The sequence below is a fragment of the Tiliqua scincoides genome, chromosome 6, assembly GCF_035046505.1.
Source record: "Tiliqua scincoides isolate rTilSci1 chromosome 6, rTilSci1.hap2, whole genome shotgun sequence".
NCBI classification, from domain to species: domain Eukaryota; kingdom Metazoa; phylum Chordata; class Lepidosauria; order Squamata; family Scincidae; genus Tiliqua; species Tiliqua scincoides.
In genome coordinates, this window is record NC_089826.1 from 82,910,614 (window position 1) to 83,033,141 (window position 122,528).

Genomic DNA, 122,528 nt, shown 5'->3' on the forward strand with positions numbered 1-122,528 from the left:
TGGAAAGGATGCAAATTCAAAATGGATCATCGTTTACGGATATAGGTCATTGGGCAGAAAGAGGATCAGTGCCCGCCTCTGTTAGTCAATACCCCACACACTTAATTTGCTATTGGGGGTCTTTGTAAGACCCGCTCCTCTAACTGGAGACCATGATGTGATCTTTTGGCCTCACCAGCTTGCACTACATGTCCTGGAATGTTTTTGAGCTTTTCCAAGATACCCTCTAAATCTGAAGTAAAAAAACTGTGACTTTCAGGGTACTTCCTGTAAGGTCCTTAGCTACCTGGCTGTGTCTGCCTAACGCCATCTGTCTTGGGGCTGTAGGGGGAGTGGCATGACAACATGATCTTTGGACAGACTTCTTCAATGGGTGGGGCCGCCCTCTGAAAGCCGCTCCTGCAGTTGTCCACAACTTTCAAAACTGCTACAGAAATGTGCTTCTGTTATCAGAAACGAGTCTTATTTCATTTTCATATTGTATCATCTGATCAACAAAAGCTCACCGCTTTGGGCTCTAAGCCCAGGAATTCCTTTGCTCAAGGAAGAACTGTTTAGCATTTATTATGACATGTTGCACAAATTCTTGAACTCTTACAACAGGGGCTCCCAAAGTGTGCATCTCAATGTCATGGCACGCTCACAGGGGCACCATGAGATGTCCCTAGTGGCCCCTTCTATCAGTTCCCCCCAGGGCACTGCCATCTTGTATCTTGCAAGATGTCACAAGATCATAAGAAGGTGGCCCCCAGTTGAGCCGGGTAGGAGAGGCTGTGGGGGCGCTGCAACCCAGGTAAGTTGGGGAACCATTGTCTTACACTGTCTGCATATACGGAATTATTTAAATCTCAGGTGTTGCCATTTTTTGTTTGTCTATATTGTTTCATACCTTTAAATGAAATCAGAGAAGCAATTTCTATAAGAAACTATCTTGCTGTGTCTTAAAGGGCGGTGCTTTCATTTAAGCCCAAATGCTACTTTTTTTAGCACTTCAACATTGTTTTCCTGGAGTGGCAGCCACTTTCTGAACAACTGAATTTTGAAAGCTGACCAGCAACATGGAGCAAATGCACTTCGTTTCAGGCAGAGCCAGGCCAGTTGTAATAAAGAAAATCATTCTTATGGTTTGAACTACTGTACATCCAATTTGGGCTTCTGGGAAAATGTCTTGGATCACGTACTAATTTTCAGTTATTATTTTACTTAAATGTAACTGCCTGAATCTAAAAATTGCAGGATTTTAAGAAGCCGAACAAGTCCAGATGCCAAGTTGCATTGCCAGTCTAGGGTCCGATCCTATCCAATTTTCCAGCACCGGTGCAGCCAAAATACAGCCCCAAGATAAAGGAACAAATGTTCCCATACCTTAAAGAGACCTCTGTGACTGCTGCCCCACCACAAGATGTGGTGCATACCCCATTGATACTGTTGCACCAGCACTGGAACATTGGATAGGATTGGGCCTCTAGATGTCAGGCATATTCTTAACCCTAAAGTCATTGCCCAAGGAACTACCCAAGGTTATTTGGGGGCAGTGCACGCAAGAGATTGTTGATTCCTCTACATTAATACATTGATGTTAATATATAATACATAAACTTTGTATTTTTGGTGTCATTTGAATCATACTGATGTAAAACTGGAGTAATGGTAGCAGATAGATTCTATTGAAATAAGGTTGTTGACTTGTATACCATCTTTATTCTCTCTCTCTCTCTCTCTCTCTCTCTCTCACTGGGCTTGTTCATTTATTTTGGCTTGACTTGGTATTGCATGGGCCTTGGAAGTTAAAAATTGTCCCAGTATAACTAGCTCCCACTGCCCAGAATGTCTCTGAAGGGGAGGGGGAGGGGCCGCTGGCACAGTGTGTTTAGGAGTCTGCAAAACTTATTGCTTTGCACCCCCGCTGGCTACACCACTGAGCCAAAGTGATGCCAAAGCAGCAGTCCAGTTAGTTAATAAAAACTGACAGTACCAAAGATTTCCTATTTCCTTTCCACTACACCGACCTCTTGATTGATAACCCCACAGACTCCTAATAACTGACCTATTAATCTTTAATGACTTAATTAAGGGCAAATTGGCCTCTGTATAAGTCTTCCCAAGATCCTGAACATCGTGACTCTTTTATAACTGAACGCACAGATGTTGTTGCATTTGCCTAGACAGTGGAGACCACTGTCTTCTTGTCTTGTCTTCTTGTATGGATGTATTGAGCTTTCTCTTTCTATGTACAACTGCATATGTACAGAAGGGCATATATCTGGCCAAGTATCCACAGCGTTCTGGGGCAAACTTTCTATTGTCCCATCTCATACCTACCTCAGGTTTGAATGGCAGCTGCAACCCCCCCTCATCAAACTTAGATGCAGTGACCTGAGCCATGACGTTGCCTGTAGTGACATCCAATTTCTGCTCTGTATCTTTGGGGGGGGGGGTTGCCAGAATCAATGCATGTCAGTGCCTCCACCTTCTCCTCCACTGCCTACCTTATCTTCAAAACCTGCCAGGCTGGAAGGATCTTGAAGTTCCACTCCCAAGATCCTCCTCACTTGACAAGTGCGAAGAGAACAACTCCTTGTCAATAGTCAACTGGTTTGCACAAAGGGGCAAATTTCATGGTTAAGATACGTTAGAGTGCCTTCTGTCATATGAAGCAGAGAATTTTGTGCATTCATAGGAACATAGAAAGCCGTCCTATATTGAGCCAATCTGGTATTTGCAGTTTCACTTATTTACGGTTCTTCTTCCCCCCCCCCCCACACACGCATTACCTTCATTTTTCTTTATTTTCTTGTTTAACACAGAATCAGTGCCTTGCTTAACAGAGGATCGTGACATTCGGGCAGGCAGCCTGCATGCTAGAGGGACACAGCCAGAACATTAACAGGAAGCAGAATCTGTCCTGCTTCCTGTTAACATTTGGTTAGTCTCCTCCCTCTAGCACAGGGCTATCCACACCCTGGCCTGAGAGCTGGATCCAAGGTCCAGAAGAACCTGTCTACCCAGTGAGCGGACCTTACCGTTCCACCAGGTCACCGCATATAGTCCTCCTTGATCAGGGGACAGGGACACTTTGGGCAGTTGCATCTGCCTGGTCATCCTGTCACACAGCCTTCTGGGGTGCTGGGCAGCAGATGGAAACCCCATTTCCAATCCACAGCAATGGCAAGTTTGGCCATTGCTGTTCTTGTGTGTAGACTCCTTGCCTGCATGTTGTGTTCCTGTGTTAAACCATACACTGTTTCTGTGTTAAACAAGAAAATAAAGAAAACCAAATGTAACGGGCACAGGACAGAGTTGTACATTGTTTTATATAGAGTTCCCCCATATCTGTGATTTCTGTATCCAGGAAGGGGGGGGGGGTGCAGAAGGGAACTTCCAAGGATAATGGGGTGTCTGCATTTTCATTATTTTGCCATCCATTTCAGTAAGAAGGGAAGAAAAGGCATTCAAGATCATGCCATAATCCTCTGATTAGGTATGGTTAATTACTTTGAATGGAACCAATGAATGTTCTTTGTTTTATGTTGTATTATGTTTCACTGAATTTGAAGCTTAGACTGGGATACTGCTCATCTAGATTTTTTTTTGTCTCGTTTGACTGTCCAGTGACTTCCTGACTGTTGGAAGCCAACTAAACTTTCGCACTTGAGCCCAATGATATTTGTGTTTCAACAAATAAAGTGACTGTAATACAGAACTGAATAAGGTACAGCTGTTACTTTTCACGTATTGTGCACAGTTTTTTTTCCCTTTGACACCTTTAAGTTACTCTGTGCTGTCTGAACACTCAAAAATCCAGACTTTAAGACTGAGATCCTGCTCCCCATTACTGCATAGGCATGTGCTAGTCATGCTAGCAGTTCTCAAACTGTGGGTTGTGACCCCCCCAAATTGGGTCATGGCCCAATTTTTGGTGGGTCAATACCTTTGCAGCTTCTGGGTAGCACCAGCATGCAACCCACATTGTTGACTGCGTCGCTTCCCAGAATGCCTTGCATTTTGGGGCACTACCCAGAAGCCGCAAGTCATTCTGGGGTGTGATGTGGCTGCCGTGGCCAACAGAGTGAGTCACAATGCTAAAAAATTTGAGAACCACTGGGTTATACATCAATTCACAGGAGTCAAGAACAGCCTGTCTCTCCATGCCACCAGAGAACCATGACAGTGCGCCTTCATGCTTCATTATATCCAGAGTCCATCCCACACCTCACACTGGTACCTTTATTTATTTATTTTTCAGTTTCTCTCCCTGAATAGCATTAAATTATCTCAGGAGAATTCATTAATTACTCTTAGGAGAACTAGAATTGGACCTTGCATAGGGTCCTTGGGAAGAATGGATTACCAAATTCTCCTCCAGGGAGGTCTTTAAATTAAGAAAATTGCCTGGACCAGTAGAGGATGTAAGCCTGATGTCAGGGCTAAACTCTCAGAAACCCTTGAAACTTTTGGTTCCTTTGCAGCATAGCCATGTTCATCTATTGCAACAAAACAACCAAGAGTCTTGTAGTGCCCTAAAGACTAACAAGTCTTCAAGGTGCCACAAGACTCTTGGTTGTTTTTATGCAAAAGGTCTTTTTGAATCTAGTGCATCGAAGGCGGTTCTGGGTCACCAAAGCTTTACGCTGCCTTTGATGCAGCAGATGAAAAAGGGAATAGTTACTGTAGGGCTCTCAAATTCTACAAACTTGTAAGACAACAGTTTGTGCCCCTTTATAAATTGCAAGTTACTTCAACAGGGTAGGGTTAGCATCTCCATCAAAGCTGAATCAAACTACAAAATGTTTGTCGCATTCAATTTTGCTCAGCCTGATTTTAAAAATAACTTTTTCACTTTGGGGTATGATAATTAGCTGGGCAGAGGGTGAAATTATATTCAAATATATGAACATGGATTTTTCGCACTTTCTGAAGCTGGCGTAGGCAGTTCCAGGTTCATTCAGCTGGAACTTCATTTGTCTGTCCTGCATTTGTGCCATGCAGTGGGAGGAAGAAAAAGTATAAATGTGGTCCCACTGAAGTAGCCTGCTGGTTGGTGCTTGAAAGCTTCCACAGGGTCATCTCACAAGCACTCAGAGCAGTTGACAGGCTCATGGTTAGTGTCTTCACACAAGGGCACTTCTATATTGGTGTTGTACACAGGATACCTTGAGCAGGATGTATAGTCTGGAGGTTGAGCTGCTGCCTTGCCTAAGCAGAATCAGCTTGGGTCTCACCTTGGATGGGAGACCAGAAGCTTCTGGCTAGAGATGAAGGAATGTGGCTGGCAAGATGTGGACATCCTGAGAATCAGCCGCAAGTGTGTTTTGCAGCTGCCTGTGAAAGCTTGGATTGTGCAAGACAAGGCCAAGACAATGATTGCACCATGAATGGAAACATCTGATGAAATGGAGGATCCCTTGAGTTTCTCATAGAATACCACTTGTACAAATCCCATTTAAAAAAAATAGGGCTTATGGTCAGCCTGCTTATGAAACCACCTCAAGCCTATGAGATTCAAGTCTATAAGTACTGTCAAAAATAAAGTGCTCCACATGCTTGTGAATCCCTTATTGTGATGCTGCCTTCGTTATAGACCCTGACTAACAGAACAATCCTACGCATGCCACTGAATTCAATGAAACTTACTCCCCAGGAAGTGTGTACAGGTGCAGCCTATTTATCCACGGATTTTTTATCTGCCGTTTGTCTCAACGCAAATGGGGTGGAGGTACCAAAAGTCACACACACCTTTGCCTCCTTTGCCCTGCGCTGGCATCTCGCCCAGGCAGGGAAATAGCCCTGGAGCCCTGGAAGAGGTTCCCCTTGCAAGGAACAGTAACATTCCTGGGGCCCCTGAGTCAGCAAAGAGGCTGAAGAGGGGAAGGGGGGGCAGAAAACCTCTGTAGCCAGAACACCTGCAGCAAGGTGGAGCTCGCGCTCTCTCTCTCTCTCTCTCTCTCTCTCTCACACACACACACACACACACACAAACACACACAGAGGGGCAGGTGTGGTAGCAACAGAGGGGATTGCTTAAAAAAAGTCAGGGAGTGTTTGCTGAATCCCCCCCCCCATGGTGCAGGCAATCACTGACACAAGCAACCCCCCCCCCCAGATGCTGCAGGCTCTTCTGCTCCAGCCAAAAGGCTTCCCAGCAAAGCATGTGATTTAGCCTACAATCCGCTCCACACCTTCCTGGGAGTAAGCCCCATTGACTACAATGGGGCTTACTTGTGAGTAGAAACACATAGGGCTGGACTCTTAAAAACTCAGCGGGACAGCTGGCAATGGGAGGGCTGAGTACGGAGCAGAGGGGACTGATAACAGCTGCCTTAGTTTCCTTCTGGAAGTGTCAGGCTGCAGTGTATTTGCATAACTCTATGGAATTTAACACAACGCGTTTTTTTGTTAATCATGCGGAGTCATGGAACAGAACTAAATAGGCTCCATCTGTATAGGACTGCAGCCTTCCAGCCCAATCCTATGTGTGTCTACTCAGAAGTAAGTCCCATTAGTGTCAATGGGGCTTACTCCCAGGAAAGTGTGGATAGGATTGGGCTGTTAGTGAGGCTAGTTGTGTAAAAAGATACACTTTTCCCTCCTCCTTCCTCCCACCACTGTCTGGAAAATAGACTAGCCCTAAGACTTCAAGACTTGCCAAACTCAGTTTAAACCATGTACTGTACAGATTAAATCACACTTCACAGCTCTGTAAAGCCAAGAAAATAGTAACACGGGGTTTCAACATGATACAGCCATGGGGGAAAGCTGGTTTTATATGCAAAACTGTGTTTCAGGAAACATCATTTGCAAGAAGATATCAATGATTTTAACACATGTCAAAGGTAACCTTTAATTGTCACTTAAGCAAAAACTCTTCTAGATGGTGGGTGTGGGGGATTAGGTGTTTCTAATGATTCAGAAGTAATGTTCTATTGTGTGGGGGCATAAGTAGAAACAAAATATCAAATGAAAATCAAATGGTATTTTAACTGACAATTGTATCAGGACAATGTGGAATAATTTGTTAATAAAATTGATGCACATAATTATATACCAGAAAAGTAGAGAGAAAAAAGATATGCCCTTAAAAGAAATTGGTCCTGTTTTTTTTCTGGAACAAAAGAAATGAACTTAATTTGATTCCCAATGTATTACTTTACTGAGAAACTTATAAAGATTTAATGTAAGATATGAGTCCATTATAATTCTTTCTTCCCATAAATTAAAACAATTTAAAAGAATATTAACGCAGCCAAAGTGAAGCATTAAGTTGAATTGACGTCAGTGCGCAAGATATATGTGCTTTAAATATTAAAATGGTCAATTAACAACCCAATAATATTCAGAACTGGTGCAGCGGGTCCATTTGGCCCATGCTGTATCCAGTGCAAAAATCAAGCATGCTGGAGGTCTTCTTGAAGTAAGGAAACATTTATGGTTTTTCTCGCACAAGTTCGAGTAGTCCTGTGTAGGGATTTCAGGCCCGGAGGAGATTAGGATATGGCAGAGGCCTGCTCCACTGCCCCTACCCGGCTCCTGGACCTTCCTGCCCTATCCCTGCTCCAAAATACCTCCTCTCCACCTCTGTTCCACACCACCCAACACCAAATTCACCTGCTCAAGCAGCCATTCTGCAGGATTCAGCACTGGCACTCCTTACTCAAAGGTCATCAGAAACATGTTTTACAGTATGTTTGCACTGGCTAGTGCTGGTGTTATAAGGCTAAAAAGATTGGGCTGGAAGACTAAATGCCAGACTTAGAAACCCCCCCCCCCATCACTGCATAACAATAAAATGCACCCACAGATACATTTGTACCTACACATACATACATTTGCGCCAAACAAAAAGAGCATCCCTTATGACTTTTGCACATGAAGTGGTCCTGACTCCAGAACTGTCAAGACAGATCTAAGTGGATTACAGTGGAAAACAGTATTGCATTGTTTGGGTTGATGTTTGCAACAGTGCTGTGCTGGAATGCCATAGTGGGCTTGAAATGAGAAATGTTCTTGTCTGTTCTCCATTGAAATGAATGGAGCTGTGCGAGCACATCGCTGTGCTCCTATGTGGTTCCTGCTTGCCTTCCACCTATTACATGGAAACCAGGTGTGGACTGACATTGGAGTGCATGGTTTAGCCCTAATTAAAAAAAAATTAAAGTATACACTTAAACCATTCCCAGTGAACTCAATGGGATTCCAAAGTGCTGAGCTTTGATCACATTGTCATTTTTCTAAAAATTAATGGAATTTCAAGAGGACCTTTCCTTGACTGTATCCTTATATGTCTTGACAAGGCTTTAAAATCAAACATACATATGAATGAAGTGTTGGTCAAGTTCATAAGAACATAAGAACAGCCCCACTGGATCAGGCCATAGGCCCATCTAGTCCAGCTTCCTGTATCTCACAGCGGCCCACCAAATGCCCCAGGGAGCACACCAGATAACAAGAGACCTCATCCTGGTGCCCTCCCTTGTATCTGGTCTTCTGACATAGCCCATTTCTAAAATCAGGAGGTTACGCATACACATCATGGCTTGTACCCCATAATGGATTTTTCCTCCAGAAACTTGTCCAATCCTCTTTTAAAGGTGTCCAGGTCAGATGCTGTCACCACATCCTGTGGCAAGGAGTTCCACAGACCAAACACACGCTGTGTAAAGAAATATTTTCTCTTGTCTGTTCTAACTCTCCCAACACTCAATTTTAGTGGATGTCCCCTGGTTCTGGTGTTATGTGAGAGTGTAAAGAGCATCTCCCTATCCACTCTGTCCATCCCCTGCATAATTTTGTATGTCTCAATCATGTCCCCCCTCAGGCATCTCTTTTCTAGACTGAAGAGGCCCAAACGCCGTAGCCTTTCCTCATAAGGAAGGTGCCCCAGCCCCGGAATCATCTTAGTCGCTCTTTTGCACCTTTTCCATTTCCACTATGTCTTTTTTGAGATGCGGCGACCAGAACTGGACACAATACTTCACGTGTGGCCTTACCCTAGATTTGTACAACAGCATTATAATATTAGCCATTTTGTTCTCAATACCTTTCCTAATTATCCCAAGCAAAGAATTGGCCTTCTTCACTGCCATCGCACATTGGGCTGACACTTTCATCGACCTGTCCACCACCACCCCAATATCTCTCTCCTGATCTGTCACAGACAGCTCAGAACCCATCAGCCAATATGTAAAGTTTTGATTTTTTGCCCCAATGTGCATGACCTTACACTTACTGACATTGAAACACATCTGCCATTTTGCTGCCCATTCTGCCAGTTTGGAGAGATCCTTCTGGAGCTCCTCACAATCACTTCTGGTCTTCACCACTCGGAAAAGTTTGGTGTCGTCTGCAAACTTAGCCACTTCACTGCTCAACCCTGTCTCCAGGTCATTTATGAAGAGGTTGAAAAGCACCGGTCCCAGGACAGATCCTTGGGGCACACCGCTTTTCACTTCTCTCCATTGTGAAAGTTGCCCATTGACACCCACTCTCTGTTTCCTGGTCTTCAACCAGGTCTCAATCCATGAGATGTGCTGTCCTCTAATTCCCTGACTGTGGAGTTTTTTAGTAGCCTTTGGTGAGGGACTGTGTCGAACGCCTTCTGAAAGTCCAGATATATAATGTCCATGGGTTGTCCCACATCCACATACCTGTTGACCTTTTCAAAGAATTCTATAAGGTTTGTGAGGCAAGACTTACCCTTACAGAAGCCATGCTGATTCTCCCTCAGCAAGGCCTGTTCGTCTATGTGTTTTGAGATTCTATCTTTGATGAGCCATTCCACCATCTTACCCAGTATAGATGTTAGGCTCACTGGCCTATAGTTTCCCAGGTCCCCCCCTTTCCCTTTTTAAAGATAGGCATGACATTTGCTATCCTCCAATCTTCTGGCACCGTGGCTGTTTTGAGGGACAAGTTGCATATTTTAGTCAAGAGATCAGCAACTTTGTTCTTCAATTCCTTAATAATCCTTGGGTGGATGCCATCAGGGCCCGGTGACTTATTGATCTTTAATTTATCAATGAGGTCTGAAACATCTTCTCTTTTAACCTCTATCTGGTTTAATTCCTCGGTCAGGAGGGGCCGTTCGGGCAGCGGTATCTGCCCAAGGTCTTGTGCCATGAAGACAGATGCAAAGAACTTATTTAATTTTTCTGCCATCTCTAAGTCTCCTTTTATCTCCCCTTTCCCTCCCTCATCATCCAGAGGGCCAACTGCTTCTCTGGCGGGTTTCCTGCTTCTAACATATTTGAAGAAGTTTTTATTATTCCCCTTAATGTTGCTGGCCATGCATTCCTCATAGTCTCTCTTGGTCTCCCGTATCATCTTCTTACATTTCTTTTGCCACAGTTTATGTTTCTTTTTGTTCTCCTCATTAGGGCAAGACTTCCATTTACGGAAGGAAGCTTCCTTGCCCTTTATGGCCTCTCTAATTTGGCTCGTTAGCCATGCGGGCACCCTCCTGGATTTAGTGGAGCCCTTCTTTCTTTGTGGTATACACCTCTGCTGGGCCTCTATTTCTGTTGTTTTACGCAGACTCCATGCACTCTGGAGAGATTGGACCTCCCATATCACAGAAGTTTTGGCCCTCAGTAACTGAAAATATGCACAGAGCACTATGTATTTAAGGGTACATAAGCCTCAAAGACAGAAGGGCAGTCATGCTTTGAATGGTATTTCAGTCTGGGAGGATACCAGGATGCATGTTGAAATCCTACTGTGGTCAGAGATAATTCTGCCATTGCTTCAGTCGAAGATTTTAAAGCAACGAGGCCATAGGAATAATTACTTGCGCTCTGGTTAGTTAGAATTACTGGCTTGAAGTTGCTTATCGAGTGGACGCTTCCCCATTGGCGAGCCTCCTAATGTGCTAATTAATGAAGATAATGGCTTTTGAAATGTCATTCATAGTAAGATTTCAAATTCCTTAGTAATCACATCTAGGAAGTTAAGATGATTCAATTTCCGTAGACCAGTGAATGCCTATGTTTTTACTAATGCAAGCATGCCAGTTTGATTGTAGGAATTAACCACATGAGGAATCCTGCAGAACAGTGGTTCCCAAACTTTTTAGCACCAGGACCCGTTTTTTTAGAATGACAATCTGTTGGGTCTCACCAGAAGTGATGTCATTTACCTGGTAGTGATGTCATAGCCAGACATGACATCATCAAGCAGGAAAATTTTTAACACCTACCATACAACAAAATCAAATCGAATTGAGTAAGTAAAAATTTACAATAAGTATAAGTTTAAACATTTTTTTAAAAAATAAAGAACCCTCCTAACCCTCTTAAGCAGTTGCTGATCTGTTTAAAAATACATATAAAAAAATAAAATAACACATTGAAATGAAATGAATGGGGATCCACCTGAAATTGGCTCATGACCCACCTAGTGGGTCCCGACCCACAGTTTGAGAAACACTGCTGCAGAATAATGTATGATGTACCTGACCCTACAGATCAAAGAGTGCTTTTTCCTACCTGTCCTCAAGGCCTCAGAGATGACCTCAACAGAGTCATTTAGAGATTCCATCCAACTATCACCCCCCCGCAAGGTCTCCCAAGCTTCCTAGTGCCTCATGTACCTCTTACTATGCTGGCAGGTGCACAATACAGTTAAAAAACAACAAAAAACAACCATGTCCTAACTCCCCAGCATGCATTGCATTATGCTGGCTGTCTCCAACCAGTGCATATAAAGTCAAAAGTTCAAAAGAAAGTCATGTCGGTACTAAAAAAGATTGCAGTGTTCAGAATACTCTGCATTTTGGGATTCCAAGTGAGAGATGCCCATCATGTACTGCCTTAAAGTAACATTTACGGCACGTGAGCCAAGGGAGGTGTTGGAGGTTGGCCAGGTCGAACAATTGCCAAAGACCCATCAGAGGCCCCTCTGGACAGGTTGATTTCTGAACTCTCAGTATTGGTGGCAGTGAAAGTGCCTGATGAACCATCACAGGACAAGTGAGAAGGGGGCATGCCAGTGCATCATTTTGACCCAGGACCCCAGCACTGATGTTACAGAGAATGTAGGTGTTCCTGCCCCTGTAATTAAGAGGTGATGGAATGATGTGCTGCTGGGAGAAGAATATAAGCAAACGTGTCTCATTGCATATTGCAGTGGGCCAGTTAGGTGGTATTGTTTTAAACCGGTCTCTTGTTCTAAAGTGGTTTTTATTTTAAAAAAAATTCACATGACAATCCTTGCAAATATGTATCACGGTACTAAATAAGGCTTGCACATTTGGAACATAAATGCATGTTCCAGGCTACCATTAGAAATCCTCCTTCTCCCAATCCAAGCCTGATTCAAGTGTGTGAAATTGTGACAGCACTCCCCATAGAGAAATGTTACCACGAGGTATGATTGGGTTTCCTCTGTGCTAGACAATGGCCCCTGCGATGAAGAAGACTTCATGCCCCACAGTCTGATTGCTAGTTGTTAAGATCTTCCCCTTTCTGAGCTTTCTCTGCTCTGTTCAGGGTGAACTGGATTACGTTTGCACATAATTCTATCTTATTTATTTATTTAAAAGATGCCTATACCTCTTTTCCTATGCTCAAAGGAAAATCTCCTGAGCAGTATCTATGTTATTCTGTGGTACACGAAATTTCCTCCCTTCAGAAGGAGCTCTCTCTTTTCCATTTGTCTGTCTGGGAATTATGGACTGAGGCTTAGCAATGTAGCCAGAGAGGGTGTGCAGTGAAAACTGCAGATGACACAATGCGCCGTGCAAGCAGCCCCTCTCACTCATAGTCGGAGCCATTCCCGGTAGCAATGGCAATGCGCAGGTGCTTTGCCTGGAATGGTTCCAATGGCAAGTGGGAGGGGTCACTTGCACAGAACATTGAGGCACCTGCGATACTTACTGGCTTATTGGCTTACCCTACTCTGGCTACACTACTGCTGAGGCTATAATCCTATTCACACTTACCTAAGAGTAAGACCAATTGCGTATAAGATTGGGCCCTGAGTGTACTAGATTTCGTCGTTTTGACTAGTGTGGAAATAATTTAGCATTTTGTGCACATTTCAAGTTCTCCATTTTGAGGAAAATGCCTCCAATAAATGTCCCCCTTTCTGACATTTTTCTAATAGTCATGGCTACGTGTGTACTAAACATGGTGGTCTCAACAGTGTGCTGCTCCATGATGGTTGGGAGGCAGTGATATTACCATGAATTCTGGAGACATCCCTATCAGAATTGCCAAGTTCTATGCTATTTAAATGTCTATTTAAATGTCAACTTTGCTGCTGAAAGTGTACAGGAGCCCTATGCTGATGTAACGCCAATGTTAGTGGCCATTGTTGGTGCTATCACAAAATAATTACTTGTCCACCCTTCTCATCTGTGGTTTGACCATCCATGGATTTGACTCAATAGAGATGGCCACCACGGACGAGAAGGACCCTGAAATCCCTGGGGAAAGACGCATTCCTTTATAACAGGGGTGTCCAAAGTTTTTGACAGGAGGGCCACATCATCTCTCTGACACTGTGTTGGGGGCCAGGGGGAAAAAAATTAATTTACATTTAAAATTTGAATAAATTTACATAAGTTTACATAAATGAATATATTAAAGATGAACTTATATGAATGAATGAAGGTCTTGCAATTGCTCAAGGCCTATAAAAGGCCTTGAACAAAGCAAAGCTGGCCTTTCCTTTTCTGCTGCTACTGCATCACAGACATGAAACAGCAAGCAGTGGAGGGAGCCCTCATCCCCACAGCTCACATGAGAGGTCAAACGGTTGCCCTCACACTGAGAGCAGTTGCATCAGGCCAGTGCGGGCTCCAACAAATCAGTGGAGGGCCAGAGGCTCATTGGAGACTGGGGGCTCCCTGAGGGCCGCATTGAGAGGCCTCGAGGGCCGCAAGTGGCCCCACGGCCGGGGTTTGGGCACCCCTGCTTTAAAATCATGGATTAAAAACCACTTTTTAAAAAACCTTTATAAAGCAGCAGGCAGACAATCTCCAGCAATTAGAACAGCTATTGCTGGGTTATGCTGAGGTTGTAACCCGCTTCTTTGTCCCTATGTCGCCCAGAATGCAATGCAGAAGCATTTAATCACTTCAGCGTGCATTCTTTCATGCTCCAGGTGCAAGGGAGGGTGTTGTTCCCTTGGTGTGACCACGAAATAGCTGTTCTAATCATTAAGAACATAAGAACAACCCCACTGGATCAGGTCATAGGCCCATCTAGTCCAGCTTCCTTATCTCACAGCGGCCCACCAAATGCCCCAGGGAGCACACAAGACAACAAGAGACCTGCATCCTGATGCCCTTCCTTGCACCTGGCATTCTGACATAGCCATTGGAGACTGCCTGCCTGCTGCTCTGTAAAGGTAAAAAACTAAACAGTTTTAAAACCAGTATTTGAAAAAGGATGTGCTTTTGTGGAGCGAATTTGATAATCCATGGTTTTTTGCATCTGCAGGGGTTCTGGGAACCAAACCCCCATGGACGCCAAGGGTGGACTGCACTCTCCACATAGACATAGACTCACATTGTCTATGACAATGACATAGTTTTTATAAATCAGGGTGGACCAAACCACAGCCCACAAGCCACATTGGGCTCATTGACATATAATGTGCGGCTCACAGAAATACGTTGGCTGAGTTCATTAACATAAAAGGTAAATAATTTTTTTCAAGCTTTGTAATTATTTACCAGGTATAAACTGAGAGTCCTCTGGATTAAAAGGTAAGTTGAATATTCATAGTGAGTAAATATATTTAAGCATCTAAATGGTTCTCAAAAATTGCAGATCTCAAACATCTGGAGTATATGATGTGGCTCTAATTAATTAATTAATTAATTAATTAGGGAGCCAAGGTTTGTGTTTATTCTCCCAGAACACCACTGAAAGCTTTGAATTACACTCATGAATTTTTATGACCTTTTCAATTTTTAAATAGCAAAGTCCTGTCTGTGGGACTCCTGATATATTCAGGCAATGGAAAAGAAAAGAACTTCTACAACCTGAATGTAAACTAAAACAAAAAAATTGCTGTTAATTAATTAACAGTATTTATCTTACGTTACACCATTTTTGCTCAATATTGCATATACGCAACAAGGAACAAATGTATACACCTGTGAGCTGGGCAGAAATGGGTTAAGCAAGTTTAGACACCCCTGGTATAAATATATCTTGTTACATGTCCACAGCAGTGGGTGGCAACACTTAGTGGCAGAAATTAGTTGGTGTCTCAAACATGTTAAGATTATAGAAAAATATTAACAACTTCAGTGCTTTAGCCCAGTAACAAATTCAACTATCCACCTCCTCTGTAAATGACAAGGATCAGCTGTTTAGGGAAAATAATTGTGATTGCAAATTCATTTAAGTAAGATGAAGTCCACCTCAGTGGTGTACTTGGGTGGGTCCATGGGTGCAAGTGACCCCAGGTGGCATTGCTGGGGGGGGTGCCACTGCCTGCCTCCCCCACCCCACCCCACCCCAGAGCCATTCTGAGGGCCAGAGAAGCTGCATGCCAAAAATTTGGAAGTTATGTTTAAAGGCTCTTTGAAAGTCTTCTAAGGCCTCTATATGACCTTAAAAACATCAGTTTTGGTTTTTGGCTGAAAACCGGAAGTAATATCCTAAGGCTCTCTAGAAGCCTTGGGGAGCAGTGCCTCCAGGTGCACCCCTGGGCACCCAATGGCCAGTACTGCTACTGGTCCACCTGAAATAAAGGAAGGACCATTCCAGTTGAAAGGCTCTAACACAGGCATCCCAAGTGGATGCTGTGGATGGACTTTTGCCCCAGTAATATGTACTAAAAAATTCAAGCAGACCAAGTTAGGATATTGGATATTGGTTGGTCTGTGGAACTCCTTGCCACAGGATGTGGTGATGGCGTCTAGCCTGGACGCCTTTAAAAGGGGATTGGACAAGTTTCTGGAGGAAAAATTCATTACGGGGTACAAGCCATGATGTGTATGCGCAACCAACTGATTTTAGAAATGGGTTATGTCAGAATGCCAATGCAAGGGAGGGCACCAGGATGAGGTCTCTTGTTATCTGGTGTGCTCCCTGGGGCATTTGGTGGGCCGCTGTGAGATACAGGAAGCTGGACTAAATGGGCCTATGGCCTGATCCAGTGGGGCTGTTCTTATGTTCTTATGTTCTTATGATATAGGCCCCCTGAAAAGCAGCTATTGACTTTTTACATTATCCTACTCATACAAAGATCAGGGAAATATACCTGAGCAGAAGCAACAACAATATTCACTCCAATGAACTGTTGTCATCACCAAGCGGAAGATGTTCATGGAGGACCTTCAAACTCTTAGTGCCATAGCTCTACACTAGTTTTCAAATATCACCTGTTCAATCAAAATCATATTTGGAGAGTCTGTGTCCCCAGCTCCAGTCATAATCTGATTGCCTCTAAAAAAATTTTTTTAATTAAAAAATTAACAGCAATTTTTTTGTTTTAGTTTACATTCAGGTTGTAGAAGTTCTTTTCTTTTCCATTGCCTGAATATATCAGGAGTCCCACAGACAGGACTTTGCTATTTAAAAATTGAAAAGGTCATAAAAATTCATGAGTGTAATTCAAAGCTTTCAGTGGTGTTCTGGGAGAATATCGGAATATATTTTAAGACATATATAGCAATCTAAAGTAAGCAGGAATAGATACAGAATAACTCAGGAATTGTTTTACATACAGCCTTTTTTTTATAGCATCCTAAATTGTGCAGGTTTGAACTAGCTATTATTTCAGTTTGGACAGTTTGTGGTTTATCATCCCACATTTATGTAAATAACTCCTGCAGATGGTGCAAGTTACACAAGTAGATTGAGAATGACTGCAAATTCAAAAGTTTGGCAAACAAGTAAGCCCAGACCACCACCATAATAGCCACAAGAATCATCAGACCTTTAAGAAGCATCATACAGTGGGCTCTCAGCAGGGGCGGAGCCAAGGTTTGTGTTTGGGAGGGACAAGATTACTACCAACTCCAGAACCCAGGTCAACTAGGTGGGTAGACCTGGGCTCTAGGTTGAACTTTATTAACTCTGTGGGCAAGGTTTGCTGCACAGGTGTTGGCTGGAATGTGAGCCCAAGTCTACCCAGCTGATAGATCTGGGCCCCAAGTCCAGGTGGGAGCCCAAGTCTACCCAGCTGGTAGATCTGGAGTCCTGCCTGAACTTGGAGCTCAGGTCTACTGGCTGAATAGACCTGGGCTCCCATTCCCGCCAATCTAACAGGTTCCCTGCCCAGTGGGCATTCCCACTTCCAGATTTTGCTACCCAGTTGAGCAGGCACACTTCCCTGCTGGTAGACAGTTTGGGGGGGATACACACCCGTGGTTCTTTCTCACAAATCAGCTCCCTGTCTCAATGCATCCACAAACTGTCTCACTGTAATAAGTATCATATCATATGCCTGCTTCCCAGATGATATTGTGAACTCCAGAACCACTCCTGTATCTTCATTCATGGATGATCTCAGTGGCATTGCTATGGGGTGCGGGTTGTACCGGATTACACACATGGGGGGCAGTGACACCACTACTGGACATGGTGGTTGGCACCCTTCAGTCTCGAAAGACTATGGTATAAGCCTACAGCACCCAGTAATCCCAGGCGGTCTCCCATCCAAGTACTAACGAAGCCCGACCCTGCTTAACTTCCAAGATCAGATGAGATTGGGCATGTGCAGGGTAACAGTTGCTGCCCACTACTGGACAAAATTGTTAAAATCTTGGTATTTTTGAATAATACCATCATGTTATATATCAATTGATGTGTAATTTCACGGAGAACGCAATGAAGTAAACCACATTGAAATATCTCTATTCTATCAAAAGTTATAGCCAAAAAAGCAGCAGAGAGATGGTGCTTCACCACGCCCACCACCCAGGGCACTGCCCTGCCTACTGCCTGGGAGGAGGTCCACCATGGGGGTGACATGCTGGCCTCCTGCACCAGGTGACACAAACCATAGTGATGCCACTGGATGTTCTGTCAGGTATCACAGAGCAAAGTAAGGTATGTTCAGCGTGTGTAAAGTGGGAGTCAATTATAATTAAATTATGAGAGTGGCAGGCTTGCCACCGTCTCCGTCCCACCTCACGTACATGAGACCACGCAGAGGACAATGGAGAAAGTGAGCTGGCAAAAGTCAGGTATAAACTGCCAGTTCTGTTAATGTGTTTTAGAGTTTTACTACATGCATCTACATACATTATTACATGCATCTTAACCCCTACTAAGTGGGCAAAGCAATGCATGCAATAGTTTCAAGTCCAGAAAATGCCACTGGAAGCTGAAATGATGAAACTTTGGGTCTCACAGAACCCGACCCAATCATTTAGTGGCATAGCTAGATGGGGGTGCAAAGTGCAAAGTTTTGCAGGGAACCTCACCGCAGCATGCAAGCAGCCCCTCACCCTCCCCTTCAGAGCCATCCCATGAGGTGGAAGCAAAACAGAAGCAAATGCCAGAGAAGACTCAGAGAAGAGGCAAACACCTCCATTTTGCTCCCACCACCAGGAATGGCCCTGAAGGAGAGGGGCAGCTTGCATGCTGCAGGGAGGTCCTTGCAAAACTTAGCGCTTCTCTTAGACCTGTCACCTTGTGAGGCAAATAATCTAAAGACATGTAGCTGCAATGCAGCCCCAAGTTAAGGGAATAAATGTTCATTTATGACTGCCCCCCCCCCCGCAGGATGCAGTGCATGCCCTGTTGGCACAGCTGCATCAGCACCGGAAAGTTGGATAAGTCTGGGCCTTCAGAAATGTACAGCTAAATTGAGGGCTGAGCCACATGTGAAAAACCAGACCTCTATCTTGGGACTATTCTGTCTCATCAGAATGGTTGTGGGTGGGTGCTACAAATGTAATCAGAAAAGGAGCATGGTGGAGATTGCCAAGCTGAACTTCCCCATGCCACAGACTTTCCTGTGGTCCTTTTGCTGGGCTCCAGTATCTGAAATGAGCTCAGCGCGGGAGGGGGCAGCTGTTAGGAAGGAGCTTAAAGGACTGGCCAGCAAGGGCCACCAGTAACCCCTGTCCTCACACGCCTCATGTGCTTCAAATAACATCCCACCCTCACTTCCTGCTTTTCATAGGATAGGGCAGACTCACATTTAAACATACGGGTCTGTTGCCATCACATGTCATTTGTCTGTAGGGTGAACTGTTTAAAGATGCATGCGTGGGGACAGGGGAGACCGTGCTGTTCTCTGTCAGATGCATTAAAGCAAACCATTGCTCCAGAATTCTAAGGCAAGATCTCTGCCAATGCTTTTTGAACAGTGTTCTTGGATTTCCTTTCTACTTGCTTCTGCTAGTGAGACAGTTTAAAGTTCAATGCCTGCAGAATTCTAAAGCTAATGCAGAAAGGCTGTCGCAATCCTATGACAAATATCCTCTCTGAATTTTCTGCTAGGCTGTGCAGAACTCTGCAATGGTTGAGTGGGAGGCAATGACATCATCGTAGCAAATCAGTGATGACATCATCATGGCTGCGCACTGGAGTGCCAAAGGGAGAGCAGAGAGGGGGAAAGCCAACAGACTGCCAGGGAGTTTCAAATGCCGATGCTTCTGCCAACATGATTTGGCCCAGCCAAGCCCACACTCAAGAGCCATGGAGTCACTGCACCTGCCACCATTCTGCCAATACATGGCAAAGGTTTAAAGCTGTGTGGGGCTTCCATCACAGCTTACAGGGAAGGCGGTCTATGAGCTCAATTACTGGCACTAGTGGGTTCTCACAAGTCATTGTAGCAGCATTACAATTGTCTTCATTCTCAACAACAGGGTCAATCAACAGCAAAAGGTATCCAACAGCACAGAAACACAGAGCAATTCCAACACCCACTCTTGTAGCACCCACCAGTCGTGGCCAGTGACATCCCCATTATCCAGGTTCAAGACCAAAGTTCATGCTTATGTCATGTTGAGAGGGCATTTGAACATTCCTTGTAAAGAAAGATGTCAAGAAGCACTTTCATACAGTGTCTTGACCAAGCTTCCTCCTGCTTTTGGAAGGGAAATAACAGCCGTAATAGACAGCAAAGCAAACACTGATTCAAAGGAGCTCCTTTGTTCACACAGTTCCTCTAAACAGAACTGGAAGTCCAGCACTTTCAACTTTGCAGAAGTCATACAAGGAACATGATAAGAGGCTTTGTGCTGCTCTTCGCTCACAACAGGAGAGGAAACTGAACGCTTTCCACATGCGCTGCCTCCAACGCATTCTCGGCATCACCTGGCAGGACAACGTTCCAAACAACACAGTCCTGGAACGTGCTGGAATCCCTAGCATGTATGCACTGCTGAAACAGAGATGCCTGCGTTGGCTCAGTCATGTCGTGAGAATGGATGATGGCCAGATCCCAAAGGATCTCCTCTATGGAGAACTCGTGCAAGGAAAGCGCCCTACAGGTAGACCACAGCTGCGATACAAGGACATCTGCAAGAGGGATCTGAAGGCCTTAGGAGTGGACCTCAACAAGTGGGAAACCCTGGCCTCTGAGCGGCCAGCTTGGAGGCAGGCTGTGCAGCATGGCCTTTCCCAGTTTGAAGAGACACTTGGCCAACAGTCTGAGGCTAAGAGGCAAAGAAGGAAGGCCCATAGCCAGGGAGACAGACCAGGGACAGACTGCACTTGCTCCCGGTGTGGAAGGGATTGTCACTCCCGAATTGGCCTTTTCAGCCACACTAGACGCTGTTCCAGAACCACCTTTCAGAGAGCGTTACCAGAGTCTTTCGAGACTGAAGGTTGCCAGCAACGGCTGCAGAGGCAGCACTGTTGGGCAGCATTCCAGGTCACACCACCCCTAAGTCTCTATATGCATCAATGGTCCACAATATGGACACTGCTCTTTCTAGAACTTGGGTCAAACGCTCAAAACTCTGCCTCGACCTGCATTTGCTCATGCAGACCATGTACTTGGGGGAAAGGTGACGGATGATATTGTCAGGGGGCTGATTGATATCATGCTGTTCCTGTTAATATCTGTGTATTAATTAGGGTGGCACCACCCTGTTTGCCTGCCCAATGTACACATTGATCAGCCTTGTGTTCGGGACAAGTGAGCAGATAAGAAACATGCTAGCAGAAGCGATCACAATCCCAGGAACAGTGGCATCACTAGGGTTTGTGACCAATGCATTACCCCTATGAACAATCTCCTCCCATTCAGTGGATGGGGCAACACCCTGGGCGATGGGCGTGGTGATGCACCACTGCTCCACTCTTGCTGGTTTTTTGGCTATAAGTTTTGAAAGTATAGAGATATTTAAACATGGTTTGTTTTGTTGCATTCTGCACGAAATTACACATGGAATTATATAAACATGATGGTATTATTGGAAAATATCAAGATTTTAACCATTTTGGCCAGTAGCGGTGTCATGCACACCCCTTCCAGTTACGTCGCCTGGTGCGGCCCACCCCCCCCAGCCCTCCTAGCAAGACCACAACCCAGGAACACAATAGGCCAATGATTTTCAGCTGGTGTGCTGCAGCACAATGGTGTGCCATGAAAGATCCACAGGTGTACTGTGGGCTTTTGGAGCAGAGTGGTTGAAAATCACTGCAAAACCCTTCCAGGTTCTGCAGCTCTGTTTCTAAAGCAAGTGTCGGTAGTAACAAATTGTCTGTAGTCATTTGTACTCCCTGTAGTAGTACTAAACCAGCAAAGGAAGAGGGACAGACAATTTGTTACTATAGACCAGGGGTGTCCAAAGTTTTTGGCAGGACGGCCACATCATCTCTCAGACACAGTGTCGGGGGCCGGGGAAGAAAGTAATTAATTTACATTTAAAATTTGAATAAATTTACATAAGTTTACATAAATGAATATATTAAAGATGAACTTATATGAATGAATGAAGGTCTTGCAATTGCTCAAGGCCTATAAAAGGCCTTGAACAAAGCAAGGCTGGCCTTTCCTTTGCTGCTGCTACTGCAACACAGACGTCAAACAACAAGCAGTGGAGGGAGCCCTCATCCCCACAGCTCACGCGAGAGGTCAAACAGTCGCCCTCAAACTGAGAGCAGTTGCGTTGGGCCAGTGTGGGCTCCAACAAATCTCAGGAGGGCCAGAGGCTCATTGGAGACTGGGGGCTCCCTGAGGGCCACATTGAGAGGCCTTGAGGGCCACAAGTGGCCCCACGGCCGGGGTTTGGGCACCGCTGCTATAGACAGAAACAGAGCTGCAGAACCCAGAAGAGACTTCCAGAAGCCGGAACTGACATCGTAAGAGGCGAAGACCACAGACGACACCACAGAGTTCAGCGTGAGTTGAAAATTGCTGTAATGGACAATCCCGCTAGGTCCTTCCTCTGGTCATGCCTTATCCAGCATGTCTGCGTTATCCCATAAATATTGGCAGCCTGCCCAAGTGATCTTGTGTGATCCCAACATGGTGCAAAGACCACTTGTGTCCTTGTCTCACCTTGGAGTCTTCAAAAGGCTGCAGAGAACCTCACCCCACAGCTTGGCCCACTGCCTCCAGAAACTATGATTACCATTGCATTCCTTGCTTCCTCTCCAATCTCCTCTTGCAAGCCCCCTTTCTATGCTTAAAAAAGTTATGGGTTCTCCCCACCCCACCCCCGTGTAATGCCTTCCCTCCAACTCATGTTTTTTCTTCCTTTCTCTCATCAGATGCACCGGAATACACACTTTTATTGCAACATCCTTGGTCAGACACAAGACATCCATGTCAGGAAGGGTACCTTACTTGGGGGGGGGGGGGGAATGGAAGGGAGGGAATATAAATCTTTTAAAAATATATTATTTTTGAATTTATTCATTTTTTTTAAACAAATCTACATCCTTGGATTCTCCCTCCCAGTTTCTTCTTTGCAAAGGGTTTTTTTTAAATTTCTGCATAATGTCAATTTTGCACCCCATCATAGATCCCTTGATCGTTGCACAAATGTGATCGTAAGCAGTGGCATAGCTAGAGAGGGTGCAAAGCATTAAATTTGGCAGGCTTTGTTTTGCTCCTGCTGCCCGGAATGGCTCTGAAGGGGAAGATGAGCGGCCACGTGCATGCTGCAGTGAGGTTCCCTTAGTGTTTTTACCCCCTCTAGCTATGCCACTGTTTGCAAGTGCTGCAACTTTCCCAAACCCAGAAGATAGAAATGACCTTTTATGCAGCTGTCTCAGAGTCGTGAGAGATATTTATGTATTTATATATGTATTTATATAATTTCTGTATTTTTTTTCCCTGTATTTATTTACACCAAATTCCTTCGGCAGGATGTTGTTAAGACCTCATCTGCCAACAGAAAATGGCAAAACGTGGCATCAGGTTGATGTTGTGGGCAAAGTCTCCAGGGCAAACATTTCAGGGATGCCAGTATGCATAAATATGTAGGATTTTTTTTTTCTTCTGAATAGAGCAGGCACTACCATGGGAGAACTGCTAAACAGAATTAAGGCCCCAATCCTATCCCCTGCCACATTATAGCATGCAACTCTAGAAAAAGCCTACAGTCGTAGTCTAATTGACTGAGGATGGAACTATTGAGTGAATTATTATGAAGGGATTAGATGTGTTGTTTCATCCCCTGGAGAAGTAATGAATGCTGCCCATAAAATAAACTGTAGACATTTATTACCGTAGACTTTTTTTGTATTACTGTAGACATTTATTATTCAGCACTGCTGAAACAGAGACGCCTGCGTTGGCTCGGTCATGTCGTGAGAATGGATGATGGCCGGATCCCAAAGGATCTCCTCTATGGAGAACTCGTGCAAGGAAAGCGCCCTACAGGTAGCCCACAGCTGTGATACAAGGACATTTGCAAGAGGGATCTGAAGGCCTTAGGGATGGACCTCAACAAGTGGGAAACCCTGGCCTCTGAGCGGCCCACTAGGAGGCAGGCTGTGCAGCATGGCCTTTCCCAGTTTGAAGAGACACTTGGCCAACAGTCTGAGGCAAAGAGGCAAAGAAGGAAGGCCCAAAGCCAGGGAGACAGGCCAGGGACAGACTGCACTTGCTCCCGGTGTGGAAGGGATTGTCACTCCCGAATCGGCCTTTTCAGCTACACTAGACGCTGTTCCAGAACCACCATTCAGAGCGCGATACCAGAGTCTTTCGAGACTGAATGTTGCCAACCAACTAGACATTTATTATTTTAGCATGGCTGTTTTAGGGCAACAGAATCTGCTCCTTCACCCCCCAAAGGACAAAGTTAGAAGCAGAGGAAGGAACTTGTGTTCTTTCCACTTCAGGTTTTATTTTGCATTCTTAATGTGATTGGGATTTTTTAGTTTTAGTTTTTAATTTTTGAAAAGTGTGACAGGTCTCCATGCAAGTCAAGAGAGCACATGTTTCTGTATGCAGAGAGATATGGCTTGGGAAGGAGTGTGAGGGATAGATTTAAGTAGAATAACCTTTGGTGCAACCTTGAAAGATGTTCTGTGGGGTTGATTTTTCCCTGGAAACTTTAACCAGTCTCAAGTGCTCCTCTAGCCTGCAATATTAACAAAGGGCATTAACATTTCAGGGCTGTCATCAGCCACTTAACTGCAGTCTCCCCAACCTGTAACAAGAGCAAATTGCACCGGCTTTCCATTGACATTACAATGGCATTTTCAAAATGGTTTTAAAACTAACCACCACCACCCACAAAAAAAAAAAAAAAAAAAAAAAAACATTTAAAAATGTGAAATAAGACCCAAATTGAAAAGAGTATGAGTTGCTGCAGGTAGAGGTACCACTGCCTTTCAAGGTTATACTAAAATTCTGGATTTGCCTTCTTCAGGTAGCTCTCAATTTTGCCCCAGGTGAGAAATAAAATAGCTTCAAGAGCAAGAATGTTTGTCTTTGATTCTACATTCTTGGTATGAAGATTCCAAAGAATCTAAGAAGTGCCTGTGATCTAGAAGGCCAAAGTGGAGCCCTGGCAGGTAAGAAGGTGGGTTCTTACTGGTCATACCATAAATTTCTAATAACTAGCTCAGAGGTGTCAAACATAATGCTCTTTAACTGGCCCTCAGGCTATCCTAGCACCACCACCAGCTGATTTCAGCTTGCTGAGCTGTGCTGTCACTGCTGAAACAAGAGCCTGCATGATAATTGGACTCTCCTGTATCTTAAAAATTTGATCAAGTTTTGCATATTTCCTCTTGTCATTTTCAGCTAATGAATCCTCAAGTGAGAGAAAAGTGCTTATTTCTGGTCATCACCTGCTTAATGACAACACTTCCTGCCCTCAGCAGGCATGTTGAATGCTGTATGAAACAAGGTTGACTCCCCTGAACTAGATTCTCAGACACTTCCCAGAAGGTAAGAAGGCAGGTTCTCACTGCTCCTCATGAGGTTTCTTCAACTGCAGAAGTGCAGGACTTCCAGTTTGATTTAAAGGCATTGCGCGAATGAAGGTAATCCTTCGTTTGTGCAGTCCCTGTAAATCAAATAGGAAGTCCTGCACTTCTGCATCTGAAGAAACCACATGAGGAGCAAGGTAAGGAGGTGAGCAGTCCACCTTCTGCTCACCTTTGGTAGGCAAAGAGTGGAGAAGTGCAAGGTGCATCTGCAGCAGGCTAGTAGTTGGGAGGAGACAAAAGTATGGCAGACACCACAATGTGCCGTGTGAGCAACCCCTCCCACTCACTACACAGGCCAACACACATTTTTGCTTCCTTAAACGTTGCAGCAATTCCTGGGGTGCTGGTTCCAAAAATGGCATCTGTTTTGTCCTATCACGTCTAGTTTTGGAGACACGGCATAGCCTCTTTAGTGAATGGTTCAAGCAACTTCCTCATGAGGAAGCCTACACCATGGCTTCCTCATGAGGAAGCTGCTCGAACCATTCACTAATGAGGCCATACTATATCTCCAAAACTAGACGTGATAGGGCAATACGGATGCCATTTTTTAAATCAGCACCCCAAATTCATATCAAACCACCATAAAGTTTGGGAAAAACTTTTCTGACCCTCGATTTTGTAGGCCTGTGTTATCACACCATTCTGGGCAGCAACAGCAACATGCAGGCGCTTGCCAAACTAGTCTCCTGCGTGTTGCCATCGCTGCCCAGAATGGCTCCAATGATGAGTGGGAGGGGCTGTTTACATGGTGCATTGTGGCTCCTGCAGTACTTACGTTCCCCCCCAGTTATGCTACTAAAGGAGGTGGTAGCAACAGTAAATTTGGAGTAAAAGGCACCCCAAATCCACTGTCTTCTTGCCTCCCAAAATCTGCCTCTCAACCACATCACCTCACCTAATGGATGGGCTACCCCTGGTTTCATGGTATATATCTGAAATTATTTGCATTTTGCTTTCTAGAAAAAATTTATTTCTGCAATCATGTTCAGAGATTTGTCTTAGATTCTCAATGAAAAGAGCAAGTTCAGCTTCACTAACTTTGACAACTCATCCGCAAGAGAACCTCACAAGTGTGAAATTATGGTAGATAATTATTAGGTGGACATTATTATTATTATGCAATCTCTCAAAGTGCCTATTATTCTAATTAAGGCACTTTTCTTAGACTTTTTAAAACTGAGTCATAATTCCAGGTAGTAGGCAATACTAAATTTGCACATATTGTTTAACTTATTCGAAGAGTTGGAGATTTTGAGAGACCAAAATTAATGTAAAGGACTGTCCTTTATTTCAAAACCTCCCGCCTTCAGAGAGTACATAAGAAAATAAGAACAGCCCCACTGGATCAGGCCATAGGCCCATCTAGTCCAGCTTCCTGTATCTCACAGCGGCCCACCAAATGCCCCAGGGAGCACACCTGATAACAAGAGACCTGCATCCTGCTGCCCTCCCTTGCATCTGACCTAGCCCATTCCTAAAATCAGGAGGTTGCACATACACATCATGGCTTGTAACCCGTAATGGATTTTTCCTCCAGAAACTTGCCCAATCCCCTTTTAAAGGCATCCAAGTCAGATGCTGTCACCACATCCTGTGGCAAGGAGTTCTACAGACCAACCACACGCTGAGTAAAGAAATATTTTTTCTTGTCTGTTCTAACTCTCTAATACAGGAAGCTGGCCTGATCCAGCAGGGCTCTTCTCATGTTCTGATGTTCTTGAGTGTGCAAGACATGAAAACATTTGTTGCCGCTGGAAATCATGATGAAAATAGAAAAATTAGGCGTCCTGATGAACTTGCTGCTGGAAGAGATACAGATGTAGCCATGAATTCCAGTGATGCTCCCAAGATGCTACAAAGAGAACTAAGTTCTGTTACCCTTGCTTTTCATCTCTCGCCAACATCTCTAACGCAGAAGGGAGAACAATATTGGCTCATTAGCAGCGTGACGTCAGACGGCAAGCTTTCCCACACCCAATCTGCTCAGAATAATAAGTAAAGAAATATTTTCTTTTGTCTGTCTTAACCCTCCCAACACTCAATTTTAGTGGATGTCCCCTGGTTCTGGTGTTATGTGAGAGTGTAAAGAGCATATCTCTATCCACTTTATCCTTCCCATGCATAATTTTGTATGTCTCAATCATGCTCCCCCTCAGGCGCCTCTTTTCTAGGCTGAAGAGGCCCAAACGCCGTAGCCTTTCCTCATAAGGAAGGTGCCCCAGCCCCGTAATCATCTTAGTCGCTCTCTTTTGCACCTTTTCCATTTCCACTATATCCTTTTTGAGATGTGGCGACCAGAACTGGACACAATACTCCAGGAGTGGCCTTACCATTGATTTGTACAATGGCATTATAATATTAGCCATTTTGTTCTCAATACCTTTTCTAATGATCCGAAGCACAGAATTGGCCTTCTTCACTGCAGCCGCACATTGGGTCGACACTTTCATCGACCTGTCCACCACCACCCCAAGATCTCTCTCCTGATCTGTCACAGACAGCTCAGACCCCATCAGCCTATATGTGAAGTTTTGATTTTTTTCCCCCAATGTGCATGACTTTACACTTACTGACATTGAAGCGCATCTGCCATTTTGCTGCCCACTGTGCCAGTTTGGAGAGATCCTTCCGGAGCTCCTCCGAATCACTTCTGGTTTTCACCACTCGGAAAAGTCTGGTGACATCTGCAAACTTAGCCACCTCACTGCTCAACCCGGTCTGCAGGAGTATCAGTAGTCCCTTATCTCTCAGACACCAGAGTCTCACAATGTTCCTGGCCACTTTTGAAAACACATACGCACAAATCTGCCATTCCAGCTGGTGTCATTTAGGAAGTCATCTTGCACAAGAAATCTCATCAGTAGCAGAGATGGGAATGAGAGCTGAAGGAAAATCTGGGTCGTGGAACTGAATGAGCCACGCCTCTTTCCCAGGAGTAGTTTGGTAGCAACCAGATAATATCAGCTTGTCATAGAGCCACTGCCAATTGCTTCGGGAGGGGCAACAATTTGCAGGCAATTAGACTTGAGGAAAGGAGGGCCCCTTCACCTCCAAACACCACGCAGAGCTCTGCTTGGTGGAGACTTGGATGATGTGCCTAACAGCCCTCGCCACATTCTGGGGCACAGCACCTAGGCCAGTCCACCTCAGTCCCCCCCCCCTCCAAGCAATGCCACTGACTAGATCCTTACTGATTCCAAGCATCTTTAAGGGCCTCACTGGCCTCACTGGAGTCTGATGAACAGAAGAGGTACAAATATCACTGGCACCTGATGACTAATGGGATGGAATTCTGTGACATCCCACTGGATAATTCCCACGGGGAGTCTCCCAGCACACTTTTATATATTTTCCCGACTGGTAAGAGCAGAAACACCACAATACAGCATCCTTCATTCCCAGCCCTGCTAGACAGCCCAGAAGCAGAGCATGGTTTATGTGGCATCCACAATACGCTGACCGTATCCAGGAAGTTTTAATCCCTACGTATCCCCCGGCAATCCACCAGGACAAGCAAAATCGTTTCTGCTCCCAAATCAAACCTGAAACTATACTCAAGAGAATCCACATGTGTATTTATGTTTTAGCTTTATGTTACATTTTCAGCTAGTCAGATTTCTGAAGCAAACAATAATTAAAAGGAAGAAGAGGAAAATATTCACAAGGAGAAAAAACAGCATGGAATGTCTGCAGGGTATACAACCTTGACTGCTAGTAGCCATCAGCCCTACTTGTCAGAAAGAACAAAGAGCCAAGTCTAACCTTTTTCCTAAATCAATAAGCATCAATTAATTATATCAGAAGCTTTGAAGGAAATAGATCCTGCTTAACAGTTAACTACAGTTAATTGCTGACCTTCAGCAAAGCAGATGTATGAGACAGAATAAGATCAGGACGAATAAATGGGAAGCTGAAAAGACCCACTTCTGCAAAATATTAGACAAAAGTTATTGATGATGACTTTAGGGTAATGTCAATTTAGGGAAAGCTCGGGATTTGGCTGTGTTTGCCATGGTTCCCAGTTCTGCTTTGTGGTCAAAGATCTGTCTGCAGGGTTGCTTTATTTGAGCAGGAAGCGAAACATACAATGCAATTTCTAAGATAGTCAGTCTCTCTCTCTCTCTGCTCTGTCACGCAATTCTCTGTAAGCAGAGCACAGTGTAGGAACTACTGGTCTGATCTAGGCTCGAATTGCAACGCGTGAAAAGTAAGTTTCATACCAGTGACAAATGAGGAAGAACAGGATAAACAGCAAACATTTAAAACAAGCAGGTTGTCCTCTGTTATAGCTCTTAGTCCCCAGGCTCAAAACCATTGCATGGACAGTACCCCACTCTCCTCTGAATTATCTTCAGTTAAATTTTTTCCCCCCAGATTTAGCCATACTGATGGATTGTGGTTTTCCACCATGTTGAGGATGCACCCCAGCCTAGCACCCCTAAGAACCCCAGAAGCAGTATTCTTCAGTCTGTGGGTCACATCCCCAATGGGGTTGTGAAGCCTCATTTTTTGGGGGGGGGGGGGGAGGTGCAGAAATCTTTAAAAAACCTGTGCAAAAGAGGACTTGGATCCAATCCAATAATGGTACTCACTTATCGAAACTGAGTTCTTGAAATAATCCTGCACTACCTGTTCTTGCTGTCTTGCCCTGCAGTTCCTAAGGCTGGTTCTGCAAGGGCTGCTAACAGGATTGTTGTAGGCACAAGAGGTAGGGAGAAATGGAGTGTGTGGGGGTGGATGGGTGGTGATGGGGTGGGCAGATTGGGTCCCAGTAAGAGGCAGGATTCATGGTGGGTCCCCAGTCTCATACTTGTTTGTTTGGGATTATGGAATGAAAATGATTGAAGACCACTGCCCAAGAGCATGAACCTTCAACACAGTACCTTGAACTCAGTTGCTCATTCAGCCTTTGCTTTGCACTGAACTTCTGACCAGTACTAAGCATCAAGCTGTCCCTTGCCATGATGAAAGTTTTTAAATCGCCCATGTTGTACCTAAGAACTCTCTTCACATGAACTGGAGGTTGTCCATGACTTTGTGTACCTTGGCTCAACGATCTCCAACACTCTTTCTCTCGATACCAAGCTAAACAGACGCATTGGTAAAGCAGCTACCACGTTTTCCAGACTCACAAAGAGAGTCTGGTCCAACAAGAAGCTGAGGGAACACACCAAGATCCAGGTCTACAGAGCTTGCGTCCTGAGTACACTTCTGTACTGCAGCGAGTCATGGACTCTTCGCTCACAACAGGAGAGGAAACTGAATGCTTTCCACATGCGCTGCCTCCAACGCATTCTTGGCATCACCTGGCAGGACAAAGTTCCAAACAACATAGTCCTGGAACAAGCTGAAATCCCTAGCATGTATGCACTGCTGAAACAGAGACGCCTGCATTGGCTCGGTCATGCCGTGAGAATGGATGATGGCCGGATCCCAAAGGATCTCCTCTATGGAGAACTCGTGCAAGGAAAGCGCCCTACAGGTAGACCACAGCTGCGATACAAGGACATCTGCAAGAGGGATCTGAAGGCCTTAGGGGTGGACCTCAACAAGTGGGAAACCCTGGCCTCTGAGCAGCCCGCTTGGAGGCAGGCTGTGCAGCATGGCCTTTCCCAGTTTGAAGAGACACTTGGCCAACAGACCGAGGCAAAAAGGCAAAGAAGGAAGGCCCATAGCCAGGGAGACAGACCAGGGACAGACTGCACTTGCTCCCAGTGTGGAAGGGATTGTCACTCCCAGATTGGCCTTTTCAGCCACACTAGACGCTGTTCCAGAACCACCATTCAGAGTGCGATACCATAGTCTTTCGAGGCTGAAGGTTGCCAACACAAAAACATGTTGTACCTATATGACATATACAGTCGCTTATCCACATGCCTCCTTATTATTGCTCTTCTAGCAAACATTTTAATGTACCTAATATTCTTTTTATAATGCATTGTTCCCATATCTATCTTTCTTTCTTATTTCAGTATAGAAAACTGTTGACCAATGTGAAAAAAAATCAAATCAATCTCAGCCTCCATTTTAGGCAGCAGAGATCAGAACATTGTCAATCATTGAAGTCAGTAACAAAATGTGGTCAAAGGAAATGAAATTCCGGGATTGAATGAAAATTGGCTGGCTTGGTTTTGAATGAGCACTTGAACACGCAATTTCTGCCAACCTGCAATCAGGCTCTTCTCACTGGGTGGAATTTACGGCCACTTCACTTACGGCTTGCGAAACCAGAAGGCTGTGCCTCTAAATTAAGCAAAATGTCACATGAATCAGCCCAAGGCCTTTCATTTCACACCGAACTTTGAACAGGAGCTAAATTCACCTTGATTATACTCACTTAATTTACAGCCCAATCCTAACTAAACTTCCCCTGCCAATGCAGCAGCACCAACGGAGTACAAGCTGCATGGGGGGGGGGGGACAGTTGTTGAGGTCAAAGCACATTTGTTCCCTTACCCTGGGGCAAGCTTCTGCTGCACTAATCAGTGGTGTTCCCGGGGGGGGGGCACACCAATAGGTTTTCCTTCATGTTGCTCTCCCCACCTGAAATGGCTCTGGCGGCAAGGGGAAGGGGCAGATTTCACGGCATATTGACATACCCTTCAAAACTTAACACTGTTACCCCCAAAAAACCACTGGCACCAATGGGTCTCCTTGGATCCACACTAGCCATTTTACTGCCATAGTTTCAAGGACAGTAGGGAGAGGACAGGGGAAGGAATGGGCTAGGATACCAGTGCAAGTCACTGCAGCTTCCTCCATTCTCCGATCCGACCCCCCTTCCCAGCCCAGGCATATCTTTGTAGCTAAGAGATGGGATAGAAACATTTAAAATACAGAAGTGACTGTTCTGTGGGCACTACATCCCCATATGGTTTCCTTTTTTCATTCTTACTCCATCAGTCTAAGGTGTTTTCAGTTCATTGGCTTGTACTAGATCTGTGGCTGCGTACCAGAGCTGAATCGGCCTCTGCTGCCCTACCGGTGCAGAAAAAGTGAGCTGTCAGATTCTCAGGTGAATTGCTACTTGAAGCAGGTTCATGTTTGGCCATTTTGTGATCTGTTTGTGCCTTGGTGGTTTTAAAATACAAGATGTCAGGTTCCACTTGCTGTTGGCTGCAGATGTCGCAATTCTGACCTCTCTGGAAAACGCATTTGGTAAGGGCTGCCTTTAATAAGGAGGGGGTGTGCATCCCTTCTGTGACCATTGGAAAATAGAGCCAAATCAGGTCCATTTGGTCCAGTTTTTCTTCATCTTAAAAACAATGCTTGCTGGGCTACAGTAAGCCAAGTAGCAGATGATGTATCCGGGCTCCGCTTATTTTCATGAAGAAGGGAGTAGGAGGGCTTTCCTTGCTACACTATAGTGGAGTAGGTTTTCCCCTCTTGTTTTAAACTGTGTTGAAGAGTACAAGGAGCATAAGAGCTTCACCTGCTTCTAGACCAGGGGTGCCCAAACCCCAGACCTGGGGCCACTTGCGGCCCTCGAGGCCCTCCGGAGCCTCTGGCCCTCCTGAGATTTGTTGGAGCCCGCACTGGCCCAATGCAACTTATCTCAGCGTGAGGGTGACTGTTTGACCTCTCGCGTGAGCTGTGGGATGAGGGCTTTCTCCACTGCTTGTTGTTTCACGTCTGTGATGCAGTAGTGGTAGCAAAGGAAAGGCCAGCCTTACTTTGTGCAAGGCCTTTTATAGGCCTTGAGCTATTGCAAGACCTTCATTCATTCATATAAGTTCATCTTTAATATAGTCATTTATGTAAATCTATGTAAATTTATTCAAATTTTAAATATAAATTAATTTTTTCCCTGGCCCCTGACACAGTGTCAGAGAGATGATGTGGCCCTCCTAGCAAAAACTTTGGACACCCCTGTTCTAGACAGTTGCCATGTTCCCCCCCCCCCAGTGCTATTGATGCAGGGCTGGTCCACCCATAAGGTCAACTGAAGCTATCACCTCAGGCAGCAGATTAGTAATGGGTTCTCATTTCTCTCTGCCTACTTGTCTCCCTCCTTCTCCTTGGATTGGAAAAAAGTAGGAAAGGGTCAGGGGTGTCGCTAAGGGAGCGGCACAAGAGGCATGATGCTGTGATGTTGCACGATGTCACTTTTGGGTTCTCGTCGAGGAGGAGGCAGTGGCAAGATGGCAGCTTCACAGCCCAACTGCCAGTCCCCGTTGAGCCTCCAAAGGAGTAGGAAGGGGCGGCAACCACATTGCCAAGCCTCCTAAACACAAGGAGGCCTCTGCATACCTGCTGCTGCTTCTTCCTGCACCACCATCTTGGCTTGACCTCATGCGGCATCCCTTCTAGCCTAGTGGCTGGGGCAGACTGCCCGCTGCTTGCTATGCCATTAGAAGGGCAGAGAGGGAGTGGAAATGTAAAGAGGTGGAGAATGCAGACGTTGAATATGCAAGAGTGGGAGAATGTTTTGACAAATCCCCAGTCCAAGCTTCACCTAGAGAACCTATGCCCACTTTGAGCTAACTAGCTCCTCTGTGTTCTCTAACAATGGCCCTAGTTCTTCACTGCAGCACTGCTGGACCCCCCCACCAAGGGTAGCTCACCTGTTCAACCTGCAGAGGTCCTCCTTCCTCCCCTCTCCTGCCAGCAGTTTCTCCAGCCACTACAGCAACACCTTTGTCCTCAGCAGGTCTTGGGTGTGGCAGCCACACACCAATCTCTAGCAGTCTCTGTTCCAGCAATTCTCAGAAGTCCATTTGCCCATCTGTCTGTTAATCAGTTAGTCCACTGGTCAGTCAGCAGGTCCAGTAGTCCATCAGCCAGACCCTTAGCTCCTCAGTCCATTAATCCATCAGTTTAGCTCTTTCTTTGTCCAAGCTTTCCTCCTTCTTTCCTCCACACCCTTTTCCTTCCTGCAGGTGCTGCTTTTATCCCTGAGGGCCCTATTGCCTCCAAGTGGCTTCATCTGTGCAGCACACTCACTGCAATCTAAGGCCCTGATGTTAACCCCATACTTGCCTGCCAGAGCAAGGGGCCACTGATGACACCACACCCTATCTCCTTGAGGGACCTTGCACATTTCCATTACAGAGAAGCAGGCACATCATTGGGTGAGGGGGAGAGCATTTGGCATGTCACTTCAGGCATCAGGAGGTCTTGGGCCAGTCCTGCCTGGATATTATGTTGGTGTGGGGCATTGTGGGGACAAAAACATGCTGGCTGCCTGTGGGCAGCTGCAGAAAGGAGCTTTCACACTCCTATTATATTTTAAAAGCAGTTTAAAGAAAAGAACCCTAACACATATATGCAGTTCTCTGAAGCATTTCTTCCTACTCTTTGCTGGAGCATTTTGTAGAGCCATCCTAAATATGTCTGTGCATCGACACAGCCAAAAGGATATATTCTTTCAACATCTCTTTCTTTTCCCCTCAGAAGTGAGATTATATACCATTTGTTCAAAGTTTAAAAGAAGTAGGAGGAGGTGGGAAAAGCCACCCAACACATTGACAAGAAAGAGCCATCTGTGCACAGCAGTCTTACTACAAGAGGAATCCAGGGAACTAAATCATATGTTGTCAACAGCCTGAGAAGATCTAAGGGCCAAACTAGACAATATTGGGAGATGTGTGAATAGTGCCCTTTTCCTACAGTGTCGCCCCCCCCTCCCAACAAAAAACAATTGTTGAAAAACTGGAGGCTGCAAGGCAAAGGCAGAAAGGAAGGGATATTTAACCCTTTCCCCTCTTGCCAGGTTTAGGCAATTTACGGAAGTTCAGGCAATTTACGCAGTTTGTGCAAATTTACGCAGATGGAGGGCCTAATGGCCAATAGCACAAGTCTATAACTCTATGGAGGAAAGTGGAGGTGAGTGTGAAAGGGGCAAAAAAGGATTTGTTTCAGTTCTCCCTTTTGTATTAGATCTTGTAAGTCTGTGATATAGCACTGTCCCTAAAACGCAACTGAATGTGTTAAAACAGAGGTGGCCAACCTTTCAACTTTAGCGCTCCTGGACCTTTAACAAGTGTGAGGAGGAGGGGATTTCAGCAGGTGCAGCTTGTCATCTGTGGCCAGCTGCACCTGCTGAAATTTCCCCTCTTCCACACAATCGTTAAAGGTCCAGGAGCACTAAAGTTGAAGGGTGGCCATCCCCACGTTCAAATATGATCTCAGTGTCATAGGGTGGGGTGCAAAGCACTAAGTGCAAGCAGCCCCTCCCCCCACGCTTTGGAGCCATTCCCGGGAAGGGAGCAAAACAGAGGGGCTGCTTGCACGCTGCGTTGAGGCTCCCTGAAAATCTTAATGCTTTGCACCCCCACTAGCTATACTGCTGCATCATCTGGATGTGAATAGAGCTAATCAAGTCATCCCCCCCCCAATAAACGACTTTTCCAGCAGCAGGGACGTGACTCTTCTCTCACAAGTTTTGAATGAAGTTTGACTAGAAAGCTCATGGTTAATGATACAACTTTTATCTAGATGTGGCATCATGACATCACGGCATTGGTGCCCAGGGTACCAAAAGCCCTGGGTATGCCTCTGCTCATATATCACATATTCTGTCTGCTCTCGTATATGCTTTCAGAGCACTCCCCTCCCCCTGTAGATGCAGGGAACACCTATATAATGATTGTATTGGGCCTCACTTCACAGGAGTTTGATCAAGCAGCCTGAAGGTTTAACAGCTTTTCGGGCAAAAGTTATCTGGGGAATATCTATAACTGGCATAAAAACCACATGTGTGGAGAAATAACTACGGGCCCAATCCTATCCAATTTTCCAGTGTTGGTGCAGCTGTGCCAATGGGGCATGCACTGCATCCTGTGGTGGGGAGGCAGTCCCAGAGGCCTCCTTAAGGTAGGGGAACATCTAATAAAGGTTTGTTGTTGTTGTTGTTGTTGTTAAATCTTATATTAATTATATTTATATTAATTAAAGAAGATTTATATTTCATCCCACTGGAGCACTTCATGCATTTGTAGTTAGTGTAGAAAGAGATCAATAACTGGGAATGGTTAACCAAGCTCTGGATTTAGTGCAAGCATCTCATTTCAAATTTCTCATTCCCGTGCCTCTCAGTTGCTTTCTGAGAGTTGCTCTTCTGCAAAGATTTCTGTTTACACAGATTTTCCCAGCTCCTGATGCCATCTGTATGGCATTTACAGTAATGTTTACTCTCATATCCCTTGGTATGTAGGTGCAATGCTGTAAATTCACCACCCCCCCCAAAAAAAAAAAACAACTAAAAGCAAGAAATAAGAATATAAGAAGAGTCCCACTGGATCAAAGACCCATCTAGTCCAGCTTCCTGTATCTCACAGTGGCCCACCAAATGCCCCAGGGAGCAAACAAGACAACAGATACAACCTGCATCCCCTGCATCTGGCCAGGATGCATGATTAATGTTTGCCCCAACTGCGGAAAACTGGAACATTGCATGAGAAAACGAGAAAGAAAGACACAAACATCAATGGTTCACAGGTTGTACTGTGAACCACGCATCCTTCTTGTGTGATCACCTGTAGCGGATCAATGAAAAACTGCTGGTGCAGACAGATTCTAAGAGACACGTTTACTCCATAGCTCAGCAATGTAACTCTCAACTAAGGGCCCGGCCATATTTACAAGAACTATTCACAAGAACTATAGATATGCAGCTGATTTTAATGACTTTGATGCTTCCTTCTTTTTTTGAGTAAGTTTGTTTTTTATTTGATAAGAAGTCATTTTGCTTTGTGATATACTCCAACTCAATGACTTAATTGTGAGTAAATGATCCCCAGTGGATAGGTCAGGAGGGTAACTTTTTTGAGATCCCACCCCTTCTCTCGGCTGTATTCTCTTGGTGGTTATCTCACTGTTTGCTTTTTAAATAAGAATAACTTTTTCGAGATTCCACCCTTCCTTTTGGCTGTACTCCCTTGGTGGTTATCTCTTTGCTCGCTTCTTAAATAAGACTTCATTGGAGAAAGGAGGAATAAGAGAGTACCTGGAGCTCCCTTATAAAGAAAGAAAGAATCTAAGATGGTACTGACAAGAAATAATTATAAAAAATTGGGCTTACAAATTCAATCCCCTCTGAATCATGAGAGGATACCATTGAACTCCAGGTCACCTTTCAGAGAAGATCTTGACAGTGAAGGGAGTTAGACAACGTTGTTTATTAGCACCCTTTTTATTCAATTTTTACATTAATAACATCATTGGGGAATTCCAAGATCCCGCTTTTTTCCACCATCTATAGGGGACACCAAATTATCTATTCTCCTTTATGCTGATGATATTGCCTTATTTTCTATTACTTCTATTGGCATGCACAGAATACTCTCTAAATTGAGTGCTTTCTGCGCCCATGAAAAGTTAACTATAAATTATAGTAAAACCAAAGTAGTTCTCTTTGGTTCAACCAAAAAGAAGCATATTTGGAGGCTTGATCGCACCCAAATTGAGCAAATTAGAGTTTTTAAGTATCTTGGGGTTTCTTTCAATGCCCAACAGTCATGGGTTCCGCATTTGAATGCCTCTAAACTGAAAGCTGTCCATTCATCACAACTACTTATGCACTTTGTAAGATCGAAAGGGGGTAATTTGGTGACTCCCGCGGTAGAAGTATTATCTAGGAAAATAATACCCCAATTAACTTATGGTGCTGAAATATGGGGTTCTGCGAATTTGCTCAGTTTAGAGACAATTCAAAATTCCTTTATTCGCTCTCTGCCTGGAGTTCCTCGCTCGACACCATCTTCCCTCCTTAGATCTGAGACAGGCCTAATTCAGATTGAGGCCTCTTGCCATACTGCTCTGGCTTTATATTGTTATAAACTTGTCTCTATGGCTGACTCTTCCTTACCTAAAATTTGCTTTAAAGAACAACTCATAGCTCCATCTCGTAAATCATGGTTATCCTTGATAAAACCCATTTTAGAATTTTATGAAATAGATATGAATCTTTTACCTACCTTTTCTTCTAATAAGATTAAGATTTTAATTAAAAATAAAATTCAGCTTTTTTTTAAGAGAAAGGATCTATGCAATATTCTTAATTTACCTTTCTTTCCTTCCCCTTTTTTATATAAATCAACCTTTGGTGCAGAAAAATATTTATCTAATTTAACTTCGTTTCCTTTACGTAAGGCCTTTACTGCACTGTGATTTCAATGTATGCAATCTGCTGTCTTAGTAGGGAGATATGAGAAAATCCCATATGATCTAAGACTTTGTATCTGTGGAGCGGATGAAGTAGAGGACATTTCTCATTATTTATTAACTTGCCCTCTCTATGAAGCGCCAAGATCTAAATTCTTGTCCACTCTATTCCCCTTGTTGCAGGACAGACCTTCCGTAGCTCAGATCTGCTGCCTTTTAGTAGATGCTGACATGGGGATCACTCTGAAAGTGGCTAGTTTTGCTTTTGCAGCGTTGAAAATCCGTACAAATTATGTAAAATCTTGTGCTGTATAGTAATTGTTTTTATGGGAAATTAATTTATCTTATAGAGCTGATTCTGCCAGGGTTTATTTTATTCTTACGGAAGTAGATTTGGTTCTATTTTAGCTAATCTCGAATTAAGCTGTAGGTCTTTATAAATGGTTTTTGATATCGTGGATCATTTTATGTTTCTATTTTTCTCTTTATCAGTTGATCTTGTTTGTATGATGTTCATAATTGTTCCTCCCCTTTTTAGCTCATGGACATATTGTAATTCTTTGATTTTTTATTGTAATGACCTATGGTTACCACAATTAAACTTTGACTGACTAACTAAGGGCCCAATCCTATCAAACTTTCCAGCACCAGTGCAGCTGCAATGCAGCCCCTAGATGATGGACCAAATGTTCCCTTATCTTGTGATGGCCTTCATAACTACCCTCCCACCACATGATGCAACGCACACCCCACTGGAACAGTGACACCTGGAAAGTTGGTTAGGATTTGGCCCTCAATGAACTTTGTTTTTTTGCTTTGTCAGAGCACACACAGTGAATTCATAGCACAGGCCTATCCATGTCTACTCAGAAGTAAGTCCCATTGGTTTCAGTTGGACTGACTCCCAGGTTTCCTCCCAGGGGCATAGGATTGCCACGCTGAACATAAATCAACTCTTAGCAGGGCTGAGAAACACACAAATGTTTGAGTTGTCATTTTTCCATGTATTTTCCTTAATGCAAGTGCCAAAAATGCTAAGTTTAATTCATTTTTGCATTTCACTTTGCATTTCAAAACTAAGCAAAGGGGGTGCTTACATTTATTTCATCCCATCAGTGAACTTTCCAGGCAGTTGTTCTGGTCTCTGTTATTCTCCCTAGGCGAATCTCACCTCCTAATTTTGGCAATTAAAACATAATTGAGCAGAATTCTTCGGCATGTTATTTCCCACCCAGGCGGAATAATCTACCTTTTATTGCTCCAAGATTTGAAATGCTAAACAAACACACGACCCTTAAAATAGCTGGAGCTGCTGTGCATTGCAGGTGGTTAGTGAAATCAAAGGTATAGCAAAAATAACAGCTTTAGCATAATGGCAGCTACATTAAAAACAAACCTATAGGGGCAGGCAGCGGGGGAGGGGAGAGAGAAAGAGAGAGAATTGTATTCGTGCTAGAATAGGTCGTGCCATTGGTGTCTGTTAACTGCATTGAGTAACTGACTTCAGTTGTGCTAACAGTTACCAGAGGAATTATTCATTCCCACTGCCAGCTTGATCCTTATGAGTTAGGATGAGTATCCTTATGAGTCATGCTTTCGTTTAAATATAATCCTCCACACACCATGTATCCATGATAGAGGCATTACTACTGGCCAATGTGCACCAGTGGCAATCCTGGCCCCGATACTACCCAGGGCCACAACCGCAGGCTGCCGCCCCCCATCAGCCAAGCTGCCAACCCCCCCTCCCCCCACTGGTAGGCCCAGAGAGGCTGTGCACACCTTCCTCAACCTTGGAAGACCTTGGAAAGGCCTTAGAGGGCCAAAAAACATCACCTCTGGTTTCACAGAGGACACTGTAAGTGATGTTTTTATGACCTTAGAAGGCCTTCTAAGGGCTTAAAAATGTCACTTCTGGTTTCCTCCATGAAACCAGAGATGATGTTTTGTGACCCTCCAAGGCCTTCAACAAGGCTTTCTGAGGGTTGGAGAGGCAGCAGGCTGCTTCCCCAGCCCTCAGAATGCCTCTAGGTAAAAGGCCCTGAGTTCCATAGAGGGGATGCTGTTGAGGGGCGGATGGTGGTGTGGCACCACTGCCCCAGCCTGGCACCTGGGCATTTGTCCCCCTTGCCCCCCTCAGGTACACCACTGCTGTACACATGCCACATTTGCTTTAAACTGAGTTTTTTAATGCATCCATGAAAGAAACATGTTATGTGAACATGTAAAAACAACATTGCATGCAACAAAGTGTTTACTATAATGTATCTCACAGTGATAATCTTGTTGTTGTTGTTGTTGTTGTTGTTGTTATTAACAGTATTTATATACCACTTTTCAACTAAAAGTTCACAAAGCGGTTTGCAGAGAAAAATCAAATAACTAAATGGCTCCCTGTCCCAAAAGGGCTCACAATCTAAAAAGATGCCAAGGAATACCAGTAGACAGCCACTAGAACAGACAGCACTGGGGTGAGGTGGGCCAGTTACTCTCCCCCTGCTAAAAAAAAAGGAGCACCCATTTGAAAAAGTGCCTCTTACCCAATTAGCAGGGGTTAATAATTGTTAGGAAGCCGAGGGGCAAGGGTGGAACCTAGTGAACCCAGTGTCTCAGGGTGAGAGTCTGATATACAAGAGAGTATCAGTATAAAGACTCACAGCACAATCCTATCCAACTCCCCTACCTGCACTGATGCCACAGGGCCAGCACTGGCATGCTGCATCCTTAAGGGGAAGTTGGATGGCTGGAGATCTCCTTGAGGTAAGGAGATATTCATCCCCTTGCCCCAGAGTAAGCCCCAGCCTGCACCCGTCTAGCACTTAACACCTTGTACATATACACACCTGGTTGGGAGGCTGTAGCACATGGACCTATCAGAGGGGGCATTGCATGGGCCAATCATAGGGCTGGGATGTGACACAAGGGATCTCCTGCAGTGGCCTATCCAGCTAGCAATACCCTAGCAACACATGCCCTTTCCTGCATCTGTTACCCTGCACATGCCCAATCTCATCTGATCTTGGAAGCTAAGCAGGGTCAGGCCTGGTTAGTACTTGGATGGGAGACCACCTGGGAATACTGGGTGCTGTAGGCTTAGACCATGATCTCGGAAGCTAAGCAGGGTCAGGCCTGGTTAGTACTCGGATGGGAGACCACCTGGGAATACTGGGTGCTGTAGGCTTATACCATAGTCTTTCGAGACTGAAGGTTGCCAACCATTCCTGCATCACTGGCACCTGCTGGCATGGCTGTCAGTATCCTGCCCTTCCTGTCCCTCTTCCACTGCTTACCATATAACATGGCCAATATTTTCTTCTCCATACAATTATTGAGGTTCTCCGCGACTGACAGCTCTTCTAGCCAATGGAAGCAACACATTCTGGGAAGCACAGGGACAATCAGTGCTATTTCCCCTGCTTCATGGACATCAATGAACTCATATAGTGCTTTTTCATACAGTAGAGTTTTCCAGAATGAATCCCCTGCATTATTACGAGAAGTATATTACTGTGCTGAGAACTGATTGTCGCATGTTGCTGGACTGAGGTTCAGAGCCAGAGTGAGAGATTCTTGCAACCACTGCAGGGGATTTGGCTGGACTGTGAACCAGCCAGCCAAGGGCACAGCTGTGCACTGCATTCTGTGCCAGGGATTTCCCTGGCAACTGAACCTGACACCTCAAACTAAACCAGCTTTGGAGAGTGTACTCCCCCCACTATCTTGGGCAATACCCAGGGATTTCTATCCTCACTGACCCACCATCACCCAATTCCTCACTTTTCACGTCTGCACATGTGGAAAAAGATCGGCAAAACAGATACTACCAGTCATGGCAGTTGAACAGCCCACAAAAATGTTGTAAAATATCTTGGGAGTGCAAAGCAATAAACTTTGCAAGGAGCTTCATCACAGCATGCAAGGGCCCCCTACCCCTTGCATACTGCAGTGAGGCTCCCTGCAAAGCTTAGTGCTTAACACCCTCTCTCTCACCCCACAGCTTGGAACATGAACTGAAATTAAAACAAAAAATACCCTCTTCACATTTCTGTGTTAATAGGCAGGGGAAGGTTCAAAGCTACACTTCAATTACTGCTAAATGAATTATTCATACTCACATTTGTCATAAATGCCAAACACTTCCAGTCAATAACTTCTGAAAAATATATCAAGTGAAGTCCAAGAAAGTTCACTCATTTCGAAAGAAAGGCTTGCGGCACAAGCCTGTCTTCCGCTTTCACCCTCCAGGCAAGATCACCGCCCCACAGCACTGGTGAAGCTCAAAGACTGGCCAGGATAAGTCACCTACTCAAGAGTAGTTCCACTGCTGCACTACCAACTTTTACACAGGTGGAACACCAACCAAAAAAAGGGGCAAAAGCTTTGTGAAGGAGAAGCAAAGTCTAGTTTTCTCCTGTTTCCTATGATCATATCAGGGTGCCTGCAAAAAAAGGTGGTGTATGTGAATATGCTCCTATTGTACATGTGGACATATGGCTGCCAGAGCACCTTTTACAAGTGGCATGGACTGCTTTATGGCAGTCAGCGCCGGTGGAAGAGTGATGATGATGGCCGGTAAGTATAGGATTTGGCTGTCTAGAATGGAGTCAAATAGAAGTGAAAAGGGATGAAGATTGGATGACATCCAATTTTAGTGGATGTTGCTGGTTCTGATGCTCTTTTCCCTCTCACACAACACCAGAACCATGAGACATCCACTAAAATTGAGTGTTGGAAGAGTTAGGGCAGACAAAAGAAAAGATTTATTTACCCAGTATGCAATTAGTCTGTGCAAGCCCTTGCCACAGGAAGTGGTGATGGCATCTCGCCTGGATGCCTTTAAGAGGGAATTGGACAAATTTCTGGAGGAAAAGTCGATCATGGGTTACAAGTCATGATAGGTATGTGCAAGCTCCTGGTATTAGATGTAGGCTAGCTCGGAGTACCAGATGCAGGGGAGGGTACAGGGATGCAGGTCGTGTTTTTTTGCCTTGGGTGCTCCCTGAAGCACTTGGTGGGCCACTGTGAGATACAGAAAGCTGGACTAGATGGGCCTTTGGCCTGATCGTGTGGGGCTCTTCTTATGCTCTTAAGCAGGGGTGTCCAAAGTTTTTGGCAGGAGGACCGCATCATCTCTATGACACTGTGTCGGGGGCCAGAGAAAAAAAGAATTAATTTACATTTAAAATTTGAATACATTTACAAAAGTATACACAAATGAATATATTAAAGATGAACTTATATGAATGAATGAAGGTCTTGCAATAGCTCAAGGCCTATAAAAGGCTTTGTACAAAGCAAGGCTGGCCTTTCCTTTGCTGCCGCTACTGCATCATAGATGTGAAACAGCAAGCAGTGGAGGAAGCCCTCATCCCACAGCTCATGCAAGAGGTCAAACAGTCGCTCTCCCACTGAGAGCAGTTGTGTCGGGCCAGTGCGGGCTCCAACAAATCTCTGGAGGGCCAGAGGCTCATGGGGTCTCCCCGAGGGCCACAATGAGAGGCCTTGAGGGCCACATGTGGCCCCAGGGCCGGAGTTTGGGCACTCCTGGTTTAGAGTATACTGACAAATTAACAGTGAATTACACTGGGTCCAGATGGCATCCACCCAAGCATTTTCAAGGAACTCCAGTGTGAAATTGCTGAACTTCTGGTGAACATATGTAACTCATTCTTGAAGTAAGTCCCCATGCCAGAGGACTGGAATGTAGCCAATGTAACACAATCCAAGGGGACCCAGGAAATTACATGCTGCTCAGCTTAATATCTGTTCCAGATAAACTGCCGGAAAACATAATTAAAGACAGAAATTATTGAGCCTATAGAACAGTGGTTCCCAAACTGTGAGCCGTTGCTCCTCAGGGAGCCATGGAGACCAGCCAGGGGAGCTGCAGAATCCTGATGAAAAGCTTGCTGACCTATGGGGAGCCACACCAATGGCCCAGTAGGTCAAGGGACTCGTCCACTGAAAAAGTTTGAGAACCACTGCTATAAAAGAAAGATCCTTGCAGAAGGAGAAACACTGTGGTTTCTGCAAGGGTAAATCCTGCCTCACTAAACAGCTAGAGCAGTGGTTCTCAAACTTTTAGCACAAGGACCCACTTTTTAGAATGAGAATCTGTCAGGACCCACTGGAAGTGATGTCATGACAGGAAGTTACATCATTAAGCAGGGAAATTTTTAACAATCCTAGGCTGTAATCCTACCCACACTTACCCAGGAGTAAGTCCCATTGACTATCACTGTTGAAAGATTATACACAGTAGCCTGTTCAAAGTACCGATCTGTAACATTTCCCCAAATGCAGTCACATACTACGGTAGCATCAAGTCTAATATATTAAAAATAAAATATTGAAATGCATGGGGACCCACCTGAAATTGGTTTGGGATCCACCAAATGGGTCCCAAACCACAGTTTGAGAAACACTGCTCTCGAGTTATTTGAGAGCATCAACAGACATGTAGGTAAATGTGATCCAATTGATTTTATATAGTACTTGGATCTTGAGTAACCTCAGCAGTCATGGAAAAACAGGGGAGGTCCTTTTTTGGACTGGTTAAATAACAGGAAGCAGAGAGAAAGAATAAATGGTCAAACTTGGAATTGGGGAAAAGTAAGACATCCCAAAGATCTGTAATGGGACCCATGCTTTTTAATTTGTTCATAAATGATCTGGAGTTGGAGTAAACACAGAGGCAGGCAAGTTTGCAGAGGAAACCAAACTATGCAGGTAAAAACCACAGCAGATTCAAGTGTTCCAAAAAGACCTCTCCAGAATAGGAGAATGGGCAACTAAATGACAAAGGGCCGAAGTCAATATAAAGTGATGCATATTGAGGGGGAAAAAAATTCACAAGTACACGGGTGGAGTTTGAGCAGTCAGTGACAGACCAGGAAAGAAGTCTTGGAGTCCTCTATCCCCTCCAGCCTGTTGCCCACCCCATGCCCTCCCATCTATTCCTTGCCCCAAACCACTCCCGGACTTCCTCCTCCCTACCCATGACTTGCTTCATCCACCACCTTGCCTGGGTGGGCCATTGGCATGCGCAGTGAATCAGTGATTTTTTCCACTTGTGGCTCCCTTGCACTTAGCAATGGCACTCAATTTACAGGGCCACTGCACTGCTTATGACAGCAGAATGCAAGTTCTGGTGTCATAACACCATGACCAGATTGGGCCATCAGTGTCTTAAAGAATGAAAGATCTACCAGCCCCTTTATCATTTTTAGTGCTCTGGAATTTTTCAAAATTCCTCGCTAGGACCAGACACTAAACTATAAATGCACGGCAAGCCTAAAATAAATGACCTTTTAAGTCTTCTCTGGAAGACATTTTATCCCCCTTTGTAATCACTGCCTGCCTAAAGATTGGAGGGTTGGTTTTATGATCATTTATTATAGTAGTGCTCGTCTAATCTTTATGACTCCCAGTGGCAAAGAGCAGCATGCATTGTGCTTTACTTTTCCAAGAAATCAACCATCTCTGTAATAATTTCATGTTTCATTTATGGCCCTCCAACCACATAACTCAGAAGCAAGTCCCATTCATTTCTGGAAGAGTTACTTCTGAATAACCCTCCTGCATGATTACACTGAGATGTACTTAACGCCCAGTCTACTGATCCACTTAGGGCGCAATCCTAACCCGTTATCTCAGTGCTTTCCAGCACTGGCATAGCAGTGCCAATGGAACATGCGCTACATCCTGCAGTTGGGTGTCACTCATGAAGCCCTTCTCAAAGTCAGGGAATGTTTGTTCCCTGACCTCAGAGCTGCATTGCCCTTATGTCAGTGCTGGAAAGCACTGACATAAGGGGTTAGGATTGCGCCCTTAATGCCCAGTCCCATGATCCAATGCCATGTCCAGTTGCAGCAGCATGAAAGACACATGGCTATCCAGTACTCCAGAGCCACCAGTACAAATGGCCAAAGGTTCCATGCACCTGCTAATGGCTCACCCAGGTCACATTGAAGCAGGTAAGGTGACAGCAGGGGTGAGTTGTGAGCAATTTGGGGGGTGATTGGGGTAATTCAGGGAAGGAACCAGGGGGTGGTTTGGGAGGGGTGGATCCTGGTGGCAGCAGTGCCCTCTGGATCCTATCCCCCTTTCCTGGCCCAGATCTGCCTCCTGACTCTCCTTGAACTTATGCCAGCAAAATTGCTGCAGTGGGTCCAAGAAGAGCCATCGATGGCCAGGTAGTCTATGGAGAGTTTAAATATATATATATATATATATATATATATATATATATATATATATATATATATATATATATATATATATTTTTTTTTTACTTACTTTTCCAAGACATTTGGTCAAACCCACCCCCACCCCCACACACACATGCTGTGTCAGTGATGTTGCATGCTGCAGACTGGAGTGAGATAATATCAGGCTTGATGCTTAATCAGAAAGCATTTAACAGGCAGAGAATCCCCTCTGATACTTAAGATCACAGCTAGATCATGTGCCTATTTCCACTGTGTCCAACCAGGCTAATCTCACAGAAGTGTGCCCATAAATTCAGCCTCAATTTGATTTGGTACTAATTATTTCCACATAATAATATAAACTGGTCAAAGTTAATTATGCTGTAATCCTATTGAGGCGGCAATCCTAACCAACTTGACATAAGGGCAATGCAACTCTGAGGTAAGGGAACAAACATTGCCTTACCTTGAGGAGGCCTCCATGACTGCCCCCCAACTGCAGGATGCAGCACATGTCCCACTGGCACAGCTATGCCAATGCTGGAAAGTTGATTAGGCTTGTGCCCCGATTGTAAATCATAAACCTCTCCAGTGGAAATCAGTGAGGTTTAGAAATGCATTTAACTCTGGCTGGATTGTGGCCAGCGTTTGTAGCACTAATATATACAGTACTTTAATGTAACATTCCTCAAAATATGGATGCAAGTCTCTCCCTGACCTGAACGTTCGCCTACGGGCTCCTCCACTGGCTAGATGTAAAATGCAAGAGCCAACAAGAGGAGTTTAAAAATAATCATAAGGATTTTTGCGTATTTTGGCATTTCTGAGAAAATTGAATGCCCCACTAATAAATACTTTCCATCAAACCTGAGAATTACTAGGATTATAAATATTGCACCCTGCAGTTTTGTGAGCCCATTCAAGAGAGGGCTAGACTTTTCTTACTATTAGATTTCACACTTTATATGCAGACACGTTTGCTATTTGCTATAGAACCAGTTCAAATGGGTACAAGACTGGATATCAGAAAGAAATTCTTGATGATAAGGGTGGTTCAGCAGCAGAACAGATTGCCAAGGAAGGTAGATCCCCCCTCACTGCAGATCTTCAAGGAGACTCAACAGGCACCTGCTAAAAGATGCTCTAGGAGGGTTGGACTAGATGTCCTTGTGGGTACCTTCCAACTCTTTGATTCTCTATTTCAGGCTCAGGGAAGCATTCCCGCCACACAACTACTGCGACAGCGTCTAGGGGGAGGCAAAATGTTGTCCTGTTAAGCTTCAAACAGAAGTGATGTACAGCTCATATCCTTGCATGTTTACTCACAAGCACTCCTGTACTCACTGGAGCTTATTCTTTAAGCATGCAGGAGGACTGCAGCCTTTGTTCTAAAAAGAAGAAATGCAGTCTAAAGAAATAATGTCTAAACACATTCTAAGGAAACAGAGTGCTCTCTTTCCTGAGCTCACATTTCATTTCCAAGGGGCTTAAGCTTAAGCAGCATATCTTTGCTCAGGGTTGTGCTAGACAATCATCCAAAACTATACGGCTTTTGAAATGCACCAGAACTCCTTTTATCAATAATTTACATTTATTTAACCTTTGGAACACAGTAAGGGGTGCCCAGGTGAGAGAGAAGGTGGAGAAAACATAAAATCAGTGGTCAGTGATGAAAAACACCACAAATCATAGTTGTAGCCTCCCTTCTGCCCCCCCCCAGTCCCATAAAATCCAAACTCCACAGTGAATCAAGCTGGCTGGGTAAACTGTTTTTGGTGCATGTGTTAATGTCAATTTCAACCGGCCCTTTTGACATTGCAAACCAGCTTTTCCACTAGGCTGCCCACAAGACCCACTCTCCATTACTCTTGAGTAGCAAAGCTGAGGTTCCCAACTTTCTACAGATCAGGATTGAAAAAAACACATACACAAAAAGACCATGACAACTGTAAATACCGCCTCCCCAAATCTATGGCTCGCTCTGGGCTGGGTTCAGTCAGCGGCATAGCTAAAGGGGGTACAAAGCACTGAGTTTTTCAGGAACCATTTGCAAGCAGCCCCTCCCTCTCAGAGCCACTCCAGTCTGTGGGAGCAAAGCAGAGGCATATGCCTGGCTCCCGAAGATGAGGGGGAGGGGCTGCTTGCATGCCACAGTGAGACTCCCTGCAAAACCTAGTGCTTCGCACCCCCTCTGGCTGGGTGCCACTGGGTTCAGTTTAAAGTAGATAGCTGGAAGTGATTTTGTCCAGTGAGATGTCCCCTTCGCAGTCCAGATCACAGACTGAGTCCGTGGCACCCTCCGGGTCAGGTGAGATCTGGGACATGTGGTCAAAGGGGTCTTCCTCCTGGTGGCCCCGAACGGCGTGGGGGATCATGTTCACATAGGCGGTGGCAATCTCCCGGTGGAAGAAGGTGTCCTGGTTGTAGGAGATGAGCTCATTGCTGAGGTTGACCGTCTCCACTGGTGTGCTGGAGCAGTGCCGGCTGCAGCCCAGCAGGTGGGAGAAGACCTTGCGGAAGTCGGCGTTGAAGGCGTAGATGATGGGGTTGAGGGATGAGTTGGCCCAGCCGAACCAGACGAAGACGTTGAAGGTGGTGTCGCTGACGCAGGGCAGGCCGGCCTGAGGGTCATCGGGGTCACTCTCGCAGAAGGGCACCATGCAGTTGAGGATGAAGAAGGGCAGCCAGCAGCAGACGAAGACCCCCATGATGACCGAGAGGGTCTTGAGGACCTTGGTCTCCTTGCGGATGGAAGACTTCAGGCCCGAGTGGTGGTGGTGGTGGTGGTGCTGGGGGGAAGCACAGCAGTCCAGGTGCTTGTTGCTGCTGCGGCAACTCTGGGCGTGCTCGGCGGCCCTCTCCAGGGAGGAGATGCGGCGGATCTGCACCTGGGCGATGCGGTAGATGCGGGTGTAGGTGACGATCATGATGGCCACGGGGATGTAGAAGCTGATGAGGGAGGAGGAGATGGCGTAGGTGCGGTTCAGGCTGGCGTCGCAGCGCTGGGCGGCGGGGGTGGCGTTGCCGGCCGCCCAGGGGGGGCCGGGGCCGTCCGTCCAAGAGGCAGTGGGCCCCGCGTGGCCGGAGGCGGTGGGTGCCGGGGGGGCCCGGGGGTGGGCGGCCCGGCCGCCCCTGTGCCAGTGGAGCTGGACGGGCACGAAGGAGACGAGCAGGGCCAGGGCCCAGGCGGCGCCGACCATGGCCAGGGCCAGGCGGGGGGTCATCCTGCGCTCGTAGCGGAAGGGGCTGGCGATGGCCCAGTAGCGGTCCAGGCTGATGACGCAGAGGTGCAGGATGGAGGCGGTGCAGCAGAGGATGTCGAAGGCCACCCAGACGTCGCAGAAGGCCCCGAAGGGCCAGTAGCCGGCCACCTCGGCCGCCGCCGCCCAGGGCATGACCAGCAGCGCCACCAGCAGGTCGGAGACGGCCAGCGAGGCCACGAAGAGGTTGGTGACCCTGCCGCGCAGGTGCCGCGAGCCCAGCACCGCCGCGCACACCAGCCCGTTGCCCAGCAGCGTCCAGGCCACCAGCAGCGCCAGCAGCGCCCCCGACGCCGCCGCCCGCCCGCGCCCCGCCGCGCCCCAGCCCCAGCCCCGGCCCCGCGGCGCCGTCGGGGGCCCGCCGCTGGCCAGCGCGCTGCGCAGCATCCTCCCCGAGGGGGCGCGCGCCCCGGCCTCCGCCCGCCGCCCGCCGCCGCCGCCGCCCGGCCCCCTCCGCACCGCCAGCCCTGCTCCTCCCCGCCGCTCGCAGCGCCCCGCCTCGCCGGAGCCGCCCCCGCCCCGTCGGGGGTCCCTGGCAGAACCGGAGGAGGGGGCAGCAGTGGGGCTGTCTGCGCCCAGTGGCGTCGCCGGGGGGGGCAGGCACCTGCAAGGGTCCCTCCCCCTCCCCTTTGCAGCCATTCCGGGCGGGGGGAACAAATAGAGCCTAAGAGGAGGGGAAGGGTCCGCTCGCACGCTGCGGTGTTCCCCCCACTTTAGCTACGCCCCTTGGCGCAGACAGTCCCCCTCCCCTTTGGAGCCTGGTGTGTTCCTCCGGGGGAAGGGGCCACTTGCACCCTAAGGTGAGGCTCCCTGCAAAACTTAGTGCTTCCCCCCCCCCAGCTATACCACTGCCTGGAGCCGCTTGGCGCAGACAGCTCCCCTCCTCTTCAGAGCCAGGTGTATGCCTCCATTTTACTCTCCCCACCTGGAATAGCTCCAAAGGATAGGGGAAGGGACCATTTGCACACTGTGGTGAAGCTTCCCGCAAAACCTAGTGCTTTCCCCCCCCCCACTCTAGCTACACCACTGCCTGGAGCCACTGGGTGCAGAAAACCCCTCTCCCCTTTCGGGCCAGGCATACACCTCCATTCCCCCCCCCCATGGCTCGGAAGGGTAGGGGAAGGGTCCGCTTGCACACTGCGGTGAGACTCCCTGCTTGCCCCCCCCAGGCCACTGGCTTCAGGATGACATCTGTCGGCAAAGGCGCAACCAGAAATTTCCTTCCTGCGGGAGGCATCCTGCTGTCTTCTCGCACAGGTGCTTTGCAGACACATTCGGGGACTCTGTCGCCAAACCATCAAACTCAGGGATTCAGTGTGGGAAACTCACGTTCTATATATGCTCTGCCCACACTCGTGTCAGGTGCGGCCAAGGAAAATGCACTCTGCACATGCCTCGTGGACACAGCAGGCTGCCTGCTCAGAACGATACCATGCAGGAGGGACTTGCAGCAAAATTCTGCATCTCCCCAATCTTAATGCCCCATTGACTGGAGCAAGCCCACTCCCTCCACCTTCTGCTTTTCCCAACAGACACTCCCCCCCCCCCAACATGCCATGGTTCCTGCAGACCACTGAGCATACTCAGTGAGGTTGGGGTTGGGGGTGATTGGTTGGTTTACTACTTCTCTGATTCACAGATTGATGTAGTTCTGCACAGTGGCATAGCTAGAGGGGGTGCAAAGCACTAAATATTTCAGGGAGTCTCACTGCGCCGTGCAAGCTGCCCTTTCCCCTTCCGCGCCATTCCAGGTGTTCACCTCTGTTTTGCCTCTCCCTGCCAAGAGTGGTTCCAAAGGGGAGAGGGAGGGGGCTGCTTGCACGGCACAGTGAAGCTCCCTGCAAAACTTAGTGCTTTGCACCCCCCTCTAGCTACACCACTACTTCTACATACCTAGTGAATGTACAAATCACTACCTTATTTCAGGTGACCCCATTTCATTTGCAGTCCAATACTCAAATGCATGAGTTTGCCATATGATAAACTGGGAGGAACCCCGAACAAACCACTACAGTGCACATAACTGCACATCTCTAACAATACCCTTCTGATTCAGTCCTGAAACCACCCTTCCCTTCCTGCCACTGTGCTAAATAAAGCTAAAGAGCTCTGGCTTTGTGGCTGGCTGCACTACATGCAAAGGGTTTGGGGGCCGACCCCTGGCTGGAATTATGTCAGCAGTGACAATCAAGGTGGAAATGAGCTCTGACAAGGGCAAGTACCTCTCTGGCCAGCATGGAACATGCATGCTGCGTGTGCTTTCTCAGGCTGCTTATGGTCGATGGCTAGCAAGAGGCGAGCACAGGCAGAGGTGTGGAGTGACAGAAGGAATAACTTTGACAGGACAGGAATAATTTGAATGCTCCACAAAGTTAATTCGGCTCCACAAACATCAGAGCCAAATAACCGAAAGACAGTGTGCGGTGTGGTCTCTAAGGAATATTCATGCTCTTGTAGCTCTTTGTTTATAATGGGGCTGCCAACCTTTCCTGGACCTCCTGGACTGTTAACAATTGTGTAGAGGAGGGAATTTCAGCAGGTGCAGCTTCTCATCTGTGAGAAGACAGATGAGAACATCCCCTCTTCTACTCAATTTTTAAAGGTCCAGGATCCCTAAAATGGAAAATGGGCCACCCTTGGTTTACTCAGTGCAGTCAGAAACTCCAGCAGAACCTGAACCCAAGGCCCCCCCCCTTCCTGGGAGGGGGGAAATAATGCCCAGTGAACCAGAATGGAACACCTAAACCTAAAAAGTGGCAGCCAGTTCAAAATAATTAGTGCAATAATATGTGATCTGCTTTCAGCTGTACAATTCTTTTATAGTACAACCCCAACATGTCTACTCAGAAGCAAGTCTCATTGTGTGCCATGGGACTCACAGCCCAATGCTGTCTCCAGCCAGCAATACTAGTACGGGAAAGGTACCCACTGCATCCTGGGGAGGGGGGCACACAGGAGGTAAGTACAAAACATTTAAAGCTATCTCTGTGTAAGTCCTGGAGCCATTTCCAGAAAGTGGTGTGGGATGGACACTTTCTTTGCACCAAGGGAGTTTCATTTACTGTTCAAGACTAGGAGAGCAGATGATCCACTGCAGAGCTCCTGTAAGTAATCAGGACCTTGGACAGCTCCAATGGGAAACCAAGGAATGCAACCCAGTGCTGAGATCTGAAGAGGTCCCATGTTGTTCCAGAAAGGATTTAGAGCAGTGGTCTTCACCTTTTTTTTGTGCCGCAACCCCAACAAATAACAAAATTAATTATGAAACTGGGGGACCCACCATCAATCCTGCTCCCCCTCCTAGGATCCTCTCTGCCCACCCACCCCCAGTGCCGTCCCAGTTCTGTAACCAAATACTATTAGAGGGACCAGAAAAAGTTACCAAGAAGCTTGGCACTACTGAAAGCTATTTCAGGGCAGGGCTGGGACCCAATCTCTTGGTACCTGAAGGAACACACCTGATGCCTCTCCCTTTATCTGGTGGTGCTCTAGCTCGGTCTTCAACCCTTTCAGTTTTTGGTCTGTTTTAGTATGTGGTGTTTTTGTCGTTTAAATAAAGACTATGGGTTGTATTTGAAGACAGTTATGACTAAGGGCCAAATCCTATCCAATTTTCCAGCACCAGTGCAGCCGTGCCAATGGGGCATGCACAGCATCCTGCAGCGAGGGGGCAATCATGGAGGCCACCTCCAGGTAAGGGAACATTTGTTCTCTTTCCTCAAGGCTGCATTGCAGCTGCACTGGCACTGGAAAGTTGGATAGAACTGGGCCCTAAGGCTGCAATCCTATCCACACTTACCTGGGAGTAAGCCTCATTGACTATAATAGTACTTACCTCTGAGTGGACCTGCCTAGGATTGGGCTCTAAGCACCATTGAAATCAATAAGAAAAGATATGGTGCAACCCAGTGGCCAAGTAGCACCAGCAAATGCTATGGTGCATCCACAGTCCAGACTAGGTCTGCACAGAGGAACTTCATCACCACCAATGGAGCTGAAACTAAACCTGTGCTGCTCTCATTCTGATGGTATCCAAGGGCATACACCATGTCCAGAGCAGTGTTTTTCAGATATAAGTCCGAGCTGCCCATCATGGCTAATTTAGGCCCCATTCACTTCTATGGGTTTTATATGATTGACTTTCTTTAGATGCAACCATAAACCAGCTACCCTGATGGAACTGTAACATTGCCACAGTGAGATGAATGTTGAGAAGGTTACATCAAAATATCCAGAGGGAAGGAAGACATTTTTAGAGTGTGGAAGGGAGGTTTACAGAGAAGTGTTTTACAAAATAAGAGGCACTTGTAAGGCAAAAGGGCAACTTATTATTCTGAGCAGATTGGGTGTGGGAAAGCTTGCCGTCTGACGTCACGCTGCTAATGAGCCAATATTGTTCTCCCTTCTGTGTTAGAGATGTTGGTGAGAGATGAAAAGCAAGGGCAACAGAACTTAGTTCTCTTTGTAGCATCTTGGGAGCATCACTGGAATTCATGGCTACATCTGTATCTCTTCCAGCAGCAAGTTTGTCAGGACGCCTAATTTTTCTATTTTCATCATGATTTCCAGCGGCAACAAATGTTTTCATGTCTTGCACAATCAAGAACATCAGAACATGAGAAGAGCCCTGCTGGATCAGGCCAGCTTCCTGTATTAGAGAGTTAGAACAGTTTCTGTATTAGAGAGTTAGAACAGACAAGAAAAAATATTTCTTTACTCAGCGTGTGGTTGGTCTGTGGAACTCCTTGCCACAGGATGTGGTGACAGCATCTGGCCTGGACGCCTTTAAAAGGGGATTGGACAAGCTTCTGGAGGAAAAATCCATTACAGGGTACAAGCCATGATGTGTATGCGCAACCTCCTGATTTTAGAAATGGGTTATGTCAGAATGCCAGATGCAAGGGAGGGCACCAGGATGAGGTCTCTCGTTATCTGGTGTGCTCCCTGGGGCATTTGGTGGGCCGCTGTGAGATACAGGAAGCTGGACTAGATGGGCCTATGGCCTGATCCAGTGGGGCTGTTCTTATGTTCTTATGTATCTCACAGTAGCCTACCAGATGCCTTTGGGAACACATGACAACAAGCTACCTGCATCCTGTTGCCACTCCCTTGCATCCTGCATTCCATAATTGCAGCATACTGTAAGAAATGGTAGGGCGATGAGGTGTAGCGGCTAGAGTTAGCGTTCTTCTGTTGGTGCTCCAGCTTGAGCCTCAGCTGAGTGGCCTTAGGCGGCTCACTATTTGCCACTCTAAGCTGCCAGGGTTTTTATGAAGTTTACCTAGAGTGCTGGTTCCCAACCTGTGGTCTGGGGACCACAGGTGATCCACAAGACCCTGAGAAGTGGTCCACGAGGTCTCAGGAAAAAAAAAATCACATTTGGGCAGGAGGTCTGGTCTAGAGGATAGAGCCTCCATTTGCCTGAAGATAACATCCGAAGGTTGCCAGTTCAAGGCCACCGGCACCGTGCGACCTTGAAGCAACTGACAAGCTGAGCCGAGTTATTCCATCTGCTCTGAGCGTGGGAGGATGGAGGCCAGAATGTGAAACCAGATCAGAGTGAAACATCTGGACTGTTGTGGTTCTTGAAAGATAGAACCTTCTTTCAATTGTAAAAATCCCTACAGGGATTTAATAAGCCTGCCTATGTAAACCGCCTTGAATAAAGTATTGAATAAAGACCAAGAAAGGTGGTATATAAATACCTGTATTATTATTATTATTATTATTATTATTATTATTATTATTATTATTATTATTATTATTATTTGATCACTTCCAGCATTTTGCGGAGCAAGCAGTCCCCCATGGTCCATCAGAGAGGATGAGGATGGACCACCTGTAGCTACAGTTGGCACCAAAAGCAACAAACCACAACTTTCTCTATAAATAATAAATCTCTAATAAATATTTTCTAATAACAGGCAGCCTGTGTTACGTGCGGGCTTGGTACCTATGAATTTCTTCATCAGCAGGTCCCCATACTCATGGTGTGCACCAACTTGGAGCCTCTAGGGTGCTGTGCCCCTCTTACCTCCGAAGGCTCTTCTGAAGCCTGCAGAGGCCATGTGTGTCTTCCCACAGCCTTCATTCTGAAGCTGCAAGGAGACGCTCATGGCCTCTTCAGGCTTCAGAAGAGCCTCCAGAGATGAGAGGAGCACAGCTCCAATCGCATTTGGGCAGTGCCAAAAACCGCAGGTTTCAAATAGCTGCAGTTTTCTTTATCCACAGGGTTTCCAGAAATGGAACCCCAGGGAATAACGAGGGCCACCTCTATTGCAAATTTAAAAGTATTTTTGTGTGTGGGGATGTGGGGATTGCATGTGGTTCACTGCAATTCCAATTCTTGCTTCAGTGGTCCGTGGTATCCTAAAGATTGGGAGCCTAGAGAGAAGAATAAATAAAGGGAAATGACCACCGTGCACCTTCTGTCCCCTCAAGAAATTCACTTCTGCATATGCAGCTGCCTGCTGAGAAGTTCCAGTGGGTGCGATAGGCAGCCATTCATCTTCTCAAATGGGTGGCTGTGAATCGTTTCAGTCAGAATGACATAAATTTGTACTTGATGCCTGCTGGCTTCCAATTCAAGGTGCCAGTGAAACGCTTGCACCGTTCAAGAATCCTAGCAAGTGAGAAGGGGTGTTAAAAGTGACGCCCACCATGTTTTTGCAGCTTGGTAGCATCCCCAGTATTTGTCAGTGTGCTTTCTCTTCATCCACCACCAAACCACCTATCTCAGAAACCATCCCTGCTGTCTTGATACATCCAACCCACATGGTTCAGATGGAGTGGGATGCTTGTCCTGACACTGCCCCCAAAGGGGCAAACTCAGAGGTCACTCCCTTTGATGCCAACTTCATGAGGGGGTGCCCTGCCAATGTGGCTGCTTCATCTCATCCAAGAGCAGAAGTTAGGGCTCCACATGGCGGGGCAGACGTCTTTTGCAACAGCAGTAATAAGTCATATATGGCAATGCCTTCCCCCAGTCTCTTACTGTTCCTGCCACCGCAGTTGGCTGCCGCCTTTAACAGATGTTTTCATTATAATGACTGTGTTTCTGCTGTGTTTGCTGTTATCTGTGTTCTTCTCTGAGCCCCTTTTAGTGCCTACAAGAAAACTGTAGCGACAAACACAGTCAATCAATCAACTGCAGACATAGTTCTCGTCAGAGAACTGATCTTGCGTTTTTATGCAGCTTCCAGTGTAGCGTAGTCAGTGTACAAGGAATCTAGGATACAAATGGCAAGGATGGGAACTTAAATCAGGTGACTCGAGCCCAAATTGTGAAAATCAGTGTTTTTTGGTGACTCGTGTGCATTAGAGTCACGCACATGGAAGACTCAGCAAAACATTCAAGTCACGGGCCCCTGGCTCAGCACTTGGTCCCCGCACATGCAGACTCAACTCTCTGTGTCTGGGTGTGTTTGCTTACTGTTTTCATGGTGTGAAAAACCTTGCGGGGTCATCATTCAAACTGGGGGAGTAGCAGGGAAGTTCCAGCCTGGAGGCAGGAAAGGGTTAATGTTTGCTTTTGCTTCCAAGCATGGGGGGGGGGGGGAGGCAGGAGCCAATGATCGTTGGACAAAGGATGGGCGGTCTGGTTTCTTTGGATGAAGGAGGGCAGGAGGAGCGCAAGGGGGTTCTTGCCTTGGAACTGGCTGGAGAAGCCCAGGGAAAAAGGAGGCAGGGAAGCGGGAGGGGGGATCATAGAGATCACGCTTTCCAATCATATAGCTGCTGTGAGCTGTGTTGCTACTTGGGGGGGAGGAAGCCCCATTGAATGACTAGCTACAGTGGGACTACTTCTGAGTATAGCTGCAAAAGATTGGGTCATCCGGGTAAGCCTCGCAGCTGCTGCATGTGACCCTCCTCCCTCTTGCGCTTTTGTCCTTGCTCTTACGCAGTCTGTCCCAGCCCCTCCCGCTTTGTTTACAGATGGGATGGAGGACAGCAGGGGAGAGTTTAAAGAGCACTCCAACACGCACACGCACGCACACACACACACCCCCGTAGCAGCTCCATTTTATTTTTTCCGCACCTGACATGTGTATCAAAAAGGCTCACAACTCGAGTCTTTTTGAGTCGCAAAAATGCTCCAGGCGACTTGGAAAGTGCCCCCATTAGGACTCGTTTTCAACTCAAGTCGTGGGGGCAGAGACTTGTGACTTGGCTTGAGTCAAGCCGTGCTGGATTTGCCTATCCCTGACAAATGGTTATTTGTTGGTATCTCAGGGATGCTTAGAATGAACACAGTGTGATCTAGTGGCTATGACACTGGACTATTTTATCAGGGAGGTGTTGGACTTTTTTGCGAAGTAGAACCAGGTCCAATTGTCCAGTCAGCCAGGAAGCTCAACTTAGACCAGTCACTCTCTTGACATTTTAGTCTACTTCAGAACACTTTTACTGCTTGCTTTAAAGCAAGCCATCTGACAGTGTAGGAAGCTACTCTGACCTCCTCACCAGCAGCCCAAAAGCATTGCACCAGCAGAGACTGCTTTTGCAACTGCCATAAAGCAATTGCCATAAAGCAGTCATTGTTGGCGCAAAACTTTTTGCACCGGCATCCAGCCCAGTTAGGATTGAGCCATTAGGCTGTTAAACAGCTTAGGATCAAGTTACCTGGGGGACTTCTTTCCTCCACATGAATCTACCCATCCTCTGAGATCTTCTAGCAGGGCTTTCTTCTGTGTCCTGTCACCATCTGAGTTAGGATTTGTGGGGAGTCATGAGAAGGCCTTCTCTATAGTGGCCTCTCTATGAAACCTCCTCCCATCGGAAATTCATTTGGCCCCCTCCCTCCTATACTGTAATTCTACAGCACATACACTGAAAATACTTTTTCTTCTGAGAAAAACTTAACTGGAGCTTATTATTAAAAGTAACCTCTAAGCAGAGTTGGGTTGTTTACATTGGAAGTGAAGTTTTACTACTTTGCCATTTTACCAGTGGCATATAGCAAAATGTAAAGGTTATCTTTAATGTACTATTGCAGATTTTTATTCAGGAAGCAAAAGCTTAATAACCATTCATTATGCAGCAGAGCAAGAGAAAAGAAATTAAATTGTTGCTACATCACTTGAGCTGCTGCTACTAAACTTTCTCTCATTAATGTCAAAAGTACATATTAAGATCCCCACTGAGTAGTGTCTAAATAATAACGATTGACTCAGAGCTAGCAGGCAATTTACTGACCATTTGAGTTAATGAAGTGATGCCGTAGCTATTTGAATGGCACAAATACCTTTTTCTGGTTTTTTCCCCATAACACTACAAGGACTTTGAGGGTTTGGTAATTGGGCCATTAGAGAATTGTGCAAACTGGACTACATATCACTAAGATACTCTGATGCATGTACACTTTTAAAAGGTATCAGGGTATTTTTATGTGCACATCTATGTGCATAATGTTGCATGAGTCTTTTTATAACATTATATATTACTGTATAAATAAATGTTATAAAATCTATCATATAATATAATCTATTTAAAGGTGCCCTTCTGTGAATTTATTCTCCCAGTATATCCAGATATATTTTAGCTATAAGACAGGTTGACCGCGTTTCCAGTGGGGGAAATGAGTGCCATTCTCTGACACTTCCAACACCTTGGAGTTATATGTGCTTGATATTTTATGGAAAATCATAGTTGCGGTAAACTAGTTATCTCATTGTCTTATGGCTAGAGTTTTTTTTTGGGGGGGGGGTGATTCCCCCCAAAAATTTCTTGATTAAAATAGCAAATGTTGGTGTTATGTGATTTTATCCAAATTCTTATCCAAATTGTACAAACAGTGCAATATAGCACAATAAACATTTCAACTGTGAACTCTGTATTATTTTAGACCGTTACCAAACATATATACATACATATTCATTCAAGAGCCACCATTGTAAGTAGCTCTGCTTTAGCAGATGCTAGCCTCCTCCTATCATTTACAACCAAGCTAAATTTGGAGAATGATCTTCCTTACAGGGGGTCCCCATATCCACGAATCCCTCATCTTCAGATTCACTATCCACTGATTGGGTTTGCAGGTGCCCCCTGCACGTGTGTCCCCCCTGCAATACCCTCTGGAGACGAGGGGAGCTCTGCCCCCTCATTTCCAGAGGGTCCTCTGAGCCCAGCAAAGGCCACAGATATCCTTCTGCAGCCTCTCTGCCTGGTTCAAACTGAACCCAGTAGTAAAAAAAAAAAAAAAAAGCAACTTCTAGTTTCACAGAGAAACCAGAATTGACATTTTTAATGCCTTATGGCATTAGGAGGCCTGGAAAAACCCCGAAGGGCTCATTTCCAAGTGCCCTAAAGAATAAAGAAGGGTGCAATGAGTTGGAAAGCCATCTGAAAGCTACTGTAAATCACAAATAGTTCATGCCAGCTAACTCATGTGGGAATTCAGGTGCTCATGTTTACCTGGGTGTAAAGAAAAATGAGAGAGACAGCTGTCCACCTGAGGATCAATTCCATACTCAGAATAATTTAACAAGGGGCTGAGAATAAAACAGCCAATGTTATTATGCCATTTTACAAATTACACAAAGATGTCTAAGGCCCTGTCTGGGGTGTAATATCCAGTTCTGATCACCACATCTCAAAAAGGATATAGTGGAACTAGAAAAGGTGCAGAAGAGAGCATTCAAAATGATTAGTGGACTGGGGCACCTTCCTTACCAAAAAAAAAAAAAAAAAAAAAGCTACAGCATTTGGGGCTCTTCAGGCTAGAAAAAAAGGCACCTGAGGTGGGGGGGATATGATTGAGACATAAAATTATGCATGGGATTTATAGAGTGGGTAGAGGGGAGCTCTTTTCCCTCTCACACAACACCAGAACCTAGGTGACATACACTAAAATTGACTGGTGGGAGAGTTAGAACAGAAAAATGGAAATATTTCTTTACCCAGCACATAGTTAATCTGTGGAACTCCTAGCCAAAGGGTGTTGTGATGGCATTTGGCCTAGATGCCTTTGAAGGGGAATTGCTACAGGTATCTTGTTGTCTTGTATTCTTCCTGAGGCATCTGGAGGGTCACTGTGAGATGCAAGAACCTGGACCAGATGGGCTCTTGGCCTGATCCAGCAAGGGGCCTTCTTCTGTGCTTCTGTTCTTATAGGCCTTGGGAGTGAAACCTAGGCTAGTTTGGTCTCATTCATGAAGATTACAGTGTCACCCCTGAGCAGCGGCAAGCACACAAGGTCACCCACCAGAAAGGTTTTTGGACTGATAAGTTGCTACATTGAACTATCAAGATGACCAGATAATAATTATTAGCACTGCAGAGTAATTTTTTTAAAAAAATGTTTCTCTAGTTTTAAAGCACCAACAGTACTTTTCTATTTAGTACTTTTCTGAGGCTTACTCAGAAGTAAATAGTCTTGAGTTCAATGAGACTTCTTTCCAGGTAAGAGTGTATAGCAGCCTAAGAAAAGCCATCTACTCTATTCTTAAAAATACTTGCTCACTCTATGACTAGTGTCATGTTTACTTTTGAAGATGCAAGGAATCCTTTGTTTTGTTCTATTTATTTAGGAAAAAAGTTATCTTTTGATTAAATATGCCCAAGGCAGGGAACAACAACACAATCAATTTTTTTAAAAGAACTAATCTTAAAAGGTTATCTGCAGAGATCTGTCATATTAGGAGAGCATTGCCATTGGCCTGGGGAAATCTGAGAACGGGATAGCAGTTTGTCAGCACAACACACTGAAACAATTCCCTCAAGGCACAGAAACTCCAGCATGTCATGTATATCTCAAATGTAAAGGCACTTACATTCTGAGAACTGAACAAACATGCATGAGGCTAAGAGGCAAAGAAGGAAGGCCCATAGCCAGGGAGACAGGCCAGGGACAGACTGCACTTGCTCCCAGTGTGGAAGGGATTGTCACTCCCGAATCGGCCTTTTCAGCCACACTAGACACTGTTCCAGAACCACCTTTCAGAGCGCGATACCATAGCCTTTCGAGACTGAAGGTTGCCAACTTACTGATGAATACTGGGAGTCACTAGTGATATGCTAGCTTCCAAAGCAAGTACCAGTGGGCAGTTTTTTCCTCAAATGCCAACAGTGTGCATGGGAACACCCAATCCAGATGGGAACCACAGCAGGGGCAGCTCAGCCAGGTCACCTGAAGTGCTTGTCTTGAGCAATGGCATGAACTGGTGAGGGGGGTGGTAATCCTGCTCCCATCTACCGCCTTCCCCAGGCTGCCACCTGCCCAGACACTCCAGGTGATGGAAAAGGAGGCCAATGGTGAGGACAGGATGTTGCAGTGATGTGCTGTATGGGAGTGACAGGCGAGACAGGACTGCACCACCGGGGTTTTTTGGAAAGTGCCGCCATCTCCACCAAGGCTATGATCACGGCAAACAATCGCAACACTGAACAGCAGCTGAAGCGTGTGGGCTGTGAGTGTTTGCATGATCAAAGCCCCAGCACTGGTCACAGCAGCAGTGGCAGCACTTTTCAAAGAAATCTGGTGGGGTGATCTTGCCTCACCTGCCACCCCCTCACCGCTTGTCCCTGGGATATTGTGTTATACACAGCAAGGGTCATAGCAACTGCAGACTAAAATTAGCTATCCCGAACCCATGTTTATATCACCCTAATATAAGACAGAATGTTCACAACTGGCTTTAATGAATATATATTTATTACCATTAAGCATGTATAGCACTTTTCAAGGAAAAAAAAAAATCACAAAGCAGTTTACATAGCAAAATGAATGAAAAAAATTGTTCCCTGTCCCCTGAGTGCTCATATAAGGGAGAAAGAAGCAACTGGAAAAGATCCTACTCTGGGATTGATGAGAACAGTGGCCCTTCCCTTTCTAAATAAAAGAGAACCACTACCTACTTCGTTCTCTTTGTCAAGTTATCAGGGCACCACAGATCAGTGAATAACAATGCTATGTAATGGTAAAATATCACCATCTAGTGGATAAGATGGCTTAAAAAATGTGGCAGACCAAGTAAGACACTGTGTATCTTGTCTGATTTATTACTGCTGTTTCTCCTTCCAATTGCTGTCATGGGGCACAATCCTAGAATGCAGTTCTGCCAGTCCCTTGTGCTGGCCTGGGAGGGTTGCAAACGTGCCGTAAAGCACGTTTGTGCCTCCTCAGAAGGAAGCCAGGCCGGCAATCAAAGAAGCGCCGGCCTGCAGAGGCTGAGTTAAGCGTGGGCCGACACAACGAAGAAAAGTAGGTGGGGGAGGCGGGGGGGAGGCATTCCTGGGCAGGGGGAGGGTGGACGGTGGGCAGCCCTGGGGGCGGGCGGGGAGCAGGAGGCGGGGCTGGGATCCAGCAGTTATGCCGTATCCCAAGCCCAGTTCCTGGAGAGAACGGAGCAGTTTCAAGCTACTCCGCTCTCCTCAGACTTGTGCCACCTCAAGAGGTGGCACAAGTTCGAGGAGACTCATTGTGGCCAGCAGCCCTTACCCTGAGGGTAAGGGAAAATGGTTCTGTATCCTGGATACAGTGCAAGCCTCCTGACTTGCCTGTTCCAGCGCAGGATAGGATTGTACCCATGGTCTATAGAACCTTTCCCCCTTAAGCCAGCACAATTTCTTCTTCTGTGTTGCATTAGTTCCCTTTTATCACAATGCCCTGTAAACTGATCCAGTGGGGCTGTTCTTATGTTCTCCTCCAATCATTGCCATCATTTCTGCCAGAATTGTCTACCCTTTACTTTCTGACCAATCCTAAAGGGGCTCGATGATGTCAGAATGCCTCTTCCGCAGGCCTTCCCGCCGGCTTTTCCTGTAGACTCAGGGCCCAATCCTATCCAATTTTCCAGTGCTTGTGCAGCTGTGCCAGTGGGGTGTGTACTTCATCCTGTGTTGGGGAGACGATCACAGAGGCCTCCTCAAGATGGGAACATTTGTTACCTTACCTCGAGGCTGCACTGTGGCTGCACCGGTGCTGGAAAGTTGGATAGGATTGGGCCCTCACTGTTGCATAGCACAGAGGCCAAAAATGTCTCCCGTTAAAGTCAATGAGATGTTAAAGTGTTTTCATTTTGACTGAATTGTGCCCACTGCAGGTCAAAAGCCTCAGTCTCAAGCATCAATCGTTGCAAAATCAGCTTTGGTTTTGGAAAATACAACTCACTATTATTAAAGAAATTAATTTTATTATTTAAGTCATTTCATAAGAAAATACAAAAAAAATACAAAACAAAATTTCTCATAAACAAATATGTTTTTCATAATATGCATACTATGACATGTAGCATCTAACTGTGTCTGTTCTGAAATATTAACACTGCTTTTCTATATACCAAGAATTAAATAAAATGTTTAACAACAAATGTTTAGATTATGAGTATAACCTAGCCAATTTTAAATTCCGGTGACATCTTTCCCACTGCAATCATGGGATTAACGGCCTAATCCTAACAGGCCTTTATGCTGCTGGAACTAGCGTTCTGGCAGTCTAAGGTCTTTTATGGCTGTTGCCATAAACAAAATCCTTGAACACTTATCTGGGAGTAATCCCCATTGAACATAATGGGATTTACTTCTCAGTAAGCATGTATAACATTCTGTTCTGAATGTGGCTGGATCGTGCCATAAATGTTTCATTTTTTACTACAGACCTCTAAGAACTCAGAAGAAAATTGCACCAGTATAAAATTATATTGGGGACATATTATATTATCCAACAATGTGCTTTCAAATAGCCAGAGAAAAGTTCAGACAATAACTTTGCCATACAAAACTAGGAATAATGTACAGACAATTCCACGAGAAGGACTGATGAGGTATGAAATGTTTCATTGAATGAAGTTTTATATCATCTTCATTACGTATTCATTCAAATAATTGCACACTCTGCTTTGGTCATTTATCAGACGGTGTCATCATCTTCTCATCTATCCATCCACCCATGTTCTATATTTATGGAGTTTATGTTTTACAACTAACCTCAAAAAGAGAGGCTGCAGAATGCATCCGGTAGAAAATGGAAAAGGGCATTGCAAGGTTAACAACAATAATCCAGGGTTCAAACCCAAAAACCATTTCTTCCAATCCATTATCATATTCTGGGCGGCAACCAAAAGCAGGTGGAATCCACAGCTATGAACAAAATTAAATAAAAAAAAATTAATATACATCTGTAATATTAAACAATCCCCATGAGATTATGCTGGAAGCAAATTTCAAAATCCAAAAATTTCTTAAAAACCACTTATAACCTCACAAAAATTTCAGCTATTTTGAGTTTTGATTAAAATAAATGTTTCTTTAATCATTCATAGGCTTCTAGTTGCCCCATGTCAAGGCCTATCTCTTGATGTCATGATGCCTACGTCATGTCAAGACCTACCTCTTGATACTCATTTTGCTTTCAAAGATATATTTGATATTAGCTCACTTTACCCACCCACACCTTTTTTTTTTACACTAAAACAGTGGGACCTGCTATAGCAGCAGTTCTCAAACTGCACCATGGAGTCCTCAGGCACTGTGGAAACTCTCAGGGGTGCCATGGAATGTCCCTGCCGGCTTCTTCTTCCTGGCACTCCTGAGCACTGCCATTTTGGATCTCACAAGAATCACACAAAATCTCTTGAGAATCACATGAGATCTTGTGCAATTCAAGATGATGGTGCCCAACCGAGCTGGGAAGAAAAGGCTGCCATGGAAGAAATGTGCCATGACCACGTTAAGTTTGAGAACTGATGTACTACAGACAGGGCCTAGGAGAGAGGGGTAAAGGGGGTAATTTGTACCCAGGCCCAAGGTCAAAAGGGGGGCCCAGGAGCCAAAGGAGGGGACCCAGAAATTTCCTGAGATCTTACATTTTCCTATCTACTAAGACTTGTTGCCCGCATGGGATGCTGGGGACACTATCATGACTGGGGATGCTGGGAACCCTACTGATGCCCCATGGGTTAGTATACCTGGGCTCCAAAGACTTTTCCAGCTATCTCTACCTCCCCTCCACCCTTTCACCCCTCTCTGCCCCCATTCTGCTCACCCATCACCACCCTCCCCCACTCTGTTTCACCCCTCCCCCTTTGCAAAGGGGCCCAAAAGAAACTTTGTACCCCCTTATAAAATTTCTCTCAGAGGCCCTGACTACAGACCTCATTTCCTTATTATGTTTACAGAACATTTGGTTCTGATTCGGCCTCAGTCATAAATTAGCTTTATTGAAACCAATGGAATAATTCAGGTAGCAGTTCCCAAAGTCCTGCTCAGACTTTGGGACAGCAGTAAGTAATTCCAGGGTTGGCGTGGGGTTGAGTCCCCAACAGTGGGGCAGTGATCACACTGCTGCCAGAAGCTAGGGGATTTTAAACTTACCTGGGGGGTTGCGCTGGTCTCCAGAGAGGTCCAGACGGCTCACAGACCCCTCTGCGTTGCAGCAAATAGCTCAGATCGGTGATCAAAGCCCACTTCCGGATTTCACATGAAAACCAGAAGTGGGCTTCAATCACCGATCTGAGCTATTTGCTGCTGTGCAGAGACCCACAGAGAGGTGGCGTAGCTGGAGGGGGGTGGAGCACTCAGTCTGGCGGGGGGGCAAGTGGCCCCTCCCTTCGGAGCCATTCCCGGCGGGGGGAGCAAAACGGAGCCATACGGCTCCATTTTGCTCCCCCCGCCGGGAATGGCTCCAAAGGGAGGGGCCGCTTGCCCCCCACCATGCTGGATGCTCCGCCCCACTCCAGCTATGCCACCACCACAGAGGCGGCTATGAACCTCCCGGACCCTCCCAGAGGCCAGGTAACTTTAAAATCCCCTTGCTCTCTTACTGTAAACACAAGAAATCATCATCAGTTATTTTCAGCATTCAGTTAAAATATGGAAACTATTTTTAAGGAAATTGTTTAAAAAGGTTTCTGCTAAAAGGACCAAATCCTACAAACATAGTGCTAAATCCTAAGTCCTGCAAAAATGGTGCTAAACATAGTAAACAAAGGTTCACAAGGACATAGACTCAGAACCTGCATTGAATGCCGGAGGCAAAACTTGCAGCAAGTTAAAAGCAGACCAGGCTGTGTTTATTGACAAGCTGGGCTCCTGAAAGAATTTGCATTAAAAAAAAAAATAACTTACTGATAGATTACACAAGAACAAAAAAGCAGAAACATTCTTCAAGATGCTTCTCTTGCTGCCGACAACCATGGTTCTGCTGCAAAGTGAGAATTCAGAGGCGGACGGTGTGACCGGCCTGTTGGCGTGACTCCTATCTTCATTCAAAGCACCACTTCCACTGCTCTCAGGCAGACAAATACTTCCATTAAATACATACCGAAACTGTCCGTTGTCAATGCCATCCGTCCCGTTATATATCTCTTTATAGGAAGGCACAGGGGTAGTACTCCCCCCACTGGACACCGTTAGTATTCGAAGAGTTTTAATTTCATCATTAGCCTTCTCATGTTCGCAGTGTGTGGATTCAATTATAAAGAGATTCTGAATGTATTTCTCAATTATAACAAGTATAGAATAGGGTAAATTGTACCACGTGTATCCAGGATGGGACTGGGCACAGATAATTGCAAGGATGGAACCCCAAGAAAGGAACCAGGACCCTGAGGCAGTTCCAATCAATAAGTCCGCATCAAGTTTCCGGGCAGGGTTTTTGGAAACATCCAACGACCTTTCTTCGAGCCTGTAAATCAGAAGAGCGACAATCCCAGCTGCACACATGAGTGTCAGTACTGTGATAGCATACAAATAAAACATAATAAGTGCTAATTCGCTCTTTCTTTTAGAACGCCCAATCTGAATCAAATACACAACCACAATTGCTATTGTAGTAATAAACACAACCAGTCCCAATACGGTGCCTGCTGTTTTGCCCTGAAATTTGAATGGTGTCTTATGCTGCTGAAGATGTTCGACTTTGCGCCCAATATTCTTCCAGAGTACATAGAGCATTGTGGATGCCAAGATGTGATACTCAATGTTGAAAGGGTATAGATAGTATGTTCCTTCAGAAAATATAGAGCAGAGGGTTGAGGTGGTACAATTACATTGGGGTGCGTGATCATCCAATTCTAGAGGGAGAAAGAAAAATTATATTGTGTTAAAATAGAATAACACTTTTACAAAAGAGCTTGTGAAACTAATGGTAGTTCAGTGTCTAAGGCCCAAATCCTAACCAACTTTCCCACACTGACACAGCTGTGCCAATGAGGCATGTGCTGCATTCTGCAGTTGGGTAAGCAGTAATGGAGGCTTCTTCAAGGTAAGGGAATTCCCCAAAGCATATATCATATGGCAACAGCAAACTGCATCAAAAACTCTCTCAACCATCACATCACAACAAATCCTTCTTACGTATTTTAACATATTTTCATACACTCACCTCTGACAGGTGGCTAATATAGCCTACATGCATATTGAAACCTAACCAACATGTTAATTTTAAATTAAATATATTTTACAAATCAATAACCCTTTCCCATATTTACAAAATTCTGCCCAACAGTTTGCTTACTGGTCTCTATTTATATTGGAAACCCCTACTTTACAGTAGGAACAATAGTTTATACAGCTAGAATATTATTAATAATATGAAATACAGTGTATGAACTTGGTTGCGCAGCCCAATCCTGAGCTACCTGAGGCACCCAGGCTCGGAGACACGGGAGGCTACCGCGGGAGGTGCCTCAGGAGAAGGGGACATTCGTCCCCTTCCCCCGAGTATGGTAAGCAGCCCCGCAATGGGGCTACTCACTTTACCAAAGGCGCTCATGTAGGGCGCGCAGCCCTCCACAAGTGCCCTAGATCCCTTGGAGCCGAGCCCCGTGGATCCTCCTGCCTCCCTCCCCCGGCACGCCTCCCTCTGCCCTCTCTGCACCCCCGCCGGCCTCCTCCCTCCCCAGAACGCCTCCTGCCTGCCCCCGTCCCCACCTGCTGTTCCGCAGCTCAAGAGCTGGGAGAGCTGGGAGACCACCAAGCCGTGGAAACTGGGCGACCGCCCTGTGCTAGCCCAGCACCAGCCGGCACTGGGCTAGCACAGGCGGGAGCTTGGCGGTGAGCTACGCGAACGTGCCTTACAGCACGTTTGCGACTGTACTTGGTGGCACAGAGCCGTGTCGCTGACCACAGGATTGGCCTCTTAATTGACAGCACATGTTGGCAACCTTCAGTCTCAAAAGACTACGGTATCGCGCTCTGAATGGTGGTTCTGGAACAGCGTCTAGTGTGGCTGAAAAGGCCGATTCGGGAGTGACAATCCCTTCCACACTGGGAGCAAGTGTAGTGTGTCCCTGGTCTGTCTCCCTGGCTATGGGCCTGACTTCTTTGCCTCTTAGCCTCAGACTGTTGGCCAAGTGTCTCTTCAAACTGGGAAAGGCCATGCTGCACAGCCTGCCTCCAAGCGGGCCGCTCAGAGGCCAGGCTTTCCCACCTGTTGAGCTCCACTCCTAAGGCCTTCAGATCCCTCTTGCAGATGTCCTTGTATCGCAGCTGTGGTCTACCTGTAGGGCGCTTTCCTTGCACGAGTTCTCCATAGAGGAAATCCTTTGGGATCTGGCCATCATCCAGTTATATAATACAGTACATGGATCAAAACACATTATTTGAAAGGCATACCTTGATCCTTTTCTCTCCCTCTTCTTCTACAATTTTTATCAATAGCAAATTGGAACTATGGCAGAGAACAAGGCAATAACACTGTACCTTCATCACAGTTCCTATCCACACTGCATGCTTCTGTGTGCTCCATTCACTTTAGGAAAAAAGCTTCCTAAAGCTAGTGCCTTCTAATGCCATTACAAGAATACAAAAGACAAAGAGGAGAAAAGAGAACCAACATGATCATAGAGATAAAATGGAGTAAACGGCAGAATTAATGTTTGAGGAAAGAGGTCTGAGAGAGAGATAGGAAAGCCAAACAAAAAGGGTCTTGTAATAGTCAATATTTGCCCCCTCCCTACAACGCCTGGTTTTAGGACTTTACAAAGAAGCAAAAACTTCCCCTAATGAACTAATACCAATCTTACCTATTGATATGTTTCCAAACCCCAGAGTGATTAACCTTTCCTTGTGCTCATTAAGCTGATGCTTTGATTCTGTTAACACACCATTTGTCCACAAAAGTAAATTTGTGAATACTGAATGGATCACTCCAAATCTAGAAAACAAAAAATGCAAGCACATTATTGACAACACTCTATAAAACATATTCAGAACTTAGACTTCAGATTTCCCATGAACTGTTCCCATCTAAGATGAATATTATGTTCATGTTGATCTTCTTAAATATGCAATGGCAACTAGTCACTATATTTTCAGCAGAGAGTTAAACATACTTCTGCAATTCAACAATTTCCAGGAATCTTTTAGAGCAAGGGTTACCAACCTTTCAACTTTAGGGCTCCTGGACTTTTCACAATTGTGTAGCAGAGAGAATGTCATCTCACAGAATGTCATCTGTACCTGCTGAAATTCCCTCCCCTGCACAATTGCTAAAAGTTCAGGAGCCCTAAAGGTGAAAGGTTGACCACCACTGCTCTGAATAGTTCACCCTAGTGACTACTTTGAACTGCCATAATTCTCATTAGCCTTAGTTAAACATGCCCCTCTACACACATTTGTTCTGTGTTGTTTAACATTCAGTCTGAGGAAAACGTATGTGTCAAGGCAAAGGCTTGTTTGATCAAGATTTTGAAAAGAGCCCTGAAACCTGTTATACAAGGAAAAGACAAAAAAGTATCAAACATGCTCTGATATTTTGCAAAGATTCTCTCACCCCTTGTGAGTTAAAAAAAAATGCACACGAATCTTACTCAAGAGCACGGATGATTTTATTTATTTATTTTTAATTTTATTTTTTTATATACCAGAGTTGCTATTGAGAAAGATGTTTAGGAGTTCACCATAGTCAAAAAGAAACCAAAGAATCAGTTGATTATGCATTCTGAGGACTTCAAGATGGTTGGAATTGGGATTGGCAAGAGGAAACAGCAATGCCCCCTGTGCACTTCAGCAGTATGTCCCTGAATACCAATTTCTGGGAAGTAAAGACAGGAAAGAAGGATGCCTCCCTCCCTCCCTCCCTGTTAGATGTGATTTATGTTTTCTACAGAGAGATACTAAACACCCAGCATGTCTTCCTTAGAGAGTCTCCCCCACCCATGGGGGGAGGGAGAGAGAGAGAGAGATGTCTTCATTTCTCATTAAGCATCACTGCAGTTGCTTTTTCCTCAGTGTTACTGGTTTCCTGCTTATGGTGAACAGGTGAGCCGACTCAGCCATAATTACAAGAATCAAACATTTTTTTTCAGATTGACAGAATCCATCATCAGTCAGGCAGTAGCAAACAGAATAGAGTGTTTGCTTTTGCAAACAAGTCAGGTGGAACTGACTTCCCTGAAGGTTTTGAGGACTCCGTGCCATGTCTGTGACGCAGAGATTCTCAGACATTTTCACAGATAGACTCACCAAGTCAAGACAAAAACAGACTGATTGTCTTCAGGTATGAAGCAAGGACAGAGAGGCCGTCCTTCGAATAATTCTTAAATCAAGGTGAAAAGAAAACAGGAAGAAGCAGCCCACCACAATTTTGAAGTGCACAAACAACAAGCCTCACAAAAAATCCTGATCTACCAGTGCTGTTGATGCTGATGACAATTATCACAAAAATTGACATTATTGATTCCCAGTCTAATCAAGACACATTTCTGAGAAGGTTAGGAAAGAGCTCAAGCAACTGTTTGCATCTCACTTGGAAGGCTCAATTTATTCACTGAGAATTGCCAACATGAGATAAAGGGGCTGCTTATGGCCCATACACAACCTTGAATTTAAGATTTTAGAAAACCCACACGCACTGGAATGTGAACTGCTATTTCTAACAATCAATATTTGTCTACTGATTGACTCTAGCAGCAGGTAAATTCTAATGTTTCCAGTATCAGCAGTTTTTTTTAAGGTTTGCTAATATTTTCCAAGTAAAAACATGTGTCATCAATACAAAAACATTTAGTTTTACCTCTCCAGTGTTTTGAATGATTGGATAATATCTTTGGCATGACACCATAAAAAATACACCTGAAAAGGAAAAAAAAGATATAGATAAAATATAATCAGAACATTTTTTTAGGAAAATGAGTGCTATATTTACGTAAACAAACCAATTTTAAAAATTAGGAACTGCTCGAGCCACCATTCAGTGTTATTTGGGCAGGTCAAGGCTCAGCTGCCCTTATTTTCTCATCAACAATTGTATTTTTGCCACTTGCCCATGAGAACACAAAGTGACTGGGCTTGGGAGCTTGGAAGCAACATGATAACGTCATTATGTCACCCCCAAACGTCCAGAACAGCTGAGCTCCAGGTAAGCGCCTTTGCCTAAAAATGCATACCTGAATGGTTGGGCAGTGACTTGGGTAAATACATATTGCTCAATGGACCATATGCTTTTAAATTAGTTAATTTAAAAGCATAATTAATTAATTAATTAATTAATTAATCAATTAATTAATCTACATAAATATATTTATTAATAAAAATCATTTTGAATAGAAAACGCCATTTTTATTTTTAGATCAGTGCTTTTCAGCCAGTACCAGCTGTGGAACTTTCACAGCATGGCTGGCCACAGTTGGGATATGGCTCCATTTCCTTGGTGACTATCTGGCACTGCCCCCACCTCGCGCAATTCCAGTGGAAATGCAGACTGTTGGGAGGATAACGCATCAGTAGGTAAGATGTGCCTGTGCAATTGCCTGGCTCTTATTAATACAACAACTTGTAGTCACTAGTGACAGGTGAATAGTAGCCAATCTGCAAGGTCAAAACATTCAAGAATTGTACGCATTGCAGATGACTTCCTTAAGCATTTCAGTAACATTTGCTGCATATCCAGCCGTGCCTTCTGCAATTTCTTTCATTTGATCCTCGTAAAGTTATGGGCAGGGGGTCTGGTCTAGAGGGTAGAGCCTCCATTTGTCTGAAGATAACATCCACAAGGTCGTCAGTTCGAGGCCACCGGCACCTTGCGACCTTGAAGCAGCCCACAAGCTGAAGCCCAGCTATTTCCATCTGCTCTGTGCGTGGGAGGATGGAGGCCAGGATGGAGGCCAGATCAGAACGAAACATCTGAATTGTTGTGGCTCTTGAAAGATAGAGCCTTCTTTCAATTGTAAAAATCCCTATAGGGATTTAAATAAGCCTGCCTATGTAAACCGCCTTGAATAAAGTCTTGAATAAAGACCAAGAAAGGCAGTATATAAATACCTGTATTATTATTATTATTATTATTTTATTAAAGTTGAGGAAAAATAAACAACAAAAAGCTGAGACTTGAGGGGCATGGGAAGCATTCAAAGAAAGACACAGAAAGAATTCAAGCTGCAATAGGAGTTTTGGGAGTACCCCAATAGGAGTGGGGAAAGACTGAAAAGTCTTTGTTCAGTTTTGCTGTTGCAGACCCAGGTCAGTAATAGGAGTGTTATTCTCTTTACCTCGGGTTCTTAGATCATGCCCTTCACTGTGATGTTGGAGTATTTACAAGAGGTGCATTATGCTGTGGTTATATATGCTGTATCCCTCTCCCTTCCTCAGTACAACTCTGCAGTATATATGAAGTGGCTAAAGTTACCTCTTTGCTTCAAGGTTGACTGCATACAGAAGGAAAGGATATTTGTGTTGTTCTCCACAAACTCTGCATATACAGACGGGCTTAAAACAAGCTGGCTCTCTGCCTGAAGCAAGAGACCATTATTTCAATCTGCTTCTTGGGGAACCTGGCCAGTTGCCATTTTCTACCTTGTTGCTAAAGATATGTTGGTGAAATTAAAGGATATTTGCTGCATGTATGGAATCCAAAGTAGAAATCACTATTAAGCTCACACATATATCATGCTAGAAAAATAACTAGTTGATTCTACAGTCCTCATTGTCTATGACAATGTCTATTGTCTATTTCAGAGCGCGATACCATAGTCTTTCGAGACTGAAGGTTGCCAACTATTGTCTATGACAACACAATTTACAGTAACTACTTCTGCATCAACACTTTTGAAATGAATGGGAGGTTAGCTCCCAATCACTTCAATAGAGCTGGCTAGCTAGAAGAACTTCCTGGAGGAACTGGGCTTTACATTTGCTGATGTTATGCTTTGAAATTAAAATCTTTTCTGCATCACATATATCAGAGAGCAATTTCCTTGACAGAGTAGTATTTCAAAACTATCAGTGTTGCCTGGAGGCAATTGCTATTACTGTAGTAAAGACATGAGCCAAAATGTCAAGTTCTTAAGTGGCAAGAATGAATGAGCGGTGGTGAAATAGAACTTTCTTCCATTCAGAAAAAAATGATTGAAGGCCCAATCCTATCCAACATTCCAGTGCTGATGCAGCTGTGCCAATGGGGTGTGTGCTGTATCCTTACCTCTTCAAGGTAAGGGAATGTTTGTTCCCTTACCTTAGGGCCTCATAGGTGGTGGAAAGTCAGATAGGATTGGGCCCTAAGGCAACATAGCTATATATCTGAAATGTAAGGCATTTATAGCAGTTTCTATTTGAGGCAACATTTAAGATATAGTGAACATTTCTAACATTTGTGTGTATGTGTTTGTGAGTGCCTGTGTTACAGAGAGAGAGAGAGAGAGGAAGGAGAGTTATTGTACCTGGAGTTGCAAATGTGGAAATTTCATGTTTTGGCTCCTATTCTACATTGTACAGTGTTGATTGTTCTGTACACAGATGTGTATTATAATAACTAAATAATAACTAGGTATTTATCTACCACCTTTCTGGTCATCAGATTACTCCTCTGACTTTATTCAAGGCGGTTTACACAGGCAGGCGTTTCTAAATCCCTCAAGGGGGATTTTTACAATCATAGACGGTTCTCTCTTTCAAGAACCAACAACATTTCAGATGGATCTTCCTCATCTGATCTCACTTCTGGCCTCCAGTGCCTCCCACGCAGGCTGACAAGCAGCTCCTTCATCTCTCACATGGAGGGCAGCCAAGATGCTTCTTTGCTCAGAGCAGATGGAATAACTTGGCTCAGCTTGTCAGCTGCTTCAAGATCTCCTTGTTCAGGGAGCTGCCGGTAGTCTCGAACTGGCGACCTTCTGATGTTATCTTTGGACTAATGGAGCTAACGGGCTTCAGGCTAACGGAGGCTCTACCCTCTAGACCAGGGGTGCCCAAACCCCAGCCCTGGGGCCACTTGCGGCCCTCGAGGCCTCTCAATGCAGCCCTCAGGGAGCCCACAGTCTCCAATGAGTCTCTGGCCCTCTGGAGATTTGCTGGAGCCCACACTGACCCAATGCAACTGCTCTCAGCGTGAGTGTGACTGTTTGACCTCTCACATGAGCTGTGAGATGAGGGCTCCCTCCACTGCTTCTTGTTTCACGTCTGTGATGCAGTAGCAGCAGCAAAGGAAAGGCCAGCCTTGCTTTGTGCAAGGCCTTTTATAGGCCTTGAGCTATTGCAAGACCTTCATGCATTCATATAAGTTCATCTTTAATATATTCATTTATGTAAACTTATGTAAATTTATTCAAATTTTAAATGTAAATTAATTTTTTTTCCCTGGCCCCCAACACAGTGTCAGAGAGATGATGTGGCCCTCCTGCCAAAAACTTTGGACACCCCTGCTCTAGACCAGACCTCCTGCCCTCCTGATATTATTATCTCTTTAATATCTTTGATTACCATAGTAATCTTTAAAATGTAGCCTTTTGGGTGTTTAAAAACTTCAGATATTACTTTCACCACATCAGAAATAAGCATTTGTAAACCAGGCACTAAATCTTGAGGGCTGAAGCTCTCCCAGAGACAAGGCAGGAAAAGCTGGAGGAGATCAGAGGTATCACAGGGAACTACTGACCATCTGTAACACTGAGTTATCCCTAGGGGTTGAGTGGAAAAGAAGAAAGAACAATTAGTCACTAAAAGGAAAGATATGCAGAGAAAATCAGAGGACAAAATGAGAAAGGGGCTGGTCAGCATATCCTGTGTCAATTATCCCCTCCAGCTTTTTCTGCCTGTTTTCAGTGAGGCTTCAGAAATCTCAGTAGTCAGTCTGCTTGTCCCATGTAATGCACAGCTACTCTCTAAGATAAGGTAGCGAAGTCCAGTGCCCCAAAACTGACAACACTGGCAAGAGTTTATCAGAACACTACAGAACTATACTTTACCTGCAACAGTGTATGTGCTGCATGTGTGACAGGATAAATGCCTTCTGTGACTGATAAGCAATCTGCATATCCCACAAAGTATCCAAGTTTGAAAGAGTCCATAATTAAAGTAATAACTGCAAACAAAGTGATCCCACCTTAAAAAAATGTTAAAAGAAAGGGAAAAAAGTGTTACTATGAAGTTAGTGTCTTGAGAGGCTACATAAATTTAGGAGGGGAAAAAATTTCAGTAATCTGAAATAAGCTTGGAGACACTACTGCCCTATAGCTGTGGGACTCTCCTAGTGACTAACCAAAGTGTAAGCTGGGACAGTCTCTGGAAATTTATTATTTTATTTTTCACATTTTAAACCACCCCTCCTCCAAGGAGCTCAGGGTGATTTAAATAGTTCCTCCTTTTGTCCTTACAACAACCCTGTGAGGTAGGTGAGGTTGAGAGAGAGTGACTGGCTGAGCAGGGATATGAACCTGGATCTTCCAAGTCTAAGTCCAACTCCTGAACTACTACACCGTCCTGCCTGCAAGACGTGTTCATTTGGGCTAGTTTTTAATGGTTAGTGGGAAGGCAGACAGAATGTGGTTTAAATTCTGTCATTGCATTTAGCATGGTACTAATAGGTATTAATGAAACTTTCAAAGCTGATACTCCAAACTCTTGAGAGGATCAAGAATTTCAAGCCAACAGAATGAGATCCCAGCTCACTGTAGAGCAGTCCAATTGACTTTAACAAGATTACTCTGGAGGAAGTGGTGGTGAATTATAAATAAAAGGTACACTCCTGTGCACACTTACTATGAATAATAAAGAACACAATGGGACTTATTTCTGTGTAAACATGCACAGGTATGGACGGCAAGAGTTGCATAAAAGGCCAAAATTCACCAGGTGCACCTTCTCCCACCCCCCTTCCAATATCTCTGCAACTCTTAAAAGTATATGAGCCTGGATCTCGATGCCTGAACAAGACTCTATAGTAACTATCACTTTACCAGGTACACTGTGAAATGAAGCAAAGCACTCCATAGCTACGCAGCAAAGCTATAACGCTCCGAGGGCTGAACAATCACATTACAGTCGGTTTGCCCAAGAGTCTCACAAAGGAAAGTAATGCAATCACTTGGTATGCAATCTACATTGTTCAAAAGGTTACATTGAACCTTCTGAACAATAAGAAAAGAGACGTTTTTAAAAACTGAAGTGTATTTCTGTGACTGAAAAAGGAATGCAAGTGAATGTTTTTAATTTTTCCCAAAGCAATTATATATCACCACATATTATTTGAATGAACTTTTTCCATAACACTAAATATGCCGAGTTGTGTTTTCCCCCCTATTTTAGAATCTACTTGCTTCAAACCTAAACACACCTACTGTACACTTGCAACAAAAGTGATTTTATAAGCAGAACAGTCAGAACTCACTGCCAGGGACAAGTCCATATACATAATGTGGATTTTGTGTGCAGAGTCGTCTTCAACAGCAGTATTTAAACCTTTGCTCTTGAAGAAGCTCTGTGTGTGCTTTGTAGCTCCTGCCCATGTAAAGCATCCTTGAATTGGGTTGATTTTAGAAGCTTTCACATGTGCTTCTAAACATGTGCCAGAAAAGGACATGCACAACTGACCTTCCCTTCCTTTTTTCCACCACACATTGTCCCATTAGGATTCACCATATCAGGAAGCAATGAGTTCCCATTTTTGATGAAAGAATCCCAAAAAGGCAAAAGAGGAAGCCACTCACACATCCACTCTTCTAACATATATTGACAAAAAAATCCCTTGACACAAAAGAGACTCCACATAAGCTATGAAATTATGGGGGGGGGGGAATCCTTAATAAATGATCCACTTAGGGCTGATTTAAATGTTATTTACAAGTATACTACTACCTGAAGGCTCTTTAAATCATTCCATGAAGCAGCAGTTGGGATAGACCTACAACTACTCACCACATAAGTCAGGGAAATTTCACCCATCCAAGAGACAACATTATGTGAATTACCCAGGAGAAAACATCTTTATGTCCAACTATCTCTGAGGATAGGAGTGTAACTTTTTCAGGCTGCTCTGTTGCAAGCAATACTCAAAATGATATGCAAACTTCAAAATACTGCACAATAAAATCAACAAAAGGAGAGTGAGTGCCATTATCATACAAAGTACACAAATGACCAAGGCAGTGGTCAACCTGGAATCCACCTGTAAGGTCAGAGTGCAAAGCTCTACATCAGGGCTCTGCCCCTTTTAAATTATTGCTAGTTTTCAGCAGGGGGTGGGGATTGGGGGAGGGGGAAAAGACAACCAAAGAAGCCACCTTGTCTGTATAGAGCTAGTGGGAGCTCTCCCAGGTCATTCAGCACCCAATCTAAGATAAGTTGCCTGATAGCTACTGACCATGCCAGATACTGTACCTCTGGCTTCAGGGATGTTCTCTAAGCTTTGCTTACTGCACCATGGTTTCTCAGCTTGGTATATACAGGCAGAGGCAGATCTTTGTCTCTAGCACAGCAGATTTTCAACCAGTATGCCACAGCACATTGGTGTGCTGTGAATGGTCCACAAGTGTGCTGCAGGAGTTTGGGGGGGGGGGTATCATTTCTTAGTAGATAAGTGAGTGCCCCACCGATAGCATGGTGTGCCTTGTCAATTGTCCAAAAACTGGTGTGCCACTGTGTGTTGACAATTTTAGTGTCTTGTCAGTGTGCCATGAGATGAAAAAGGTTGACAATCACTGTTCTAGCAAATGTGAACTAGTCTTGAACTGCCAAGGCTTGTGCAACAGGCAGAGCTAGCAACCAAAGAAACAACTGTGTATGAAAAAAGGATAAACTACCATTTGTTTTTATTCACTTGGTTTGAATGCAACACCTTGATGGTTATAGTAATGTTATCTTTAATAAGAATACATACACTGGCATGTAGTATGTTTGCTCTTAAAGTTTACCTCATTTAGGGGAAGATTGCTTGATTACATAATTTGCAAGTATGGCATTTATGACAGTGGCTGCTACACATGAAAAATCAATTCAATGGTCTTGCATTCTCAAATACACTTCTCCAAACATATACTGGATGCTTGTTTTGAACAATACCCTGTCCTTCTGTTCTGCAATTGTTAGTACATTTATTTGGGAGTGCAATCAGTGGAACTTACTGAGTAAATGGATAGAATAGGGATGCAGGTGCAGAGTACAATCTCCCACACATTCCAATCCTATATACTTGAAAGTAAATCCCATTTAAATCACTGATACTTATTTCCCATCAGCTTGGTTAGGATTCAGTTGCACCTTTAATACTTTAAAATAAACATACACAGAATGAAGCTGTCTGACTGCACTCCTTAGCATACATCTAGCTCTGTGTTGTCTCGGCCTTTTAACATCTTTTAATATTTTTTACAGGCCTGATTCTTTTATGACTTGCTGCTGCTCTATGCTCTTTTTACCTATTTTTTTTTACTCTGACTGCTGTTTTTTATGATGTGTTAATATGTTTTTATTTGTTTTTAAATTGTTTTTAATATGTTGTAAGCCGCCTTGAGTCCCTTTGGGGAGAAAGGCGGGGTAAAAATAAAGTTGTTATTATTATTATTATTCTGTGCATTAACTTAGAAAAGTCAATAGGACTTTGTGCATCTTCCTGAACACAATCCTACCACAGTTGAATCCTCTGTTTTCCTCATTGATTTCAGTGTCAAGAACTGAGCAGATACCTAATCTCTGCCACTGAAATCAGTGTGGTTCATTCTCCACATCCTATACATATCTACTCAGAAGCAAGTCTCACTGAATTCAATGGGACTTACTCCCAGGAGCACATAGGATTGCAGGCTTAGGGTCCAATCCTATCCAACTTTCCAGTGCTGATGAAGCTGTGTAAACTGCTTCCTGTGGCAGGGGACAGGCAGTTGCAGAGGTAAAGGTAAGGGAATATTTGTTCCTTTACCTCGGGGCAGCTTTGCAGCTGCCTTGATGCTAAAAAGTTGGATAGGGTTGGTCCCTTAAACTGCTGAATTTTTGGCTAGATGGTGCCCAGTGTGATTGGGAATCTCAAAGAAACAGGACTTGGGATAGCGCTGCAATAATGGAACACAGGCACTGTCCTCACCAGGCCAGGGGAACGGAGAGCAGTGGCATATCTAGAGGGGGTGCAAAGCACTAAGTTTGCAGGGAGCCTTATCTCAATGGGCAAGTGGCCTCTCCCCCTCTTCTTCAGAGTCATTCTGGGCTGGGGGGGGGGGAGCAAAACAGAGGTGAATGCCAGAGAAGAGGTTGATGCCTCCATGTTGCTTCCCCTGCAGGAATGTCTCCAAAGGGGAGGGGCTGCTTGCATGCTGGTCCCTGCAGAACTTAATGCTTTGCATCCCCTCTAGCTATGCCACTGATGGAGAGGAGTCCTCATTGGAGTACTGCTAGCAGAAGCCTCCCTGGAAGTGCCTCTGGATCTTAAAGGGCCCAATCCTATCCAACTTTCCAGCACCAGCCATGCAGCCCTGAGGAAAAGAGTGTTCCCTGGGGGGGGGGGGTGTGCTGCATCTTGTGGGGAGGCGACAGTCATGGAACCCTCCTTAAGGTAAGAGAACATCTGTTTCCTTACCGTGGGGCTGCACTGCAGCTGCATCAGCAGGTGAGTGGAAAGCTGGATAGGATTGGTCCCTGAGAGCCCAATCATATGCATGTCTAAGTTATAAGTCCAATTATACTCAATGGGGCTTACTCCCAGAACGGTGTGGATAGGATTGCTGCCTCACAGCCCAATCCTATGCATGTCTACTCAGAAGTAAGTCCCATTCTAGCCAACGGGGCTTCTCCCCATGTCAGTGTGGATAGGATTGCAGCCTGAGAGCCCAATCCTATATATGTCTACTCAGAAGTAAGTCCCATTGTAGTCAACGGGGCTTCCTCCCAGGTCAGGGGCCAGGATTGCAGCCTGCTGAGTCTCCCCGTCCAGCAGAAGCGCACCTGCCTTGCGGCCGCAGGCACCGATCCAGAGCCACGTTCCGCCGGGGAGGAGACAGCCTGGCGCCCCCCCCGCCCCCCACTCACACTTGAGCCAGCAGGCGCCCGCGTGCGCGTCCTTGGCCTGGATGAGGCGCTTCTGGGCGCAGCGGCGGCAGAGGTACCAGGCCATCCAGAGGAGCTGCAGCAGCATGAGCGTGATCAGGTAGGCGAGCACGGCGCTCTTGGCGATCCCGGTCGCGTGCACCGCCCAGGCGAACATCAGCAGCAGCCCCGCCAGGAAGAGGTGCAGCCCGTACTGGCTGCTCAGGATCTCGGCGTTCTTCTGCGGGCAGCCCCGGCCCCCGCGCCCGCCGCCGCCCGGGGGCTGCCCCGCAGAGGGGAGGGCGCCCTCCTCGCTCTTCTCCAGCTCCCACTCGGACGCCGCCGCCTCCTGCGAGCGGGGGCTCCTCTTGGCGCGGCTCCTCTGGGCCCTCGGCGTGCCCTCGGCGGGGCTGCGCGCCCGCCCTTCGATGGCCATGCCGGGTAAGGCGCGGCAGAGGTGGCCGAGCCGAGCGCCTTGGAGAGGTGCGCACCTGCCGCCGTTCCCAGGGTGGAGGGCGGGCAGCGCGCCCGGCTCGGCAGCCTCGCCCCCCCGCGCCCGGACGGGGCCCACGTTGGCCCTCAGTGCCGCCTGCAGCGCTGGCGAGCCTCCAGGGGCGAGAGGCGCGTCCCCCTCGGCCGCCCTCTTGCGCACAGGGCTCCTTGAAGAGGCGGCCCCCTCCCCGGCGGCGTTTATGCCTGTGGGCGCCCCGGGGGGCTGGAGGGCGTCCCCACGAGCCACTGGGCGCGCTCGGGTTTCGCTCAGCTGCTGGCGCGCCTTGGCTGGGGGCGGGGGCGGGGGGTCGCCCCCCCACCTGGAGTGGCGGGAAGAAGAGCTACTGGCGCCCGTAGGGGGGGAGCACACCAGTTGGCGCACCTTGGCTGGGGGTGGGAGCGCGAGTCCCCCAGTAGGGCTGGGGGGGAGGTGGTGTGTCGTCCCCCCCCCACCTGGAGTGGCGGGAAGCTGAAAGAAGGGCCAGTGGCGCCTGTAGGGAGGAGCGCGCCTGTTTCCCCGTTGGCTGGGGGGTGGGCGCTGCGTGTGGCAGCGTGGGGGTAGGGGGTGTCGCCCCCCCACCTGGAGTGGCGGGAAGCTGAGGGAAAGGCCACCTGCGCACCTGTGGCGACAGCCCCGAAGGGAGAGGCTGAGTCCAGCGCGCAATTGGCGGGGGCGCGGGGTAGGAAGAAGGACGTGCTTTTGCGCCCCCCCCATCTACAGCCCGTCACCGCGTTCTAGTATGACGAGAGACGGGGGGGGGAATACTCTCCACTGCCTTCGCCTCAGAAACCTCTTAGAAACTCTCCTCCACTGTCTTCGGTGGGTGGCTGAAAAGCTCCCAACACTTTAGCTGCCCTTTCGCTCCTCTTTGGGGTGGTGCATTGGAATTGCAGAAGATCTGGCGGGGAGGTGGATGTGGTGTCAGCAGTAGCCCCTCTAAGGGTAAGGCCTGGGCACCCAGCAGAGTGTGCTGCAGCCACTTGAAGGCAATGGGGCCTCTGGCATAAAAGCACCTGATGAAGGAAGCAGGAGGAGGAAAACTTGAGGAAGGACAGACTGGATTAATGGACTGAGGAATGGATGGTTAATGGACTGTTGGAACTGCTGATGGAAGTTTGGAAGCTGCTGGAGCAGAAACTACTGGAGACACTAAGACTGGTGTTTGGCTGCTGTGCCCAAGACCTGCTGAGGGCCAAGGGGGCTGCTGGCAGGAAGGAGGACCTCTGCAGGTTGAACAGGCAAGCTACCCTGGAGGTGGGGTCCAGCAGTACTGCAGGGCAGAACCAGGGTCATTTTTGAGGAAAGAATTTAGCTAATTAGCTAAAAGTGGGCATAATTCTCCAGGCGGAGCTTGGACTGGGAATCTGGCAGAACAGGTGGCAGGTGAGGCAGAGCCTCTCCACCGGAGTCCTTCGAAAAGCACTGCCACCGCTGTGTGAGGTACTCAAGCACATTCAACCCACGCGCTTAACATTCAAACAGTTAAACACAAACAGCATAGCCATTAGCACCTGGAATAAATTAAAGGTTCAAGTTATCTTTAATACTTGTTACCAAGACTTTTCAGTCAACTTGATCTTAGATGTTCAGTTCCTTTCCTTGTTTTCGCACCCCCGTTTTAGAACATCTAATCTTTTGTGCTCAATAAGAACGTAAGCAAAGTCTTTCTGCTACTGTATTAAATGTTATTGCCTCTTCTCTAATTGTTTCAGCAAACCAACTGACAAGCAAGCCATGTAGAGTTCTGTAACAACACTAGCCCTTTAAAGTTGAACAGTCCCCGCCCCCAAAAAGAGAGAGAGAGAGAGAGAGAAAATGGAATTAAGAGCCACATGGCCTGACCAAAGGAATGTTGAGCTGAGAGGAACTAACTGACTAAAGGTGCAATCCTAACCCTTTATGTCTGTGCTTTCCAGCACCAAAATAAGGGCAATGCAGCTCTGGGGGAAGGGAACAAACATTCCCTTACTTTGAGGAGGCCTCCATGAGTGATACCCAACTGCAGGATGCAGCACGTGTCCCATTGGCATCGCTATGCCAGTGCTGGAAAGCACTGACATAAGGGGTTAGGATTGTACCCTAAGAGTACCAGACATGGCCAAGCCATGGCATATCTCTCTCAAAAACAGTTGATTGTATTTTCAAAAATCTAAAGAGCCTGGTAGATCGTGAGGCAAAATGAGTAGATCGCGGAGTGCCGACCCCCCCTTCAGGTGCCTCTGGGAGGAAACGCCGGGAGTAAGGCTCATTGTACTCAATGGGGCTTACTCCCAGGTAAGTGTGGCTAGGATTGCAGCCTCACAGCCTAATCCTAGGCATGTCTACTCAGGAGTAAGTCCTGTTATACTCAGTGGGGCTCAAGGTACACCAACATACATTGTACACATAAATGTTATATGTTATGATGGCGCAAACATTGTAAAAAAAAACTCTGGTAGATCTCCAGGCCTTGCTGGGTTTCAAAGTAGCTCTCGAGCCAAAAAAGTGTGAGCACCCCTGGTATAGAAAGTGAACTGAAACTCCACCACCCTGATATACCTCAAAAGTGGTCCTGATTTATGATTCCTACCAAAGTAGGGTGTGTGTTAATGTATTTTTTTATTCAGCCCAATAGAAAATAGTCTCTGAATCAAACTAACAAATAATCTCAAGGACCTTGATGATGTCCTCACCCATGTCATCTGCAGTACCTCTGCTACATAGGTTGATTAGCTTTTATAGTTTAGTTAGTTTATATCTCTCTTAGTGCTTATTAGTATTGTCATGTTAATAGTTTTTGCCTGTTGCTGTATTATTATTATTATTATTAATAACAGTATTTATATACCGCTTTTCAACTAAAAGTTCACAAAGCGGTTTACAGAGAAAAATCAAACAACTAATGGCTCTCTGTCCCAAAAGGGCTCACAATCTAAAAAGATGCAAAAAGAACACCAGCAGACAGCCATTAGAAAAGACACTGCTGGGGTGAGGTGAGCCAGTTACTCTCCCCCTGCTAAAAAGAGGAGCACCCACTTGAAAAAGCGCCTCTTGCCCAATTAGCAGGGGTAAGTATGCTGTATCTATCTCACCCCTATTTGTTTCCATACCCTGAAACTTACCCACCCCGTGTTAGATACGCCTAGCACCAAAGTGAATCAAGCTAAGCTTTTGCAAGAGCATTCACACCTTGGACTTCTTGAGATTTGTCAGGGGGAACTGTACCTGAAAACCCCCTACCCAAAAACCCCCAAACAGAGAACCACAGTACAGTAGTCCAAAGCTGGAGGCAGGCCCTGTGACTCAAACCTGAAAAGGGGCCTCTGACCATCAGCTTAGGACAGCATGTCTGTTATACAAAGATAAGCAGTACCGACCCCAAGGAAGTCCAAGGGATGAACAAAACGATACCACTATCTATAGAGTTTGCAGAACAAGTTTTGCATAACTGCCCTCTATAGAACAAGTTGCTCTAACCTTGCACATAAAGAATTGAAACATTCTGACCACAGAATGTACTTGAGAAAACACCAAGTTCACTACATAAGCATGACGCAAGTTCCTATAGATAATTTACCATTCCCCTCTCCCCTCCCCTGTTGAAACTTGTTGGCATCCTTCAGTCTCGGAAGACTGGTATCACACTCTGAATGGTGGTTATGGAACAGATTGTCCTCTCCAGTGTGCGAAGCCTGGGTAAAGTAGATATGGAGGATAGACTGTTTCTCATGCAGCAAATCCCCCCTCTCCATGTTGCTGAAATGGTCCAATGAAAAGGCCAATATGGTTGGTTCCAGCGGCGTCACAGGAGTTGCCAGAACATGACTGTGTTCAGCCATGAACTGCCTCAGGGACTCCAGCACCGGATTTTGCCTTGAGGTTGACTCCTGAAGCCTTTTCCATAACTGGATGTAGCCACAAGGCAGTGGAGGTTTGGGATCAGAGTTTTCCTTCTCTCAGATGAGCTGCCTTCTCAGGCTAATGAGTCCCATCTATCTAAGGCTGTTTAGTTGCCTTAGGATAGTATTGGCAACCTTCAGTCTCGAAAGACTATGGTATCGCGCTCTGAAAGGTGGTTCTGGCACAGTGTCTAGTGTGGCTGAAAAGGCCAATCCGGGAGTGACAATCCCTTCCACACCGGGAGCAAATGCAGTCTGTCCCTGGTCTGTCTCCCTGGCTATGGGCCTTCCTTCTTTGCCTCTTAGCCTCAGACTGTTGGCAAAGTGTCTCTTCAAACTGGGAAAGGCCATGCTGCACAGCCTGCCTCCAAGCGGGCCGCTCAGAGGCCAGGGTTTCCCACTTGTTGAGGTCCATCCCTAAAGCCTTCAGATCCCTCTTGCAGATGTCCTTGTATCACAGCTGTGGTCTACCTGTAGGGCGCTTTCCTTGCACGAGTTCTCCATAGAGGAGATCCTTTGGGATCCGGCCATCATCCATTCTCACGACATGACCAAGCCAACGCAGGCGTCTCTGTTTCAGCAGTGAATACATGCTAGGGATTCCAGCACGTTCCAGGATTGTGTTGCTTGGAACTTTGTCCTGCCAGGTGATGCCGAGGATGCGTCGGAGGCAGCGCATGTGGAAAGCGCTCAGTTTCCTCTCCTGTTGTGAGCGAAGAGTCCATGACTCGCTGCAGTACAGAAGTGTACTCAGGACACAAGCTCTGTAGACCTGGATCTTGGTATGTTCCGTCAGCTTCTTGTTGTACAGCCAAACTGAGGGCCTATTCTTATCCCCAGCCCCCAGGGGAAACTGTTGCAACTATGCTATAAAGATGTAGCCAATAAAGATGTAAATGTAGCCATATAAAGATGTAGATGAAACTGTTGAAACTATGCTATAAAGTTGTAGCCAATTCTGGTCTTAGTTGCTCACTTACATAGAGGAGTGGGCCTGTGTGCACATGAATAAAGCTTTGTCTGAAGTCCTCTGTTTCTCCTGTCTGTGTTGGCTCTTCCAGGGGTACCCTGTCCCTTTGGGAACACCTGCCTCCCTACTCACTACATGTCCCTGCTTTATAGGGAAGGGACTTAAACTTTTTGAAGCTTTTCTTCACTTTTTCCAGCTCTAGCAGAGCAGTGGCAGTCAGAGGCATCACCAGGATTTGTGACACCCAGAATAAATTACAGTATCATAAGCACAGCCTCAATGCAGTGGCATCACTAGGGTTGGGGCCACCCCCATTCACTTTATTTTAATAGAAAACAATACAGGTCGCTCAACAAATCAGTACCCAACAAAAAACCACTGGCCAACTTGATGACACTCACACAACTGAATTAGAGTTCTAGTATTAGCTCTGTCCATGGAAATGAGAGCTGACTACTAACACCTCATTCGTTCTAAGCAGCCTCTTATCACTGTCTTGCCCTGAAGTTCCAAAGGGCAGCCCTGCTTAGGCTGCTACCTCACAGGTTGTTGTGAAGATGCAAGAGGTAAGTAGGGCAGATGGGGGCAGGGCTGGACAGCAGTGCAGGTGGATCAGGTTCCACAAGGGGGGCAGGATTGTCAGTAGGTCCTCAGTCTCATACTTCAACTATGTATTTATTGGGGTCACAGCACAAAAAATGTTGAAGACCACTGCTTTAGATGTTAAAATAGCATGAGACATAAGAACAGCCCACTGGATCAGGCCATAGGCCCATCTAGTCCAGCTTCCAGTATCTCACAGCGGCCCACCAAATGCTCCAGGGAGCACACCAGATAACAAGAGACATGTATCCTGGTGCCCTCCCTTGCATCTGGCCTTCTGACATAGCCCATTTCTAAAATCAGGAGGTTGCACATACACATCATGGCTTGTAACCCGTAATGGATTTTTCCTCCAGAAACTTGTTCAATCCCCTTTTAAAGGCATCCAGGCCAGACACCATCAGCACATCCTGTGGCAAGGAGTTCCACAGACCAACCACACGCTGAGTAAAGAAATATTTTTGTTTGTTCTGAATCTCCCAACACTCAATTTTAGTGGATGTCCCCTGGTTCTGGTGTTATGTGAGAGTGTAAAGAGCATCTCTTCTAGGAATGGGTAAACCTATTGCAAAACTGTTTCTCCTTCACAATCTCTTTATAACGAGGTGGCTCACAGAACAATATCATGATGGATGCTTACAAATTCTGCTGAGAGATCCAAGAATCAATGGGGATACACTTCTGCTGTCCAGCTGCTTATGGAAGTTCTTGAGGGAGCCAGTCAGTTTCACAAAAGCAAGTTGGATGGAACTAAAAACGATCCAGATACTCACATTTCAGTTTTTCTCCAGAAGTGACATTTTAAGGCACTCTGCAGGCCTTAGAATGCCTTCTGATTATTAGAGAGGCCACGTGCAACCTCCAGACAGGGGATGCCTCCAGGCGGTGAGTTAGTGTGGGCCACTGGATTTGGGGGGGGGTTGCTGCTGCCCCCCCCCCCAGCCATGCCTCCCAGGAGCACTTGCACCCATGAAAACCCGTCCCCCCCCCCACATGACTAGAAGTGGGGTTTCCACAGAATGTACATTCCTTAAGGAGTTAATTATATTTTTTTAAAGATAATTTTATAGAAACATTTCAATACTGCTTTTCAACCACTACAAAAAGTTGTTCACAATTTTATGTTGCATAAATAACGTTTCAACTTATGCATGTTTCAACTTAAGTACGGACCTCCAGAACCTAACCTGTACTTAAATTACCTGCCTTCATTAAATAAAACAATACCTCCCCCTCCCCCCAGCACTGTTTCATTACAGCACCCTTCATCTTTCCTTGACCTTTCTAGCTACTGTAGCCAATAAGGGCAACAGATTCTGGGTAGCGCAGGAACAATCAGCCTCAGTTTCCTGTCTCATATCTGACAGCATTGTTTCAAACAGTGCTTCATTTTCCATACATATATCTCCTTTGGTATTGGAGATGTGACCATAGTCATAAGAAACATTCTGAAATTTGCATGTAATTAAATACAGTTTTCTCCTTCTACGTTAACAACTCAATGAGCAGTATGTTTATGAAATGCTTTCTGGCAGATATGGTGCAATTTTATAATAAGGAAGTGACATTACTAGGTCTTATCTATGTGAGATAATAGATGTCCTAAGGGTATCCTATCCTGTCCACATTAGTCATCTATTTAAAGGTTATGGTTCATATCTGCACAACAATACTGGGTGCCACACCAGACAAGTAAAATGATCTTGTTAGATAACTGAATTACAAAAAACTATTTCACTTCAATATTTTTAACATTGCTCATAGTTTATAAGTTGAGTGAGTGATGAATTTCAAATTTGGGTGTTCAGTGATGTACACTAGAATTTTAAGAATTCCAGTTTCATATACAGTCTAAACCAGCGGTGTCAAACTCATTTCATATGGAGGGCCACATAGCATTCATGATGCCTACTGAGGGCTGGAAGTGATGTCATTAAACAGGTCACAACCACTTGGATGGGAGACCGTCTGGAAATACTGGGTGCTGCAGGCTTATACCATAGTCTTTCGAGACTGAAGGTTGCCAACCAACCAAAAATAAACACTTTTTTCTCACTTAGGAAGTCATTAGCTGCAAGTGACAGAAGAGAAAATATATGAATCTTGATCATATTTCAAGATATTGGAGAGTCCAATTCTCGTGTGGGCTGCCCTTTCAGCAGTAACACCTCAGTACTACTCAGTAGCTGAAAGCCTGAGGGCAGCATAAAAAGCTTCCACAGGGTCACATCTGGCCCCCGGGTCTTATGTTTGACACCCCTGGTCTAAACAGTCTCTATCCAGAAAAGCTGGGGTGAAAAGCTCACTCAGAATATTAGTATTGCAGAAATGAAAAGGTGCTCTTAGTAAATATTGAAAATATGAAACCACAATGTCACAAGAAATATATTCATATGCATTCATATACAGTATTGTATAGTATTCTGTTCTGCCCATCTTAGAAATGATTCTGCAGAGTTAGAAAAGCCATAAAGGAGATTTGCGAAAATGAGTACAGAAGCTGGTAGGAGCATTTTCCTTACACAGAATAGTTAAAACAAAACATGGGGGAGATATTTAGAGAGAGAAAGTAAAGGAAGAAATGATATAATTTTTATGAAATTATGCAGTGTAGGAGTCAATATAATAAATTGTTCTCCCTCAATTTTATCAAATGAAAGGATTCAGCAATAGACTCAGGACTAACAAAAAGTAGTACTTGTATACAGACAATAAATTTATTCTTGAAATCTGTAGGATCTAAAACAAATACAAATTAAGACTCATTATTCAAAAGAGTTCCAAGAACTCATGTGGATGGCAAAAAATAAACTCACTATAGCAAATCAATTTAAAAAACAAAGTCTCTTTGTTCTGTTGATTGCTGAATAGCCTTGCTGACCTTCTGAAATGCACACAGTCAATCAGTCTTTTTCCAGGCTCTTAGGCTGCACTAGGAGGCACCAATCCCTCCCTTCACCAGGAGCCCCAGCAAGGGGGAAAGAATGGAGAAGGTGATAATCACTGCCATTTAGCCTTCTTTCACATGCTCAGGGGGAAGGGAGGAGTGAAGCCTGCAGAGAGAATGATTGATGGATTGTCAGCTCTCCGGCATTATTAAAGGACTGTTTTCCTTTAATTTAAAGGGCCCTTCTCATCAGCTTTGAGATAGAAAAATCTGTGGATACTTAGGTTATACCTGTAGTCACTTGTATGACTGTCTCTCTGCAACAGTAAAAAGCAGTTTTTTAAACTTTTAAAGGGGTGCATTTTTTCCCTTCTCCAGGGATCAGCACATTCCTTCTCATTTGCAGGGGCCATTCATGTTGAGTCAAATCTGTGTATAAAAAATCCTTGTGTAACAGCCATTTTCAAACTTTTTGAGCCCACAGCACACTGTCAAGACACTAAAATTGTCAAGGCACACTCCCAGTTCACTTACATTAAAGTACTATATTACAATTAATTTTTAATTAATATAATACAATTGAATCATTACATGACAAAGGGCACAATCCTAACCAGGTCTACTCAGAAGTAAGTCCTATTTTGTTCAATGGGGCTTACTCTCAGGAAAGTGTGGTTAGGATTGCAGCCAAAGTCTTGGGGGGATGTGCCTGTGGGACTTACTTCTGAGTAGACATGCCTAGGATTGGGCTTTTGGTTGCACTCTTTTTTCTCAAATACATGAGCAGGCAATTAGTACTTCTTTCTCCTCCTCTCCCCCACCCACCCCCTCCCAGAGGGACATTCCCCCCATCTCATAATTGCAGTTAGCACCTCTCCTACTATCCCTCCCCTCACTGGTCCACACCTTCCAAAGGTCCAGAATCACTGTGTGTGTGTGTGTGTGTGTGTGTGTGTGTGTGTGTGTGTGCAGGCTCACATTGCCTGCTCCTGTATTTCAGGAAAAAAGTGTGACTAGTAGACACTTTGCCCAATCCTAGGCATGTCTACTCAGAAGTAAGTCCCATTAGTCAATGGGGCTTGCTCCCAGGAAAGTGGGGCTAGGAGAGGAACTTGAGAGCCCAGCCCAGGCATGTCTACTCAGAAATAAGTCCCATTATAGTCAATGGGGCTTACACCCAGGACAGTGTGGATAGGATTGTGGCCCAATGCCCCTCCTCTGAAAGGCAAGGTAGGGAGGGTTGCTTTGGGGAGCTGCAAGCAACTGTGGCAAGGAAAAGGGACTTTCCTGGACCCTCAGCCAGCCCATTCTTAAGCTGGTGGCCTCAGCAGACTCGCTGGCTTCCTACCTGCTTGCCTGCCAGGCTTCCTCCTTCTCACTCCACCCAGACCTCCTCCAGGCTTTTCTGGTTGCCCAATGAGCAGGCAGGGCAGACAAGGGACTTGATGCCCAATCCTAGGCATGTCTACTCAGAAGTAAGCCCCATAATGGGGCTTACTCCTAGGTAAAGGAGGATCGGGTTGCAGCCTTCCTCTTGCTCACAGCAGATGCAAAGCAGCCGCTTCTCCCGCCCACAGCACACCTGAGGCTGCCTCAGCAGCACACAGCAGTTGAAAACCGCTGGTATATAACAAGGCTGAACCTGTATAGATTTAACTCAGATGAGCACAGAGGGAGGAAACCACGTTGAATCAGGTGGAAGGAAACATTAAAATAAACATGTATGTTATTTAACAATATAATTTATTACTGCATCAGTTAAATATCACTTTAGTCCAAAGGACTCTGATACACATTTTGTATTTCCAGGGCAGGGAGATGCCTTTCCATTCGCTTCAGCTGAAGAAAAGCTTCATGCATGTTCCCACTGTTTTCTTCAGCACCAAGTGCATTCAAACAAGGCGGTTGCTCATTCAGTGATCCAAATGTACAGCTGAGTTCCTGCAGGTGCCACAGAACTCAGAGTAGCACCAGAGCTCATGAATCAAGCTTATCATTCAAGAAGCAGAATTTTACATTCTTACATATTAAAAATATCATGCATTACTGAAGGCAGATTGATATTTGTACGCATTCAAGCAGAAAGGTATTGTAATTTTTGTTCTGCATGCTAAGGAAAAGGAGGCAAGACTAGTACATTTTATTGGGGCAAAGACCTGCTTTATTCATACCAATAATGACTGAAACTGACCCTGAATTTACAGCCAAGGTTCAGTTCCATCCTCCTAACCACCTGACAGCCTGCATGAAATTCAAAACCTTTAATAGTCCGATCAGCAATAGTCTGTCTTTACTACTTTGGAATCAACATGACAACCAGTACTACATGATTGTATTAACTAGTCTCATATATTGTTTCAACTTGACATATTGGTTGTCTTTGGAAAATATCCAGCCATCTTTCCTTCCCAAAAGCAATAATCTGAATTAACAAGCAACAGATTCATCATCGTAAGGACCATTACCCTTTTTCATTAAGCAGGTCAGACTGTGAAAGTGGCTCCAGAATTTATCTGACAAAATGATTACTTGAGCCCTTTATCTTCAATAGCTATAATCAGGATTTTAAGCCTGAATACAAAGCAGACATGATGACAATTGTAAGAAAAATAGTTCAATCCTTTCTTAGGTTGAGAATTTTATAGGTAAAAAAGGATTTAAATAGATACCAATGTCTCCCAAACAAATTAACTTAGGGCCCAATCCTATCCAACTTTCCAGCATCAATGCAACATGCCAATGGGGCGTGTGCTGCATTCTGCAGTGGGTGGGGGGTAGTCATGCAGTCTTCTTCAAGGTAAGGGAACAAACATTTCCTTTCCTCCGGGTTGCATCGACACTGGAAAGTTGCACTGGGCCCTTACAAATCTTGTTGATTTCAGTGCAGACTCATCTATGTGAAATAATTCTTAGTTTATACGGAATTAGATACGACTGTCTACAAATGACTATGGACCCATTCCTATTCAACTTTCCAGCATCGGTGCAGCCGCAATGCAGCCCCAAGGTAAGGGAGCAAATGTTCCCCTACCTTGAGGACCCCTCTGTGACTGCCTCCCCACCACAGGATGCAATGCATGCCGCATTGGCATGGTGGCACTGGAAAACTGGATAGGATTGGGCCCTGTATCTGTAATACCTGAACTGGAAAAATTTTTTTTACAATATCTTAACTATAATATATTCTAATAGTAAGCTAAGGTGGTTGAGTATCTTTCAGATTGCAGGTACAATTACTGCCCCCTCCCAAAATAAGGAAGTGATTGTAAACTGTAACTTCAGGGACTTCTTAGGCTGAATTGGAATGTCCCATATCTTGAAAATATGGTCAAGGTTTGCATATTTTCTCTTCTGTCTTTTGCAGTTATTAAGTTCCTAAGTGAGAAAAAGTGCTTATTTCTGGTCATCACCTGCATAATGACATCACTCTGCCCTTAGCAGGTGTCATGAATACAATTTGGCCTGATGTATGAAACAAGTTTGACACTCTGGGTTAGAGTTTAGTCCTCATTCAAATGGTTAGATTGTTGCCCTGAGACTTTGGTACCCCCAACAGACTTGCACATTCTGTCCTGTTTACTTCTGACCTTTTTATCCCGCAGCAAAATAGAGACAGTTAAAGATGGATAGTTTTTTCCTATAAACACCATATACTCCTGTTTTCTCTTGCTTACTCAAAAGTAAAACATTTTATTCAAAGGTTTACTGGGAAACCTATTTGAGGTTACTCAGTAAAAACCTATTTATAGGTTTTTTTTAGTTTTGCATTAAACAGATCAGAGGCATACAATTTTTTAAATATATAAAAACAGAACAAACCAAATGCAACAGCAGAAAAGTTATTAGCAATAAGATAAACAAATCAAAATTTTAAAATGTAAAATCATTTCTTGGCAATCAAAAATAGTACAATATCAACCTGACGAGGTTGCCCCAGATCTGCTTAAAAGAATAGCATGCACAAAAGATGGCACTTTTAAAGTTATACTAAATCAAGACTGTCCACTATCTATACACTGACCAATAAGGCACATATTAACAATATTTATATACTGCTTTCCACAAAAAAAGTTCACAAAGCAGTTGACAAACAAAATCAAATAATTCAATGTGTCCCTGTCCCAAAGGGCTCACAATATTACAACAACTGTGCAGAAGCTAAGCAGGTCTAACATTCCCTCCAGTGGGTCTGCACTTGTGTAGACTCTTCAGCAGCTGCATGGCATCACGACTTGTCGGTGTCATCACTGAGCTTCTGGACTTCTCCACGGTGTACATATCTTGGCTGGGAGGTGCATGGCCATCCACCATGCAATGTCTTTATCTGGTTAGTGTTTAGATGAGAGATTCCTTTGGAACCCCATAAGCCTCAGGTTCCACAGAAAAGGCAGGATAGAAGTGCAATAAAAAACAATTAAGCAGCCCTACATGCTGACTTTAGTTGCCACCAGATCCAAATTGTACAAGAATATGCATACAGTTAAGACTTCTATATGTATTGACTAAACTGTATGAACACAAGGTTTACTAAAATAAAGGTTAATTGTTCAAATGCAACACTTTGTTTTCTTTTTGCATGAAGTAGTTTATCAACTAATTCTACTAATGCTAAATTAGTTTTATTCATTAAGCATAGTTCATAACTCCATTCCTCAAAATTTGGCAGAAGGTTCCTGAATTCAAAGCATTCTTTCAGTCCAATGTTTGTGCTCAACATTCGGAAGTGTTGCTGTGCTCCAAGCCTACTGACTGTAGACTTTTGGTTGATATTGATGTCTTGTTGATCGTCAACTGGAATTCTCCTCTTTCGTTCAATCACAGTTATTCTCTTGAATATTTACCAGGAGTGCAACACATATTAAACAAATACATCATTCAAAACAGGTTTATTTATTTATTTTTCAAATGTCTTACCATAAAGGATTAACCCAGGAGTGACACAAGCATCACGATGCCCATGAACTGGGTGAACAGCACCAAAGGTGTGAAAAAAGACCATGCAGGCCATAAAGAGATGTTAAAACTGGAAAAAAGAAAAGAAAATTTATTGTCAGTACTTGCAGAGGTATACGTAGCATATTATTACACACACAGCATATTACTGAAGGGTCACTACAGGGAAAATTAACATATTCATCCAGTTCTCACTGGAAACAATCTTGCAAGCATACCTCTCATTTCTTATGAATACTTTTTTCTCATATGAATGGCAGAGAAATCATCTTAGTTTCATATGCGCTGTGAATATGACTGAGCTGCAAATCAAGACTTCCTGGGTTTTCTTCTGTGATGAACTTATGAGGTAGCTCTAGGTAAGTCACTCCTCTCTCACCCTCAGCGGCAATATAAAGATACTAAAATTTACTTACACCAAACTAATACATGGGGAGAAAGCACTTTAAACACTCCAAAGCACTGTACAAGTGCTTACTACTTTCATTAGAACGATTTTGTCCCAATCAGGTGGAGCAAAGAAGCAGAACCTGCAGTTCTCGATTCAGGCTAACAGACTGGTCTTCCCAACAGATCCTTTTCTCTGGTTTTCATTATCTTAACTACAGCATCCTGGTTTAGTGGGCATCTACACTGTTCACTCTTTGAAAAGGCTAGGAAGGAAATTTCTCCACATCTTGTGTTGTGTTGGATTTTTCACCTTATAGTAAGGAGAGCAGCGGAGGGGCAGTTTTCTGTGGCACATACTGGTTTAACTGCTGTCACAACTGGTGTTTCCTAACCATTAGACACTGGGCATTAGAGAAAAGCACGCTTTGGGGGAAACTTCTTTAAGAAGTGCTGGGGAGTGGAGAGTGGATCCTGAAATAATAATGTTTCAAAAGAAAAACCACATGTCTGTGGATTATTTGGGGACTATGGTTGCAGCTAGTTTTATTCCTTTCTGCATCACTTCTTCCCTGAAAGGGCAACTAGCATCACTTATTTTTGTTAAGCACATGTTATATTTAACTTGGATATTTTTCTCTTTAAAAACTGTTCAATATCATACATTTGATATTGATATTAGCTATCATACATTAGATGTCATGCACTTCTAAAAGAAAAACTACCTTGATTAAAAATACATCAGAGAACACAAGAATTTTTTTTGTATTGGCAACCTTCAGTCTCGAAAGACTAAGGTATCGCGCTCTGAAAGGTGGTTCTGGCACAGTGTCTAGTGTGGCTGAAAAGGCCAATCCGGGAGTGACAATCCCTTCCACACCGGGAGCAAGTGCAGTCTGTCCCTGGTCTGTCTCCCTGGCTATGGGCCTTCCTTCTTTGCCTCTTAGCCTCAGTCTGTTGGCCAAGTGTCTCTTCAAACTAGGAAAGGCCATGCTGCACATCCTGCCTCCCAGCGGGCTGCTCAGAGGCCAGGGTTTCCCACTTGTTGAGGTCCATCCCTAAGGCCTTCAGATCCCTCTTGCAGATGTCCTTGTATTGCAGCTGTGGTCTACCTGTAGGGCGCTTTCCTTGCACGAGTTCACCACAGAGGAGATCCTTTGGGATCCGGCCATCATCCATTCTTACGACATGACCGAGCCAACGCAAGAATAGTCCTGCTGGATCAGGCCAAGGCCATCTAATCCAACTTCTGGTATCTCACAGTGGCCCACCAGATGCTTCTAGAGGCATGAAGACACCTGTGTCACCTTGCCACTCCCATGCACCTGGATTGCATCTTGCATTCAAGTAACAGTACATTAAACCTGAATCACTAGCTGTCTAGTGCACGTACTGAATAAAAGTCTTCTTTTCTATGTAAATAAAGAGTTCTAGAAAATACCTCTTTGATGTCAACCATTACAAACATGGTACAAAAGGTCAAACCATATTGTTGTTATGGGCATGACAGAGGAGAGAAGAAACTGGCAAGGTCTCACAGGAACTGGCATCCAACCCAGAACAGCATCCATGCATCTACCCTTTATATTACTGGGAGATCATTCTCCCATGGCCACATGGATGGTCTTATATACGCCTACCATTGTAACTATCTGAGCTCTGCAATTTGCTCAGATCAAATTGCTTGAATTATAGATGTTTTGTTCTCTATGCACAAGGACATTTCTTGAGCTTATCAAAATAAACTACTCTGTCCTTTATGACTGGAAAGTTCTGGGACACATGGATGTCTCTAAACAGACACACATTTACAATGAGCAAAGTTTTTGATTCCTAGGTATTGCATGCTAAAATACAATACATGCATATAAACTTTACCTCATTAGATAGTGCAAATAGTCTGTAAATTAAAAATATCTTATTAAGCAATTTACAGAAAAGAACAGGAGAGCCCTATAGAATCTTAAAAGACTAAAATTTATTTCAGTGTACATTTTGGGGCAGTAGCATTCACTTCATCAGATGCAGGATCTGATGAACTGCACACAAATTGCAAGCATTGATTTAATTTAGAAAACATGAAGTACCAATGGGAAGCTGGATTTAAAACTGGCCCTATCATTAGTGATTCGAATCAATCTAACTTGCTTTTAAGTGGCATCACCAGGCAGCTTTATCAAACCCAACTGCTGCCCATTCTGCCCTCCCGGCGATATTTTGTTACAGATGAGCTTTTTTTTAAAAAAAAGAAAAGCTGTGGGTTTATTACTCCAGGGTTCAGTTCTATGCAATTGCAGTTCAGGTGTTTCTTGCTATAATTTGTTTAAACTGAAGATGAGTCGTTCAGGAAAAAGGAAAGGTAATGGCCATGCCGACGAGGTTCAGGGGTTTCTATTATTATAGTGTCCCCCATATTCATGGTTTCTGTATCCACAGGGGTCCACGGAATGGATCGCCTGCGGATACTGGGGCACACATCTGTACTATCCATGTCATCAGGAGGACTGGAAAAGGGTTGCAATGGCCATACCTCTAATTCTCATTGCTGCCTGTCAATACAAGTGGGGAGGACCCTAGAGCCCAACAGCTACACCTGTCTGGTAGGGAAAGCCCTCACTGTGTAATTGAGTTTTCTGTGAGTTTTGGGTCACAGGATGTGGGCCCCATTCCAGTTGTCTCTTATTGTGGACATATGAAACCTGCTACTCCAGGTAAGAGATGGCAAAGATCTGGTTAGCACCACCCCAGATGAGAGCTTGGAAGGGTGGAGTGGGTAGGGAGGCTGCCAGTCATGGGTGCAAGATTAGGTTACCTACTGCTGTTAGAATTTAGTAATGAACACCATCATTTACTGTTCCACAAGGTATTACAACATATTGGCTCTTCTGCCAATGAATTTTTAATTGCATTTTATTATTATGCACTGCTGCTATTTTATTTGATGCTAAGTTAGGTTTAATTTTACACTGCTGCTGCTTTAGAGTTCAGTTCAGAATTTTTTAAAACTTCACTCTACAGCAGGGGTCTCCAAACTTTTTGGCCAGAGGGCCACATCAAATATCTGGCATGGTGTGGAGGGCCGGAAAAAAAATTTAAATATATAAATTAGAGATGGAACTTAGATGAGTGAATAAATGAATGAATGGGCTCGTTCATTCAACCTCTCTGGCCCTCAGAACACCCTCCAGACACAATCAGAGCACAGTTCTGGTCACGTTCAGTTCTGTGGGCCAGAGGCTTTCAGGGGACAAGAGGTTGGCCACGTGCTGGAAAGAGGCTTGCTGCGGGCTGCATCTGGCCCCCGGGCCGGGGTTTGGAGACCCCCATTCTACAGCAACATTTCTCAAAGTATGCTCCTAGGAACCATGGGACTCCCTGAGACCTCTTCACGGGTTCCACAAGCACACCAGATGTGGACACCATGTGCTCTGCACTGTGTCACCCTGTGTATGCGCCAGCACTCTGTGGCTCCCTAACACTCCTTTTAGGTGTGTAAAGGACACTGGAGATTGAAAAATTTGAGAATTGCTGCTCTAGAGTATTTGTTTTAATGAAATGCTAGGAAAATACTGCATGTATACTTAATGGATTGGGCATTTATGCTAACTGCGACAAAGGCTTCCATTTTAACTAATCATGTGAACCAGCTGAATTCACATTCACTTAAATAAGGTATCACAGACTGTGGAAAAAATGCAAGAAACATACCAAATTGTTGCAGCAATAAAACTAGCTGTTGTGATTGGTATTAGTGCGGGGTAGCTGGCATCGTAGTCCTCAATTCCCCGGTACCACTCTAGGTATATTATGCAATAAAAGGCTACAGACAAGCTGACAGCCAACAAACAGCTGCCAAGTACAAACCACGAACTGTGGGAGGGAAAAGAGAAAGAGCTTTAACAACATTCAATCCAGAATGCTTTATATGCAACGCATTTATATCGGCTCAATTCAGAAAACCCTTCAAAATACAGGACTGGAAACAAGACTATGTTCCCTCTCAGGTATCTTACTTTGCCACCTCCTGTTTAGCCTCTAACCATAAGCTTGCCACTACATCAAATCAACAAACTACAGTTAGCCTCTGTCCCATCAATGAGAATAAGATAAGCCATGATTTCAAATTCTCATTTGCAAGGCTGGTTTTTTAACACTTGCCAAGGCTATGTCTGCAAAACCAGTCGTGATGCATTTTTCTTACTGCGTATATACAAATACACATTTTATATATCTGTACACACCAAAGGTTTAATCAAGCAATTTAAGTTACATGTCTTACTGCTGGTTTACTCCGGTATATGTAACCAGCATTACACTGGTTAATTCAAAGATGTTTAGTGAAAATTACTTCAGTATATACTGATTAAATACTCTGGATAAACATAAGAAATGCCTTCTGGATCCTAAGGTCCATCTGGTCCAACAGTGGTCCAGTAGCTGTCTCTGGGAAGCCAAATTCACAAGACATACTTCTTTCCCATCATCACTCCCCTGCAACTCCCCTGGTATTCAATGGTATATTGCCACTGGATCCAGAAGTAGCACATTTCCATCCTGACTAGCTTGGAGGCAGGCTGTGCAGCATGGCCTTTCCCAGTTTGAAGAGACACTTGGCCAACAGTCTGAGGCTAAGAGGCAAAGAAGGAAGGCCCATAGCCAGGGAGACAGACCAGGGACAGAATGCACTTGCTCCCGGTGTGGAAGGGATTGTCACTCCCAAATTGGCCTTTTCAGCCACACTAGACGCTGTTCCAGAACCACCTTTCAGAGCGCGATACCATAGTCTTTCGAGACTGAAGGTTGCCAACTAGCAGTCACTGACAGACCTGTCCGCCATTACTTCGGCAAATCCCCTTTTAAAGTCATCCAAAGTAGTGACCATCACATTTTCTGACAACAAATTCCACAAGCTAATTATCCACTAAAAGGTGTATGAAAAAGTACATCCATTTGTCCAGCCTAAATTTGCTTTATCAGTTTCAATGAATGACTCCTGATTCTAGTATTATGAAGGGAAAGAAAAGCTTTTCTTTATTCACTCTCTCCATGCATAATTTTATAGGTCACAATCATGCCCCCCCTACACTGCCTTTTTTCCAAGCTAAGCAGTACCAGATGCCATATCCTTACGGAGGATTTCAGCCCTCTGATCATTTTAATTATTCTCTTGTGCACCTTTTCCAGCTCTACAATATCATGTGGTGACCAGGACACAGTATTCAAATGAGGCCAAGCTATATATGTATATCTGTCTTGACTAAAATTGTCTCAAAGCACAACATCCAATTAACTCATTCAGAGAAAAACTGCTTTTTTATATTGCAATACAACTCTCAAATTTCCTGGTAACTAAAAACTCACAAGGGCTTCAGCTAAACTTGTCTTCAGAACAACAAAAATAAAATCCACTGGAAACACCTCCCGTAGAAGCCCCAAATAAAAAAACAAACATAGTTTGTTCACACTTTAATTTCAAATTAAGATTAATCTCCCTGGTCATTCAAATTACTAAAACTGCTTCAGTGTAAGTGGCATGATGATTGTTCCCTAGGACCCATTCTCACATACTATTAAGAACAGACAGATATCCAGAACTTGTGGACTTGGGTCACCTTTTGTTAAAGGTTTTTAATATGTTAACAGTAAATACTGTATTCATACAAGATGAAACCTACATAAGAACATAAGAACAGCCCCACTGGATCAGGCCATAGGCCCATCTAGTCCAGCTTCCTGCATCTCACAGCGGCCCACCAAATGCCCAAGGAGCACACCAGATAACAAGATACCTCATCCTGGTGCCCTCCCTTGCATCTGGCTACAATATAATGCTATTTAACAAATATTTTTAAGTGAAGTTTAAGTTTAAGTGAAGCTTGCAAAACTTTTGTAAAGGAAGACCTCCTTACCTATCTGTTTGAATTATTTCTTTAACTGTTTTAAAAAACTCAACATAGTACGTAGTAGCAATTGATGCCAAAATCCAAAACGCAGAGTGAATGTTAAGTCTGGGAAGGGGTTTTTCTTTCTTCTCTATGCTTGTTGTTTCAACTGCAAATAAATAAAGGCAGTTATTTTGGCACAAATAATTAAAGAAGTCAAAACTCTATGCAAAGTAAAATAAATATTTCCCACATTTTTCAACTGCTTGCTATTTACACAATGAATTATGAATATCATTTCAGCACTGTGGACTTATTGAAGAGAATCTTACCTTCTGTGACAAAATGGACCCATTAAGTATTTAGTTGAATTAAGACTACTGATATAAAGATCACACTGCCAATTCTCAAAACAGACAAAAGTAGGGAAATGCAAAAACTTAAATGACGAAACCGCCACATTACAAAAATACAGAAGTGCGCTGCTTAACAACCGTTTTGCTTAATAACGGACCACAAATATGACAGTGGTCAAAGCACAATAAAGACACTCTTAATGAGGCAATCATGTCTCCCACAGCCTGCAGCAGAGTGTCTGTTTATACAACAGAGAGGCTCTTAATGCAAAGAGGTGGCAATCTGTCTCCGGTAGCCTGGGCCTCCAGCTGGTATCTGGCAGGGAGCATCGTGCAGGAAAGCACCCTACGGGTAGACCACAGCTGCGCTACAAGGATATCTGCAAGAGGGATCTGAAAGCCTTAGGAATGAACCTCAAACAGATGGGAAACCTTGGCCTCTGAGCGGCCTGCTTGGAGGCAGGCTGTGCAGCATGGCCTTTCCCAGTTTGAAGAGACACTTGGCCAACAGACTGAGGCAAAGAAGGCCCATAGACAGGGAGACAGACCAGGACAGACTGCACTTGCTCCTGGTGTGGAAGGATTGTCACTCCCGAATCGGCCTTTTCAGCCACACTAGACGCTGTGACAGAACCAGCATTCAGAGCGCGATACCAGAGTCTTTTGAGACTGAAGGTTGCCAACATGGGGAGCAGCTCAAACTATGCTAACCAGTGAACCAGTAACTTCCTGGTTCAAGCTTCAGTCCAGCAGTAAAGTCACTGGACAGGAAAGTCCTATTCTCTACTCCCCCCCCCCAATGTGGAATAATACTGCAGAGGGAGTAATACACTGGCCCACCTTATAAGGCTGTTGTGCAGGAGGATTTTGAAGACTCAGAATGCTGTCTAGAGATATCAGGATGCTGTTTGGACAAGCCCCCCCCCCCCCGGCTTCTGTATGGACTTGCATGTTTCTTGTTGGGGTTCTGAGACTGCAGTCACCCCGGGGCAGAGACCTAGGCGGGCTGGCAGGCACCCCTTAGCCAGGCTGCCCCCTTCCACAGATATCAGGACACTGTCTAGGCCAGGCTCCCCTTGCACGTTCCTTCTTGGGTTCGAGCACTGCAGCCACCTCGGGGCAGAGACCTAGGCGGGCTGGCAGGCACCCCTTAGCCAGGCTGCCCCCTTCCACAGATATCAGGACACTGTCTAGGCCAGGCTCCCCTTGCACGTTCCTTCTTGGGGTTCGAGCACTGCAGCCACCTCGGGGCAGAGACCTGGGCAGGCAGACACCCCCCAGCCAGACTCCCCCCTTCCTCTCCAGGTCCACCCACCGGGCGCCGTCGGCGGCTGCTGCGCCCAGGGACGCTCCGGGGGGCGTCCCTCCAGCTGCCTCCTCAGGCGCAGCAAGGGCTGCAGGGGGTCCTCCGCCGCCTCCCGCAGCACCCTCCCCTCCCTCGCCGCCATCTTGGGTGTGGGGGGGGCCGGGAAGTGACGCCGCAGCCTGACGTGGCGCGCCCTTCCCGCGCACAGCTGCGTTCCGAGGCGCGCCAGGGCGCACGTGCAGTTGGCAGCCCCGCCCAGTGCAGGGCGCCTCCCACTGGGGGAGTGGCCTAGCCCAGCGCAGGGCGCCTGTTGGGGGCACAGAATCAGCTCCCTGCTGGCTGCAGCCCCCCCTCCCCCCTGTTTCCAACCTGCTTCCCAAACCAGGTGGTTGCGCCTCCCCATCAGGGCTGGGAGCCTGGGCTGGATTCCTCCTCCAGGAGCCTCTCCAGTCCCCTTTGAAAGGCATCCCGGCCAGGTGCCATCACCACCCCCTGTGGCAAGGAGTTCCACAGGCTAATGACACGCAGGCCCAAGAAATATGGTCTCCCAACACTCCGCTTGAGTGGACGCTACTGGCTGTCGCACGGCGCGACAGGGAAAGAGCATCCCTCCTGTCTGTCCATCGCCACCTCCTGTGGCAAGGAGTTCCACAGGCTAATGACACGCCGGCTCAAGAGTTCTGTGTGCTCCCAGCACTCAATTCCAGTGGATGTCCCCTGGTTCTGGGGGGTTACGTGAGAGGGAAAAGAGTGTCTCTATCCGCCACCTGCGTAATTGTGTATGTCTCAACCATGTCCCCCTTCAGGTGCCTTTTTGTAGACTGAAGAGCCCCAAACCTGGAGCCCCAAACCTTAGGAGCCTTTCCCCCAGCCCAGTCATCATTTTGGTCGCTCTCCTCTGTACCTTCTCCATTTCCACAGTATCCTTTTTGAGATGTGGCAACCAGAACTGGACGCAATATTCCAGGTGTGGCCTTACCATCGATTTGTACAACGACATTATAATATTAGCCGTTTTGTTCTCAATACCTTTTCTAATGATCCCAAGCATAGAACTGGCCACCTTTACTGCCGCCACACATTGGGTTGACACTTTCATCAACCTGGCCACCACCACCCCAAGATCTCTCTCTGTCATAGACAGCTCAGAACCCATTAGCCTATATTTGAAGTTTGGATTTTTTGCCCCAATGTGCATGACTTCACGCTTACAGTTAGGCCCAAATCCGAACCAACTTTCCCACTCTGACATGGCTGTGCCAATGGGGCATGTGCTACATCCTGCAGTTGGCTGGCAGTCATGGAGATCTGCAGTTGGGTGGCAGTCACAGAGAAACAAGGGAATGTTTGTTCCCTTACCTTGGAGCTGTAAAGTTGGGAAGGATTGTGCCCTTAGTTCTCTTATCTGCTAGGCTAGGGTTAAAGTTATATTGAGCACGTGAGTTTAAAATCAGATTGCAGCATAATCCTAGGCATGTCTACTGAGAAGTAAATCCTATTGAGTTCAATGGGGCTTATTCATGTGTGCATCACTGCCGGACAGTCCAATCCTAACCTGCACTGGCACAGAGGGGCTGTATGGCCTCCACTGTATTCAGCACCAGCTAAGGGGAAGCTGGAGGACTCCTTGGGGTAAGGGAACATTTATTCCCTTATCCCCTGAAATGCTGCAGCCTGCCCAATGGGGCTACTCAGATCTGCACCAGCGAAATCACTGGTGCAAATCTAAGTAGCCACGTGTAGAGCTTTCAGGCTCTGGACAAGGGTTAGCATATGGTGGAGGTCTGCTCCACTGTCCCTGCCCCCCTCCTAGGCCTGAATTTCCCCCCACCCCAAACATCTCCACCACCGTTCCATTTCTTCCCACACATAAGATGCTGCGCAGGACAGGTTTGAAATAAGGATGTCGTGAGTCACCAGCTTTATCAGGATGTAAGATGAGGCAGCAGATATGGGGCTAATGGTGGCAGATTTTGGCCAGGTTTTTCAAAACGCTTGTTTAGCTTTTCTTTTAAAAGCTGCAATAGGGCAGCAGTTGTCAAGCTGTTGGTATTACGTGAGCACTGCATGCAGGTTTGCTAGTGCGTACGTGCAAAGGTGATTCTGTCATTATACTGCAGCCATTTTCAACCAGTGTTCTGCAAAAAATCTGCAGGTAAGCTGCAGGCATTTGGCATACAGTGGCTGAAAAACCCTTCCAGGTTCTGCAGCTCTGTTTCTAGGGCAGCTGTGTGTAGTAACGAATTGGCTGTCTCTCTTCCTCTACCATCAGAGCTTGAACCACACAGTGCAGTAGGAGTTTAATAACAGCTGTTGGTAGATCTTCTGAACAGTCTTTTGTGCGTTATTTAAATGGAAGTCCCTTTGTTTTAGTGCCTTTGATTGAAACAACCTGAGCCTTTCCTGTACATGAGATTTTCGTAAATAAAAAGTCAAAGAAATCATAATACCCTTCCCTTTTGGAAAGCTACTTAAATTCGTGTATGTCACAACAAAAGCTTAAACGCAGCACTTCAAGACATTTACCTACAGAGCAGCCATTGTGTAAAGAAGTGAAATGAGAGCTTCCCACCTGCCTCCCTGTTTATCTTAAAGCTAAACCAGTAGCTCTCATCTTTTGTAGACCTTTATATTATCCATTCTTTAGAGAGTCCTGCCACTCAGAAGCATATGCTTGCTACTCAACCGACTTTGATCGGAGACAGCCCACTGGGAAACAAAATTACAGCAAAGAGTTAATTTAGTAGATTACCTGCATGGGTAGCTAGGTGATGGCCAGTCCAAATAGTGGAAATACCAGTGTGGAAGGGATTGTCACTCCCGAATCGGCCTTTTCAGCCACACTAGACGCTGTTCCAGAACCACCATTCAGAGCGCGATACCATAGTCTTTCGAGACTGAAGGTTGCCTACTACTACTAGAGATGTTGTTCACAAATAAAACATGATCTGTTTTGCTTCAATGTTCAGATGGTCTACACAGCATTACGTTTTTATAGCGCTTTTCAAGTGTTTAAATGCATTACAATGATTGCATAATTCTAATAAGAACTCTGAAAGGTTTTCTGGTATACAGTAATTATCTGCGTATTGCAGTTGGGAGATGGGGGACTGAAGCTGAGGACCACCCAGCAAATTCATCTTCCCTGCGTTTGAAGTTAGGAAATGTCCCAATTCAGTTTGAGGTCATCAATCACCTGGAACAATAATTTATTTCTCTGGGGCAAATTTCCAGGTTTCCGTGACAGAATCAGAAGTTTGTTCTGTGCTTCTGCCACCAAAGGGGATCTGGAGTTCATTTTCCATTTTAAAGATGGGCACCCCAATCCTATACTGGCTGCCCGTGCTGCGGTACAGCGGTACCAAAACAGACACCACTGTATCCCACGGGGCTAGGGAGGTAGCCAGAGGTCTCCTTGAAATCAGGGAACAACCGTTTCCTTGTGTCGCACCACAGCAGCCTCAATGGGTCTAGTTAGATCTGGACCAGCTCAATGGCTGGTGTAGAACCAAATAGACCCATGTAGGACTTTCAGGTGCAGGAAGGGGGTATAAGAACTGGCAGCAGCGTCCTCTATCTATGCCCCCTCCTGAGCCTAAACTACCTTCCCCTGCTCAGTTTTGCCCCGCATTGCCTTATCTCAGGCCTTCCCCATCCTGAAATGCCTCCCCGCATGCTCGGCAGGATACTCCCTGCCAATGGCTCCTGGTGGTCCTCTGACCGGCGTGGAGATCCAGTGCCCATCTATACTGGCCTCCCTACCAGTGCTTCTGGATGCCACACCTTACAGGACACTTGTGATGGCCGTCTCCCAGGCAGCACACAGGAGACCAGCGCTAGGCTGGGATTGGATTCGTCTGTCACTTTCAACAACCTTGTACATTGAAAAATACTGTGGAAATGATATTATTGGTGTTTAAGGAACATGTACATTACAGGTATTTGCAACAGAGCATCACTGACAGGCAGAGAGGGAAGATCACAGAGTTCGTTGTCATAGCAATGGATAGGAATTTTGCCTGTAAGTGTCTGAGAAAAGGCCAACATGTTGATCAAAGACTAGTCACCACAGATAGTGGAGAAAGTTCACCCATTTCATTGAGAGCCATATAGCGTGTACAAATCAAGATATATACATGCAAGTCAAAACCAGTCCAGTGATCACAGATAAGCAAAATAACAGCTGTAAATGGATGCATATTACATTGCTTCTGGCTAAAATTACATATGGTTATTAGTGTAATTCAGATTGCGAGTGATCAAGTTTCAGGGTTTGATTGATAAATTAAAGATCAATAAGTCACCGGGCCCTGATGGCATCCACCCAAGAGTTATTAAGGAATTGAAGAATGAAGTTGCAGATCTCTTGACTAAGGTATGCAACTTGTCCCTCAAAACGGCCACAGTGCCAGAAGATTGGAGGATAGCAAATGTCACCACTATCTTTAAAAAGGGAAAGAGGGGGGACCCAGGAAACTATAGGCCAGTCAGCCTAACATCCATACCGGGTAAGATGGTGGAATGCCTCATCAAAGACAGAATCTCAAAACACATAGACGAACAGGCCTTGCTGAGGGAGAATCAGCATGGCTTCTGTAAGGGTAAGTCTTGCTTCACAAACCTTATAGAATTCTTTGAAAAGGTCAACAGGCATGTGGATGTGGGAGAACCCGTGGACATTATATATCTGGACTTTCAGAAGGCGTTCGAAACGGTCCCTCACCAAAGGCTACTGAAAAAACTCCACAGTCAGGGAATTAGAGGGCAGGTCCTCTCCTGGACTGAGACCTGGTTGAAGGCCAGGAAACAGAGAGTGGGTGTCAATGGGCAATTTTCACAATGGAGAGAGGTGAAAAGTGGTGTGCCCCAAGGATCTGTCCTGGGACCGGTGGTTTTCAACCTCTTCATAAATGACCTGGAGACAGGGTTGAGCAGTGAGGTGGCTAAGTTTGCAGATGACACCAAACTTTTCCAAGTGGTGAAGACCAGAAGTGATTGTGAGGAGCTCCAGAAGGATCTCTCCAGACTGGCAGAATGGGCAGCAAAATGGCAGATGCGCTTCAATGTCAGTAAGTGTAAAGTCATGCACATTGCGGCAAAAAATCAAAACTTTAGATATAGGCTGATGGGTTCTGAGCTGTCTGTGACAGATCAGGAGAGAGATCTTGGGGTGGTGGTGGACAGGTCGATGAAAGTGTCGACCCAATGTGCGGCGGCAGTGAAGAAGGCCAATTCTATGCTTGGGATCATTAGGAAGGGTATTGAGAACAAAACAGCTAATATTATAATGCCGTTGTACAAATCTATGGTAAAGCCACACCTGGAGTATTGTGTCCAGTTCTGGTTGCCACATCTCAAAAAGGACATAGTGGAAATGGAAAAAGTGCAAAAGAGAGCGACTAAGATGATTACGGGGCTGGGGCATCTTCCTTATGAGGAAAGGCTACGGCGTTTGGGCCTCTTCAGCCTAGAAAAGAGACGCCTGAGGGGGGACATGATTGCGACATACAAAATTATGCAGGGGATGGACTCTCTCATAATACCAGAACCAGGGGACATCCACTAAAATTGAGTGTTGGGCGGGTTAGGACAGACAAAAGAAAATATTTCTTTACTCAGCGTATGGTCGACCTGTGGAACTCCTTGCCACAGGATGTGGTGCTGGCGTCTAGCCTAGACGCCTTTAAAAGGGGATTGGACAAGTTTCTGGAGGAAAAATCCATTACGGGGTACAAGCCATGATGTGTATGCGCAACCTCCTGATTTAAGAAATGGGTTATGTCAGAATGCCAGATGCAAGGGAGGGCACCAGGATGAGGTCTCTTGTTATCAGGTGTGCTCCTTGGGGCATTTGGTGGGCCGCTGTGAGATACAGGAAGCTGGACTAGATGGGCCTATGGCCTGATCCAGTGGGGCTGTTCTTATGTTCTTATGATGGGACCAGAGGCAAGTAGCATGGTCCAGACCAGTGACAGTCAAGGTCCAAAAATCAGCAACTAAAAATTCAGAGGTGGGTAGGGTTATCTAAAGCAGATGCAGGTGAGGTCTTCCCACAGTGAGTCAAATTGTAGAGCCTGAAGTGCAGACTGGGGCTTGTAGGAAGTGGTGGAGTAAGGTTGCCCTTGTGAGTTCAGCTGATTGAGTGCTCAGTAAAGTGCTGAAGCCAAAACTGCACTGAAGTGGTTCCCTGGTGCTAGGGCCACAGGAGATATGATGCTGTAGTAGCGATTTTCAGCGGGTGTGCCATGGCACATTGCTGCGCCATGAAACCCGGGCTTGACACATATTGCAACACCTTACGAGCTACCATGAGTGAATTATGGCCATGCCAGTGTAGAAGCTCCTTAGTCTGACCCAGAAAGAACAAACACAGCTGATGAAATATGTCTACCAGAAGGTCACTGCTGCAAGATGAACGGCCTACAATTTTGTATCCAGGAACAGACCATAAAACCTACATTGCCGCTGTGGCGATCCCCAAGTCATAAATTTGGCATAATTTAAGCCAAACATGATAGAAAACATACGTTATGCTCTTGGCAACTCACTGTGTGTGGTTAGTGGGCTGTGTACAATCCTGTAAGGACATTAAACAGAATGCTCTTCCAGGCTACCCATAATATTGTACAGTAGTGTATTCACATTTACCCACCCAGTCATGCACCCCTGTTTGGTGTGCTACCCAGGGCAGTTGCCCCTCAGGCTCCACCCTGGTCATGTCTAGTTATGCCAATCACAATTGTTCTTTCACTAGAGCAGTGTTTCTCAAACTGTGGGTCGGGACCCACTAGGTGGGCCGCGAGCCAATTTCAGGCGGGTCCCCATTCATTTCAATATTTTATTTTTATTATATTAGACTTGATTCTACCATGGTATGTGACTGCATCTGGGGCAATGTTACAGACCTGTACTTTTAACAAGCTATGTATGTGCTTTGAACAATGATAGTCAATAGGACTTACTCCTGGGTAAGTGTGGGTTGGATTGCAGCCTAGGATTGCTAAAAGTTTTCCTGCTTGTTGATGTCACTTCTAGTCATTACATCACTTCCGGTGGGTCCTGACAGATTCTCATTAGAAAAAGTGGGTCCCGGTACTACGTGTGTGAGAACCACTGTGCTAGAGTTCTTTGTTGACTTTGTGGCATGTCTCCCTCCCTCTCTTTCAAGCAACTCTATACCAGCACAATCCCAACCTTTTAACACAGCAGCCCAATCTGAAACCCCTCCCAATATCTGTTCTCTCATCTCCCCACACATTTCCCCTCTTACACTGGGGACATGGCACACTCCCAAACCACTCTTCCCCCAATCACCTGTGATGAGTCAGGCTGCAATCCTAACCACACTTTCCTGAGAGTAAGCCCCAAATAGGACTTACTTCTGAGTAGACCTGGTTAGGATTGTGCCCTCAGTCTTTCAACAGCAGAAGGATACTGTTGTCTCTCGCTATACAAGCAATCGCTGTACAAGATTTTGCTATAGCTAGGTGTCCACATTCATGCCTGCCCATTAATTGTACGAGCATAATTTCAATTATACGAGATTTCTGCTCATAAATGAATTCGTGCTGGCTTCGCTTGTTTCTCCTATTTTCTTGAGCACCAGCAGGAGCTCCCAGGATGCACAGTGTGCAGCCAGTAGGGCAAATTGAAGCTGCCTCTTGCTTCTAGATGACTAAGGCATTGACTATTTGGCGAGTTATCGGGGTCGGCCCATCCATGAGGCCAACTGAAGCAGTCATCTCACAGCATATCAAAGCAGACTGGCAGGGAGGGGGCCCACCTCTGTCCACCTACTTGCCTCTACTGTTCCTCCTCCTCCAACTCCCTGGATTAAAAAAAGGAAGAGAAGGACAGAGAGGAAGAGGAACTGTGGAGGGAAGAAAAATGCTGAGTTAGAACATTGGAGTGTGGGAGGAGCATCACTGGGTGAGGGGGTAGCATTTGGCATGCTGCGTCAGGAGGTCTTGGGCTGGCCATGACAGCTAAATTGTCCTTTAAGGTAATTACAGTGTGGACACCCCCCTCTCCCGTATCTGCAGATCTGGCACCTGCAGATTTGACTCATCGCGGATGTGGTGGATATGGAGGAAAACCACTTCCACTTTGCTCATCAAACCAGACGTGGCCAGTATTTGCGTATCCACTGATTTCAGTATCTGCTTGGTGGGGGGGGCCTTGAAAGGATCCCCCATGGATAAAAAGGCTAAACTAGACATAAATTGTTGAGTAGGAATTCTACTGTTTTCATAATTTAGAATCGTCCTATTCTCAGTTTAGGTCAATTTTGGGATCTTGGTGAATTTTTGGGCTCAGGAAACCACCACTTGGGATTCTGTTATAATTTCATATAATGAAAATGTTCTCATTATTTGAGTTTGTGCCTTCCAAGCGGTTTTTGTGGAATGAATGAAGCTCGTATAATGAGCGACAGCGGTATTTAATGACATACTTCTTTCTGCCCTCTTGCCTCTCATAGCTATGAGCCTCTTCCTTCAGGGGACCCCCTCTGCTCTTGCCAGAGGGGGAAAATACATCCTTGAAGCCAATTTGGCAGCTACTATCCTCTGGCTCAGGCCTCTTCCCTCTAGACTTCCCTCAGTGCAATGATTCTGCTCTCAGCATAGATGCAACTCCTCCGGAGCCTATAACTTTTCCCCACTAGGAAGACTCCACATATCTCCATCATGACTTAATTGCATGCCAGCATGTAAAGTGCCACATCCCATCTATGATTTTCCCTTGAGCAAGTGAGCCACAGGTCAAAAGTCGTATGTCTTTCTTTTGTTGAGATTTCTGGGCAGGGGGAGGGCGGACCAGGAGCAGTCCAGACCCCAGAAGGGGGTTGGGACAGAAGCAGCATCCTATCCCCCCCTCCCAAGCCTCAAAGCCCAACTGAAAAACTGGTGCAGAACTGAGTAGACTCATAGGGGCTGCAGGGGCCCGACATAGAGTAAGGGAACCAAAATTCCCTTACTTCAAGGAGACATCCAGCTACTTCCTTGGCCCTGTAGGATACAGTGGTTGCCATTTTGGTGCTGTTGTACTGTGGGGACAACCTAAGAACATAAGAACAGCCCCACTGGATCAGACCATAGGCCCATCTAGTCCAGCTTTCTATATCTCACAGCGGCCCACCAAATGCCCCAGGGAGCACACCAGATAACAAGAGACCTGCATCCTGGTGCCCTCCCTTGCATCTGGCATAGCCCATTTCTAAGATCAGGAGGTTGCACATACACATCATGGCTTGTAACCCATAATGGATTTTTCCTCCAGAAACTTGTCCAGTCCCCTTTTAAAGGCGTCCAGGCCAGACGCCATCACCACATCCTGTGTGATGTGCGTAGGACTGGGCTCTCTCGCTCTCTGTTTTCCCCATTCAAAACATTCCCAAACAATGGAATGCACAGAGTTGGTAGCTTATCGGTACACCATCTGTTGATATGCAACCAGATGGCTACAACCCAATCTAAGTTGGATGTTAAATAACCTGTTGAGTTCAAGTGAGAGTTCTCATGTGTATATTCAATTACATTGTAACCCTGTGCTGACCCTTTAAGGAGGGGGGCGGTAAATAAATATAATGGTGTGTTTGATGCAAGGTACCAGCTATAAGTATTTGACCTGGATGACAGGAGAGGCGAGAAGAGAGTGGCTGAGGAAAAACAGTTAAAAAACCAGAAGGCATTGGATTCTTGGAAGAATCCAATACTGAATTGAAATGGAATCATTATCTAATATTACCATCTGGTCTGCCCAAACTATTGATGCACTTACTTCAAATAAGATCCCTTCAAAGCTGGTAGTGAGCGTTGGGGGGGGGGGAAAGGTTTCATGTGATATTTCACATTCTGTCTCTATTTTCACTGCTTTCTGTGTATATATTTACAAATAGTTTTCGTAGCATACAGCACTGATATATATCTGCAGCTATAAAAACAAGGTTATCCCACCCCCTCACTCCCTGCTCCCTCCCCACCACGCCTCCTCCCCGCCCACTTCCCACCTTCCCCCACCCCAGAACACCTCCTTCCCCCCCCCACACCCCCATTCCCCTCTTTGCTGCCAGCTGACCACCTGGCAGCAGAACGTGGGTTCAGCACCAGAGCTGGCCCAGTGCAAGCTTGCGCTGGGCTAACGCTAGCTCAGGACCTGCGGTAAGGCTCACAAACATGCTTTACAGCACGTTTGCGACAGTGCACACGAGCTCTGAATTGGACCCTCAGGGCCCAATCCTATCCAACTTTCCAGCACTGGTGTAGCCATAATGCAGCCCCGAGGTAAGGGAACAAATGTTCCCATACCTTGAGGAGGCTTCTGTGACTGCCTCCCCAGCACAGGATTCAGTGCACACCCCATTGGCACTGGAAAATTGGATAGGATTGGGCCCTTACCTGGCTCCCATTTGCTCCCTTGCCTCTTCCTCTTCACTTTGCCATTCTAGCTTTTGAATTAGAGGCAGGACTAGAATAAGAAAGCCAGGAGAAATGCCACCCCATTGTGCCCTTGTGAAGGCAGGCCTTATGCCCTCTGAGAACTGGTACTCTCACTGCCCCCTGAAGCTGGAAGTTGTCCTGCTAAAAACAGCCAAGTGCCAATTATAATGGTTTTTACGTCACCTCAATATTGGCCCAACCGAAGTGTGCCTGATAAGATACTCCAAGTTAGAGTGAGCTTATTATCTGATGTTTGGCAAGAGCTAGAAATTTGGGGTGTCTCAACCAAGCGGGAGTTCCTTTCCCCATAAATCATCTGTGCTGCTTTTCTGATGTTCCTTGGATTAGAGGACGGAATATGTTAAGAGTTGTTTTGCCTTCATCACTGAAATTATAACTGCAGGTCCTTATTTATTAATCTATTACAGTACTTAAATACTGCCTCTCTCATAGATTCAAGGTGGTTTATATAGATAGGCCAGGGGTGTCCAAAGTTTTTGGCAGGAGGGCCACATCATCTCTCTGACACTGTGTTGGGGGCCGGGGGGGGGGGAAAGAATTAATTTACATTTCAAATATGAATAAATTTACATAAATGAATGTATTAGAGGTGGAACTCATATGAATGAATGAAGGTCTCGCAGTAACTCAAGGCCTATAAAAGGCCTTGCACAAAGCAAGGCCAGCCTTTCCTTCGCTGCCACTGCTGCATCACAGAATGAAACAGCAAGTAGTCGAGGGAGCCCTCATCCCACAGCTCAGGTGAGAGTTCGGACAGTCGTCCTCATACTGAGAGCAGTTGTGTTGGGCCAGCATGGGCTCCAGCAAGTCTCTGGAGTGCCAGAGGCTCATTAAAGACTGGGGACTCCCCGTGGGCCAGATTGAGAGCTCCTGAGGGTCGCAAGTGGCCCCCAGGCCGGGTTTGGGCACCCCAGAGATAGGCTAATCATAAATTTTTAATGGGGTTTTTACAAGTAATGTTCCATGAGAGAGACTCATAGAACTCTCCATTCTCCAGAGATTTCCTTTCATAATGCTGTCCTCATCCTGGCTTCTCAGCCCTTTGGGCTTCCAAGCTTTTGCAGGCAGCTGCAAATCAAGCCTCAGGTATTATCTTGCCAGCTGACTCCTCTGCATTCCTTCTCACTTCTCTGCAGAGATCCCTCAGCTGCTTCGGTCTTCAGCTTTCAGTCTCTGGTCAGTCTCCCATCCAAGACTGCTGATCCTGATTAGCATTTCCGGCAACAGCTCAACCTCCAGTCCAGACCACACCTGCCCCTTTAGGCCTATTGTGAGTTTTAATCCTGTTAGGACAGGCTTTGGAGGTGCAACATTGTGGCTGTTCCAACTCACCAATGACCCTGGCAATCAGCTGGCCTGAGGCTGTCCGAAAGGAGGGTTTCTTAGCAGCAGAGTGCAGAGGTCACACCAAAGTTTATTCACTAAATAATTTTAGTTTATTAATTTTATAAAATGAATAGCAGCAAATGCAGTTAGTTGATATGACTGGAGTTAATTCATCAGACCACATAATACAGATAATCTAGACTGAATGAATGGTAAGTAGTCATACAGGTTCTCCACTCATACTCACATACAGCCTGGTCTGGAGCAGTTCCAAGGAGAAGAAACTAGCAGTGCATCACAATCTGGACTCTTTTGCTTATGGTGATCTCCTCTTTTGCATGGCCCATAATTATATAGCCTCTCCAATGTCATTTTTGATGCTGGGAACTCATATCCTTGGGCAGTGATGACCTTCCATCTATACATGAAATTCCTTACACCTACTTTTTTAGTACCCAGTCAGCCCCCACCAAATTCCACTACTCTGCCTGGTTGGTTGCGCTTGGACAGGATCTCCTGACCTAAAAAGTTCCACCTTAGTCTCAGCTCCGTCTCCGTGTTCCACAAATTCATTGTTTAAGGATATTTGTTTGAGCATGGTTCCTTCAGGTCACCTTTCTAAGGATGCACACCTGTTGTGCATTTCTGCTTTCAGCCCCTGTAATCAGGAACAACAAGCAGTTTCACTCGTGGTTGGTCTGTGGAACTCTTTGCCACAGGATGTGGTGATGGCATCTGGCCTGGGCGCCTTTAAAAGGGGATTGGACAAGTTTCTGGAGGAAAAATTCATTACGGGTTACAAACCATGATGTGTATGTGCAACCTCCTGATTTTAGAAATGGGCTATGTCAGAATGCCAATGCAAGGGAGGGCACCAGGATGAGGTCTCTTGTTATCTGGTGTGCTCCCTGGGGCATTTGGGGGGCTGCTGTGAGATACAGGAAGCTGGACTAGATGGGTCTATGGCCTGATCCAGTGGGGCTGTTCTTATGTACAACACGCATACACACAGAATCAAATCTCAATTAATTACAGAAATAAAAAATGTGACAATCCTAGTAACAAGTGAAGAGACAGTGATGCAGGGTTCCAGTTTTGGATTACCCCCCCCCCTTCTTAGGTACCCTGTAAAACTCCACTGAAAAGAACACCCTTTCCCAAGAGGTGAAAATCACTTCACTCTTCAGATTTCTCCCTCCTTTGCTAGAAATCCTCTGAAACTCAGGATTTTTCTACAGATGATAAACTTAGAGCAGAGTTTTGGGGAATTTCTACCTTTAAACAAAGAGGTATAGGCTCTGAGAGACCCCCCCCCCCCCGCGCCCATCTTCTTGTTCCTGTCTCCCTGTTTAATGCTGCTAAACCTCACTTATGGGCTCTGCAGGATAGATCAGGATTCTGAACCATATAGAAGCACCTCAGCTTGATGGCCATGTTATGATGGTCCCTGTCCCAAAGAACTCCAGCCGCCGTAGCTGACAGCAACTGACGTGTACATACTCTTGTGCTCTTGTGTCTTAGTTCAGGATCAGGTAACAGCTACTTTCCACCACCTTGGCTTTCTTTCGCTTCTGCCGTATGACTTTTAAAGCTGTGCCTCTAAAGAGATCCACCTTCTCCTTTGTAAAAGTGCCAGTTTGACAAGCCATTTCTGGATTCCTCTGCTTTCACCCTCCACGTCTGCTGTCTTGCGATCCTCCAGCAGCCTGTCTTCTTCTTCCCTCTTTCCATAGCAATTTTAGACTCTCCAGTTAGGACATCTCGATTAAACCTTCATTATCATGCTCTCCTGTTCATGTTGTGTTATTTTATACACACACACACACATACATTTTTTTTGTTCCTACTTAATCATCAAGTTCATCCATGTAAGTGGCAATTGCTTATAGCAGTGGTTCGCAACTTGCTGGTATCACAATGCCTCCACAGCGGGTGCCACCATCTTGGATCTTGTGAAATCTCATGAGATCCAAGATGATGGCATCCATATCACACAAGATTTTGTTGTGAGATTTAAGATGGCAGCAAGCAATCTCACAAGATTTGGGCACTGCCACCTTGGATCTTGCAAAGTCTCACAAGATCCAAGATGATGGCACCTAAATCCCAGAAGATTTTGGTGCTGCCATCTTGGATCTCACAAGATTTCATAAGATCCAAGATGGTGGTAAGAGGGGTGATTGGGGACATCCTGCAATGTCCCTGTGAGCGTGCCGTGATGCCTTAGCTCACGTTGGGAACCCCTGGCTTATAGTTATCAACAGTTTTGTAACTGTACACTTCTTAAATTCATTGTATCAATGCTTATTTTTATATCTTTGATTTTAGTAATTACGTATATGAATTTCTATCAAATTTAGTTGTTTGGAACTGAGTGGACTGCTAGTCACTTTCTGTTTGCCTTTTATTCTTGCAGTGAGGCATGTGCAACATCCCTGCAAGATCCCTGGACACGTATGTTTCGGAGCACGTATAAATGTGTCATCAGAAGTGGTCTTTTAACATGACTTTCTAGATAACCAGAAATAATTAAATTGATTATGGCTCAACAATTTTGGAACTGTTCATAACATTTAGAAGAACTCTGCCTCTGTTTTATGATTGTGTTACGAAGACACATAACCTCTGCACTACCCAATAATGTTAGCTCTTGCCTGAGATATTTACTCAGCACAAATAAGCATGTTCCCACTCATCAAATGTTGGCCATCTCTCAATTTTTATCAACTGTATAATCAAAAAGAAGAGGGTGCCAAAACAGAAATGTGGAAAGCAAAGGTTGGCACATCATCAAATAAAGGTGAAACATTTGGCATGCCACCCCAGGCGCCACCTTTGGGCCAACCCTGGACAGCCTTGACATCATAACAAGAGATAACACAGTGGGTTTTCTACCCCCCCTGGAGGAAAGTTTTGAACTGAAAGCGTCAGTCCCTACATGGCCAGGCTCAAAAGAGCCCTTGATGGCTGATGAAAGTCCTTCTACCTGGGTGAGGAGAGGTTGCCAATTTGCTTTTACAACTGCTGTCCTTCTCACCAGTGGCATAACTAAGGGGGGATCAGGGGTCAATTGCTCCAGGTGCCATGCCTGGGGGAGTCAGGGAGTGCCTTTCTGAGATGTTCTGACCCCTTAAGCCTTGGAAGGCCTAGGAAATCACTGTCTTAAGATCTCTGGCAAGACTTCTAAGGCCTTCTGAGGCTCAGGGAGGCCATATGCAGCCTTCCCAACCCTTAGAAACCCTGCTGGGGGACTTAGAAAGGCACTTCTGTTTTTTGCCCAAAACCAGAAGTGCCTTGAGGGGGGTGTTAAAAAATTTGTGCCCCCCAGCGCCAGGTGGCATAGCTACGCCACTGCTGTTCACTCTGTTGAATCCTACTACTCACTCTATTGAATATAGAACAGCATTTATCAAGGGGTGTGCTGCAGCACATTGGTGTGCCATGAAAGGTGTGACATCACAAGAGGCGAAGACCATTTAGAAAACCATAGAGATTAATGTGCCACGAGAAGAAAAACATTGAAAATCTCTGGACTAGAATATATAGTATATGCATTTGTATGGGTACGACAGAAATCTGGTGCCCCCTGTGGGACAAGAGAAGGACAGAGTGGGATCATAGGGGACTTTGGCTACTATCCCATCCACACTTTTCTGTGAGTAAGGGCGCAATCCTAACCTGCAGTTAGGTCAGCGCAAGTCCCTTGCACCACCCAAGGAGTGTTGCGAAAGTGCCATAAAGCAGTTTCACACCACTCTGGAGGCAGTTAGGCTGACAAGGGACTTGCACTGGCCTCCCCGCACTGTTGCAGGCCCCAGGGAGGGTGAGTTTGCATCAGACAAGATACAAACATCTTGCACGACAGATGCAAGACAGAGTATCTTGATGTGAGATGCAAAACAGAGGGATCTGGGGAGGACGGAGGCATTCCGGGGCAGAACCACCACTTGATTAGATAATAGCCCAGCTTACCCAAACTCAAAGGGAGGAACAAGGAAATGTGTGTGTCATGAGTGTACATCTTGTAACATGTGGGGCCAGTCAGGTGATTGAGGCATTGTCCATACCAGCCCTCTGGGAGCTCTGGTAATGGATGGTTTTTTTGTTTGCTTTTGTTCCCCTTTTGTCCTAAACTCTGCTCTCATCATATACCCTTGTTACCGATTTGATTCAGTGTGGTGGTGATTTGAATTCTCATAAGGTGGCAAAGAATTTTCCAGGGTCAGGGCCACAATGTTCTGGTCCTAGTAGCAGGGATTACATTACTGAGGAGGAAGACATTCACATTTGTGCCTTTGCAATAAGCATGACAAATGACTATAGCAAGCTGTAGGACAGCAATTTCTTTGTATCATATAACACTTGATATTTTATTTCCCGATAGTTTTGTGGTCCAGGTTCAAATTACTCTTTGTTCTTAACAATTTGTCTGCTTTCATGTCTAATGTCAAAGGTAAGGAAGCATTTTCTTAAGTGCACACTGTAATTCTAGTTGCATGAGTAGAGTTCCCTGAAATACATAGGGACAATTTCATTTCAGCCACTTCAATTTCTTTGCTTAAAGTCATAGGTCATAATCACAAAACCATGCTCACCATACATATTATATTCAGAAAGTTCAGTAATAAATGCCCTCCCCCCAATTTTCAGATTATCTGAAAATCAGTTCGAGATGGACTCATTATAATGCGTTTAAGTGATGTCTCAATATTACTTTATTTTTCACATTACATAGCCCTTCCTCTAAAGAGCTCAGGGTGGCATACATGGTTCCTCCCTGACTTTTTGTTCTCACAACAACCCTGTGATGTAGGCAAGGCCAAGAGATAATCACTGGTCCAAGGTCACCAAGAAAGTTCCATGGCTAGGTAGGGATTTGAACCTGGATCTTCCAGGTCTTAGTTAAACTCCCAAGCAGCTACAACCCAGTGGATCTCACTACAACCACTACACCAACCTTGCTACTCACTTTGAACAAAAGGAGCAAGATTGCTCCACGGAGCCCTGTCACCCAACCCAAGTCAGGAATGAAACTGGGAAGAACTGCCTCCTACACAGGGTTGTCTAAGTTTAATCATAGGGTCCTTTCAGTCATCAGTGATATAACCCATCAGAGATCGCCTCTTCCGCTGGTGGAGAAATATTTATCTAGCCACTACATGCATCCATTTCATCCAAACACAAAGGTCTGGTCCTGAGGTTTTACACATTTCAGTAGGAGTGCTGCCCTTCAAACGACAATCCTAAGAGTTTGTTGAATGGACAGCAACAGAGAGGAAAAGACAAGCTGCCCACTCATATACAAGATTTCAATTTTTATTGAACAGGTAGCTAAGGTTCATCTAGTTTAAAAGCCATTTTTGCCCAGCATTGCATATACACAACAGGGACCAAATGTGTACACCTGTGGACCTGCCAAAACTGAGTTAACAGGAGGAAGAGAGGGAAGGACAGAGGACTCCAGTCAGTGGAATAGCTAGAGGGGGTGCAAAGCACTAGGTTTTGCAGGGAGCTTCACCCCAAAATGCAAGCAGCCCCTCCCCTCAGAGCCATTCCGGTGGGGAGAGCACATCAGAGGCAAATGCAGGGAGACAGGAAGGAATTTGAAATTACAATTGAAGGTGTAACTACCTTACTCAGAAGTAAATCCATTGTGTTCAATAAGATGCTGTAATCCCATTTTACTCCCTGAAAACAAACACCTCTACCCAGTGGAGCAGAAGGGAGGGGGACCATGTGCACTCATAGAGCAGACCCAGTACAAATGGGGAAGAGAGGCCAGCTTGCTTGAACCAGCCCCTAATTTTAAGGCATTATGTCTTTCCCTTAAATAAATGAAAATATCATGGGCCCTCTGCAATACACAGTCGTCGTCGTCCCATGGTTCTTCCACCAGCACAGATTCCATGAGGTCATGTATTGATTTTCTAATGCACCACTGAGTTACAGTTTCAAAATCACCGTGAGTCGGTGATGCAGGATCCTTCAGCAGCCAGGCCTTTAAACTATTAGAAATGTTCAGAAAGTCCAGGCTACTAATTCCTTAATGGTTCTTACCCTTCCAAGCTATCTCAGGCCTCTTAAGACTCCATAGATAACACCAGGCAATTAGCTCTCTGAGCACAGTAAAAACATAGGTCATTCACCCGTTCTCTCAAGTATGGCAAGATGGCATGTCCATTCTGGAATTTGGAAGAAGCATCAAGAACAAGTAAGCCACCCCAAAACACCACGTTTGCCTCTCCCTAAATAAGGTACCTTCATACACCTAGGCAGCAACCACTCAATCAGGGGACAGGCCTGTAAATCTGCTGCGGCTGCTGATGCAATACCTTGAGGTCACTAGAAGTCACTCACACCACCCCTCCTAGGTGGTGAATCTCAGCAGCAGTGAACCTTGCTAATTACAGTGTCCTTGATACCAAGCACGGACTCACATTTTTATTGCATTTACTCTGCTCAAAAAGCAAGGCAGAAAAATACTGCCTCCGTCTCTCTAATCAAGATGATTCCCACCAGCTGGCATTTAGCAGCTCCAGATCTCAAAATGGAGTCATCTAAACAAGATGGAATCAAACCACGGTCTAGTTTTCCTTTGCTCTTCACACCCTCCTCATCTGCTGGTTCCAAACCTGCGAATTGGACTTACCGCATGTTTTGAACCCATGGCTGAACGGCCTCACTGAATCTCCCAGATGCGATCAGAAATACTTTCTGGTCACATCTGGGAAGTGTTCTGAGGTGTGTGGAGGTCAGGCATGGTCTCCCCATGCCTCAGAACACCTCCAGACATGACCAGGAGACACTTCCAGTTGCATCTGGAGGTCTTTACACCCCCACAGATTCATGAGGGGGTCCAGGAACAGAATTCCACTGATCCAGAGGTCCCTCCTGCAAAATAAAATCTGATAGTTTTTTGAATCCTGACCCTATATGCTTCCCCCCCCCCCAAAAAAAAATGGGTTCTAGGCCCTGAGGAGCAGAGTAAGAAACATTTAGCCCCAACCCAGCAGTTTTGTCTCTTTCCCTTGCTCAACCTGGTTTGGGAGAAACATATCATCCCTTTCCCATCAATCCTGATACTGCCTTTGGGATGGGGCCATGTCTACAATATTTTTACTAGTATGCAATGAAATGATGTACTCTTTACAATGCAGTGCAGGTTCTGGCTGCTTCACTCTCACTCACATGCAGACACAGGATGCAGAATTCTTGCAAGTTGGAACTACCTGCTCGAGGACTCCAACATTCTGAGAAAAAGACTTTTAATGTGATTTGAGAGTTCTTGATTCAAAGTTACCTTCACATCTTATGACTTTTCAAGTAGACTTTTCATCTTTATAGATGGTTAAAACATATTTTCTCCCCCAAAGCTGACTCCCCCAAAGTTGACTCTGTCTCCCTTAACAAGTGCAAGGGCAGAAACTTCAACAAATGTTTTCTGCCCCAGCCAAATGTTGAACCTGCATATAATGTAACACTTCCTGTTCAAGTACTAATAGGAAATTTAATATGCTCTCCTTGGTCAACAGAGCAGAAAAGAAACTTAGAAGACTTGTTCTGTTGTGTGTAGTTTTTTTTTCCTTGAAAGCTTAATTGGGAGAAGGGCTAAATGCTGAATATATTGATTGTGAGATCTGATAACCTGTGAGTACAGCCCAATGTATAGAACAATATAGCCTTTTAAAACTTACTTTGAAAAAGTTTAATATTTGTTCCCTGATATGTATGGGGATTTTTTTGTTAAAGGATGTTACAGCTTTTAAAAGCATCTGAGGGAAACAATGTATTGATTCTTTATGTCCAATGGTCACTAGGTATAAGTCACTTGAAAACACAGGAGTCTGTGCCCCTTGTTTGGTTGCAATGAGAAAATAGCACCAGCTGGGATGTGATCAGTTTCAGCAGAAAGGAGGGGGAATGAAATATGCTAATAATGGAGGTGAACTGCTAAAGCTGAACATAAATGCAAG

The 122,528-nt window shown here is 45.4% G+C and overlaps 3 protein-coding genes and 1 pseudogene across 3 annotated transcripts; 1 reads left to right on the plus strand and 3 right to left on the minus strand.

Moving 5' to 3' along the window:
* Positions 1-41,397: 41,397 nt before the first annotated feature.
* On the plus strand, positions 41,398-41,514 carry LOC136656252 (5S ribosomal RNA; annotated as a pseudogene).
* Positions 41,515-48,846: 7,332 nt separating this feature from the next.
* On the minus strand, positions 48,847-50,529 carry DRD5 (dopamine receptor D5). Its single transcript, XM_066632936.1, has one exon. The coding sequence runs from the start codon at positions 50,527-50,529 to the stop codon at positions 48,847-48,849; it is 1,683 nt and encodes a 560-aa protein (XP_066489033.1).
* Positions 50,530-64,797: 14,268 nt separating this feature from the next.
* On the minus strand, positions 64,798-82,261 carry OTOP1 (otopetrin 1). The gene is made up of 7 exons (XM_066632937.1): positions 82,167-82,261; positions 81,058-81,866; positions 76,011-76,147; positions 71,846-71,904; positions 69,855-69,985; positions 66,955-67,901; positions 64,798-64,968 (listed from the first exon to the last, which is right to left on the minus strand). The coding sequence occupies exons 1-7, from the start codon at positions 82,259-82,261 to the stop codon at positions 64,798-64,800; spliced, it is 2,349 nt and encodes a 782-aa protein (XP_066489034.1).
* Positions 82,262-91,603: 9,342 nt separating this feature from the next.
* On the minus strand, positions 91,604-102,964 carry TMEM128 (transmembrane protein 128). The gene is made up of 4 exons (XM_066632223.1): positions 102,779-102,964; positions 101,135-101,276; positions 98,934-99,095; positions 91,604-94,908 (listed from the first exon to the last, which is right to left on the minus strand). The coding sequence occupies exons 1-4, from the start codon at positions 102,909-102,911 to the stop codon at positions 94,809-94,811; spliced, it is 537 nt and encodes a 178-aa protein (XP_066488320.1). The 5' UTR covers positions 102,912-102,964; the 3' UTR covers positions 91,604-94,808.
* Between the last annotated feature and the right edge of the window lie 19,564 nt (positions 102,965-122,528).

Bases quoted from the DNA above. Each gene is read 5' to 3' on its own strand.
- OTOP1 (XM_066632937.1), bottom strand. From the start codon at position 82,261: ATGGGGGGGGCGCAAAAGCACGTCCTTCTTCCTACCCCGCGCCCCCGC. The intron at 81,867-82,166 runs GTGCGCAGGTGG...CCGCCACTCCAG, and splicing joins CTTCGGGGCTGTCGCCACAG to GTGGGGGGGCGACCCCCCGC. The intron at 71,905-76,010 runs GTAAAGTATAGT...TTTCCTTTTCAG, and splicing joins CAGCACATACACTGTTGCAG to GTGTATTTTTTATGGTGTCA.
- DRD5 (XM_066632936.1), bottom strand. From the start codon at position 50,529: ATGGCTGCAAAGGGGAGGGGGAGGGACCCTTGCAGGTGCCTGCCCCCC.
- TMEM128 (XM_066632223.1), bottom strand. From the start codon at position 102,911: ATGGCGGCGAGGGAGGGGAGGGTGCTGCGGGAGGCGGCGGAGGACCCC. The intron at 99,096-101,134 runs GTAAGGAGGTCT...TCCCTCCCACAG, and splicing joins GAAATAATTCAAACAGATAG to TTCGTGGTTTGTACTTGGCA. The intron at 94,909-98,933 runs GTATGTTTCTTG...TCTTTTTTCCAG, and splicing joins TTTATTGCTGCAACAATTTG to TTTTAACATCTCTTTATGGC.